General features: G+C 49.3%; 6 protein-coding genes and 1 pseudogene across 8 annotated transcripts; 4 read left to right on the top strand and 3 right to left on the bottom strand.

Moving 5' to 3' along the window:
* Positions 1-26,472: 26,472 nt before the first annotated feature.
* NGFR (nerve growth factor receptor) lies at positions 26,473-39,051 on the bottom strand. The gene is made up of 6 exons (XM_065749991.1): positions 38,984-39,051; positions 35,539-35,680; positions 31,397-31,756; positions 29,365-29,608; positions 28,389-28,549; positions 26,473-28,310 (listed from the first exon to the last, which is right to left on the bottom strand). The coding sequence occupies exons 1-6, from the start codon at positions 39,023-39,025 to the stop codon at positions 28,009-28,011; spliced, it is 1,251 nt and encodes a 416-aa protein (XP_065606063.1). The 5' UTR covers positions 39,026-39,051; the 3' UTR covers positions 26,473-28,008.
* A 22,596-nt stretch (positions 39,052-61,647) lies between these two features.
* LOC136057305 (G protein-activated inward rectifier potassium channel 1-like) lies at positions 61,648-67,836 on the bottom strand (annotated as a pseudogene).
* A 4,513-nt stretch (positions 67,837-72,349) lies between these two features.
* On the top strand, positions 72,350-86,677 carry MPP3 (MAGUK p55 scaffold protein 3). 3 transcript variants are annotated; one of them, XM_065749982.1, is made up of 18 exons: positions 72,350-72,457; positions 73,089-73,207; positions 73,359-73,436; positions 73,984-74,064; positions 74,380-74,517; positions 75,437-75,518; positions 76,867-76,952; positions 78,448-78,522; positions 79,535-79,731; positions 80,472-80,536; positions 81,357-81,377; positions 81,665-81,706; positions 82,092-82,256; positions 82,583-82,663; positions 83,102-83,195; positions 83,968-84,049; positions 84,544-84,666; positions 84,925-86,677. In XM_065749982.1, the coding sequence occupies exons 1-18, from the start codon at positions 72,433-72,435 to the stop codon at positions 85,105-85,107; spliced, it is 1,737 nt and encodes a 578-aa protein (XP_065606054.1). In that variant the 5' UTR covers positions 72,350-72,432; the 3' UTR covers positions 85,108-86,677. The 3 variants fall into 3 exon arrangements, with proteins under 3 accessions (XP_065606054.1, XP_065606053.1, XP_065606052.1); XM_065749981.1 differs by having other exon boundaries at positions 83,968-84,076; positions 84,928-86,677; XM_065749980.1 differs by having other exon boundaries at positions 83,968-84,076.
* A 2,806-nt stretch (positions 86,678-89,483) lies between these two features.
* LOC136057316 (ras-related protein Rab-18-B-like) lies at positions 89,484-94,381 on the bottom strand. The gene is made up of 7 exons (XM_065750000.1): positions 94,287-94,381; positions 94,155-94,210; positions 93,017-93,078; positions 92,373-92,445; positions 91,658-91,776; positions 90,671-90,737; positions 89,484-90,287 (listed from the first exon to the last, which is right to left on the bottom strand). The coding sequence occupies exons 1-7, from the start codon at positions 94,349-94,351 to the stop codon at positions 90,115-90,117; spliced, it is 615 nt and encodes a 204-aa protein (XP_065606072.1). The 5' UTR covers positions 94,352-94,381; the 3' UTR covers positions 89,484-90,114.
* Positions 94,382-94,424: 43 nt separating this feature from the next.
* Positions 94,425-101,627, top strand: DUSP3 (dual specificity phosphatase 3). Its single transcript, XM_065750001.1, has 3 exons — positions 94,425-94,599; positions 97,532-97,758; positions 100,030-101,627. Exons 1-3 carry the CDS (start codon positions 94,478-94,480, stop codon positions 100,233-100,235), a joined length of 555 nt encoding a protein of 184 aa, XP_065606073.1. The 5' UTR covers positions 94,425-94,477; the 3' UTR covers positions 100,236-101,627.
* A 4,878-nt stretch (positions 101,628-106,505) lies between these two features.
* SOST (sclerostin) lies at positions 106,506-109,757 on the top strand. The gene is made up of 2 exons (XM_065749999.1): positions 106,506-106,818; positions 109,251-109,757. The coding sequence occupies exons 1-2, from the start codon at positions 106,619-106,621 to the stop codon at positions 109,699-109,701; spliced, it is 651 nt and encodes a 216-aa protein (XP_065606071.1). The 5' UTR covers positions 106,506-106,618; the 3' UTR covers positions 109,702-109,757.
* Positions 109,758-131,919: 22,162 nt separating this feature from the next.
* Positions 131,920-137,098, top strand: MEOX1 (mesenchyme homeobox 1). Its single transcript, XM_065749997.1, has 3 exons — positions 131,920-132,635; positions 135,750-135,922; positions 136,797-137,098. Exons 1-3 carry the CDS (start codon positions 132,209-132,211, stop codon positions 136,917-136,919), a joined length of 723 nt encoding a protein of 240 aa, XP_065606069.1. The 5' UTR covers positions 131,920-132,208; the 3' UTR covers positions 136,920-137,098.
* The last annotated feature ends 2,312 nt before the right edge of the window (positions 137,099-139,410 follow it).

Raw genomic sequence — 139,410 nt, 5'->3', positions numbered from 1 at the left:
CTTCTTGAGCCACTTTGGAAAGGCAGATCTTGCAGTTCTGATAAAGAGGAGTGAACTGCGGGGACAGGAGCACGTTTGGATTTGGAGATGCTGTCACCAGGTGCCCTGCGTGCGCTCCCATCTGCACAAGGACATGCTCCAGCTTCTGGCTGTGATTGCATTGCTGGGATCTGGACAGGAAGACTTTTCTCATGGTTTTGAGGCCAGGAGGAGGAAGGAAAATGGGTGACAAATTGTACAGTGCCCGCTGCCTTCTCCCTGCTCTGAAGGAGCCCACTTGCATCGCTGCCTGTCACCCCCGGTCCTCCTGGAAGCAGGATGGGATTACACCTCAGATGGATGCTGTTGAGTTCCATGGGGGCTGAATTGCTTCTCCTTGCCCTTGAGCTCAACCCTCTCACTTCCCCCTCTGGCTCTCATGGTGCCATTTGGGGGCACGGAAAAACAGGACCCATCCTTAGTGCCAACAGAGGGACAGGCGCCCTGCTCCCAGCTGACCTGCACTGAAAGGAGACAACAAGTGATGAATCCCTCCCGGCAGCCGGGGCTATGGAGCCCCGAATATCCATCCATCCAGAAACGGTGCTGGAAGGACCCCCGGGGTCTCCTAAAAGCAGAAGGAACACAGTGGTGGAGGATATATGGCAGCATAACGCCGTCCCGGCCCCAGCGGTGTGCTGGGTGCATTTAATGGGCTGCACGTCTCTAACTGCCGTGATTTCGATAAAAGATCTTCATAAAACTTCCAAATGTCTGTGCCATCACCTGCCTCTAAATCACCCTGAGTGCTTTGGCTCTTGCACGATCTCTCCGGAGCTGTTGGCACCGTGGGGTCCCCCCCTATCCCCCCCTCCTCCCCCCTCCCCCCATGGTTCTGGGTGCATCCCACCTGTTGGCTGCACTGCTTTGGGGAGGGGAAGGTTTTTGGGATGGTGCTCTGCTTGGGTGGTGAGGCCGAGCCGAGGTCGGCACAGAGGAAGAACAGGGGATAAAAGTGATTTAAAATGACTTTCTGGATTTTCTGCTGTTCAGAGGGAGCTGGAGACTGGCGTGGCATAAAGCAGGGCTGATTTAGGAGCTGCTCTGCTCGGCTGGTGCTGCAATGGTTCCCGGAGGAGCTGCTCCAAACATCCGTGTGTGTGGTGGGCACTGGGCGGGCTCAGAGATGCAGCCAAAGCAAAGGGGTTCCTGCAGCCCCCCCGTGAACAAGTGGGGCATTGTAGGTAGAAGTAAAAGCAGAGCGAGCCCTGGGTCAGCATTTAGGGACAGGTTTCCTTCTAAACACTGGCAAATAGATTTACAGCACTGTACAGCTGGAGGGGCTTAAGGTGGGAGGGGGTCGTGGAAGGGCTGGGTGCTGCTTTCACAGCTTGTCAAGAAAACTCTTTTCCTGCTCCTTTTTCCCCAGAGGGGATCCCAGGATGGATGGTGCAGGGCTGGAAGGGGCACCTCAACCCCTTGTGGGGAGGGGGTTCAGGTTGGATACGAAGAAAAAATGGTTCTCAGAAAGAGTGGTGATGCTTTGACACCGGGTCCCCGTGGAGGTGTGGGAGTCACCGTCCCCAGAGGTGTTCAGGGAACGTGGGGACGTGGCACTGAGGGACACGATCAGTGGGCACGATGGGATGGGTTGGGGTTGGACGTGGGGATCTGAGCAGTACTTTTCCAACCACAATGACTCAACGTTTGTATGCGTCGGCGCTGGGGCTTGCTGTGGCTTTGCTCAGCTCCAAAGCTGCAGCTCCAGAGTGGCTTTTGCCATTAAAAAAAGATCCGGTGACCAGAATTGCTCCGCCAGTCCGGTTTCTCCCTATGGAAGTGGTCACTGCGCTGAGCTTGCCGGATTTCGAGAAGCATCTGGAGTACGGGCTGCCACGCCGTGCACATCTCACCCTGGGAAGCTCTGGGGCTGCAAGCCGCGATTTTCGGGTGCGATGGGGCCGAGAGAGGGCTGCAAAGCCCTCCCGGTGCTGCTCAGCCCGGCTCCGCTCTCCCTTTCCTGGGTTTCTGTTGCCCTCTAGCGGGTTCCGAGCTGAAGGTGGGCTGGGGGGGGGGACGGGAGGGGGACTCAGGAGGGCTGGGGGTTCAGCTGTGCCCGGCACAGAGCTCCGGGAACGGGCAGAGAACAGAGAGGAGCGGGCAGAAGCTCCCGAAGCATCCCCGCTCCCTCCGGTTGTTTTCCGTTCTTCCTTTCTATCGATGCATCTTATTTTTGGAAAGCGTTTTTAGGCAGGCATCACCAGCCTCAGCAGAACTAAGGATAGATTGGAAAGACACAGGAAAGGAACAAAAAAAAAATGGCCATAAAGGGCAGAAGATATTTTTAAGCAGAAAGGGCGGAGTGACCTGAAGCACAGACATGGGATGGGAATGGGGGAGAGGCTGTCGGTGCACAGCAGTTGGCTGCAGGTAGGATGGGGTTTGCAAGCACCCGTGCATGCAGACAGCAGAGCCAGGAGGGGGGGGGGGGGGAGGGCTTGGGGGGCTGCTCCTGCAAAACCTGAGCAGCTGCACAGAATTGTCAGGAACGTGAGTGCCAAAGACCAGGAAAAAAAAAAAAAACAACCCAACCCAACAACAAAAAAACCCCACTCTGAGAATGAAGATGCTCTGGGAGAGACAGCGAAGAGCGTGAGGTCAGAGAGAGCGGCTTATGCAAAGGCTTGAAAGAAGCAAGGGAGCGTAGCGAGAGTGGGAACCCAACCTTCAGCTGCCTGACAGCTGGTAGGGGAGGAAGAAAATGAATTCAGGTGTTGATTAAGAGGGATCCACAGCTGAAGATGCTGTGCTTCCCCCGCTGCAGCCCTTTCCCTTTCCAGATGCTCTGGGAGAGAGGCTGCCATCCTTGTTTTGTTTTTGCAGCCCTAATTCCCCCCCCCTCTCTCAAGCTCTTTCGGCCACAGCAGCGATGTGAACTCAGTTCCTCCAGGACACGGCTCAGTGCTCTGCCTTCTCCCGGAGCTGCTCTGCCTTCAGCAGGTGGGTGCTGTCTGCACCCAGCGAGAGGAGAAAGGTGGCTGAGGTGTCCTCTGCCCCTCTGTCAGTGGGCAACAAAAGCATTTCTGCAGATCTCTTCGGGGTTCGGCGTCTGGTGGTAAAGTCGGGGGAGAAGTCAAAGTCATCGGTGCATGTGCAAGGTGAGATTTCCCTGGCTGGGTGGGATCTGTCTGTCTGCAGCTCCAGAGCTCCAAAACGCAGTTTGGTTTTCCAGCTGGAGGGACCGGGCTGCTTTGTCACTTATTGAAATGTAAAAGAATGTCGCCCCTGGGAAATCCCACTGCAACGACCCCCGCTTTGCCTTCCTGCAGCTCTCAGCTCCGTCCCCTATCCTGCACACAGGTCTTTCCCCTCCCTCTCCCGCTAATGAAGGATGGTTTCCAAAGCACGTCGCTTAATTGCGGCACGTTTGCCAAGTGCTGAGACCTCCTGGCTGAGGCTGCGAGCTCCCGCCTGGATGTGGAAGTGGGAAAACAAATTAAAAGGTTCCTCCTCCCTTCGTTTTTGTTGTGCTACCTGCAGGCAGAGGGCTTTTCTGAGGGAGTGGAGAGATGGTTTGGTGTTTGCAACTAATAGAGCAAACTGGGGTTCGTGCAAAGCTGCAGCCAAACGAGTGGTGCTGGGGATACTGTCCTTGAGGGGTTTTTGGGGGTGATGTCAAGGAGAGAACGGCTCTGGTGCAAAACAGGAGAGATCCTGGGCTAAATCCTGCCCGTGGGAAAGGCTGGGAGAGAGTAGAGGAAGCTGCGAGCCTTTCTGCCTTGAGACTGCAGAGGGAGGCAGGGAGCTGCTCTGGGCCCGGTCCCCAAAACGCGCTGTGCTTGGAAGAGAAGCAGCTGCTGCCCCAAATCCACAAGCAAACACCGTGTTTGTCCAGGGCAACCCGCTGAACCCCGCAGCTGGGGACGTGGGGATGTGTGCATCAGGTGGATGGCTCTGTTCTGCAGTGCTGTGGAGAGGGCTGGTGATTTTTCATCCCTATCTGCATTGGCTTGTGTGATTTCTCAGCCCAAGCCAAGTAGGGAGAAAAAGAGTTGGCTTCTGGATGTAGGAGGAGTTGGAAATGATGGTCCCTGCTTGCCTGGTGTGCTGGGAGAAGCTATGTGACAGCGTGGAGGGACAGTGTTCCCAGTTCCCTGCCTGCCACCCCCCTCCCCCAGGGCTGGATATGCTTCATAAACAGAGGAGACAATGGTGCTCTCTTAGGAAAAGAAATAATCCTGGGGAAAGCAAAGCAGTGCTATAGGAGCTGCTGGGAAGCTGGGAGAGGGGCTCCCGCAGCGTGCTGCTTTCCTGCACCAAACTATTTCCCAACTCCCCCCGGGCTGTGCTGCCTGATTTTCTCAAGGGGTTCATCTCTCCAAGCCCTGTTTTTGGAGAGGGTGAGGGTTGGTTGGTGTTTTTCATCCATCCTTCAGCCTTCCTTCTGCCACAAACTGCCCTTCCCTGCACCCCAGCTGCAGCGTGTGCGATTTGAACCCGAGCAAAGCTTTCATTTCACTGCAGATCCCTGCGTAGGAAAGCAGAGCACACACAGGACGAGGAAGCAGGGGAAGAAAGTCGCTTCTCCTGCCTGTCTGGGTGATGCAGGTGTCCCTGCTGGGTGCTGTGTTGTTTGCATCTCACACAGCTCCTTCCCTGTGAGCAGGACGGGGCTTTGAACTCACTGATGTTGGGCTCAGCAGGCACTGCTGCTTTTCCAGGGCAGAGCCACAACGATGGAGATGAAAGCTTCCCCGCCCCAGAGATGTTTTAGTGGGTCGTGCCCCACGGTTCTATCTTGGTCCTGTTGTTGTAAAAAGGCACTGTGCTGTTGGCACGAGAGCTGCGTGCTTTGCAGCCGTCGGGGTTTTTTGCCCAGCTCTGTCATGGGGCAGTGCAGAATGAAATGAAAGCGATTGGTAAAAATGCTGCAATGCCTCTGGGTGGGATGGAGTATTCTGCATTCCTTTGGAAAGGATGGGGAAAAAAAATATCTGAGTGCATAAAGCCCTCGGTGCTAATTTAGTCTGGATAGAGCAGAGGCTGAAATCTTTACCGCTCAAAGCTTGAGCTTAAAGGGGGCAGTTCACTCTTAGCAGTGAATCTCAGTGCTTCAGAGCTCTGTTTGGCCCTACAAGAGTCACTCTGTGTGCACCTCCACCACTGCAGGGATGGGAAGCTCAGGAGTGGGTCTGTGCTGGGGGTGGATGGAGATGCAAACCTAACTTGCTTGAACCTGGAGCACAAATGTATGTATAAAAAAAGGCTGCGTTCCCGTCTGTTCCAGCTCCATCCCCAGGGGTTTCTCCCTCCTGGGTGCCCTGCAGTGTGCATCTCTCTGCCCTGCACACCTTGCAGCTGCCAGGAGTTTTCACTGATTGGGAGGAAGCCACTGTTGACACTCACTTCTGCCTCAGTTTCCCATTTCTGCTCCATCCATGTGTTGATAAATGAGCCCCAGCCATCTCCAGCCCAGTTGGGAAGGGGATCAGCCCATCCTTGCTGGGGATCTGCATTTACCAGCTCAATCTGGGGGCTGACCTGCTCCTCCACAGGCAGGGGTATGTGTATTACCATCTGTGCCTTCCAAAAAATTCAGCTCCACACCCTCTCCAGGTCAGAGCTGCTCAGGCTGAGCCCGGCTGTGTGCCTGGGAGTGCTGCAGAGGGGAGATGTTGCCCATCTGGGAGCTGTGCTGTAACAACAATGATGAATGATTCCTTGTTGCCCCACCCCAGGGCATCATCACACCTCCAAGAGCCCCCGGACCCCCCACAGACCCCATGCCCTCGGGCAGGAGGGGGACCCTGGTTCCAAGGCTGCAGCTCTGCATTGCATCGGAGCATGAAACAAACTGGAGGCGAGGGGCCCTCTGCTAATGCTTTACATCTGCCCAAGTGCTCAAGCATAGCAGGGCTTCTTGCAAGAAGTAATTCCTTCTATGAGAGCAGCAGACACAGCTCCTTTCAGGGCTCTCATACCCTAAAGCTGATCTGATTTTATTATTAATATTTTTTTGTTTCACTTTCTTGGCCGGGCTAAGAAGATATATCCCCAATTCAGGGCTCTGCTGCCCAGCATTGCTCAGGCTGAGACTGTGACAGCTTTGGCAACACAGTGATGTGGAAAGGAGCTGTGTGGTGCCCAGCTGTGCTTTCACAGACTTCTCTAACAACCCCGAATCCGCTGTAATAATAATTTTATATATCTATATACAGAGAGATATATGTACTTAGCAGGCAGGTACCTTGTTCCAGCATTCATGCTCCATCAGGAACTGTGTCCCAGCCAAGGTGGGGTGGCCAGCACAGCCCCCCCTGAGTGCTGTGGGGTGGGAGTGGGACTGCTTCACTGCAGTGACCTCCCCCAGGCAGCCCCCCCTGGTCCCAGTGTGCTGGGCAGGCGGATGCAGCCGTGATTGATGAGCTACTCCTGCCCTGCACGGCTGTGGCAGCGGCTTGGCTTGTTCAAGGGCTTTGGGGAGTGCCTGCCTGTCTTCAGGCTCTGCTTTTTTGGTTTTAAGTCTTCCTGCTCTGTGTGGGAAGGCCAGAGGGTCAGCGTGTGGGGAAGTGAGGCTTTCCTTAATGAGCAAAGAGGCTTTAACACCTTTAAACTCCTCCAGAACTCAGCTCCATGCAGCTCGATCCCTCAACAATGTTTTCAACGTTGTTTTTTATGTGTGCTCAAGCTGATGGCATCCATTTAACCCCAAAACCACTCTGCTCTTGCCACAGCCAGCACTGGGTGAGGTTGCATGCATGGTGACAGTAGTGACAATAGTGACATGCTCGTGCTCCCTGAGGAACAACTCAGATGGATTCATGCTTGGAAAACTGATGCTGTGGACTTCCTGATGGATTTCTTGGGCCACACAGCTTCCTGCGAATGCAAGATCGTTGATTTACTCTTCTTATAATTATTTATTATGATCGTTATCCTTCCCCTTCCCAACTGGCCAAGGCTGCAGCCAAGCTGTAGGATGCTCTCTATAGTCTGGCAGCTCAGAACAGCAAGAGCACTGGAGGAAGCTCCCCAGAACAGCACATAAAGGTCGGGGGAACTGCTCACAGATGGGGGAGAACTGGCCTCTGCTGGTGGGCACCCCATGGGGCTCCCAGTGGGGATGGGGGATGCTCCACCACCTCTTGCTGCATGCCAGATCAGAGCACACACCTCTCGGGCTCCAGAGCTGAGCACCCTGGGGGGGGGACGTGCTTGGTGCTGCTGCTGCCAGTGCCTGTTTATGCATTTTATCCAATTACTGCTTAATGCAAAATGCATAAGGAGCCCTTGGAGCGGGGACAGAAACCTGCAGCTCAGTTTTGTGGTGCTCATCCACAGAGCTGACCCTGTAGGACAATTTCCAGTCTCAGCTGAATGACTTCATGAGAAGATTTCTGCCTTTCTTTTTTTTTCCCTCTTCTTTCTTTCCTTCCTTGTTTCTTTTTGCTGGTTAATTTTTACTCTGATTTAGGAACAAAAGCCATGTCTGGAGGCTGAATTTGCTCCACTTCAACCTCCCTACTGCCTCCTCTCAGCCAGACTTCTGCTGCTGGATTAACAGATTTTTGCACTGGGGTTTGGGGCTGCATTTAAGATGGGTCTTGAGCTTACCACCCTTGAACACCAAAAATCATTGGGGTTGGGGGGTGGGGGGGGGGTGGTCTTTGAGATGCTCACACCACAGCAGTGCCGCAGTTCCTGGCGGGCTCTGAGCTGAGATGGGGAAGGAGCAGCCTCACAGCCCCACTGCGTTGAGGCTTTTGAGGTTTCAGAGCATTAAGGCAACAAATTGTCCATTTAAGTGAAACCCACCCTGCAGGCCGGCTCCCGGAGAAGCCCCAGATCCCGAGCCAAAATCCAAGAGCGCAACGGGAGAGAAATCAATCCTTATTATAGGAAATAAAGCAAAACTCCAAAGCTCTCTTTCCCCTTCTTCCCTTGGCAAATTCCACTTTTGGCTCAGGTTTTCACATTCTTGCTTCTGAAGCGGACAGAGAGATGGGGATGGGTCACAGCTTTCCTTGCCCCATCCAGCTGGGTTTGGGGCTGAATGCAGGACCCAAATCCCTCCCTCAGTCCCATCACGATGCGCCGTGCGAGCTGATTAACCACAGACCCTTTGCTCACCCAGCGAGGAATGTTTCCAACCTAATTGGATTTGCACTCCATATTTCTGCAGCTTTTGTGCTCCTTGTTTTGTTATTTATAGGGAACATCTGTTGGTGCAGCGGGCAGGGGTTGGGCCGTGGGGCTGGGACAGGTTTGTCCCCATTCAGTGGGGATGTGATGGCATGGGGGGGGAGTCGGGTGTGTGACACAGGCACTGCCCCTCAATGGGATGTTGGGTCTGGGGTGAAATAGTGGTCAAACTGGAAGAAATGGTGGTTGGGATGGGTTGTATGGGTGACTGTGTCTTAGGGCAGGTCAAAACCATAATAAATCCTGGCTGATATAGCGCACCTAGGAAGGCAGGAGCTGCTTCTGCACAGATGAGCTGGGAAAGGGCAGGGTTGTATTTCCAGGTAAGCAGCAAATCCGCGGGATGAGGTGTCATAATGCTGACTAAGCTGGTTATTAGAGCTGTGATTAACCCTGGTAATTAATCTCAGGGATTGAATGTGGTGGAGGTCAATGTTTTTCAGAGCTATTTGGGAGACAGGGTGATGTAATTGCTTTGGAGAAGTGAACTCCCTCCATCCCGTGCCCTTCTGCTTCTCTGTTGCGTATCTGGGGGAGCTTTGCCTGGCCCCAGATGGTCTTTGAGGTCTCTTCCAACCCAAGCAGCTCTATGATCCTATGACCATTCCTAATTTCAAGGGGCTGAGCTCTCTGCCCGCAGCGTCAGTGCAGCCAAACCCTCCTGCTCCCTTCCTGCGTGTGTAGGGCTGTGACTGGGACATGGGATGCAGCCAGCTGCACACTGCCAACCCCCTCCTGCACACCCCCAGCTGCAGAACTGCCATCGCCTCGCTGGGTGGGAATGGGGAGGGAACAGAGCCAGGGTGGTGGGTTACATGGAGCAGGTCATGGATTTATGGCAGCTGGGAATCAGCTGCATCCTTCCCAGTGCTCTGTTAACCCTAAAGCATCCCTCCTTCTCCCCAGGCAAGGAGTGTGCCTCTTTCTACAAGCTCAGCCCCGTGCAGCACAGCAGGTGGGGCAGAACTGGGTGCTGCGATGTTTCATTGATGCAAACCCATTCAGTTTTGCACGGCTCTGGCTGTGGTTTCCCTCCCTGTGTTGGGCAGTGTGATGCAGGGTGCCGTGGGGATGCCTTTATCTTCACCACGAGGTGCTGCCGCTGAAAGGAGAGCTTAGATCCTGAACAAAGGATTGGCTGCTGATAGCAAAGTGATTTACAGCGAGGCTTAGGGCAGCCAGCTCCAGGAGTGCTTTTACGTGGCAGTCTAATGGTTATTAATTTGTCTGGTATTTACTGTAATGCTGTTAATCCTGATAGGCTTGTTGGATACTTAATGCAAATATTTTAAGTGCTTCTGTGGGATTTTTTTCCCTGGAATGGTGTGTTAGGGTGCACAGCCCACATGCAAGTTCCTATTTGGTGCAGCTGTCCCGAATTTCCCCCACTGCACAGGGCATCACCCTGTCCTCAGACATCACGGACCCCCTGTCCCCAGGCTTGTCCCATGTCCCTGCCCACTCCGTGCTGTGTAGGCTTCAGATTTCTCCCTTTTACAGCTCCAAGCATCTTTCATCTCCCATTCTTTGCAAAAGGCATCAAATTGCTCATGTCCCAGGATGGCTGCCCCACACTGGCTCTGCCTCACCCCCCGCTCCCATGGGTGATTCCTTTAATTCCTCCCTTGCTTTGATTCCTCCCTTTATCATCGTTCGCTGGCAAGCTGAGCTGCAGCCATGTGTTTCTGTTTAGGTGGCCCTGGCAGATTGAGGTTTGCAGCCTTCATGGTGGGAAATGCAGCTCCAGAATCCTGGAAACGTGTGAAGGTTGCAATCCGATTCCGGCTGCTTTCCCTGCTCCCCTCCTCCCCATCCAAAAAGCACAGCTGATGCCAAAGGGAGAGCGTGTGTGGGGGGGAAGGAAAAACTCCAAACCTCCCAGGGAAACTGGAAATATATGTAGGACTCGATCCAAAGATTGATGGAATAAATCACAGCCTGGGACTGTGAGGGCGGCAGGTTGCTTTGGAGGGAGCAGTTCCCAGCTCCTGTCTGCTGAGGGTGGGATCATGGGGGTCTGGGCTGCTCTGCTGGTGCCCCAAATCCTGAGGGATGCGTGACTCTAGTGGTTGCTTAAATCCAGCAGTAACTCATGGACAGCAACCCAAAGGGGTTTCAGCCTTGTGTAGGTGAGAGGAGCTGCTGGAGGCTTTGCAGCCTGTGGGAGGATGGTGCTGTGCTGGGGATGCTTTGGAGGGAGCCCGGTGACAGCCCCGGTGTGCAGGGGTCCCAGCAGCATCCCCACTGCCCTCAGTCCCCTCCTGCAGACAGCTTCACGTCGCAGTCGGGCTGTTGCTGGTGGGGTTGTTGCAGACAAAGAGCCCTTTGAAGGCTTTGGAGCTCTGAGTCAAGGGTTGACCGTGCCCCTGCACCGATGGGTGAGGGCTGGGGCGAGTTTGTCTCAATTGATGGCTTTATCCTTTATTTTCTCTCTTTGCTCAGTCTGGAGCTCCGTAGCAGAAAGCGAAGCCAGATGGCTGAGATCTCACCGAGCTCTCATTGCTTGGGATCATGGGTACCCCAGGGACCCCTGTGTGTGGCGTGGGGCTCAGTGGGCACCCGGCGTGTGGCTGCACGGCTGCTGGGGCTGTGGCTTGTGGCCTACGGGGCTCATGGCCCCTAGGATTCCCAGCCCCCCTGGCTATGAGCAGTCGAGTAGGGTCAGCTCTCGTGACCTTCTCACCAAGCCAAATCTTGGGACTTGGCTCCCAGCATGGCTGAGCAGTGCAGTGAGCTCCTTCCCAGCCAAAACAGCCTTTCTGGGAATGAAGGGGAGAGAAGCACTTTTTACTCTTCCCTTCCCATGGTGTTTGGGAAGAGGCGGGTCTGGAAATACCCCAGTGTGAGTGCAGCTTGGGTGCAGCCAAGGCAGAGGGCCTCACCGTGGGTTGTGGTGTTTGGGAGAAAGGGGGTTTGCCGTGGGGATTGCTGGTTCTGATAGGGTCACACAAGCTCATGACCTGGGGTAAGCAGTGTGAGGTGACATCATTTTACAGGAAAAGTGCCCAGGGATGGCCCTGCCTTTTTGTTGAATGATTCCTGTGGGGAGCTGAGTGTTTTCCAGTAAAAGGGGGCCAGAAAGCAGCGTGCTTGTCCCATGGGCAATCTGGAGAGAGCCAAGACAGCATCATGCCTGTGTCTGCTCCATGGGCACAGCACAGAGCTGCTTCAGAAACTGGGGAGGGGCATATCCTAGGAGATGGGAGAGAGAGGAGGGATGTTTGATCCTGCTTCGTGCCCGTTGACTCTGGGCATTTCAGTGCTGTGCTGCTCCATCCAGATGTTTTGTGGCTGCGCTCATCTCCCAGCGTCTGCTCCCTCTATCAGCCCGGCCCCCCAGGCTCTGCTGGCAGCACATTTCCCTCCAGTGGAAGCCAAGAATAATAACATCCACGGCACAGTGCCCGGCTCTCCCTGCAGCCCCCCAAGTCTTGTGACTGTGGGGAAAGGGGGGCCCAAATACGGTCAGGAGGGAAAAGGTGGGGAGAAGCAGACAGTGGGGCTGGGAAAGGCACGGAGGAGGCAGGGCTGCTGGAAGGATCCAAGGAGGGTAGGGAACGGTCAGGAGTATTTATAGGATTCCCATCCACACGCATTGAGAATCTCAGGGGTGCTGGCTGACTCCTCGCCAGGAATCTCAGGCACCATCTCAGGGGTTAAACACGAAGGGTCGGTGATTTTTTGGTCTCTGAGTTAAAGTCAGTGTGAAAGGCGGAATGTGAAGTGCCAGGGTGGGAGAAATGAGCTTGCACAAATAAATAGTGTGGGTCATATGAGTTCCTGGCTCCTTCTGGAGGAGCAGAGTGTTTACCCGCGTGCCTGGAGGCCTGGCCGTGCTTTGTGCTGGAGGGAGCTCAAGGACCTGGGATTTGGCTGCTGGTGGGAGGTCTCTGGGGGACGTTTCCCTCTGCTGATGGCTTTGCCTTTTGAGTTGGGTCTCTGGGTGTGCACTGCTGGAGCTGGTGGTGTTTGGGTCTCGCTCATCCCGGAGGCACTGCAGGGGGTGAGCCCAGCACTGGGAGCACTGCCAGCACCATTTGGGAATCCCTCTGTCCTTTGTTTTGTTGCTCATTCCCCCTTCTGAAGTCAAAATCCCCATGCTCTAACATCACAGCCGGCTGCTGATGGTGATGCCACGTGGGCAGGTGGCCCCACAGCCCATCCAGCTGCCCCACAGCCAACGTGCTGTGGGCTCAGAGCCAAATAGGGCTCAGTGCCTCCTTTGGAGAGCATCATCCCCTCATCCATCGTTGCTTCCCCTGGAGTGCCAGTGGTGGGGAGATCTGCTGGGTGCAGTTCTTGGGGAGTGCATCCTCGTGCCCCAAAGTGCTCTGTGCCTCAAATCCCACAAAGGCACAAATGGTATTTATAACACCAAATGGGGCTGTGGTGTTTCCTGGCACAGTGAGTCCAACCTCTGGCCACCCTTCACTTGGAGCTCCGCTGCCTGATTTGCTCTTCAAAAACAACAGAGAGGTGCTAAGAGCTCATGGACGTTCTCAATGCTCCCTTCTGCTCTGAGCAAGCTTTGGAGTTCCAGCTGCCAAAAAATTTTACCATCCTTAGTTTTATTTTCATCCCATTTTCTCTGCATTAGAATGAAGCACAATCCCTCATGTGCATCTGCCATCTGGGGCTGTCACTGCTGCGCATGATCCCATCCCTGGGCTGGGGATGCAGTGGGACAGCTTCGCCTCCAGCAGCTCTGGGTTGGGTGCTTTGTGCCTGAGGTTCCTTCTTGTAAAGGCACAGAGGCGTTTCCATGGGTTTGGGAAGCTGCTCTGCCCTCTAGCAGAGCCAGAAGTCCTACATGGAGGTGCTGGGCCATTCCCCAGTGGGGTTGCTTTATTCTTTTTGAGGATTTAAGCTCTTTGCTGGAGATACTGGGACATCCTCAAGGATCCCCACGAGCTCTCCTTTGGATAGCACTCCTTTATACCACGTTTCTGCTGCCGCTGCAGCAGTGCTGGAAAAGCTATTTCTTCCCCTGCTCTGATGTGATGGGTGTCATAATTGGGGCTAAATTGATTCAAACCATTTCCTGTAAGTCCTCAGGGAATAAATCCCCCCGATCAATGGATGCCCCTGGCAGGCCCTGGAAGCTCTGTGCAGTGCTCTGTGGTGGTGCTTAGTTGAATCCCCAGCACCTCCCTCTTGCCCCAGTTAATCCTGCTTTGAGCATGGACCCCAACCTTCCCTGGGCTCTGTTGCTTTGGAAATGGCTTTCTGTGATCCAGTGAGCTGCCGTGGCCTCTCCACCCCCAACACATGGCATGAAGTGTCCAATTTGGGGGACAAATTGACAGGGTTAGATGCAGAACATGTGGCCAAAGGCCTTTTTCCATGCAACTTCTGCTTTCTGCTCTGCAGTTCCCCCCACCCATGGCACAGCTTTTTCTGCTCTGAACTCCTTTTGAATTGATTGATGGGAGCCCAAATCCACACATTTATCACCCATGGGATGCATCTCTCTCCTGCTGTGCCTCCCAGGGGCCGTTGGACAATGATTTCTTGCCTTCACCTTCTCACCAGCTCCATGGATGGTGTTTCCTAATTGTATTTTAATGCATTCACCCTTCACCTCCTGCCTAGACATGCATTGATCCAAAATGGATCCGGAGTGGGGGCAGAGCTGCAGCCACCACGGGTTCAGCAAGGGGAGGTCCCTGCCACTCATCCACACTGGAAATGGGGCCACGAGCCCCAGAAAGTGGAGGATGACACTAAAAATGTTCCAGCAGAAATTTGGGAGAGGAGCTGGGTAACCCAGCACTGTCCTGTTGGCAGAATGTTTGCCATCATCACTGCTGATGACAGGTCCTGCTGGCTGCTTTCCTATGGTACAATCAGGCTGAATTCGTGAAATGGTGCAGAAGTGCAGAGGTTTGGTGCACAGGTGAAGGTGCAAGAAGCTCTTTTCTGCTTCGAATGTGGGAAAATCAGTGCAGTCCCACTCTTTCCGTGCTGGGCATGGGGTTGTCACCCTGTAGCAGCACAGGGAGCAATGCAGCAGGAAGCCTCAGCCCCTGGGAGAGTGATTCTATTGCTGCTGAGAGAGAAACATCTGCAAAGCAGAGAGCAGAGCCTGGGGAGATGGGACATGCTAATCTCAGACCTGAAAGTGGGAGCGATGGGAGGTAGGAGGTAAATCTGAGCTATCCCAGCTGCTGCCTGCCAGGCCTTGCTCATGTCACAGGGAAAAGGCAGTTTTTTAAGGGGGGTAATTTCACATCTGAACTCTGTGCTGTCTGTGGAGGCATGAAAACAGGCTCTTTCCATGAGTTATTGCCTCCGGGTCACCTCTGGCCCTCCCTATGCCCAGACAGCACAGCAGTTTGATTCACCCCCATCTCCTCCAAGAAACAGCCACTTGTCCCCAGCTCTTCTTCTCTCTATGGGGCAGAGGATGTGGAGGTGCCTGGCCAGGCAGAGGGGGCTGCATCCCAGGGAACGGAGGCAGCATGGGACAGAGCCAAACCATGGAGCCACTTGTACAAAGGCAACACTGGAGGCCGAAGTGGATTAAAGTTCATCAAAATGTTCCCCCCGTCTCCAACTCTTTCCTCGATTGTAAACAGGAAGCTGAGGTTTTATGTCACCCCAAATCTTCGCAGAACGTGCCTGCTTTTATGGCAGCTTTTATTTATTTGTTTCTTCCCCTCATTGGGAACGGGAGAGTTTGCAGCTGACGGAAAGCAGGGGAGGTGTCTGCTGCTAAAATCCAAACCCCCCAAATATCTGCAGTGCCTTTCACTGAAAAACCCAAACCTCCTCCCAGTGGGGGGAACAGAGACGGAAAATGGGATAATGTTTCCCTCTGTTCTCATTGTCCCTGTGCTGGACTTTGTTTGAGAGGAGGTGATGATTTACCCCTGGGCCGGGGGGGTTGATTTACAGAGCAGTAAAACCCAGTGGTATTGTCTCCATCATGGGTTGGAGCTGTTTATTTTTTGCCTTGGAAAAGCTGTATCCGTTATCTTCCTTCCGGTAAAAATCCCATCCGAGCAGATAAAAGCTTCTCACAGCTCCCAGGGGGTTTGCACTGTGCTCAGGGCTGTGTCTGCCCCCAGCCCCTGCTCACCTGCATCCACTGGAGGGGGGGGGGATGGGGAGGAAACCAGGTGTGGTGGAGCTTAATTGGTTTTAAATTAATGTGGAGGAGCCTGAAAGATGCAGGGAGGGTTCTTGGTTTCCTTGGGAAGCACTTGCTGCTGCTGAGTGCTAGGGAGAGGTCTGTGGGTTTGTTCCAATTAGAGGTAATAAAGCCATGTTTTTCTTTTCCCTTAGTCCTAATGAAGCACTGATCCCCCTGGGGGTACAGGTGAGCCCTCTCCCAGTGGGAACATCCAGTGAGAGCTGCAGTGGCTGCAGCATGGAGGGTTACTATAGAGCCAGGAGCCCCATGGATGCACCAGGTATGGAGTGGGGTGCTGGGTGTCAGCGAGGAGGGGAGGAAGAAGCAAATAAAATCACATAAAATCTTCTATGAGCTCTGCTGTGATGTCTCTGGGACATGACCCTGCTGCTGGATGTTCCTAGGAGGAGACCTCACTGCTGCCTTGCTCCCTCTCACCAGGTAAAGCTGTGCCCTAAACCTCAGGGTGTGCAGGACTGGGGCTTGGGGACACAGGGAGGTGATGGGGACGTTCCCAGGCCCTTCCCTGCTCTGGTTATAAATGAAAAGCAGGAGAAGAGGGGAGCTTTGCTCAGCAGAGGGGAAGCAGGTGGGGATGTGGTGTTTGGTGGTATTGAAAGCATCACAGGGTGGTGTCAGCCCTGGGGATGGACAAACAGACGGATCCCACAGCACCAGGAGCTCAGGCTCAGAGAACCAAAGTGACATCCCGAGACACCAATGCCTGTGGGGTGAATCCTTCCTTCAGGACGTTTCATTTCCAGCCTCAACATCACTCCTTTTTTGTTTTTTTGGTTTTTTTTATTCCTGCATGTGTCAGCAAGAGCCAGTGGGGCCGTGCTGCTGTCACATCCCCACACACATCGAGCAGCCGGAGACGTTTTAATTAACAAAATCACAGCGTCGCGTCTCAGCGCCAGATTGAAGAGGCAGTGCTGGGAGTGAGCAGCTGCTTCCCCGCTGTTGTGCCCAGAAAGGCCCCACGTCCCCAATGTGAAGTGGCTGAAGGTCACACAGATGGGGGTTATTTATTTCTTTTTTTTGCCCCTTGAGTCATTTTCCATTTGATCAAGGAAAGAGATGCGTGGTAGTGGGCACTGGGGAATCTCAGGCTCTATCTTAAGAAGGACTGCAACTTGCAGCACTCATGCACGGATGATGCTCCTTTGTGCTCTGGTCATTTGTAGGGGGAAGAGGAGCCAAGGGGCCAGGCAGAGATTTCTCAATCCCAGTGAAGCTCTTGAGGTCACTTTCTGAGTCCCTGCTGCTGCATCCTGCTGCAAGAGAAACATAAAACCATGTGGAATGCGTTTAGGTTGGAGCTCTGTTACCAGCACGAAAGCCAACTAGATTTCAGCAGGACAGTGCTGAGCCTCAGCCAGACCTGAGCTTCCCCCATCTCCATCGAACACGTATTTCTGGGGCTGTTAACCAAAGAGCAAACCGATTCACCTGGTGGATGAAACGTTCCCTGGATCAAGACCCTCCTTTTCCCCCTTCTTTTGCTCCGTGCTGGCCAGCTGCTGGGCTTTGCAAAGCAATTTGCTATGACCAAATGCTACACAGCTGTTTCTCACTACAGAATTCTTCAGAGGTGGATTATTTGTCACTCCTCCAGCTTAATAATAATAATCCGTTAATGCATTTTTTGTCATCCAAGGAGGAAAGAAAACACTCCCATGTGTTTTCACAACGGCACTGCTTTCCTGTGCACGCACACAGAGCTCCATCTCGCCCAGCAAGGAGCACCAAACAGCTCCTGCAGTGCTGAATATGACGTCTTAAAATATGACAGCCCGAGTCAGGAGTGTCTTAAAACCACTGCATAACCGGCGTGTAAAAGAGATGGGAGAGGAAAGGGAAAAGTGAATGTTTCCGACATGCTGGTGGCCGTGGAGGCCCCGTTCCCTTTGTGCTCTCTGGGAAACTTGTGAAAATATTAGTTCTCCATCAGTGCTGGGTCATGGCTGTCCCATGGGCTGGGGGGGGGCTGCAGTTGGCTCTGTGTGGTGCAGCACAGCTGGAGGGAGGCGGGCAGATGTGTGCATCATGTTCCAGATGTGCACAGTGCCATCTCCTGCACACAGAGGTGGGGTGGCTCGCTCAGGTTTGGTTGTTTCTGCCCTTGCTGTGGTTGCTCTGAGCTAGGCAAGGGCTGAGGACAAAGGTTTCGTCCACCCTTTGCCACAGGATGCCATGTGCTTCGGCTCAAGCAATGCAGCAGCTGCAGCACAGGAGTGGACACAGCCCATTGGGGAGCAGAGGAGCAGTGGGTGCTCGGCGTGGCTCTGCTCCATGAACGTGGCCAAGGTTGTCCCCATGTGCTCTCCATGTGGCCTGCATCACGGCCACCCGCACTGGGGACATGCTTCAATCAGCACCAGATCAGCCTCATACCCCACACCCAGAACCCTTGTGCTGGCTATCTCTTCCTTATCATAAAATCACCAAGGTTGGGAAAGACCTCTGAGATCATCCAGTCCAACCATCCATCTATTGCCAAGATTTCCCACTAAACCATGTCCTTTAATACAACATCTAAATGTTTCTTGAACACCTCTGGGGACAGTGACTCCACCTCCTTGAGCTGGCCAACCCTACCTTGAGTTGGCCAACCCTACTTTGAGCTTGGCTGAAGGTTTGTGAGCTTGACCTTCTGCAAATCTCCCAGCCCTGTGCCCCGTTTCTTCCCAAAGCATCAACGCTTTCCAGCCCAATGGGCGGCATGGATGCAAGTGGTTAAATTTTTGAGATGCTGCTGGGATCAAGGGAGGGCACAGGGTTGTGGAAACCCCATAGGTGGTCAGTGCTGAAGCTCTGTGATGCACAGCTTCAAATGAAAGCTCAGATCCACTGAAATGCAACCTGCTGGGAGCTGGATGCTGAGAGTGAATTCAGCGCAGAGCAACACTGGTGCCAAAATTTGGATGACTTGCTGTGCTTCAAGGAAATTAAAAAGCCCTTTCTGCTGTTTTTGCTTACCCAAATGCTGGCAGCCTCAGCTGACCCTGCACACCGAAGGAATCAGCGTTCTGAGCAAGCTCAGGGTTGGATTTGCTTCTTACAGCTTCCTGTCCTGATGAGAAAGGCAAAGTTATTTTGGGAACGTCATGAATGAAAACTGAGAGGTGACCGAGGCAGCAGCAGGGCAGGGGCAGCCAGAGACAACACTTCTCCTACTCACAGAAGATGCTCTGGAGGCTGTTTGCCTTTGATTCCTTCTCCCCGGTGCAATGAGGAGCAATTATCCTTCCCTTAAAAGACTCCTTCTTTTAGGGGACTTGTAGGGACTTCAAAGAAAGGGCAGGTCTCTCTGGGGAACAAAGTCGTTGTTTGAATGATTCTGGGCTGATGAAAAATGCTCTCCTGCTGCTGCCCAGCCCTCTGCTCCCACCCAGGGTTGCTTCAAAGCGAGCAGCCCCAGAGGAAGGTTCACTCCATGCAGTGATTTAATGCTTCAGGGTCCCATCCCAACCAGGACCTGGAGCTCCAATGCTCACCTGGCACTGTCCAAAGGGTTGAGCAGCATTTTGGGGCTCACTCTTTGCAAACAGGAGCTGCTTTCCCAGCTGCTGCTGTGGCTGTAGTTCGAAGGATGGGTTCAGGGCACAGGGACTCCATATCCAAACACTGCAACAGCCTCGTGGGGAAGCAGCCTAGTTTCCCAAGCTCTCAGCACCCAGTTGCCAGCAGCCTCACGGGATGCAACACACTGAAAGAATCCCCATTTCATTCCTCATATGTGGAAGGAAAGCACAAAGAAACCACTCAGGCACCAGAAGCTTTGCTGGAGCCACTTGGGGCTGTGCTACCCCACGCAGCAATGGGAGGGAGTTGGGTTGCAAAGAGGCAGAAGGCACCAGAAAAGTGCTCCGGTTTCGGGTGTCCCAAGCACTGCAGACCTGATCTTATCTCCAGCCCTGGGCAGGGGTTATCTCTGCTCCCTGTGATGAAAGCACCACAAGAGACAGTGCTGGGAAAGGGGGGGGGGGGGAGGGGGGGGAGGAGGGAGGGGCAGGTGGGTGCCATTCAGTAACATAAAGATCTGCCTTTACCTGGGACAAAGGCAGCCCTGAGGTGCAGAAAGACCCCTGTCTCACCTTGTGCCCCTGTCTCTACTGTCTCCCTGCATCCCCCACCTTAGGTTTACTCCTTTGCTCCCCCCAGCCCATTGCAGCCTTCACCTGCCAGCTCCTCCAAGCTGGAATTCCCAGCTTCTGGATTCAGCCACCTCCACATTTTGATCAGATTTCAGAACCCAACATACTTTCTCAGGACCCATTTTTCTCCCACTTCACACTGTCCCATCTCAACCCAGCATTAGCAGTGAGCAGAGCTGAGGCTGCGAGCAGAAGCCTGGACGAGGTGGGGGATCAGGCAACGAGGGGCTGGGATGCAAATCTTGGCAGAAACCCTCTCTAAGGCTTTCTGGCTCCCAGTGATGCTCCAATCCACTAATTGACTGCACGCAGCCCCAGCTGAGCGCTGACTTCCAGCTTGTGCATCGCTCAGCACGGCCACACGGATGCGTGGGATGTGCAGCATCCTTGTGTCACGTTTGTGGGGAACAATGAGGCTGCTGAGCAAAGCCAGCCCTACATGGGGACACCACAGGAATCCCTCTGTTGCCCCCCACCCCCTCCATAGCAGCTGCACAGATTCATTTCCCTGGCAAATGAACAGCGGGGAAGGGGGCAAATAATGCTGGAGCCCAGGTGGCCCCTCTCACTGCCCAGTCCCAATGGGATGCTGGCGGGGGGACGGGGAGGGAAAAGGGGAATGAGTGGTCTGGGAGTGCTCGCTGGTGGGGATTAAAGGCTCAATCTTGAGATGAGAGAAGGAAATGAGAATTAAATCAGTTTCTAGCGCCTGTTCGATGTCGGGGGAGGATTTATGGCTGGGGCCAGGACGGCAGCACAGCTGGCGAGGGGACCCTGCAATGAGGGAGGGTCTGGGAGGGCAGAGGGGGTCAGGGCCCCTCCTTGGTGGCAGGGAGCAGCACTGGGACATGATGGGTTCCTATGGGTGCAGGGTACTGTGGGGGTAACAGGGAGGAACACCATGGGGGAGACTGGTGGGGCTGAATCCCAGAACATGAACACTGTGGGGGGAATGAGAAAAAGCCCTTCACCTGCTGCCCTCCCCTATCACACCTTCCCTGTGCTCCCAGTAGCTGTGTGTGTCAGAGCACTGTTGGGTCCCCCACTCCCTCCCTCCCCAAATCCCACCTTGCCCAGCCCTTCCTGACCCCCATCCATCACTTTACTCTGTCTCCATCTCCTTTTTCTCCTTCCCTCCCCTTTCCTTTTGTTTTCCCTGCCTGCCATCATTCACCATTCAGGATGCTGAGCTGAAAGAGCCTCATCCACCCCATCATCAATGGGGCAGGGACCCAATCATTGCTGTGCCCCCACCAGCAATGGGGTGGCAATGGGGCACCTGGCAGGAGCTGCCCATAAAACGAAGAAAGTTAATCATGGAGCTAATTGAAACCAGCGGCCCTGGCGTGTTCTGAGCAGAGGGGAGGAAGGAAGGGGGTGGGAAGCTGGGGCTGGGTTGAGGGGGGGTGGTGTCTTTGGGGTTTTGTGTTTGTGTTTTTTGAGCCATGGAACAAATCCATATGGTTACGCAGGCAATTCCCAGGAACTCTTAGCCTGGGCTCAATCATGAAATGTCTCAATCCTTTCACTCCGAGTGTAAAATTGAGGTTCTTTGGGAGGAAATGGTTTGTTTGGCGGCACTTTCCTGGGGCTGTGCAGGCACATCCCTGTCATGGAGGGTATTTCCCTCCCCTCCCTCTCAGAGCTGTGTGGCTGTGATCCACCCCCAGCAGGACCAAGGTGTTTCCCATCACCCCATGCACAGTGTGGGACCAGGGCACCCATCACACTCAGAAATGGGTGCAGGGATGGGTGAGGGAGGGACTATGGGTGCTGTGATCCCATCACTGTGCTCCCACCAGTTCCAGTGCCAGCACCCAGTGACCCACATCCCCTCCTCACTAATTTCCCTCATTGCACCAGTAATAATTAAGACCCCCATCTCCCCCCCTCCCTCCCCCCCAAGCCCAGGCCGTCCCTCCGCATTGGGTTTCAGCTTAGAAGCCATCACTCGGTGCTGCAAGGCACAGGTTCACCCCACCGATGGGTGCTGCTTCCTATGGGATGTTTGGGAAAACCCGAACGGTGCAGATCTGCAACTGTTCTCCACCTCCGGGCTCTGACCTTGCAGCCGTGTGCGATCCTTTGGGTGCTTTCCAGTGCTGAACCGAAGCATCTCTGCAAAAAGCCTTGATTATTCCAGGCTGCAAATCAGGTCTGCAGCAATTAGAGATGGAACAAAACCCTTCCAGCTCCGGAGCTCTGCACAGGGGAAAAAAAAAAATGAAGGAGAATTTGTGTGGGATGGATTTGAGTTTAAAGACAGACTGCCCCGACCCTGAGCACTGAGGGTGGCAGGGACGTGCCCAGGGTGGGGAGGGGGCTGCCATCCCCACAGCCTTCCCACGACCCTCCTGGCGCCCGCCCTGCTCACAAAACCAGAAAACCTTATTCCTGAGAACTTAATCCGGTGGTTTTGTGCAGCAAAACTCCAGTGGCCATCAGCTGGGAGCGGGGGCTGCGCTCGGCAGCACGGGAAAGTCTCGTTTTGCCTCTAATGAAAATTTCATTCTTTGTTGTTCTTCTTTCTTTCTTTCTTTCTTTTTTTTTTCCTCTTGACTACAAAAAGGAGATGTTTCCAACACACAGCAGCTGGAGATAAAAACGGATAAAATATTTATACTAAAACGAGACAGTAATAAACGAACCTGGGAGCTTGCATGTGAGCAGGATTTACGTTCACTTTGTCTTTTGGATGGGAAAAATGAGTCAGCCGCACGCGGCCGAGGGCTGCAGTGAGCTGCACCGTGCTGGCTTTTCCACCTTTCAAGGGAATGAAAGCCCCGTTAGCCACCTTGCAGCCCAGGCCTGGCTCTCAGCTGTGCTTTGCTCCTGAGCAGAGGACTTTTCCCATCACTTTGGAGTGGTCCCATCCCGCAGTGGGCACGGAGCCGGACTTCCATTTGCCTGGGAACACAAATCTCCCTCATCTGTCCCACGCTGCCTTTGAAACAGGAGAAAGTCAGCCCTGCCAGGTCCTGTGGAGGCTTTTTCCTGCTCGTGGTGATTTTGTCTTCAGCTGTGTTTGGACGGAAACCAGCACGGCCACTTTCTCCCGGTCTCCGTAAATCATTTCCCACCCCCCCCCCCCCTCCACCCCCCCACTTTCCCCTTTCATACTAAAATAAAGGAAATAATTAAAAGAGCAGGAAAACGAGCTGCTGGCAGGTTTCCTACAGACCCGCTCGGTGCTGCGGTGCCGTAGTGGGGTGGTTTGGACATAGGGCAGCCTCTCCATAGTAGGGCACTGCTGGCAGCCCTCTGGCACTGCATCATGCACCAGTGGTGCAGCAGCAAGCTGCATTTCACAGCAATGCCCTGAGGGAAACCAGGGAGATGTCCCCTGTTTGTCCCCAGGCTCTCCTAGCTGAGGGCTGCTATGGGGTTTGCTGGGTGCCTCCTTTGCATCCTTACTGTTGGGTTCCCAGGTCTGGGTTTTCTCAGCATAATTTGGGCAATGTTTCTTTTTTGGGCACTTGCTGAGATGATTCAATAGCAGCAATAGGAGCAGCACGTGCTCGGGGGAAACCATTGCCTTGCTGAGGTATCCATTCTCACATTGCCTCCATCATTAATTCTCTACCTGAATGCATCCACCCGGGGCTGTTTCCCCATGTCAAGGGGGTGAGGTGGGACATGCTGGGTGTCTTGGTGGCCTGGAGATGTCTTCTGTCCTTGCTTGTGGTGGCAGTGCTGTCTCTCCTTCCCAGGTGAGTGTGGGAGGGTGGCTTTGTGGCTTCAGTGGGTGATCTTGGCTGTCACCACCCAGATGTCCTCATCCATTAAATCCCTGTGCAAGGACACCTTGCATCCTGCACCCTGTGTGTCCACGTGGGACTGTGGGGACACCCTGAGTCACTTTTCTCCCTGTTCTGTTCTGCAAGGCACTGGGCGTGTTGTTTCTGCCCTTCGGGGCCAGGCTGATCCTACACCAGTCCCAGTGCTGCTTTCTGCTGGAGCTTCAAGATGCACACCAGCATCAAGAGCCACTGAGGCTCGGGCCATGCATGTTAACCCATGCCTGGCCGATGGGACAGCGCAGTCCCTTGCAATGCAGTGCCTGCTTCCCATTATGGGGGAATGCAGCCCATATGGTGGGCAGATTTTGCCTGGGGGTGAGGGGAGGGGTGATGAGGGGAGCTGAGCTCTGCAGCTGCAAGCACTGCTGGCAGCTTGGGGTGTCCTGGTGAGGTCAGGACCTGACTGCCTCAAATTCCCCCTTCCCTGCAGCCCCTGCTCCTATGATTGCCTGGGGGTGACCTGCAGGAACGCTTGCTTCCCTCCTTTGTGGAGGGAGACAGATGCTTGGGGAAGAAATAGAGGTGAGATTCGCGTTCCTCAGCTGCAGCTGGGTGCTGTGAGCTGTTGTTTCTCGTGCAAAGCCTTGCTGCAATTCTGGAAGCTCCCTTCCCATCGTTGTTCCTATGCAAAAGGAAGGTTGTGTCCCCCTGCTCATGCATATTGATACGTTGGTGGGGGGTTAATTTAATTTTTCTTTTTCTCAGTGACTGGTGAGGTTTGAGGACAGGAGGCAACAGGAGGCAATGCTCCCCATGCCCAGGGATGGGATGGCATGGAGGCATCTGCTAGGACACAGGGGGTGAAAGAGGTGGTGGCCCCATGCCATGACTTGTGGGGGCTCAGGACTTATCTGAGTCCCCACACCAGGAATGAGATGGTTCAGCCAAGTGATGGCACATGGCCGGAGCTGAACTTTGGGTCCAGTTGCATCCCCATGTCCCAGCACTGATGTCTGTCCTCCTTTGCCCCCTACAGAGCTCACCCCAGACACCCATAAATGAGGGGAAGGAAGCTTTCCAGCACCTTTCCCCCAAGCCTTGCTCACCAGCCCATGCAAACATCAGACTCCTTTCCAGATCTTATTGTTCATTTTTCTTTTTTTTTCCCTCCTGCACTAACCATAAATCAGATTGCTCTCCCCAAGGACCATCTACTGCAGCTGATCTGGTACATGAAGTCCACTAGCAAAGCTCCTTCCCTGAAGCACTGCTTCAGCTATGGATATGGGGACAGTGTAGGAGTGAAACGTGGACCCCCCACACACAGCAATTTTGCCTATGGGTCCAACTTTTCCTGGGTGCTGCAGGCAGACATCTTCCAGCTCTGCTTTCAGCCTGGCTCTGCTCCTCTTCTCTGCTCCAGCTTTTTTCCCAGGGGAGGATGGAGATTAAGAGGAAGCAGATTAAACCTAATGGATTGATTGCAATTATTCTCCCTTGTTTATTTGCAGTACCATGTGGGAGCCTGAAAGAAAAAAAGAAAAAAAAAAAAAAAAGAAGGGAAGGGAACCATCTTTTATGTTTCTGAAGTTCTGGTCCTCATTACATTTCCTGCCAGCCAAAAATAAAACCAGTTACATTGGAGCGTCCTATTTCAGGCTCTCATAAACTGCAATGTGTAAATACTTCTGTGCAAACCCACACACAACCCTATGCAAAGTAATGGAGCAGCAGCTCCGTGCACTCCCCACTGCCCTTATTTCTCCCCATTTGCCCATAGCTGGGGACCTGGCATCAGCTCTTTGCTGTAAGACAAAACATTTGGAGGAATGTTGACCTGTCACTATGCCCAAGAGTGTTGGAGCTCATCCAAAGCATGGTTTCTCCATCAGAAAGGCAAGTTTTCCCCCAAAATCTGGTTGCTCAAAAGCTATGTGTGTATTTAGAATCAAAAATCGCTCCGTGGGAATGGAGTCCTTCCTGGACTCATCACAAAAAATTGTCCCTATCCCAATGAACAAAGCCTTGGTCTGGGGTTTTGTGTAGGACCTGAAGGTTGACCCTGCACCTTGAGTGCATTGCTAACAGCTCAGGGCTGCAGAATGGGCTGATGGTTGGCCTAGATGATCTTAGTCAGCCTTAATGAGTCTTTGATTCTTGCTTGGGGAAAACCAAGAGGCACACCAACGTTGTGATGCTCTTTATTGGCATCCAACCAATACACAAGGATAGTACCGCCGAGCCAACCCCCGTGCAGATGCCCTCCCACCTCATGCTGCTCATCCCTCCCAGCACACCCACAAACTCCTTCTACGACGGCAATTTCTTCACCGTAAGACTCTCTAATAAACTGGCATTGGTATTACAGAAGGGAGTGGGGGAACAAGTGGAGAAACTCACGTTCTTTGTACAACAGAAACTCTAGAAAAGGACACAAAACATACCGACGAGCACTAACTTTGGCTTGTTTTTCCCTTTTTTTTTTTTTTTTAGTTTTTATTGTTAATATTACTTTTATTTTTTCCTGCAATGTGGGATTTGAGGCATCCCGTGGCTTCTCTTTGGATGCTGAGTTTGTTTTCTCAGCCACGAGGTTGGTTGAAGGGTGAGGAAACGACCCCTTGCTATGGCAATAGAAACCTGAGACCGTGGCAATATTGTCCTGAAGAAAAGCAATTTATGTCTGGCACAGCACGCATGAGCTTGGCCAGACTGAAGCAGGCAGTTTTGGATCCGGAGTTGTCGGTACCCAGCACTTGGTTTGAGTCACTTCTTCAATAAAAAGGGACTTATGAAACCAGCAAAGCAGCAACCAGCATTTACACTCATCCCAAAGCATCCATGGGAATGGCTTGGTCTGGAAGGAGTTGGTGCCCCAGCCAGGGGCTTGCATCTCTTCCCTTGGACTTCAGTGGTGGGAGAGATTCAGGACATTGACATGGAAAACGTAGCCCCGTTGGGACTGAATCTCCCATCCAACAGGTTTGGTGTCTGGAGCCAATGGACAAGATATGGCACGATCATTCTCATGAAGGGATCTCTGCTCTTGCTGCACAGATGCTTTGCATGAGGGCATGAAGCATTTAACATCCCAACACAGTGATCCGAACACGGCCTGTGCTCTATTATCTTCTGAAACGCAGGCAGCAACTTTCCAAAGGCTTTTAAAGGAGTTAAGTGCTCAGTTCCCGTTGAAATTAGCTTTCAACTCTTCCACAGAATCCCAGCATGACTGAAGCTGGAGGCACCTCTGGGTCCACCTGGTGCTCCCCAGGAATGGTGCCCATGACCACATCCAGGCTTTGGAGATCTCCAGTGAGGAGAATCAGCAGCTTCTCTGGGCAACCCAAAGTGCTTCCTGACAGTCCAAGAGAAACAGCCTGCGAAGAACAAAGCTCTCCCTGCAACAACCCGGAATGGCCAAATCCCTCATTTCTTTTGAGTTTCACAACCATTTTTGGAGCATGCACGTGTGCATTTCCCTGCATTCTCCATTGAGTCTTTAAGGCCAGTCTTTAAGACAAGGTGGGAACAAGGACATGGCTGCAAAAGGGAAAGCTCAGCTTGCAGGCACAGTGCTGTGAGCGAGCAGCCTGCGGTGCACCGGTCACCCACGCCACATGTAGAAACATTGAGCATTAGTAAAATGACACAGTATTATTTACAAGTCTTGCTTAGCTCCTTAAAGAGGGAAGGAAAATCACCTTCTGCACTTGGCAAAGCTTCTGGATGAAGCACGAGGTGAGCGGGGAGGCTGGGATGCACACAGTACCATGTGTGAACTCACCTTGCAGTCCTTGCTCTGCTAACAGCCTCTGGGTGAGCGAGATGGTGAACCTGCCCCACTGGGTGGAACATCCTCCAGGACAGTGAGGACGTTCTCCAGGACCATGGCAGCTCAAAGGGAAAAGCACAGAGTGCTCACCTGGCAGCTGCTCCTGCAGCATCACTGCTGGGACAGGAGGTGGGACCCCAAAGCTCTGAGCCAGGAGTGGGCGCAGGTCTGGCATGGAGCACGTGGGTGGCTTTGATCCTGGGTCAGTGCAGTGAGGGGACACCTGGTTCGTGGTGAGGGGAGGATGAACAAAGCCCTTTTGTCACATCCCTGCTGCAGGCACTTTTTCAGCCCTTTAGACCATCGGTGTTCCTCTCCTGGAGCTCTCCTTAAAGCTGCCTCCAGTGTTTGGTAACTGCTCCCCATTGAGACCAAACACTGCCAGCCCTGAGCATGGGGACTGCCTGCCTCAAGTTTTACAGTGTAGGTGGGGCTGCTGGAAACAGTCCTTTCCCCCAGCCCAGCCCCAGGGAACAGTCCCCTTCCCAAATCCTGCTGCAACAGCTCTGCTGCTCCCTGTGCCCACCCCAGCCCTGTTCTTTGCTTGCAGCCTGGGGGAAGCAGCTGGGTTTGAAGACATCAGATGGGAACAGAAGACAACAGCGATGATGATAATGGGAGGAAAAGTAGGATGGAGATCTGGAACCAGGAGAAGGGGCAGGAAGAAGAGAGAGGAGGAGAGACCTGAGAGTGGTGCTCACCCCTGCCCTCAAAGCTGCTCCGGGGGCAGGCACAGAGCAGGATCCTAAGCCCAGGTTATGGGCTGCCAGGGGGAGGCGGCGGTGGGAGGGGGCGATACCGAAAACAGGAGCTCAGTGCATACAGGGCCATAAAGCGAGGAGGGGTGGGGGGTCCCCTCTTCCTCCCCACCCTCCTCTCCAGGGCTCTCGGTGCCAGGGAGGGGAGAGGCAATGAGGCAGCTGCACAAGGCTGCACCTCCCCCCCCCGGGCCTCCCTTCACACGGGCGAGGTGGCCGTGGACTCGCTGTACAAGCTCTCAGCGATGTCCCCACGTTGAATCTTGCGGAGGGCCACCAGGAGGGCATCGAGAGTGGCTGTCTCCTTGGCTGACCAGTCAGCCAACAGGGCACGGGCGGGCGACTCCTCCCGCGTGAAGCAGTCTATGAGGTCCTCCTTGTAGCCCAGCTCCCCGGCCAGCTGCCTCCACGTCTCCTCCGCCGAACTGCTCAGCAGTTTCTCCACCTCCTCCTGCTTGCTGGGTGGCAAGCTGGCATACAGGCTCCCGTCTCCCTTCGGTGCTGGCAAGCAATGGGGGAACGTGTTAAGGAGATGTGATGCTGTGCCCCCTGCCCATCCTGCCATCCCCATCACCCTACCTGGTCCCTGCGTGTTCTGGTTGGGTGGCTGCTGGTCGTGCAAGCTCTGGCTGTCCACTGAGATGCCACTGTCGCTGTGCAGCTTCTCCCCCTCTGGGGAAGGTGTCTGGTTCACCGGGCGGTTGTTGGCTCCCTGCTTGTTCTGCTTGCAGCTGTTCCACCTGCATGAAGAGTGGCTGTGGCACTGTCACTGTTTCCCTGGTAAGCATCCCCCTGCTTGCACCCCTCCTTTTGGGAGTGGATCCATTGCCTCGTGCCCTTCTTGGGAGCATTTTCCTAAGGAGATGTGCTCCTGGGGCACACAGGGCTGCGTGCAGGTCCCCACGTGCATCGCTGCACCCACATGAAGGCACAGCTGTGGCTGTTACCTTCTCATGGTCACACCCGTGCCTTCACACCCATACTGCTGCCTTCTCATGGTCGGTGCATGTGATGATTTTTGCCCTCTGGGGCTGGAGCAGGGCCACTGATGAGCCCAGGGTAGTAGCAGGGTCCGGGATGGATGAGCTTTCTGCTCACATTTGGGCAGCACACATGGAGTTGAGAGGATCCATGAGCCCTGGGATGTGGCCCTGGTGGAGAGGGTATGATAGGGGGAGCTGAGCCCCCTCGTGGTGCCCCCAGCCCAGAGAGCAGCCAAGCCAGCCCTGACCTGTATGGGGCCAGGTGCACACCCTGGGATGAGCTGCTGAGCATGATCAGATACGACGTGCCAGAGCAGGGGAAGGTGAGCAGGGGGTATTTGTGATAAGGGTGTGGGAGGGCATGACTTGCACCCCTATCCTGCTGCAATCTTCCCTTTCCCTTCCTCAGCTACATTTTTTGGCAATCCAGCTCCTGCCCTCCCTCATTCTGCAGCACTCTTGCTGAGTGCTCCAAATGCAGGAGGATCTCAAAGAAAGGGGCACAGGCTGCTTCCCACTACCTAAATCTCTTCCACTGGACATATCTCCACGGCTCTGCCTCAGCCCTTTACCTTTTGAAGGCGATGTAAGCCACCAGCCCCACCACCACGGCTGCCAGGATGGAGCAGTACACGGGGATGAGGTTGTCGGCGGTGCCACGGCTCACGACAGGTTGTGAGCTGCCCATGACGGTGGTGACAATGTCTGCCAGGGTGGTGGCCATCCCCTCGGTGTTGAAGGGGTCCCTGGTGATGGGCTCGGGGCTGTCAGAGCCTGCCAGGGATGGGGTGTGCGTTGTCCAGCGTGGGTGGAGGTCTGCCAGGAGGGAAAAGTAATGACAAGAGTCAGCCATGTACCTGGTGGAGTCCTCCAGCAGCTCTGGCACAGCTCTTGTTCCCATGCTTGTCCTTTCAACCACTTCATTCCCAAAACCCCAGGAAGAACTGATGCAGTTCCCTGCTCCAAAGGGTGCCTGATGGTGGCTCTGGTGCTGGGACACAGCTTGAAGGTTTTTCTTTCCTTGCACTGGGTTTGCTCAAGTCCTTCCCATTCAGCAGGGGAAAATCAGTGTCTCCCATTGCTTATGGGTATCCAACCCAGCACAAGCAGTGTTTATCCCTTCTGAGGATTTGTACCAGGAGAGATGAGCAGCTCTTCCCCCAACCATGCAAGTCTGCTGGTGGGCTCTGGGCTCATATCTCCGGTCCCAAAGAGCTGATGTTGGATGTGGTCCCTGAGATGGATCCTCAGCTGCCTCCTACCTACCCCACATGAAGGCAGAGCAGCTGCCTCCTCAGTTCACAAGGAGCCACATCTGCCTGTGTTCATCTGCTGCCAGCAGCACAGGGCCTGGATTCAGGTCCTGGGAGGAGGGGACCTCACTCATCCCCTTCCCCAGTCCCCTGCCTGCCAGGTGTGCACTGCCAGCCCAGCTCCGATGTGGGAGTAAACCCATTCCCAACCCTACGCCTACAAGCAGATGTCTCATGGAGGAGACGTGTCTTTCTCTTGAACCATGATGTTCATCCATGGCTGCCCAAACCACCCCCTCAATGCCTACCTCCCCCAGCCCTGCTCACATCCTCCTCCACAGGCTTTACCTGTGCCCACTGTGAGCTCTGCAGGGCCATGTCCCTGCTCTGGAGCTTTTCCACTTCCTTGCCCCCACCATGCCCCAGCTCTGGAGCAAGCCTCAACCACCCCTCCCTGGGCACAGCCCAATTCCTGCTCTCAGCAGAACCTGCTCCTACACAAACTTATGACCCTGATGCACCCAACTCACTGCAACACCCAGTCTGGTTCTTGCAGCCTGAACTCTCCAGCTCCACCACAGCACATGGGTCACACTGCGCTCTGCATGCTGGCCATCCCTGGGTGGGAAGGAAGCCGTGGCATCTCCCAGTGTCACCCCCCGAGTCAGACCTTGCTGCCCTTTCAGAGCATCGCTCCGGTGGCCGGGATGGCTGCATCCGGCGGGGCCCTGCTGACAGCTAACAAAGCTCACCCTGTGCTCCTTGACTTATGGCTCCATTTACTCGACCCCGCCAAGGGATCAGCCAAAGGGAGCTGCGCTGGCTGCCGCCTTGCACTGTGAATCAGTAGTGGTTGGGACAAAGCCCCTTTCTCTGTCACTGCACTCCGGGCAGGGAACTGTGCTGCTGCTGCCAAGGAACAGCCAGGGCAGCCCCAGCTCCAGTCCCTCCCCCTCCCTGAAAACCCCCAAACAGCCCCCACCGCAGTCTGGGGGCTGCACAAGGTGGCACAGAGGGGAATGATGCAAACTCTCCTGCTGCTCCCCAGCTCTTTGAGAGGGCAGCAGCAATTAATTCCCACGAGAAAGCCATGAGCTGTCAAATTCCCTTTTGATGAAGGCTCTGGTGGCTGCAAAAGCAGCATCAGAGCTGCTGAAGCTCTTGGCTGAGCTCATTAGGAAGTGCATGATGAGGTCCTAGGGGACCTCAGCTGGGCATGGGGTCCTGTCTTCCCCACCACTCCTGGTGAGATGCACCCACCTCCCCATTGCAAAGGGTAAACAGAGGCATAGAGCACTACACCTACTTGTGCTCACACCATGAGGCACTTGGATGGAAAAGAAAACATTACCTCTGCACTCAGCATCGGAGGTGGCCGTGCACTCCTTCACCATCACCTCATTCTCCTCACAGATGGTGCAGGGCAGGCAGGGATCCACAAAGTTGGCCTCATCAGAGAAGGTGCCTTCGGGGCACTCCTCACAGACGGTGTCCTGTGAGTCCCGGCAGGGGAACATGAGACCAAAGCCCACCTCACAGTTGCTGCACTCCTTGCAGCTCCCGCTCAGCTCGTCCTGGTAATAACCGTAGGCACAGCGGCACACGGCGTCGTCTGACTCCACGCAGGGTGCAGACATGCTCTGCAGCCCCACGCACTGCGTGCAGGGCTTGCACGGCTCTGTGGCACTCACTATGTCTGAGTAGGTCACACCTGGGGAAGGGACAGAGGGTGGGGTGAGGAAAGGGATTGGGGGGATGTCCTCATCCCTGTTGGTCACATTGAACCCCGGCATTGGATTCACTGCTGCCCTCAGCTCCCATACAGCCCAGGAACCACAACTCTTCACCGTTTTCCTCCTCCTCTGGGAGGTAGGGAGCTTTCCCCAGCCCCAGAAAACACCTAGCTTCTTACAGCCCCAGGCATCTCTGCAGGCTCCCGCTGGCTGTTCCCTTCCCATTGACAGCATCCCCCTTTTAGCAGCAATTCCCCATGCTGAGCCACTGACTCAGGTCCCTTGAACTCCTGCAGCTCTCCGCACACCCTGGTACCCTACAGCCATTGCATCATGACAGCTTTTTCCTCTGCATCCTTCCTGTGGTGGGGGGGCAAGGGCTCTCTGGGGACATCACTGCCCTGTGCCCCCTCCCTGGCCTTGCAGGAGGCCAGAAAACACAGAAGGTGATGAGAACAAGAGGTTACAACACTAACTGCTGACTCCTCTGACCCCGGGGCTCCTGGCTCTCCAGTTTCACCCCTGCAGGATTCACTTGGCCATGTAAATCGATCCTCTCCTGAAGCCCTCCAAGCTGCCCCCGCACCCCTGCCCTCCCCATCCCCAAGGTGCCTGGGGCTATTTTTATTTTATTTTTAACACAGGAAGCTGGGATTAGTGCCTGCCCTGGAGGGTGCAGCTGCTCTCCCTGCACTGTGTGCTTCACAGCGGTTCCCCTATAGCCCACAACACCAATTGCTCACCTCCTCTATGGAGAAAGCATGGGGGGATCAAGTGCAACCCTTCTGCTAGCCCTGCTCCTTGGGAAGGGAAGCCACTGACACATCTGCCTCTAGATTAGAGGTGGCAATTTCCTCCAAGTGACAGTGTCCAAGGGCTGCGCACCCACCCTGTGCCTGCAAAACCTTCTGCTATGGCCTCCCAGAATCTCTGGTGGCCTCCAGTTTCCTCGGGTGGCCCACAGGAGGCTGATGCTCCACGCAGAGATGCTCAGGAGCCTCACTTTTGGGACAGGGGAAGGAAGAGCCCTGGGACCCCAGTGATGGGCTCCAAAGGACAAAGCGATGCACCCCAAAGGACAGGGATGCTGCACTGAGATGGCACAGGGCTGGGAATGGCTCCCCAAAGCCATTCTCCACTGGGGACAGCATCTTCTCCACCAAGCCTGAGCTACACCCCAAGTGTGCAAGGGTGTCCAAACCAGCACACATAGGCAATGGCAGGGGTGTGGGGCAGAGCTGCTCCAGGTTGGCTGTCAGCATGCACGGCTCCCATTAACCTGGGCTCTTGGCTTGCATTATTCTGAATTATTGATAGGCACCATTAGAGTGGGGAAGTGGCCAGGAAAGGCATACGGCTGAGTGGGCACATTTGCAGTGGCAGCAAGGTATCCGAGCTGAGCAATTACAGCTGAGATTCAAACAGGGCCCCCCTCCCTCCTGCAGCAGCGGAGGATGGCAAAGGAGATAAATAAATCATGAGGCAGAAATCAGGAAGGGGGGTGGGGGGTGGCAAGGGGTGGAGGGAAGAAAGAAGGGGAAATTATAATAAGAAGAGCAAGTGGCCAATTGGTCTGATGGAGGGAACATTGCCTCCAGGCTTTGGCAGAGGTGGTGCTTTGATAGTAGGAAATTTCTTGTGAAATGGCTTGAGCAGTGAGTTGAGAAGACAATGAATCGGGAAGCAGGCCAAGGCAAAGCCTCCGAGGCAGCCCAGGGTGGAAGTGGGGATGTCATAGCCAAGGGCTACACCCTAATTCCTCTCTGCTGGTTCTGCTTGGCAACTGAGGCACTCTGTGGGAAGGAGCTGCCCACACAGCACCCAGAGGTCCCTTGGAAGAGAAGGGTGGGAGCAGCTCCACAAAAGATCCTGCCCCTGTCCTAGTGGAGCCTGGTGATGGGGTCTGCAAGCTTCCTCTCCCCCCAAAAATCCCACTCTGAGCTCAGAGGGAAGCTGGGAAACCTCCTGCACCACCTGCATGCCAGTGGCCACCCAGCATGAGCATCAGCATCTTCCCTTTCTAGCTCCTAACCAGTAAGGCAATTAGTCCCTGCTGGCATTAACAATGCATGACCACAGCTGGGTCAGGGCTGAGGGTACAAAGCAGGACTCTTTGCAGTGGAATTAGTTCCATTTATGGCTCTTCAGCTTGCATGCTGTTCCCTCTTGGTGCAATGGGGAAGCCAGGTTGTCTCTTTGGTGCTGCTTCCCACTGGAGTGGTAAGAGCTTGGTCCTGTCCTGGAGTTTGTGCTGTGTTGTTGGGGCAGCCCTGCCGTGCAGTTGGGTGAGTGGAAGTGGTGGGGTGCTGTGTTTTGGAGGCCTCTAGGTAGGGGATGAAAGGGCTGTGAGGCATTTGGAGGGCTCAGGGGGAAAACAGAGGCATGGGAGGTACAGGGAGAAGCAGGACCAAGCAAGGCACAAAGTGCAATGCTGGGTGTGTTTGCTCCTGGCTGCTGTCACCTCTGCAGGGGTGGAGGAAGGAGCCCAATGCTTTTTAGCTCAGCTCCCTGACCCAATGGAGCTGGTGCCAGGGGTTAGCACTGCTGTAAGAACACAACTGCTGGGGCAGGGTGAGCTGGGATGCAAACAGCAGCACTCGTACAGCCAACAACAGCCATGACTTGACTGATTCACCCAGGTCCTGCTTCCCCCACAACCTCTGTATCCTCCAGAGAGCGCAGAAATTCCCTTCATCTTCCACTTCCCAGAAAGGAGGTGGGGAGTAAGCCATCTCCCAGCCTGGAATTGTAGGAAATGCTGCTCTGAGTAGCTCTGACATGCAAAGCAATCCTTCTGTGCCCTCTGGGTTTGCTGCCCTGCATCCTGTGAGTTGGGCTGGGGCCAGGAGCAGCAAGCAAGGTTGCAGCCCCAAGGTTGCAGCCAGGGGGATGCAGCTCAGAGGGCAAACACTGCTCATTGATTTTGCAGGAAGGCAGAGGTATTTTTAGCACTGCTCTGACACTGCTCTGTGCTGGTGCTGCTCAGGTTATAGGGCTTCTCCCCCCCAGTGCTCTCTGCCTCTTTTTTGTTTCCCCCATGACTGCTCTGCCAATTCTACCTTCCAAATCGGGGCTTGGCTGGCACAGATCCCCCTACAAATACTTGTCCCCAGGTCTTCAAAGAGTTCGCAGCAGTAAATTTGCGGAGTGGATTGTTTTCTGCCTATCATGGTATTGTTTAAGCAGTAATAGCTGGACCACTTCATCTGCAAGCATTTAACCAGCTCTCCTGCACAAAGCTCCGACCGACATTTATGAAGCATTTGACATAGGCAATGTGCCTGGAGCCAGCCAGCAGAAAGCTCCCCGCCTCTCTTGGGGACTCGTGATTTGCTTCTCTCCTCTCTGACTTGCTTTTATTTCACAGCCTTTACAAGGTAAAAGTAGCAATAGTACAGGTGGCTCCTGAGATGTCCTCATGGCTGGGTTGGAGAGCAGTGTGGGGAGAGGAAAATTTGGGAGGCAATTGCTAGCCAGGAGGAGGAACTGGAAGGGGATGTGCAGTAATGTCTGGCACTAATGAGTCCCCAAGATGGGAGAGCTGCTGTACACAGCTGGGATTTGCTGAGCTGGCACTGGGGAACTGCTCTAAACAATGCTGAGGTTTGGGGCTGTCTGTGCAGAAACTGATGGCTGTGCACTGGGGAGATGGAACCAAATGGCACAAAATGCATCAATGCAATGTCCCCAGGAGGATGTCTGTAGGGCAGACCCAGGTGCCCGCTCACGTTCCCCAAAATCCCCATGTACCAGTACTCACTGTCCAGGCAGGGCTCGCAGACAGTCTGGTTGACCCCACAGGGCTGCACCACGCCCTCTCCCAGGTTGCAGGCTTTGCAGCACTCACCACTCGTCGTGTACATCTTGGTCAAGCACTTCTCCTTGGAGCCCCAGGTGGGTCCCTGGGAGAGAAAACAGCCCGGAGGTGACTCTTGTTACAGGAATTGCAAGGACAGGCAGTGAAATATATTGTGAGGGTTGTGCTGCAGGTTGGGCACCCAAAGCCCAGGATAAAGGGGGGGGAGGGGGTTGTATGTTAGATACAGGACCTGGGAGAAAAGGGAGATAAAGGGTTTTCCTATGCAAAACTCGCTCATTTGCAAAGTCTCTGCCAAGCTTTATGGATGGAGGGAGGCAATGACAGTCCTTGGTATGGGCTCATGAGTGTCAGGGGGATGCTGGCTTTTCTGTAGGGTTACAGTGTTCCCTCTAAGGATGCTGCACTGTCCTGAGCAGTTCAGCTCTCTCACGACTGGGAAAAGCTGCCAGCCCCAGTGGAGGGTTCAGAGGGCTGAGGTCTCAGTTCTGCACAGTGCTCTTGCTTTGCACTGGGATCAGAAATCAACCTCCTCAGTGGAAATGAAGACTTTGACAGGAGAGCAGAGAGCTTCAGCTGTCTGACAGGAGTGAGTGTACTCGCTTATAAAACCTGTCATCACATATGGAAGCAATAAATGTGCCATGAGCAGTGCGGTTAGAACTGCTGCACATCCACTCTGTAGCTTGGGGAGCAGCAATGTCCGTTCCCCAGTGCACTCCTTGGCCAGGGGTGATGTGTGGGGCTGGCTTTGTTCCTCCTGCTCACAGTCAAGAGGGTCCCGAGGTTCCTTGTGCGGCAGCTGGGGTGAGTTTGTACGGAAGGAGGACGGGGCAGATGGTGTCAGGACAGATGGTGCTGTTGGGCTGCGGGTCGGGCACGCTGGGAATGGGGCAGTGAGGAGGCAGAGCATCGCTCAGAGCTGGGGCCAGCCGAAGGGACAGCAACAGGGGCTGCTGTGACAAACCAGGGTCAGTTCTAGGCACTCGCAGTCGGGGCCACGGTGCTCGATAGGGGAGAGGCTCCTGTCGGGGTTGTGCTCCTCCTGGGGGGACCGTCCCTTTCCAACCAAAATAAGCCTGATTTCTGGGGGAAGAAACTCTCTCCCGGAGGCGGAGGAGCTCTCCATCCCCGTGCATCTGGACGCCTCGTCAGCCCCTTGGCCGCCGCTCTGCACAATGCGGTGTTATAAACTCATGGGCGCATCAGCCGGCATCATCCGGCCCGGCCCGAGACAATGGAGCGCCAATTATAGGCATCTGAATGACAAAGTGCTCCAATTACTCTGCGCTTGGAAACGTCCTCTCTCCTCCGGCGCTGCTTTGCCAACCCGGGCTGGCACCGAGCCCCAGCTGCACGGGTAGGATGCTTGGCACGGGTGGGGGGACCCTCCCAGCACCCCCAAAAGACATCTGGGAAATGGGCGTGGGGATGAGCATCGGGCTCGCTCTGCAGTAGGGACAGCTCCAAGCGGCAGCGACGCGCGTGGAAGTGCGTGGGGTTGGAGTTCACCCCTCTGCTTCCTCTTCCCCAGCACCTGCAGCGTGTCCCCCTTCTCGGGAAGGTTTGGGGAAGCGGGGAGCGTCAGAACTTAGCTATAAATAGTGTTGGGAAGGCCGGAGCGGTGCAGCTGGGGCCGCAGCAGCCAGCTCTCCCACGCCGCCCGCGCCTGAGGCAGCTGCAAAGCAACCCCACGGGGACAGAAACCCGGCTGCGCTGCTTCCTCTGTGCCAAACCCGGACCCCCTCCCTCCCCCCCCCCAACTCAGCCTCCCCCAGCTGTTCAACATCCAATGGTCCCCTCCGCATTTCTAAACGATGCAGAAAACGCACCTTCCAGACCCAGATGCTGCACCCCCCTCCTCCCCCCCCCCCCCCCCCCACCTACGTTTCTGAAACATCCATAAAGATTAACACGCTTATAAGAGGGGCACATGGTCTGCATTAGCCCGCTGAAATGTGCATGTTATTAACACAACTCCCGTTGACAAAGCCACAGGTATTAACACCATAAAGCATTTTGACAGCTGGACTGGGGATGGGGATGGGGGGAGGAGGGAGGGGTTATGCACTGAGGGTGTGAGCAACACCTTTTGAAAGCTTTTAATTGCTTTCGGAGTAGTTTCGGTGTTCCTCTTCCTCCTGGAGGAGGTGGACTTGAAGGAAGATGTGCGCAGCGCGGCACCATCGTCTCCCAAACCCTGGCACGGAAAATCGCACTGCTCCGAAACGGGGAACGGCAGCAAAACTGCATCTGGAGACGGGCCCAGCGGCAAGCCTGGATCCGAACGGCCCGTGGGGCCGACAGACGGGTTCTGTGTGTTTTGGCGGAGCACCCCGTCTAGAAAAGGCCAAAGCCCTGGATCCCAGCACTCCCCAAACTTTGGGCAGCGGGAGAGCCACGTCTGAGCCGCGTGGGTCCCGCAGGGCTCTGCCTCCTCCCCCAGCCCAGCTCCAGTATGAGCAGCACAGGTAATGAGCCACGAAAACGGGGTGCTGGGGGATGGGGGTACAGTCACAGCCGCCAGTGTACATTTGGACCTGTCCCGGCTCTGAGGAGCAGTGGGTTTCCAGCTCTATGGGGCTGGGTGGGCTTGGCAGGTGCAATCCCGTGGGCAGCCCAGACCTGGGGGGTTGGCTGCAGGATATGAAGGACACCGAACCGAGCTTGGAGCCATGAGCCACCCACACTGCTCTCCCCATCGGTATCCACATGAACCTGCCGAAGCAGCAGCTTTAACGCCCTGCCCCGCGGCATCCTGCTGCCCACTGAGCTGTCTGGGACCCCCGGCAGATCCTCCTACAGCAAAAGCCCCTTTTCTGCCCCGGGTGAATCATTGCGTCCCCATGCCCCCTGCTCTGGGTGTCCCCTTCTTCCCTGGTGCCCCCCCTTGCCCTGAAGTTTTGTCTCCGGCGCTGGCTGAGGCTGTGCCCGTCACAGGAGCTTCGCCCCTCATGCTGGGCAATGAGTTTAAAGATCGCAAGGGGAAGGAAAGGTCTGTGGGAGTTTTTGGAGGTGTGGGGTTCAGGAGATGAGGGCACAAAGGTGGGGCTGCCTTCTTCCCAAAACCAGAGGGGAAAATGGACAGCAGAGCCCAGCTCGGTGCCAGTGCGACACGAGGGGCTGCGTGAGAAATCCCTAAGGTGTCCCCATCACCACCCGCTCCCCTCCCTCTGCCCATAAACCTTCTGGGACCCTCCGTCCCCATACATTTGGAACCCCCACTTGCCGATACCCCCGAGACCCTCCATGCAGAGCCCCACAACCCCGTGGTACCCCTCCATCCCAGCCCCGCCCGGTGCCAGCGGGACCGGGGCAGCCCGTGCCTTCCGTACCCGTTCCCCTTTGGGTCTGGGACCCCGGGCTCAGCCCGCAGCCCCGCACTCACCGCCGGCAGCAGGAGCAGCAGCAGTGGCACGAACCCGGCCATGGTGCGCCGGGGCCGCCTCGCATCCCCCGGGCTGCCCTCCCTCTGCCGCCCGCTGCCTCGGCAGCACCAGAAAAGGGCTGCAAGTCCCTCCTCCTCCTCCTCTCCGCCCCCGGAGCATCACGGCGAGCAGCCGAGCCAGCACCCTCCTCTGTCGGCACACAAAGCCCGGACCCCTCCCCAGCACCCACCGCCCTCCCACGAAATGCTTTCGGGTGCGTTTGGTCTCAGTCCAGCCGACTCCTTCCACCAATGATTCGCGTCCAGCCGTCCCCACACGCTCTTCCTCACCGTCTGTCTGTCTGCCTGTCCTTCTCCCAGACACCCATGTCCATCCATCTCCGCACACCTCTCTCCAGCCCTCCACCAGCACCGTCCTCATGATGGGTTTGCAAATGGATTCGTTAATAATAAGAACGGAGTGAGGTCCCGGGCTGTGGCTGGGATGGGGTGTCACATCCCCTCTGGCTGCGTGGCCAAGGGGCAGCATCGCACAGGTGACATCCCCAGGACCCAAACCCAAACTCAGGGTTGTCACAGCAATCCCGGCGGCAAAGAGAATTTCCCTTTGTCACCGCAGGAGAGGCTGCAGTGCCCAGGGCCACCTGCTCCTGTTTGTAGATCCACCCGCAGGTGCAAAATAGCACAGTGACATCCTTCCTCTCCTACAACCCCAACACGTGCTGCTCTCCTGCACTTTCACTTTATCACAGAGCTGCTCTGTCCCCATCCTGCCCAGCCCCAGCCCCGTGATGGTGAGCTCAGCTGCGTGTCAAGGAGTGGAGCTGGAAATGTCATGGCCTTTCCCCAGCTCGGTTTGGCTCCTGCCCTGGTGTGTCAGCACCAAAAATGCTCTTTGTAGGGCTAGCTGGGAAAAAAAAAATGCAGTGAGTTTTGTGTGGCTTTGGTGAGAAGGTTCAGTGGAAGCTGCCCAGAAGTACTGGCGCCGGGGTTGGGAGGGACAAAGGATTCCTTCGCCCCCTGATTATGTCACTCTGTCCCCAGTGCTTTAACCTAGCATAGGATGGAGCAGGGGTGTCTGTGGGTCTGTCTGTGTCACCCCGCTGCTGTCCATCCCTCATCTTTACTGCACTGGGATCACGGTGTTGTCCCGTTGACAGACACGAGCTGGGTTCCCTCCTGAGCAGTGAGCTTAATGACTCTATGAGTATATGATCTGTGGTATGTGTGGGGTTGGCAGCTCCTGGCCCACTCGCACTGCACTGTGGGCAGCTGGGACTGGGGCTTTGAGGAAAGTCCCTAAGATTAACCTGAAGCCAAAGCTGCTGTTTGTTCTCCGACGCGGCGACGTGGGAACATGTGTGAGCCACATGGTGATGGGTTCAGGGCCAGGTGGGGACAGGGCAGCGTGCACAGAGCCTGGACATGGGGATGTGGGGATGGGATGGGATGGGATGGGATGGGATGGGATGGGATGGGATGGGATGGGATGGGATGGGATGGGATGGGATGGGATGGGATGGGATGGGATGGGATGGGATGGGATGGCTGCCACCCAGCATGAGCCAAGCACACTTCGCCCTTTTCAATGCTTGGATGATTGGAAATGGGGCAAAGCTGCTTGTGGACATCTGGTGGGGCCAGGCACAGCAGGGGGAGCTGCCTGGGTCTTATGACTCCAATTGCCTTTGCTGCTCTGCCAGTGAGTGTGTGTGGGGAGGGGGCTGAGCTGCTGCCCTGGGCCCATTTCATGTGTCCTTCCACCTCAGGCTGTGGCCTTCCCCTCATGGGATGCACCCCCACGAGGGGGGGGGGGGGGGGGGGGGCAAAAAGAGGAACTCCCCCAGTCCCCAGTGCTGAGCTCGGGCGTGGTATGATGCTCTGACAGTGCCGTGAGTGTCACCCCAAGAAAAACCTCATCACTGTGACGCAAAGCAGAGACGGACGGACAGATGGGCTGCATCTGCACAGGGCTGGGGAAGCAGCCAGCAAAAGTAAGTGGAAACTGCTGCTCTGTCCCAACCCGTGTGGCTCCTTTGGTGAAGGCACTCCTAGTGCTTTTCGTTAACCCCCACCTTATGATTATTTCTTTTCTCTCCCAGAAAGGTTGTGGCCCTTTTCCTGGCTCCATGCAATGACAAAGGGCCTCTTAAAAGTCTACTGTCACCTCTCGGAATTAAAACCAAAGGCTCTGGGGTTGTCTGCTCAAGGAGCATCCTATCAGCTGCTGGCAGAGCATAACATTGGCTGCTGTTGCCCAACCCCAACTGAGAGCTCTCCCCACCTTCAACCAGCTCCATGTGCCACCGCACAGCCATCCATGCCCTGGGGCATCTCCTGGCCATGAAGGAGGTTCCAAAATTGTGGCTGATTGATGCTCCAGGTCCTGTTTGGTCACAGTGAGATGCTGCCTTGGCACCACACTGGCCTCCAGCAACGCTAGCTGGTGAGAGCAGGTTGAAGAATGGAGAAGGGCTCATCTGCCTGTAAGAAGAAAAAGGGCTTCTGGATTTTCTGTTGGTTTCTGGCCCCGTTTTGGGCTGGGGGATTCACTTCTGGGGGGCATTAAGGGGCTCCTGGGGCCAGGTGTGCTCGTCCTTGTTTGTGAATGGGAGCAGCAAGGAATGGGGCTGAGAACAGAGGTGAGGAGGGAGCAGGGAGGGCTCCCACGGGGACCATCATCCCTGGGAGAGATAGCTGTGCCCCATGGGCCTCCCCCCACTGGAGTGGGATGGTTTAATTAGCAAAAGCCCAATTATAGCTCAGTGAAATGTTGTGTGCAGACCCTTCCAAGGACACAGCACCCATCTCGTGCTCTCATTATCTTCCTTCAGTCTCTGCCCCCACGCACTTTGCAAAGACCAAAGATCTCCAGCAATGTTTTCCCACCCTCCTGACACCCTACAAGGACTCCTGGAAATAGCACAAACTTTTTATTGATTTTACTAAAAAGCGTGAGTAATTTCTTTCCCAATGAAGACAGCAACACAGCAATGCCACGTTATAAATAACCATGAATAAATAATACACATTGGGAAAATATCGCTGTGCTGTCCTGGGGCTGAGAGAGTGAATTAAGGGCTGCAGAGAAAAGCACAGATGGGATGTGGTACTGTGGTGTTACGGGGTGGGCTTCCAAGGAATTAGGGCTGGGAATAGGGCAGGGGCTGCTGTGCAGTAGTACACAGTGCTGTGCAGTGCTGTGCCATGGGGATCTCACTGCTGGCTTCAGCATGGAGCACTGCAAGGAGCCACCTTCTCCAAGGACAACCTCTGTAGAGTACAGCTCATGCAAATCAGGCACAAAGAATCCGTGATCTTGCGATGAAAAGGGGAAAGGTGATCTGTTTTTTGAGGGATCCGGGCCACCTTTAGTGAGAAATTTGCACCGTGGTGAGGGCCAAGGACACCTCTGGAGAGAAGGAAGGGAGAAAGGATGAGTGGAAGCTGAGGGCTCCCTCTGGTTCTCCATTCAATCAATGGGATTTGGGCTTTTAGGGCTCAAGCACAGCAGGGTGCTCACTCCCATCCCCTGCTCGGTGCTGCTGCAGCTCTAAACCCATCTGCTGTGCAGTGAGGAGGTGTCAGGGAGGGATGGGATGAACAGCTCCATCCACAGCTGTGATTTAGGGGTTGCTGAGCATTGCCCCTGGTGAGGTGCAGGAGCACTGGGTGGCTGCAGGCTCGGGCAGCAGCATCTTGCCATTCAGGGGAGAACTGCTCTTTTGATTTGGAAGGCCAGGGAGGGACTGCCCATAATACCTCACCCTTTTTCCTTACGTGGGAGTTACACAGAGGCTGCAGAATGTGTGGGGTGCTGTAAAACCCAGCTCAGCAAGCAGTTATTCCCATGGGATGAGACTTGGGTGGTGATTTTGGGGTTGACTTCACCCATTCAGTTGTTCCCTCTTGGGCTGGGGGTAGAAGATCCCACAGTCTCAGCGTGAGCTCTTTGCACTGCTGCATCTGTTGGTGTTGGGGTACAGATGGGAATCACACAGAGATCAGTGCTGGGGAAGGTGCACAGCAGTGAGGAGAGCAGAGAGCATTGGGGAGTTGGAGGGTACAAGGGGATGCATAGCACAGAGACGCAGAGCTGCACTGCTGCTGTGCTTTGATTTGGGCTCCTGAGTGGAGATTTTGGCTCCTGGGTGTCCTTGATGATAGTGTGAAACCACAGGGTCAGGGCGATGGGGTGGTCTGTGGGTGGCTGTCTTGGGGTGAAGGCTCTGAGCACCCCAAATGTAGGGCTCTGGGCCAGGAGGGCATCACATCCCACCCTTAAGGGAAAGGAACAGACGGATGCAGCATTCCCCAAACTCACACAAACCTGATTTCCATTACTATCAAAGTGTCCCAACCTGGTTTTGATTACTCTCCTTGATTTCTATGCCTGTAATTTCTCCTAATGCCTCTCTCCAACTGTTCCCTCGCTCTTTTTCAGCTGTTAATCTCCAGCCCCAAGCCCTCCTTTCCTTCCTTTTCCCTGTCTTTTCTGTGCCATCCATCACTGTGTGCAGAGGAGGGGGGGGAGTCACGGTGCTGCAGGGACGAACCTCGGGTTCCTTATAAGGATGTCCCAAAGGAATCTCCCAGGAGCAGAGCCTGCACTGCCCAGGAAACTCGATCCTTCCTCGGGATGGAGAGATGGCAAAATCGTGAGATGGTAAAAATAGAGCCGTGGTTTCCCTCCCTGAGAAAGCAAAGCAGTTGTGCACGATTTACAATAACACTCAGGGCCAGGCAAGGGGGGGAGAAAATCGCTCCTCGTGGCGTGTATAATAAAGGACATAAATATGTCTGCAGCAGCAACATTATCAATATTTTTCTGCTTAAGTTATGGATTGATTCCACATGCCAGGGGCAGGGCTGGCTTTCTTCTCACCAGTCTGGCTTTTGGGAACTGATTGATTCACTTTTGTTGCTGATGGATCAAGAATTCTGCTATTAGGAGGAAATGAATGTCAAATCCTTCATGGCATCGATGAAGATGGAGCAGAGCAGGCAGGAAGAGAAGAGTGAGGCAGGACAAGCTTCTTTCCCTTTCCCTCCTCTTCTTTCCTTCTCTTCTCCTTTCTTTCCCTTCTCCTTTCTTTTCCTTCCCCTTCCCTTTTCTCCCCTTTCTTTTCTCCCTTCCCCCTTCCTTCCCATTCCTTTCCCCTTTCCTGTTCCCTTTCCCTTTCCCCTACTACATTTCAAAGTGGATCATTATTTTAGTTGCTTCTATACTCAAACTATTCTAGAATGCTTTTCAAACTGCTTTTCAGCATGCACATAGCCCAGACAGGATCCAGGGGCACTTCCCCCCCCCTTCCCTTCTCCTATCATCACAAGGAGCCCAATTCAAAACATTGCTACATTGCTAACTCTGTTGTGCCCCACTTTCCCTATGTGTAAAGCAGGGGAGCTGATCCTGCCTCTCACAGATATTTGGGAAGCCGAGCTCCTTCCTTGGCATGTGCTCAGGGATGCTGGCACTGAGTTTATTACTTGGTAAAACAAGAATTGCCAGTCCACAGCTCAGAGTGTTTTGTTCTCTGCCAGTCCCGGGGCTGTTGTCTGTCTCTGTATCAAAGCACAATGCCATGGGGGACAGGGACATGCAGCAACCCTACCCACCTCACACTCATCCACTTTGCTTTCCTTGATCCAAATTCAAAAAGCCCAGCAAGCCTCCAGGCAGCAAAGCTGACCCGTGGAGAGCACTGACAGCACTGTGCCGCTGCTCCTTCCTTCACACAGCTGTCAGGAAGCAGCCCAGACACCCACTGGGGCTGCAATTCCCATTTTTCTCCCTTTGCTGCCGAACTCAGGACCCCACCCCACTGTGCCCACCTGCACACCCCCACCCCAGCCCTCTCCTGACAGCAAGATCCATCACCACGTCCGCCCTGGTGCCCATCTCTCATCCTGCATCCCTGGTTGCCAGCCCCATAGGGTGTTAAATTCACTTTGTTTCCCATTTCTCCCCACTCCATGCGTTTCTGGCCTGGCCCCATGACACCCACTGTGAGCAGGGGGTGTGTGTTTGGGGCAGGGGTTGGGGTAGTGAGGAGGTTATCCTGTCCACTACAGCAGCTGCAGTGCCCCAACTCCATTTATTTTCCTTCTTGCTGATGCTCCTTGAGTGCTTTAGGTTTTGCTGAAGTCACTGCTGAGCAATTCCCAAAGACAAATTTTCCTTCCTGCACCTTCCTCCATCCACCCCCATGGAGCCAGCCCAGGACAGCACCTCCTCCTGGGTCAGGAATCCCATCTCCCAGGGATGAAAGCAGATGTTTCCCTGAGCTTTCCTCAAACTCAGTTCTGGGATATGAGTTCCCTTCGTGCAGGGCTGTAGCTCACTCCTTTCCCTCAAGATAAGGGGATAGAAGAATGCAAGCAGCTGAGAGCACCCTGAGAATCACTCCTCCAGGCACAGCATCCTTTCTCCAGTCCTTTAATTAGGATAATAAACTCCATCAGATTACAAATTCCTAATGAACTCAGCCAAAGCGCTGCATGTGATGGACGCTGCTGTGTTATAATGTCTCACGGATGCATAGCTAACCTACAAGGAACTCAAGTGTAATCCATATATGCATATAATTCACGTGGTTTCTCCCTTTTCACCCCCAAATTGCACAGGGCTGGAAGGGGGGTGCAGAGTGCCCTTGGTATCAGGCAGTTCCCGTGCCCTGTGGTTTCGATTAAAATGCAAAACACTGAGTGGAAAACAAAGAGAGCCGTGGAGCTGGGTTTGTTTAACCAGGATAATGATGCTGATGATGATGTCAGCAAACTGGGGGGTCTCGAGTGACCCCCGATGGCCCCGTTCCTCAGATTTCTGTGTGGTTCCTCTGGACCTGTCCCACTGATGGATGAGCCCTTCCCATTGCCTTCAGCAAGGGCAAAAGGTGATGCCTGTGCCTCCCCCTGAGATTTGGGGTGACTTTGGGGCTTTATGGAGCCAGGCTGGGGGCCGTGAGGTGGGAGCAGCTCTGGCTGTGAAGTTTCTCCAGCACCAAAACCGCTTTTCATCAGTGCCCCCCCAGAGATCATCGTTGAGGTTGTGGGGATTTGGGGGGTTTACACCTCAATTTGACTCCTGGTAGAGATAGTGCAAGGGATAAACCATAAAGGATGGATGCAGAGATTGCAAATGAAGCCCCGAGCTGATGCTCAGAGGTACTGTCCCTATGGCAACTGCTTTCAACGCCCCATCTGCAGCGCCCGCACCATTCATCTCCTTTTGTGCGCATCTGTGAACAAAAGCAGGACAGGGAACCTCCCAGAAAGGGTGTATGGGAGCTGGGGGGGCTTTGAGGCGAGGGGGGAAAGGGGGGGATTTGTCTGCAGAGCTATGAGGGCCCAGCTGTGACCCCCTTGTCCTACATACTGGGGTGTCAGATCCCAGACCCCCGAACACTTCCTTCCACCTCCAGCGCCCCCAGGTTTGGGGAACAACTCGGGGAGGTTTCAGCCTTTGTGTCACCCAGTGGAGACCCCTCTCCTTGCTTTTTCTTCCAATTTGGAGGGTGCTGGGGCCTGTCACAGCCCCCCACCTGGTGACCTCAGCATGGCCCAGATGGGAATCCCTGCAGCACAGTCCAGCTGGGCTGAGTTAAGGGTGGGTGGGAGAAAGGGGGTGATGCTGGGAGGGCAAGGGCATTGCTCCTGGTAGAGAAGCAGAACTTGTGCTGCTTATGGGTGAGTTTTCTCGGTATTACTGGGGTGTTGCTCCTGCTTGAGCTTTCTAGAAAGCCCACAGGCTCTATCTTTTTGCAAGCACTGCAGGTTGGAGGCCCAGAGTGGTCGTGGCCCTTCCCAGGGCTTGGCTGGATGCATTAACCAGCAGCGGTGTGGTTGGGGAAATGCATTTCCATCCATCTCCCTGCAGGAGGGGGGGGCCCTGATTAACGCCTGGCAGAAAAGTGCTCATCACAGTGAGGAGAGTAATGGGGCAAGGGGCTCCTTCCAGACTCATCACTATTCCTGCAGGGAATAAATCGCTGAGGAGAATTGCTGCTGAGAGCTGAGGGAGGGAGCAGGGTGGGGGGTGAAGGACGTGGGCGAATGCATCTGCTCCCCCTCTGTGGTATCCTCAGGCAGGAGGGTGAAGCCCTGGGGCTGGTATGGGTTGTCCCTGGGGAAATGTCACCCTGGAGTGAGATCTCTCATATCTTATTCTTATGGGATCTGGCAGAATTAAGCCTGTAAATAAGGATGGGGTGAGCTGAGCTGCAGCAGAGAAGCTCAGGGCACTGGTGTTGGACTGGGAAGAGTGGGACAGCAGCTCCAGGTCCCCTGGTGCTGAGCCTGGCACAGAGCTGGTGCTCAGCCCCAGCCTCCCCGTGTCTCCGGAGCTTCTTCCCAGCAGTTCTGATTGAATCAGAAGGGAGTTAATTTCCCAGCCTGCCGAGATGATGAGCTAAACTAATTGCTGCCTTCATTCCCTATGCAAATCAGCCATCCGCTGGCCGGCGCTGACAAAGCTTGCAGCATCTGCGGGATGCGGGGCTGCGCGTTGATTGCTGCTGCCTCTATGACATCCGCACCGATCCCAGCTCCATCCCCTCCGGCACCCTGCTCAGAGTCAGCCTCTAACCCTTCAGCATTATGGTCTCAATCACATTGTGGGTTTTTTGTTTGCTAAAATGAACTCCTTTTCCAGTGGGTTATGGCTTAGCAGCTGTCTGCCGGGCGGTCTGCAAGCCCAAACCGGAGCCAAGGAAGGAAACTGTGTGTTGTGCTCTGGAAATCAGGTGAGAGCTTTAGGAAGGTCAGATGAATGAAGATCAATTGGCTCAGAGTAATCTGATTGGGATGAGCAGCGCTGTCTGCGGGAGATGCAGCTCTCTCTCTCAGACCTGCTGGAATTCTCCAAGTAAACAACGCCGAGGACAAGGAGGAAATTGGTAAATGCAATTTTATTCTGGCTTCCAGAAAGGTTTTAATGAGGTCCATGACATGAGATGGAAACGCAGATGCCAGGGGTTGGACATTGGCAACGGTGACCTGGGCGAGGAGAAAACCCACCAGGGAGGAGCAGTGCCCGTTTCTCAGTCCTTTAGTGATTAACCTTCGCAGGAACTCCCCAGCTGCGGGTGCTGGGATGCCTCAGCGAGGTCCCTCTGCCCCCACACTGCTGCAGGATGCTTTAACATCTTAATAAATCGCGGGTGGTTTGCTCCGAGAGCCGTGCAGCCCAATGCTCACTGCGCTGAGGAGCTGGGCGTGAGGAACAGGGCCCGGCTGCAGACTCCCCCGGGAGCCACGAGACATGCTGAGAGCAAACAAACCATTACAGCCTCTGCTGTCGCCAAAACTCTCCCCTGTGTTCTCTCCGCTGCGTGCAAACAGCACAACAAACACGCACGTGTCCTCGGCTCGCTCATGGCCAGGGGCAGAGGGGGGCTGTGCGGGGGGGGGGATTTCTGCTGGAATGGGCTGAAGTCCTCCTCCTGAGGATGGAGCAGGGCAGGGGTGGGCTTTGGGGATGGGTACTGGGAGAACTTTAAGGTTCCTTCTAACCCATTCTATTCTCTGGAGGGCAGAGCATCCCTTGTGTTGATGCAAGGAGTCAAACCAAAGCCCCGTTGCATTTTCTGGCACTCTGAGCATGAGAGCAGGTCGGGGTGGCTTTCCTTCACCCACCTCCACCAACCCAGGCACGGGAAAGTGCACGGGATCCATATGTCACCACCCAGATGTGGCTGAGCCCCCAAATCATCCCCAGGGGGTGGGGGCTATGCACCCCTTATTCTGCCCTCTGGGTGCTTCTGAAGTCCTGGGCAGCCCCAGATGGACGAGGGACAGAACCCCTCTGAAACCTGAGCTGTGGCTGCTGGCAGTGATGGATGGGCTGGGGGCAGGCGGCTGCTTCTGAACGTCTCCTTGTTGTAAAAGCATTACAGCTCCCTGGCTAATAAAGCGAGGGATTTGCTGAAGCTGCTCGAGGTCCCATTTTCTCTGGAACCCATTTCCACGGCATGAATCACTGAGAGGAATGAACTCAATTAGTTCAGACAGAGGCAGGAGATAAATCAGGGTCCCATTAGGAAACCCTGAGGTTAATTTATGGCCCCGAGGAGCACTGGTTGTCTCCCTTCTCTTTTCTCCATAAGCAACCTGCTTCAGAGCAAGCCAAGAACAAGGTGGGATCACTGTTATCTTTCCCTGCCATGGGAGATGCACTGGAGCTATTCAACCAGCTCAGCCCTTTGCCTTGACCAGATGACCCAGATCCGCCAGTGCAGAGTGATTTTTTCTTTTTTCTTTTTTTGCAGGGAGTACTCATTCATTCTCTTGTTCATTCATCGAGTGCTTCCTGCGAAGGGATGCTCGGAAGAAAGCAGGAGCCTTCCAAGAAATCTGGGCTGGCATTTCCTTTGCAGCAGCCCCACAGCCTGGATGCTGGAGCTTTGCCCCATCACTACGTAAAGGAGTTACACGGGGCTGCATCCTGCTCTCCCTATTCCTCTCATTGGGTGATCGAATCCCTGCTAGAAGAAGGGGTGCTGCTGATGGGGAGAGCACTCTAGGAGGAGCAAATGAGCCCAAGTTTGGTCTCTGCCCCTCCTGTAAGCCCTGAACTTGAAGCTGGGTGTTTGGTGAGTGCAGTGAAACTGCACTTTTACAGCAGGAACCAGAACAAGATGCTCTTATGAATAATGTAGCTGCTCTGGTCTCCTTCCAGTCAATGGAGAGGGACAGGAATCTTCTGAGGACAATTTATATCTTAGGCTGAATCACTGCCAAGGATGAAAGAGGCATCTCCATCCCTGGCTGAGGGATCTGTGCACAGCAAACAGCCCTGGGTAGGCACGAATGCTGGCTGCTCCTTGCACACCTCTTTCCTCTGGGAATAGCAGTGGGCCTCCTTAGAGGACATCACTCAGGTGGGCACAGTGCCTTCTCACTTTGGGTGCAATGGGAAAAATGAAAAACAAATAGGTGATGCACTTGAACCATTAGCATGTGGGAAACCTAATTGTGGAGCATCCTTTGCACCAGCTCCAGCACGGATGTGGGCTGCAGCTCCAAAGCTGATTTGGGCCCATGTGGGGAGTGGTTTCTGCCTCTTGGGGGTGAAGAAAGAAATGCTCTTCTTGCTGCAGCTGCCAAGAAAAATCCCAAGTGGGAAAGCTTGGGAGAAGCCTACAGAAGCAGCCATGGTGCTCGTGGGCTGCAGCCTCGTGCCATGGCACTGGTCAGTGTCTGGATAGATGGAGCAGAGCCCAGAGCAGAAGCCAGCTCTGGTCTTGCACAAGGACAGCTCATGGGACTGCACAGTTCCATCCCAGTGCTGAGCAGCTCCTGCTGCACAGGTGGATAATGAGAGGAACACCCAGAAAACTGCATTCCTCCCCTTCCCCCTCCCCCCCCCCCCATTTATTTCTGAGAGGCGTGGGATCATCTGAACCATAGGAAGCACTGCCCTCTGCTCAGATGCTTGGATGTGGAGATTTCAGTTTGTTTTGGCTGGAGGTCTTTGCTGAGAATGGAAACACGACCCACTGTCACGTCCTTTCTCATCAGCTTGAGCACTTGGCTTGATTGCGCTGCCTAAACAACTCAGCCCAAACTCAGCAGCTACTCCTTGCTCCAGATTTCTGAAATATCCCTTGTTTCCTTTCTGCCTGTCGCTTATTTAACCAGGCAGAGCTTGGAAAGCTTTTAATGATCCTTTGTACAGCCTCCTCTGTGTCAAAGCTGGCTCGTGGCTTGCTCTCCCACATCTTCTGCTCACAGCAGATTTCCCTGGGACATCCTTGGGAGTTGATCCAGGAGTGAGGAGCATCTTTCATCCCCTATCTCTGGTTTGGCATGACAGAGGTGGGCATGGGGCTGGGGCAGGAGCTTTGGCTTGTGCATCTCCAGTCTACATCCAGCATCCCTGTCTACACCCTGCCAGAGAAAGCAGCTGTGCTGAGATGCAAAACAGCTGATGGCAGCCTGTGCTGGGCAGCTCAGCTCAGAGACTGCATTAATTGAGGGAAGCAGTGGCTGCAGGGCACAGACGGAGGAGCTGGAGGCAGTGATTGATCCGTCTGCTGCGGTGTCCTGAGGCTCTTCCATGAGCCCAGGCAGGCTCTGACAGCACTCTGCTGTGGGACAGCAGTGCCTGCATCATGCAGGGTGGGTGATAGCACCCTGACAGCACCCAGATTTTTGGGAAGGGTAGCTGCATTGAGACGCTGCGTGGCTCAGCACTGAGCCCTGCTGATGCTCTCCAAGAAACTCCTACAAAATCTGTATTTCCAGCACCTTTTGAGGACATAAAAACGTAACCAAGCCATGCTGCCAGCTTTTATTTTCCCCCTTTTGAATTCAATTTACAAAAGAAAGGAAAAAAAAAACAACCGCACTCCCCTCCAGTCCCCATCTGCTCAGTAGAAAGCAGCTCTGGAATGTTCCCTTCAGGCGGCCATCCCTGGGCTGATCCATCCCCATGGCCACACATTCCCAGTGCCACACGGGGACCAGCCCTCACCCTTTCTGCATTCAGAAGCTCTAAGGGCAGCAAAGCTGCCATAAAACAGAAAACCTTGGGAAAAAAACCCTCACATTAACGTGTCCCCGGAGTAACCAGAGCTGGCCCCGGCATACTGGGGCTCTCCATCACGGCAAATTAACGCACGCTCCCCGGATAATGTTGCAGAGTTTGGGGCAATCTGCTGCTAATAGAGTTTCCCAAAGATATTAAGAGCTGACAGAGATTTGGGTAAAAGCAGCAGCTTTGCTCCGTGCTTTTCCAGACAGAGCATCCCTTCCCCAGCAGCTGCCTGTGGCAAGGACAGTTTTTTGGGAAGAGCCATGAGAAGGAGGGCATGGGGTCCCCCACCCTCAGCCTCTGTTCACTCCAACCACCCTCTTTACTCATGTTGTCACCAAGCTCTGGGCAGTGGCGTGCATGCAAGAGGGAGGTGGTAACCCCAGTGCACCACCTCAGCCTGACCCCTAGATATCTCCATCCTTGCCCAGCCCTCTGCCAAGCAGTTTTGGGAATGGCCATGAGCTCAGTATTTATTAGCCATCATAAAACCTCCATTCCAAGGCCCCAGGGAGCAAAGCTGCTGCAGCACAGACTTCCGAGCCACTGCTCAGGGACGTGACCCCACATCAAGGGGCTTTGCACGAAGCAAGGACAGTGGGGAGAGAGGAGATGGTTCTTACCAGGGCCAAAAAATCCCTCCTGCCCTTTTTATTTAGCTTTTATCATTGATATGGCAGCTTGTGTCTAAAGCTCTTTGCTGTCTCCACTGAGGAAGACAGAGAAAGGTGAGGCAGGTTAGGATGTGGAGAGACATCGGGATGCTGATGACCCTCAGTGCTGCCTGGTCCATCCCTGGAGCACCCGACCCTCCTGGCAGGGTTTGGCCACCCAGTGGGTTCTTTCCCTCCTGGTTCCACCTCCCTCATCTGCTAGGGATGAAGGAGCAACTTTGGAAGATGGGGAGAGCAGTGGTCCTCACCATCAGTCTGTTTAACTTGCAGAGAGCGCGAGGCTTAATTGAATTCAATGATTTAAGGATTTCTCCTCTGCTGAACAGCTGTGACCATGCCCCAGCTTCAGCATGAGGGGTTTCTGTTCCCCACCATGCTGTCACTCATCCTGAGCACCTTCATGGATAATTAATCTTTCATCCGAACAATAAAAGAATACTTTCTCCCTGTTCTCCTTCACTTTTGCAAATCAATTCCAGGCGCTGGGTACAGCAGCCCCGGGCTCTGCAAGACTGCACTCCTCCAGGTCCGGGACCACGAGCAACGGACTCTGCACTCCCAGCTCCTCTCATCGGCTCTGCCATTAGCCCGGCAGATTGCTCAATTAGCAGCAATTTGAAAACTGAGCTTGAATCCTAATGCGGAGCCCTGGGCTAATTGTGGGGTAATGAAGCCCAGCCGGGCTGGCTCCCAGTGCCTACAGCTCTTGCTCTGAGGGATTTTGTCCATGGGTGGGAGCGAGCTGTTCCTGTGGAACCCCCCCACCAAGCAGTGCTCCAGTGATGGAGAGCTGCATGCCAAAATGCCTCTGCTGGGGGCTGTCCAGTAGCTGAGCCCCCACTCAGGGTCCTGTGTGTGCCGGTGGCATCCCCAGCACCATGGCCTCCCCTTGCCACGTCCAGCTCCAGCACAGACGTGATCTCCTGCCTCTGTCTCCAGAGGATCTGAGAGATTCGGGCTCTCCTGAGACCCGTGCAGGGCTCTGGCTCCCTTTACACCGTCCCCCAGGACCCATTCAGCCCTGGAAAGTCTGGCTCCGATAAACTTCAAAGCTTCCTCTGTGCGCGGCCATTAGCCAAAGTGATTTTTTCATCTCCGTTTCATGCTCAGACTCATTATTTCTGCTCCCTGCTGCCGAGGTTCCCCCTGAGAAGCTGCCAAAGGGGCTGGACTGGGGGGCCAGGGGCATGGGGCAGGGTTTGCCATAAAGCACACAGATCTGATCTTCAGCTTTTCAGAAAGCAAAGCAAAAATTGGAGGAGACTGTGCATGATGCATCCTCTCTGTGCAAGGAATTATCCTGCAAGCTGGAGCGTGGAGGGGCAGTAATGGGGGGGTGACTTCTGTGAGCTCTCCAGATCCCCCCTGGGGCTGGATCCCTCTCTGCTTTGCGGCCAGCTCAGCTTATGGTGGAGAACTCAAGGATGTGAACTGCCACAGGGCTGAAGGACAGAGCTGGGGGCTGCCCAGCGGATGTCCCCCAGCCCCAGGCAGACAAAGAGCCTTTCAGAGGGCTCAGGCGAATGGGATGGAAATGCTCATAATTGGCTTTCTCAGCATCTTTCTCCCTATGCTTTGTGATATGGCAGAGCAGATGAGTTAAGGATGGGTTGGAACAGCCCCTGAGCTGCCTCTTTCCCAGTATCTGCAAATTAAACATGATGTGTGTCAGCGGGGAATTTGGGGAATCAATTGGCAGACAATTAAAGTGCGTTGAGATCTGGGTGTATGGAGAAAGAGGCAGCAGAAAGCGCTGGTCTCAGAGAGGTCCTGGTTGTTAGTGGTGCCAGGGAATGAAGATGCTGGGACAGAGCCATCGGGGAAGTAATGCCTGGGGACTGGTGGAAATGCATTTGGCAGAGGAAGCCCAAATCCTTTTAGAAGCTCAGGGAGTTTGGACTCACGTGGCAACTGCCAAAATGCTCTCTTTGGCTCAACCTCAGCCTTGGGCACAGCGACGGGGCAGTTGAGCCCAGAGCAAGGCATGAGGTGAAGCAGAAACTCTTTGCTTTTGGGGATCCCCGGCCTCAAAACATCCCCCAAAATTCTGCTGCACGTTGCCGAGATGGCCACTGCCAATGTGAGCCCTGCAGAAGCTCAGCCCGGGGTTGTATCACCAGCACAGAATCATAGAATACCCTCAGTTGGAAGGGACTCATAAGGATCAGCGAGTCCAACTCCCAGCTCCAGCACGGGACCTCGCTGCCATTTGGGGACCGGGCAGTGACTCACGATCCCATGGTCGCTGCTGTCCCCCCCGGGCGCCAGCACTCTGCCTGCAGGACAAAGGCAGCCCAGCCTGACCTCAGCCGGCATTTTGGGGAGGTTTCTTTTCACGTCCGCTTCCACAAAGCGTCGGATTGTTTCGTTCAGCGATAGCATTTCTGCCTCCTACAAAGGGGGGGACAGAGGGGGAGGATCTTCTCCAGGGACTCCTGACAAGTGACAGGAGCAACCCTTGTGTCTCGATTGCTGCAGCATGGATCCAGCCCTGAGCTGGCTGTGGGTGTGGGGTGCTCAAAGGGGCTGCACAGAGGATGCTCTCCTGCACCTGCTTCCCCTGGGAAGCAAACTGGGTGCAAAATGTCAGGGCTCCAGCACCGCACCCCTTGTCCTGTCCCTCTGTGTGCGGGCTCAGAGGGGTGAAGCGACATTGGCAGAGCTGGGGGACAGCACCAAGGAAGAGGAGGGGAAAAAAAAAGCCATACAAATGGATCGCAAACACACAAGCACACGCGTCGCCGCAGCGGGAACCGATCAATGCGGCCGCTGGGAACAGCCCGGCGGGACCGGGGTCACGCAGACAACAGCGAGCACCTGGGACTAATTGCACTAAATAAATGAGCAATTAAGGATATTACAGGAAGACTAAAACATCCCAGACCTCTCCCTGACCCCCTTGCAGTTCCCCTGGAAACAGCCGGCGGGTCCAGGCAGCTCTGCCTGGCTGCTGACAGCGGGATGGGGGCTTTGGGGCACCCCCCCCCCCCCCCTTCAAGATGCGAACCTGCTCCTGGGGCACGGCTGGGCAGGCAGCTGCTGGTGGCAGGGTGAGAATAAGTGCTATTGTGCAAGGGGCTGGCATGGGGAGACAGGGCAGGGTTTGTCCCCATACAGGCAGAGCCCGGCACGGGAGGATTCCAGCTCTGGGCTGGGGGCTGTGCAGTCAGTGGAATGTGGTGGTCCTGGCCCAAAAGCTGAACTGGACTGATTGCTTTGCTTTAGAGGTGTCCCCAAGACCGTGCACAATACATCAGCACTTCTCAGTGAGGATTATTCCCCTCTGAAAAGACCCCAACACCATAGAGCCCTCCTCAAAGCCTGACTGCACCTCCCTCAGAGAGTTTGCTTTTTTAGTTTTGCTCTCAGTACCTCAGGAACCACTCCTGTCCTTTCAGCACGCCCGCATCCTCAGCAAAGCTGCTCCCACCACACAAAAATAGGCCCCCAAAAGGAAACCAGGGCTTCTCCCCCACCCCTTTGCCCACCCTCATGCCTGTGCTAGCACAGGGTGGCTCCCTGCAGTGCTTCCTGTAGCACAGGGACACAAATGGAAATGCATTTAGAGCCCCTCCGTGATGGGTTGAGGAGCAGAGCACAGCCAGCAATGAATATAACATGAACAGCAGCACAGCACAGCACAGCATTGATTGCCATTGCTTTCAGGTGGGTGTAGTCCTGGGGGCCAGCAGATGGACAGGAGAAGTGATGAAGGTGTCAAAAAAGAAAAAAAAAGAGAGGGAGAAAGAGCAGAGAGGAGCCCCCAAGGCTGAGGATAAGGAAGACACTTAGTGCTGCTTGGGATATGAGCAGCTGAGGGCACCTCCAGGTGAGCATAACTGTGTTGTGCTCTGGGGAGAGGAAAACCTCCCCATAGCTGCTCTCAGTCATGTGATAAGGAATTAATGAGCAGATAATGAGCTAATGAGGAGGAGGGTTCAGCCCCTCCTGGGGCTGTAAGTAGGGGTGTGATAGCGGTAGTGCTTGACCCTTTTTGGGTTTGCACAGCTCTGAGCATCATAGAAGCTTTTGTCTGCAGTGCTGTGAATCTTCCTCAGTAGGAGATAAGGAGCAGAAGCTGAGGTGTGGCTGAGGCTTCAGGTGGCTGATGCTGTGGGATGTGTGCTGAAGTTGGGGTCCCTCCAGGCTGGGCTTTTCCTGCCCCCCTAGATCCCCTCTGCTCACTGAGCATATGCTCAGCCAATAGTCCATTTGCTGAGAAGGAAATAAAAACGTATCCAATTAAAAAGCTGGTAGCCACAACGAGAAGAGGGTCAGTGGTTCACTGCTAATGCAAGCAGATTTTGTTCTGATTCATTAAGTCATTAACTCCCTTTTAATTGGAACTCCTTTATGGGGAATGCTTTTTACCTTTACAGAGAAAATGGGAATTGAGCAATGGAGTAAACCCCACTAACAGCATGCTGTGCTGCTGGGGAGCCCTGTACCTAACTGCTAGGAGCTCTGCTGGAGGCTCAGGGTCACATCCTGTGTTCCAGTGTCAGGGTCTGCAGCAGATCCCAAAGCACAGCCCTGCATGGTAGAGGAATAAATAATAAAAAGGGATGGAGCTCCATCCCTTCCCCCTTTTTATTTTGCTCAGCCAAGTGAAGTGGGAGGGGAAGGAGCTAGGGGATGGTTGGATGGTGTGAAGGAGCTAGGGATGGTTGGATGGTGTGGGAAACATAACAGGGCTGTTGGTTTTGAGGGCAAAAGTGTTCCCTTGCTCAGCCCCAGCCTCCTTGGGCTGCTGGATGGCAATTAGCAGCCATTACAGCCTCGCTGGGAGCATCTCAGGGATTAATGCAGCTGCTTTTAGACTGCTGCTCTCTGCCACTGAGAAGGAAACTTTGTTAAGCAGTGATAAGCATCGAGAGCAGCATCCAGACCAGCAGAGCTGGCCTGGCCCTGGTGCCCACGGCTCTGCCGGGCTCTGGGAAGCCCAGTCCTTCAATTCCAACCACATGGGTGGCTGCTACAAGTGACTTCACCCCAAACTGTCGCCTGTTGGGATTAGGGCTAATCACAGCTTTCTCCAAACCCTCCAGGATTTTCCAGCCTCAGACTCCTCAGTGTGGTTGTGCTGGGTGGGTTTGCTTCCCCAGGGTGAGTCAGGTGAAATTGCTCAAATGAAAGACAGGCTCAATTTTAAAGCAGATTAATTAAACTGCATTAAGTCCCTGTGTGGACAGAGTTCAGAATGAAAACAGCCTTTAACTCGATTTCTCTGACTTGCAAATTGTGGCAGGGAAGTCAGCTGAAATCACATTAAGGCCGTTTCCACTCTGAACCGTGTCCTCACAGGGGTTTAATGTAGTTTAACTAATTTGATTTAAATGCTCATTGAGATTAACTGGGTTACATGCCCTGTGTGGGGCTTGGATCTGCTTGGGCATGGGTCCGGGTGGGAGGAATGTGGTAGCAGCCTGAGCCCTGTCCTGTTGTGTGCAAACCAGAACCACATTTGGGGTTGGAAAAAGCTGGATTTCTGCTGAAAGCAATTCTCTCATTTGAAGGATGTCATGGAACAACAACAATAACAACAAAGCACATGTGGAAATGGAGGTGGTTCAGGGAAGGCATCGTTTGTTAAAAAGAATGAGGAAAAAAGGAGATGAAAGAGATGTCATCGTGCATAAATGCTCTCTGGTTTTTGGCTGCAAGGCTTAGGGCAGAGCTGCAGCAGCCTGGGATGCACGTCCCTGGGGACATTGGCTGATGGACATTTAAATTCTCCGGCGTTTGCACATCTCATGCCATACATTTTTTTTCTGGGAGCACTCAGGGCTGGGAGACACTTGGGAGGCTGCACAAGAGAAAGCTTTTTGTTTCTTGAGCACTGCCGTGGCTGCATCACTGGAGGACAATGAGCTGCTTCTTGCAGCATGAGCTGGCATCTTGGCTTGCTGAGGTTTTGCCCTGTGGAGGAATGTTCCCCTAAAGTACAGTGGATGGCTGCAGCAGTGTTAAAGACTGCGATGAAGGTGACAGCTTGCAGCCCTGGGAAAAGGGGATGCTGCTTTTGCTGCCTGTTAGTGGGATTGAGCCCTGAGCTGCCGCGGTACGTGGCCTCGTTCACATCGATCCCTGGGGCACAAAGAGGTGTCAAACGCTTCTGGCTGCTTTGCGGAGAGGAAACGCTGCTTTTCCGGCAGTGAGCAGGAGGTCTGTGGGGGTTTAGTGCAGCTGTTGTGTGCTGTGATGGCTTTCAGATCCTATCCTGTCCCATGCGCTGATCGTAGCTCAGGGCTGCTGATGCCGGATGGTTTTTATATCTATCTGCTGTTTCAGGTTGTGTTTTTGCAATGAGCATGGATTTTCCCACTGAGTTGCAATGAGCTCAAGATGCCGAGTGTGGGGACTGCAGCTTCAAAATATGAAGGAGAACGCAGAGCTTTAACCTTCCACAACACAGAGCCTCCATCCCCACTCTGCAGACAGAATTCCCTATCCCTGCTGGGAGAATTCAGACTTATCTTCATCCCCTTGAATTTTGAGGCTGGATCAGGGACAATGGGAGACAGCACGTGCAACAGCACATCAGCCAACGCTGCTAGCATCACCCTGCCTGAAGCACCCTCCGGCTGTTCCCTGCACAAAGGGCCCATTTTTCTCCAGTTTTGCCATTTTTTGAAAGCTGCTGCTGAGCCTTTGTCCCATGGGTGTCAGCAGCTCTGGGATGAGGGGAGAGGAGGTGGGGTCCCACAAATGGGATCCAGCAGATTCCTTGGTTAACTGGATTGGCCACGCTGTGATTCAGGGAGGACCTTGGGGGCTATTGATGCCACTTTATCAGCCAACGTCGCCCCAGTTCTGTGGTTTGCACTGTGGCAGTGCACCACTTTAAGGCCCTTTCCCAGTTAATTTACCATTTCCACGTGCTGTTTTCTCTCTTTGGGAAAACTCTTGTGCAGGGAGGGAAAGGGAATGGAGAGGTATAATCTGCAGCAGTGCATGCACCCAGGATGGATGTGCAGCGTGGGGCATCCTGGCCGCAGGGATGTCCATAAACCCCGAGTTTAATGTGCCCCATGTGAACCCCGCGCTGACAGGAATCAGCATCGTGGAGTTTATAGCGGCTTTGTCATCGGTTGGGAAGGTATTTGACGAGATGCAGCGAGACAGAGCCCTCGAAGGGCAAAGTCATCCTTAGGGGAAACGCCGGCGTTGGTGAAGGGAAAGACTACACCTCCCAGCGTGCCCCGCAGCCATCATGGCCGCCGGGCAGCGTGACGCTAAAGTACTACCAATCCCAGCGTGCAACGCGGCTCAACATGGCTGACCGGAAGCGCTTCCGGTTGCCTGCTTGTCGCAGCCCTTGGCTGGAGGACCACAGCTCCCAGTACGCTGCCCCATTCTGACAGGCTCGGCCCCGCTGTGGGTAGCAGTGAAATAAAAGCGTGGCCCACCCAGCAGCGGCGGCGCCGCTCCTGCCGCCCGCTCCTGGCAGCGCTGCGGCTCCGGTTGCCCGGAACGATCAAAGGCCTCAGCGAGAAGCAGCGCGCATGCGTCGTCACGCGGAGCATGCGCTCTTAGCCCAACTCGCCGGTGCGCTGCAACGCGCATGCGTGACGCTATGAGCGAGGGCAGTGCGCTTGCGCAGTTGCTGGGCGGACCGGAGTTTTGCGCATGCGCCCTGAGGTAGGCGGGCAGCGCCCATGCGCGGAGCCGCTGAGGGGCGGGCGCTGCGTCGTCCCGCTCCGGGCACCAGGGGGCAGCGCTGCCCGGAGCTGTGTGGAGGAGCGCGCTCTTTCGCGCTGACTGACTCACAGGAACGCTCGAGGCCCGAAGGGAATGTGATTTTATTGTGTATCGGTTCTGGATGTTCTGGGGTGAGTCATTGTGGTACGTTTAATATGTAAAACCACAGATCTCAGCACGTATATAACGGTGAAGGTCGGGGGGGGAGGGGGAGAATGACAACCACAGACAGCCACACCTGTGCGGAGTACAAGTTCGGAGCTTCAAGCTGTGTGTAGGAGACCAAAAGCAAAGTGATGGTGACTTACCCAGGCCGAGCTGGCCCTGCGTGGATGTGTCCATTTGCCCATCCCATCTCACCCATGGAGGGTGGATGGGATCATTTCCTCGTGGAGTGCTCTGCTGTGGTGAGTGCCCTCTGCGTGGGAGGAATGATGGGTTTGGGATGTGCTCCCTCGTTGGTAGGAAACCGACTGCTTTCACATGCAGAGGTGGGCAGTGGAAGAGCTGAATAGAAATAGGATTGTGCTGGGAGTGCAGAAGCACAGGGTGTTCTAGAATGATTGGGTTGGAAGAGACGTTAAAGGTCATTGAGCTCCATCTCTCTGCCATGGGCTGGCTGCCCCCCACCAGATCAGCCTGCCTTGAGCTCCATCCAGTCTGGCTTTGGGAAATGCCAGGGATGGGGCTCCCACACTTCTCTGGGCAGCAGTGCCAGAGCCTCATCCCCCTCTGTGCAAGGAACGTCCTCCTCCCATCCAATCTAAATTTCCCCTCTTTTAGTTTAAAGCCATCTCCTCTTGTCCTATCACTATCAAACTGTGTAAAAAGTCAGTCCCTTTCCTGTTTATAAGCTCCCTTCAAGTATAGGAATGCTGCAATGAGGTCTTCCTGGAGCCTACTCTAAGCTTAACAAGCTCAGCTGCCTCAGCCTTTCTTCATAGGAGAGGTGCTCAAGCCCTTTGATCATCTTCATGGCTCTCCTCCAGAACCACTCCAACAGCTCAGCATCCTTCTTGTGCTGGGATTGAGTTGGATTCCAGTTCTCACCATTTCCCGATGTTCAGTAAGGCAAGCAGTTTCAGTTTTTGCAGCTTCAAAACCAGAAGAGTGTTTTTCCCTCTCGTTCAAGCCAGTCGTAGAAAACTCTGTGTAACACTTTAAAGAGATACTGAATACCAACACTTAAGGTGCAAATCTTCACTCTTATCTCTTTGGTCATTTCTATAGAGAAGGTTGTCTGTTCTAGGGATGATATTCTCGAATCTTCATCAACTGAAAGTAAATCATCATTATTAGCAAAAGTGCTTTGGGAGAATGTTCAGATCATTCCAGAGAATGATCCATCCAGGGATTTGGTCCATGCTTTGTGAAAAAGCATCTACAAATATGGAAGACAGCATCAACTTGTGATGAGCATGCTGCTGAAGAGTGTCAGGGCAGGGACTTCTTTGGCACATCACTCTAACCTTACTGCCTCTCAAATTAATATTAGGCTGCATAAATTAGATCTGTACAGAACAATTATACAAAAGGATTCATCCTTCCAGAAAGTAGGAAAACCAAATGATTTCGTTGCTGTAAGAAAACTCTTTCAGGTCAGTAGTCTTGAATGTTGTTTATGAACAATGACTCATATGCTTCTGCTCCTAAGGGAGGTGATCAGAGTTTTATTTTGCAAAGTTTGGCAGGCAGATTGTCTTCCAGTTTCATCTTTAGAGCACACGTACTTCTAGGCAACTTCTGGACTGAGTCTAAGCCTCAGCGTTCATTTTTAGGGCTTTCAGCTGTATCCTCTCATCACCGTCTTCACCGCTGGAGATGGAACTCATTTCTTGAATATTCAGAAGATCTCCAGTACTGCAAGTCTTCCCTGTGTTACCAGAACTCATCCGGAGGACTCTTTTTGGAAGGTCTTCCTTTCTTGAGCTGATCTTCTGAAGTTTAAAAGGGAGTTTGTTTTTTTCTCCTGCAATATCGATGCAGTCAAGTGAACAAACTTTTTCTTTTCTGGTTTTGTTGTCAACAGGACTATTCCAAGAGGATGACAGAGACAGGTTTTCTTCTTGTTCTTTGACACTGTAAGGAGGAGTGGGGACTTCAAATGTAGCATGAAACTGAGAATAATCGACACGGAAAAAGCCATCTTCTAGGGACATTACTGGGAGGAATCTGTGACCCCAAAGAACTTCATCTTCTGTATATGAGGTCCTAGCTTGGCACGTCATTCCTGTAGAAACAGAGGCAGAGTGTGAGATTGTAACATGAAGAAGTAGACCAGTGGTGCTCCCTAAGACAGGAGTCACATAAGAATCCTGTACTCCTCTACATGGCTGCAGAGGCTGGATGAGAACTAGCAGAGAGTATCTCTTTATAGAGAGTAGCAGAGAGTAGTGCAGAGCCCTCCTGGAAGGGAGGTCTCCTTTAGCATGGTGGAGGCCCACGAAGGTTGGTAGCTTATGACAGGATGTTACAGAGCGTGCAAGGATCAACAACTACCTTGCTAATACCAAGACTGAAGACAAAGACTTAACAGTGAGAGCACACGTTACCATGTCTTACCTGTAGTCTCAACAATTCCTTCAAGGATGACCACTATTTCAAATTGCTCGCTTCTAAGCGATCTTTGTGAGAGACAAAAAAAGGGGCTCTTTGAGTTAATTTCGTGACAGATGGTTAATGGAGAAACTAAAAACAGCTGGTCAGCTCCAGTTCCAAATCCAACGTCCAGTTCGCACTGGTCTAGCGGCAGAAATTCCCCCTCTGGTGTCTGTCGGGACTGGAGATGAAAAGACAGTTCAGTGAGCACTGAGTGAAGCAAAACACAAGATGAAGTTTAAACCTGTCCCTCTCATAACATTATTATCGTGGTATAAGGTCATCACATAGAGATACAAGCAATGCTAAGTGTGTGAAGCTGATATGTGTGACCAATTTTGACCTTTTTCGTGCCACCAGAGCTCATCATCATCTACAAACATTATGATGACATGACATGTATTGTACACATCACTGATGATAGTATCAGGTGCCACAGTTTACTCCCTATGACAGACACTTGCTATGAATGTCGTGCAGCAAAAGTTCCCATTGGTGAGAACAGAATCAACAAGCTGTGTGTGTTTTAACGAATTGTTTGAGTCCACATTGTGTTATTTTTATATGTTACTAAATTTTGTTTTGCAGAAACTGGTATGCATGCTCAAAGGACTTGAAGGTAAGCATCACAGTAACTGCAGAGAACATCTGGTGAGTTACATTTGCACAAAACTGTCCGAGTCAGTATTACTGATGACAATGCTAATGATACATCCCTTCCAATTACTACACACCACATACTACATGGCATTTCTTAGAGTCATTATTAAGCTAAGTGCCCAGTTTGTATTTGCATCATTTCATTGGCCCATTAAAATACTCATAGGTGTTGGTTTTTGTTTTTAATCTAGCTCCCTTCAATTTTCCTGATATTCAGAACACAACAGAAAACATGCATCAGTTGACCACGCAGGTCCTCAGCTGATGACTTTAAAGGTCGCTGCTGGAAACTGATTGTTAAAATTGAAGCTTTGCAGACCTATTTAAAATCCTTCCTGTTTTATTGCCTGATTAGAAAGCACATAACTGTTTGAGAAGCTTATTATTGATCATAAATGATAGATAACTACGTAGTTACTAGATCGTTCTGTTTTGATAAATGTGCTGGTTCCCTTATGTGGAAACTCCATCCGTTAGTGATAGGGAACAAGCTGAAGCAAGCAGTTTTGCTGTTGACTTCAGTCTGATTGGTTCTCTTCAAAGCAAAGGAAGCTTCTGTCTTTAACAACAACAACAACAAAAAAACCCCAAGCAATAGCTGTACTTTCAGATGGTCTCTCTGATTTACTCGTGCATTAAAAATGCAGAATATCTAACTCCCTAGCATTTACTATATTTCCATAACCAGTTTTGATAGCTGGTGGAGTACTGATCCTTACTGAGTGCAGTGCATTGCTTTATTTATCTGCCATGTCTGTGGTTTTCTGCTCAGGAAAAAAAAAAGTACATATTTCTATCTAAATAACCAGGTTGTCCCTTAGGTAAGAGGTGGTTTCTCCACCACTGTGGAGGACAAGGGAAATGTCAGCTTATTGCTTGTAAAAATGCTCTCAAGTATTACTAGTGCTTTGAAAGGTAAAATAGAGTTGGTAGGAAATAAAAGGGATCAAACCCCCTACTACTTAGCAATTGTGACACTCTGTTATATGCAAAGGTGTAATCAACCTACTGCAAAAATACCTCTTCCCTTTTTTTTTGAGGGAAGCTGCAGAACCAGGTTGCAGACTCTGCTGCTGTTTTTGTTGCCTGGCTACTGTTCAGCAGGTGCACAACTCAGTTGGCAGCATATGATCTTTGCTCCAAGGCAACAAGGTTCAACATGAACTGTGTGAACCACGTCAGCCTCACACGTCCCCAAAGTTTTATCATATGCTATTACCTAGCCAGATATGTGTATATTTGCACAAATCACTGCCTGGATGAACTGTTTTCATCTACAAACAGTTTTCCTCTGGGGAAAAGTCTTCAATCAAATCAACACAGTAGTAAACAAATCCTGTGAGGATGATTAGAGATAACAGATCTGGGAGAAAGCAAAAGGTTGTGCTTGAGGTGTTTAGCATCTGCACACAGTACAGATTTATGCAGAGCATGGAGAATTTTAAAAAGAAGCTTATTTGTTAAGTAAAAATAAATGAGCCTGAACAAAGATCGTTTCAGAGCTCTAACGTGCAAGACTTCTAGCCATCAGTCTGTTGCATTCAGCTTTACTCAGAGGAGCACAGAAGGTGGCACAGGGCTATGAACTGTCAGCAGTATGTTTAGAAGGGACACCTGTGATTCTTTATTTTGACCTCCCACAGAACCAGATAACTTTCACAGATTAATATGCACTTGAGCCAGGACACAATTAGTTAGAAATGCCCCAGCTTTGATTTTTAATGTAGCAAGAGATGGAAAATCCAAAGGTTAGTTGCCTCACAGCTAAGAAAAAAATCCCAACTCCTTAGTTATCTAGGTTTTTCCATCTGTGCCATGCACTGATTGCCACACAGTGGATGCTGCTTGCTGCTGTTATCACCAACAGGATCACTCAGGTCTATTGGTAAGTCTGGGAGCTAACAGTCACAAATACAGTTCACTGTGACACAGAAAAGGCTGGGACTTTTAAGTGTACTTTTTCAGTACTAGTTCCAGTCAGCTTCTTTGTGCACCTTAGATTGGTGTACTTTCTGTACAAAGGTAACTCCCCCATTGGTCCCACTGAAACATTAAGCTTAGAGCTAAATACAGCTTCTATCTCAAGGGGCAAAGTGTGGTGAGACATGCTCCTCTTTCACATTATTTCACTGTGACACAAGTAAAACATCTTGCTATCTTATCCAACGCAGAAGTGTAGCAAGATCAGCTGTCAGCAGCACTGCAGGAAGCACAGCCAAAAGCACGAAGCACAAAATAGGCAGGACTTGCTACAGAGAAATGGTTCGTGAGTTACGTCACGTTTGCCACAGGTTTACAGCACACACAAAGGAAACTGCTGCAAAGCAGCTGATGTAAATTCATCTGCTGCTGGAACAGCTGCTGCCTCTGCTGGGACAGTGTGTCCAGTTCAAGGGACACCTTGACAAACTAGTAAGCATTTAGAAGAAGACCAAGGGCTATGGGCTAGAAGACACTCCTTGTAGTGAGGACTGAGGGTGCAGCTCATGCACATTTACTTGTCATCGTTCTTGTGGCAATAGCTGAGATTTGCCAAAGGTCACCACAAAGCTTGAAGACAAATCACAGGCATGATGATCATTCGTAAGAGCTCAGGTATTACTCAGGGATTCACTGCTTAATCTGTGAAACAGCTATTGTAAAACGAATCAGTCCTTATGTTTTCTCTATACGCCAGCATTGTGCAGCAATAGAATTATTAGCAAACGGTGCACCAGGCTGTGCACTCAGTGTGCTATTTCAGGAGAAGTTTACAGTGAATTGCCATCACTGTAAAATCACAGCTGTGACACTGCTCCTGTTCTGCTTTGACTTGCGTTCCATCTTAGATGATGGCCACGAATAAATACATTAGAGGAGGATTTCTGATCGGTTTTGGTGCTAGAAATCAGCAGAAATAAAGGATTATCTGGCCTTCTGATTCCTACAGTAATTGCTCCATTATAATTCTGTGCAGTTTATTTCCGTGTACAAATCCAACCTCTTTTTGAATCTTGGTAGATCTCCATTTTAAAAGGAATTCTTTGACAAGAAAAAAATTAACAGCCAAGTCAAGCTTTCAGCACAAAGAAGGGGAAAAGCAACCCTTCACATTTACCATTGTCTTATCAGCTACCCTATCAGGCTTGTTTCTGCAGATTATTAAAACGACCAAGCAGTGGCTCCAAAAAGCAGATTACCACAGAGAACATGAAACATTTATGACATTCCTGTTCTGAAATTTACATAATCACCAGGATTCAGCTGCTGATGCAGCCCGTCAGGCATGCCCCTGTGACAAGACACAGCTGCTGAGAGCTGCTCTGTTGCTTCCTCTCAACGTGCCACTTCAACCACACGGTATTTTCCTCCCATTCTGTTCTTACGCAGTGTATCTGAGGACTCCCATGGCTGCCAAATGGTTTTGTCTCCTTTATTTATTTATTTATGTAGTCATTGAATTGAACTTTGGGTTCTTTTTTTTTTTTCATTCTGAATTATATTGACCCCTCATCAGCACTTAATAAATAGTGGTGAAAATCAAAGGGCTTTTCTGCTCAAGCTCACATGCAGACCCTCTGCAATGCTGGAAAGCTACAGGCAGGAGCCATGGGGGTAAGGAACTACAAGCTAACCCCCCCCCCCCCCAGAATGCCCTGAGGGGAAAAAAGAAAGGGGGGTCAGTGCAGCTTGGCTGCTCTTGGTACACAAGACATGGTCTCCCAGCACCACCCACCACAACCTGCTGCCCCATCCTTCCTGCTGCCACGCTGGGCCTCACCTTGATCAGCTTGCAGCGGATCTGGGCAGAAACCATGTGGCTGTTGCGGAGGTTGCCGACCCGGAACATGAGGCAGAGCTTGCCATCCCTCTGCGAGACGACTGCAGCACGGCTGAACATGAGGGTCTCGGCTCTCTTCTTGGGCTGTGACATCTTGATGAACATGCAGCCGATGAGGAACGCGTCGACGATGGAGCCCAGCAGTGACTGGAAGAGGAAGAGCACGATGCCCTCGGGGCAGCGCTCGGTAATGTAGCGGTGCCCATAGCCAATGGTGGCCTCAGTCTCTATGAAGAAAAGGAAGGCAGAGGGGAAGTTGTACACGTTGGCCACACACGGGCTGTAGGTGTCATCGTGCGCCCGGTGCAGGTCACCTCGCAGGTAGGCGATGCCCCACCACATCGAAGCCATGACCAGCCAGGCGACCGTGTAGGTCAGCAGAAAGATGAGCAGGTTCCAACGCCACTTGAGATCCACCAGCGTGGTGAAGAGGTCGGAGAGATAACGACTGCTCTCACCGCCCAGGTTCCCGTGTTGCACGTTGCAGCGCCCGTTCTTGTCCACAAAACGCTGCCTCTCTCTGCGGCCACCTCCGGCGGCCGGGCCCACCGCCTGGTACTCATCACCAAACTTCCTCCGTACCGCAGCCATGCCGCCGAGCCCTCGGTGGGATGCGGGATGCAGGGATTCCCGTTGAGCTGGAGCCGCCGCCGGCGCTGCCCGCAGCCAGCGGGAGAGCCGGACCGGTGGGCGGCAGCGGGGCGGAGCGGAGCTCGCTGAGTCCCGCAGGATCTGGAGGACAGCGAGGTTCCCCAGCAGCGTCTGGCTTTGGTCCTCAGCCGGTGCCCTGCTATGTCCAAATCTCGTCTCAGTGTAGCAGCCGGGCAGCGGAGTGAGGATAATGACGGGAGCGGCAGCCAGGCATCCGCTGAGAGGCCGCGCTGCCGGCAGCGCCGGGATTTGAAAGGGAATTCCTGAAATAGGTCAGCTTTTAAAGGGATGCGAACATGCTAATCCTTAGCCTGAGTTTAAAAGAAAATCGAGATTCCAAAGGCAAACGAGGTCTTATCTACCAGAATTAGGTAGTAATTACATCTACGAGTTGTGCGTTTCTGTTTACGGTCCAGTGAGCAGAGATGTTAGGGAAGAGCTCCCTGAAAGCTTAAGTGATTTTAATGCAGTTCCTGGGTTTTTTAATGGGCTGAAAAAGATCTGAAGTTGGCAGTGATAATTATTAATTGTGTTAGAAGCTCTAATTGGGGCTAGGCTAGTGATTTTTGTTGCCCACCATATGAATATTTAAAATGCAGGTGGTTTTTTTTCTCCTCTCAGAAATAATCAGTATTTTAATTCTCAGTTACATAAGAGCAGCGCTGTTATTCGAGTCACTCATTCCGACACCTAATTTTCAGCACATCATTTGCATGACAAAACAGTGGCCGGTGGTTCCTGACGTTTTTAGAAAACAGTCTGCAATAAGTGGTGGTTGTGTGTAGCTTCAGTTCTGGCTTGGGAACTGAATAAGCTATTAGTGAGTCCAGGATTTAATATCAGCCTTCTTACCATGTGCTACAGAACAGGCAAGGATCCTTAAGGTGCTCACACCACGCGGTAGAAGCCTGTGTGTTCAGTCTTACTCCAGTCCTGGGGAACACTGCCTTCATTTCTTTTATTATCCCCCCACTCTGCAACATCTTCCATCTTCTTCTCCTTAAAGGAAAGCAAAAATCTCCCCCAGACCTCTCACACGTCCTCAGCCAATCCTTTCCAGAGTAACACTCAAAACACGTCAGCCCTAATGGTTTAATGGTTCTCAAGACATTAGGAATATCATTGCTCTTCTTTCTGATCATTTTTTTTTACTCTTCCCCAATCTCTGTGTGCTACATCTGAAGTCAGATTACAAGTGGATGGGGAGGAGGCATTATTTCAGCTGTTACTTGCTGTCAGTGGTATAAATCCCACCTGTGATAGACTCAGCTTAACTAGATGAAGTTTTATTTAGAGATTATGGGTGACATTCATACCAGGAGGTAGACACCAAAGTTGAAACTGAGGTTTTCTAAAACTCCTGCCTCAATTCCTGCCAGTTCTGGATGCTTTTGAAGATGATGGTGGTCACCCAGGGTAAAAGAATGAAATAAAAGGTGAATCTTAAGCATGCTGTTGAGCAGAGGGGCTGCTTGCATTGCAGAGATGTGGCACTTCATGGTTTATCCAGCAAGGTTACTCTGTAAGCAGTACAGCAGGGTGGGTTTGAGGTTAACCAGCAGTAGAGCCATGCAGCTTGCCTGCAGATAGCACCTTTGGTCATGGCCAACCTGATGCCCTTGTGTTTGAAGGAAGAATACTGGGTGTGCCCCCCACACTGTGCCAGGAGGGGTCAGGTGGAGTGCAAGGAATGATTTCTACTCCAAAGAGTGGTCAGGCACAGGCTGCCCAGGGTCACCATCCCTGGAGGTGTTCCAGGGTGGTGGGGGTGTGATGCCTGGGGATGTGGTGAGCTTGGTGGGGATGGGTTGGGGTTGGACTTGGGGATCCGAGTGGTCTTTTCCAACCTTTTTGAGTCTGTGATTCTATGAACATTAACTGCTGCTCTTCACAATGCTGAGCAGTGAACAACCTCAGGTACTGGTATAGGTTGGGGACTGATCTGTTGGAGGGCAGTGCAGGGGAAAGGGACCTGGGGGACAGCTAAAGGGACAGCAAGATGACCATGAGCCAGCACTGTGCCTTTGTGGCCAAGAAGGCCAATGGCATCCTGGGGTGTGTTAGAAGGGCTGTGGTTTGTAGATCAAGAGGTTCTCCTCCTCTACTCTGCCCTGGTGAGACTGTATCTGGAACATTGTGTCTGGTTCTGGGCTCTTCAGTTCAAGAAGGACAGGGAACTGCTTGAGAGAGTGGAGTGCAGAGCCAGAAAGGTGATGAAGGGAGTGAGCATCGCCCTCACGAGGAAAGGCTGAGGGAGCTGGGTCTCTTTAGCTTGGAGGAGGCTGAGAGGTGTTTATAAAGGCTGAGTGACAAGAGGATGGAGCCAGTGACATGGACAAGGGGCAGTGGGTGCAAGCCAGAACATAGGAGGTTCCTTATGAGGAGCAACTGAAGGAGCTGGGGCTGTTTGGGGAAGAGGAGATTGAAGGGGGACCTTATTGCTCTCTTCAAATCGTAGAAGACTGCAGCAAGAGCGGGGTCGGTCTCTTCTCACTGTTGACAGTGACAGGACAAAGGGACACGGCCTCAAGTTGCACCGGGGGAGGTTGAAGTCGGATTATCAGGCAAAAACTTCTTTACAGAAAGGGCTGTGAAGCGCTGGAACGTGCTGCCCCAGGGAAGTGCTGCAGTCCCCATCCCCGCAGGCTGAAGACGCGGTGCTCGGGGACGCGATGCAGCGGTGGGTTGTGAGAGTTAGGGCAGCACGGCTCGCTCGCGGCTGGGACGTGATGCTCTCGAAGGTCTTTCTCCGACCTGAGCGGCTCTACGATCGGGGGAGGGGAGGAGGACGATGGGCGGTGCGTCAGCGGCTCTCCGGGCGCATGAGCGCGGCCGGCAGCGGGGCTGCAGGGAGCGGCTCTGCCGGGGCATCTCAGCGCAGGGCCTCGTACCCGCAGGTAACGGTCCCGTGGCGGTAGCGGGGTGCTAAGGGACCGCGGTCCTTAGGGCGGAGGAGTCCCGGCTGCGGGAGGAGCGGGGTCACGCGGGTCGTGGAGCGCTCCGGGTGGGATGATGCGCTGTGCGGGTCTGCGCTCTGGCAGCGCGCTTCAGCCCGCATCGGGCTCCTGTAACCTGGATCTATAGGGCCGTTCGGGCCGATCTATAGATCCAGGTTACAGGAGCCCGATGCGGGCTGAAGCGCGGCAGCTCCGTTCCCTTAGGGATCGGGGTGTGACAGCGTGAGCATCGCTGTCCCTACTGAGAAACGAGCTATGGCCCGGAGTGGGTGGAGGGCGTTTGAGCGGAGGATGCCATAAGGATAAAAGGACACTTGGGTGTTTTTTTTTTTAAGCCTCCCTTGCAGCACACCAAGTTCCCCGAGGGTTGAGTTTGGTGCCTTGAAGCCAGCCCAGGGAAAAAAAAACAGTGATTAATTATCGGGCACGAAACGCGTGTCATTGCTGTGAGCATTCAGCCTAAGCAACACAACCCAATGGGGTTTTACAGAGCCCCACAGGAGAAGCCTCTGTTTTAACAGCTGTCCGGTGGCCTAGAGTTCTCTGTTGGGTTTTTGAGATGTTAAAACACGTCTTCCAGGTTCCTGGGTGGGATGAGTATTGTCTAAGAGTCTGGGAGAGAAGTTTGTTTGCTTTGTGGTGCTCAGTAAGCATGGCTGCAGGAGGCACATGTTCTCACAAAGGCAGAGCAGGCAATTAAAGTTGCCTTTATTGATCATCAGAGAGCACGTTAAGTACATGTCGAGTGAAATGGAGTAGTAAATGAACCAGGAGTGCTGGATGAATTGGGTACACATTTAATCTGGCATGAAGTGAGGGATAGAGGATGGAATATGCCTATTTCTTCAAAGCAACATGTAGTAGAAACAACCTTGAAAGTTAATGAATTAAGTACGTAGCCCATGTTGCTGCACTGTGGTGTGGTCCATAGATTAGAATGAAATTGCAGCCATCCATGAGCTCAGTGATTAGAGAACTCACATCAAAACTCAGTAAACATCCTTCACTGCATTTAGCAGAGCAAAGGATCCCTCTTTCTCTAATTCCTTTTGTGTGCTGATGCAGCTGTTTCTGCAGGCATGAGTTGGACCACTTCTATGCACGTGAACAATATCTTAAATTTTAGAGCACGAACCAAGTGTTTTTATCTTGGGCTATTGATTATAAGCGTTGATTCGATTTTGCAGTTTGAACTGAACATTTTCTGGAGTCGTTTGCCCCTCCAGAGAAATCAGCAGTGAAAGCATCGAATGGAATATTTTGGACGAAGGAGTCAGCAGTAATTTTTGTAGCATCCTTAGTATCCGTGCCCAAGGTTGACTCCTGCTAGCTTCAATGAGCTGCATCTAGCTGTAGCACAGCCTGCATCGGAATGCCAGGACATCTGATGATGGCATCATCGTGCACACTCTGTTCCTGTGCCTGTGGTGTTGATCAGTGCTTTCAGCCCATTGTGTAGCATGCTTTCCCTTTTCAGTTCTCAACGGCTCCTTAGGCCTTTTAAAGCTGCAGCTCTCTTGAGAATAGAACAGGGAAGCATCTGTTCTCTACACCATCAGCTCTGTACAAGTTATTAAGGTTATTATATAACACAGTATCTTAACATCCTTGCATGTTATCTGTGCATAGAAGACTAACTGCAGGGTTGTGCCTGATTCAGATTGAACCAAACACTTAAGAAAAATGTATAGTGGTAAATGACTATTTTTACATGATCTCCCTTTTTCTCATGTGCTTGAGCTTAGATTCTATCTCTGCTCATTTCAGGACTGCCTCTGACTCGCAGACCGGAAAGAAGAAGCAGTCGTGTTGATTTCAGTTGAACATTTGTGTCTAAGATTAAGAACATAGCCATGCCAGTGCTTTCAGAGGACTCGGGTAATGAATCTGCATGCTTTCAACAGAGCAGTGACTGAAACCCTGGTGTTTGTATGTTTTTCACTGAGAAAATGGACTCGTGCTGCAGTTAAATAAGATAGAACGAAGATGGTTCAACTAGATGTCACAGCAGTTACCTGAAAGAGCATATGAGGGCAGAGGAGTGTGAAAATGGAACTGAATAAAGTTATTAAGATTTAAAAGGTGCCTGGAGGTAGAAAGGGCAGGGTAATGCTCGCAAGCAGAGTACCTTGGGAAGCAGAGCTGGTGGCTGTGCAACAAAGGCAGTGGTTCTTGCATGTCTGCTTTGGAACTGGGATAGCTTGGGGTTTGTCAGAGGGCAGGTAGCTGCAAAAGCAAAGGGAAACTGCATGAAGGGAAAATGTCAAAAATAGAGCTTTAAAAATGTAATGCTTTGGCCATAATGTGATGTGTGTTATACTTCAAACTGTATTTACTGCTCAAGAAGAAAGCATTCAAAATGACTGGAAGATAAGCACCCGTATCTGTGCAGACTTAATAAATCAAGATGGTACCCAAGTAATGATAGCTGACATTAAGGCTGTAATAGGGGGACCTGGAAGACAAGCTTTCTACACAATCTTTTGTTCTGTCTTGAATTTAAATGTAGGTTTACATGAAACGTTAGCCCTTTTGACATCTCAGCTGAGACCTGATTCAAATCATAAAGAGGAAATGGGCTTCCTTAAGGATGTCTTCAGTGAAAAGAGTCTCAGCTACCTGATGAAGGTAAAAGTTCATCAATCTACATTTTCCTTACGGGTTATTTGTTCTCTATTTCCTTGGTTTATCAGCCGTTTACTTTGCCAAATCTAATGTGGTGTTATGTAGACTGTGTTGATTGTATTATCTGTTTTAGGAGGTTTTGTCTCTTTTTCAGATTCATGAGAAACTCCGTCATTATGAGAGGCAGAGTCCAACTCCTGTTCTGCACAGTGCAGCAGGATTAGTTGAAGATGTGAGTAAAAATTCTCTCTCTTTTATCCCTTTGTTTTCTTTAAGTCTACTCTTCCAACAAATCAAAGCCATTGTGCTGTATGTGTATGTATTTCTCTTCTTCCTCACTTCTCTTGGAAACGTACTGGCAAATTTCACTCATAATTGCTCAAGGAAATGGAACCTCAAGTATTATGTCTTGTGTCCTGTGAAGACAGACACCAGACAGAGGTAGAACAGAGGAATATTATTCAGTGGTCTTCCTAAGGGGGAGGCAGCAAGAGACATTAGAGGATTCCACTCAGGAGTACCATCTTGAGGACATAAGTCCATTACAGTCCAGGTTGCATTGCTGTTCACAGAATGTGTTTGGGTGTTCAGAATCTGCAGGGTAATCATGAAACTTGTATTGCATGATGCACACAAATGATGCCACCTGGTTGCAAACAGTGTTAAGCTGCTTTATCATAACAAAACAGGAGTTTTGTTTCACGCACTGCTTATGGATTTTATGTGGACTGTATAGAATTATGGACACCTTTTGTTTTGAAGTTGTTTATATTTTCAAGGTAATAGAAGAATTGCAGACTGCACCAGTGAATAATGAAGAAAAAGAGCTGCTTCAGCTGCTGTCAACACCACATCTCAGGGTAAAAACAAAAAGCCCCCAAACACTTGCTTGAGTTTCTTTGCATAACTCCAACTGCACAGGAAAAGTTGCATTGGACAGTCCTAAGGCAAAAGCCTTTAACACCAAATACAGACTTCTTCAGTGACTGTATCCAGAAGATCAGTAAGAAACCATCTATTCCTGCTCAGGACTTCTGTGTAGGGTTTTCTCCAAATTAGCCCTTGGGGTTGTCATTGTTTGTGTGTTTTTAAGTTTGCTGTGATATCTGAAAGGTGTGAATTGGAAGCTGTGATGTTACTCCATTGTGTTACTGTTTCTTATTTCCTTTACACAGGCAATGCTTGCAGTACATGACACTGTAGCACAGAAGAACTTTGACCCAGTCCTTCCACCTCTGCCGGATAACTTTGATGATGATTTTGATGAAGAATCAGTGAAAATTGTTCGGCTAGTGAAAAATAAAGAACCCTTGGTACGTATCAGATAATCCATATCTAGTCCTAAAATTCTGTGTTGCAAAGGAGTTGCTGTAAGAGGAGGGACATGAAGGGCATCATCAAGGATTCTGCAGAAAGGAAGGGTTCTCTGAAGTGAAATTGCTTGAGAACTTTGGTAAATACACCTTCCTGGTTTTGAATGAAACACTGTGTAGATGTGTTTGTAACTTGCAGGGAATGTTACTGCTGAGGAAACTGTATATGTTAAAATAATTATGTTCATTATATGCAGTAATTTGTATCATAGCTACCATACATTGAGTGAATAACTTCATTTACATGAGTGTCAGTTAAGAGTATGTTTACTAGCTGCATGTAGGCAGTGTGTTGACAAGGTATGAGTATTAAACAAATAGAAATGGGGAAAAATGATTTCCTTAGAAAAAATAATTACACTGGGGAAGAGGTCTGCTGAAGTGCCTTTTGCAACTGTGTCTGACATGAGGTGGTAGAAGACAGCAGAGGCTTAATTCCTGATTATATTGCCAGCAGAGCTTGAGGGTATAAAAAACCCATAAAACTCTTTAATTCCTTGGCTTTCCTTGCCCTTTAGGCAAAAAAGGGCTCTGTTGCATAAAGATTCAGAAGACACATAGAGAAAGCACTTTGCAAGTTACTGTTTTGTGTGATGTAAACACTGAGCACAGTGATCAGAAAGAGAGGGAGCACTGATCTTTCCTGCAACCATGTGATGTGGGCACCAGCAAATAGTAGTGAAAATAATAGTAGTGAAATAGTAGTGAAAATTGATACAGAGGAAGACGAAATTTGTATGAATTCTACATGATTTCCAGTTTAGAAGACATAGTAGCTTATTTCACTGCTTAGAATATCCTAAGCAAATCTCTTACGGTGGTTTCTTTTTCTCTGGGGGGGGGGTATGTTTTATTTCAGGGAGCTACCATCAGAAGAGATGAGCATACAGGGGCTGTGATAGTAGCAAGGATCATGAGAGGTGGAGCTGCTGATCGCAGTGGTAAATTTCATTAGCAAAACCAGCTCTTTGGTGTTTAAAATATGTGTCGACTATTTTATGAGAAAGATACAGCTTACTTAATTCTTCATAAGCAACTGTTGGTTGCCAAGTCTGGACTGGAATGTGAACTCTCTGTGCAGTCAGTGGAGAGAGACTAGCATTGCTGGGGAATGAATCATCCCAGCAGGCTCCAGAAGGGGATTCCACTGCTGGAATTGCCTTTCTTCCTCACTGACTGTAAGGGGAGCCTGCGTGGTAGGATCACTTGCAAACTAAATTTCAAGTGCCTGGTGGCAGGAGACACTTCCCTCCATTGGCTGTTGTGTAGCAGGCTTCCAGATTCTACAGGGTTAATTCATGTGGTGTTTGACTTTGTTTTCTAGAAGGTGCTCGTTCAGAGTTTATGAATTAAGCTGAATTGGCCTTACGTGTGATTTATAGAATCCAAGCCTCATGTCCTTTTTAATATACAGGTAATACAATCCCAAAATTAATGACTTACTGTGATGGAAAAACATTAGCTAATTACAGCTTTTTTCTTGACTGTTAACTTTTTTCATATTGGCATAATTTGATAAATGTAATGCAATGAGTGGAGCGTGTGCTTAGCATTCCCATATTTCATCTAGTAATCTATTATTTTAATTAGATACATTTTTGTTTCAAATAACCACTAGGAAAAATGCCAGCAGAGATGGGAGGGGTAGGTCTAAGTATCAGAGGAAAGGCAAGAGGATGTTTTTACTTCTAATCTTACATCTTGGGATGTTTGGTGCTTCCAGTGTACTGTGAGTTGTCCTGTGTCACTGGACAGTAGTTATACTGTACACAAATGCAGTATTTCTTACCTAACTGGGTAAACAAATGTAAAACACTTAAGGGCTTTTTCATGGCTTGTTTAAAAACTTTACAGAGTTTAAATATATTAGTCCAACAGTCATTCTGGGGCTGTGTGGTTTTGATTTGTCAGCTGACAGCTGTGTTCTTCCTGCCTTTATAGTAGCACGTGTCTCCTGATGTTACAGGATTCGATCATCCTTAGGAAGCTATTCCAGTTTTGCATTCTTAGTGCTGATCCAAATATAGAGGGAGTGGTTTTCTGAAGTATCTTGCCCAATGTGCTCTCCCCACTCTGGTTTCTGTGGCTGTGGTGCATAAAAAAATTGCCACGTGGATTAAGAGCAGGAGATTTCAGAACACACTGCCAGCAGAAGCACTTGGTTGTAGAGGGAAATCCACTGAGTTGAGGGAGAGTTGGGAGGGAGATACATACATTAACCTGGGTCAGATGTCAGAGGAGTGCTGCTCACCATTCCATAGGCTCACTGTAATTTACTTCTCTTTTCAGGTCTTGTCCACGTTGGAGATGAACTGAGAGAAGTCAATGGTATTGCTGTGCTTCACAAACGACCCGAAGAAATAAGTCAGATTTTGGTCTGCACTGATTTCTGTTTCAAGATCTTTTCTATTGGGTGATCTAGTAATTTTGATAGATGATGAAATTTAACCTTGATTTTAAGATGTATGTGTAGAGCTAAAAGATGGAATCCCTCCTTGTCTTTACAATAAGAGTTTTTCTCCTCAACGTGGATTATTTAGTCCTCTCCTTTTGACTTCAGAAACTTCCATGGAACTGAATCGGTACCAAGTAAGATACAAATATAAAGTTATGTGTTGCTTTGTCAAGAACACTCCTTTCATGCTTTGTTTATGACAAGCACATTGCAGAGTCGAAGTGCATTCTTAATAGAAAAGCAGTTTATTCATGATGTGGTTATGTTAGGAAGCTGAAAAAAGTCAGTAGTGTGTGTGTTATCAGTATCAGTCTGTTCTTTACTGCCAGATTTCTCAAGGCTTTAATGATTCTTGCTTTAAGCTGCTCTTACCCCAAATCTTTAACTCCTTCTGAGCTCTCACATCCAAGTGCACACCTCAGGCTGTGATGTACTGCAGGAATTGTCCCAGCTCTTACTTGTCTGACTCCCCTCTTGAGACATGCTTCCCTCTTGCCTTGGTTTTGAGTGGGGTTAGTGGCACAGTGAGAAGAAAAAGAGGCTAAAGCCTCTGGCATCAGTTCTGTCACCTAACTTAAATTTGTACCAAATTCTACTGAGTAAGGTTTTGGTTCAGGGGAAGAAATCAAAACTATCTTTTGAAGTCTTGTATAAAGCTGATTTTGGGGGGACCCCAGGTGGTATTTGTCTGTCCTGTTTTAAATGCCTGCAATGTGATAGTTTTCTTTTCGTGTTTTATTTCTGAAGAAGACATACAAATGTTTGTCCATGCTGGTCTTCCTGCTTTCCATTTCTATCTGTACAGAATAACAGGCTCCTTTAGGACAGTTATCTCCTACAAAGGAATGTATCTAAAAATAGATCAGATGAACCTATTCTGAATTTTCAAGCACCTTGAATCACTTTGTGCTTTACTGTAACTAACAAATGACATTTTTTAGCAAAGAGATTTAGAGTGGATGTAAATGCTTACTTAGTGAATGTTTATATTTTCACCCTCACTAGTGAGAAAAAAGAGCTGCAATCTGGGAAAACAACTGTTTTGCAGCCAAGCACCTTAAAATGTTCAGGCTGCAAAAACTTAAGTTGGTATCAAACTAAAGGCCACGGAAGTTTTTAATACTTCATGAGCTGTAATCCAGAAACAAATGCGGTTGCTGAAAGGAGATGAAAGAATTTTAGTGCAAGTCTTAATATATTCTAGCCAAGGAATTACTGTTGGTGTCTCTGTGGGGAATATTGCAGCAGATTCATGAACACCATGACAGTCTCTGTAACAAGGTTAAACACTGGATTAGCTTTGCCTATTAAAGTTCTGAGAAGAAGACTGACTTGCTCCTAAATTGGAACCTGGATAGTCTGCATTTTCCTTTACACTGATTTCAAAGTAAAAAAATCGTTTCCCTTTTTCTCAGGCTCAGTCTCAGGGATCAATAACATTAAAAATAATTCCAGCCATCAAGGAAGAAGATCGTCTAAAAGACAGCAAGGTATGCAACTTGAAAACAATGCTTTGCTCTTCTGTCATAGTTGCATTTACTTGAGATGGCAGTGTTTTCTAAGATTCCTGTTGATTCATTAAGAGTTGTCACAGATTTAGACTTGATGATGTAACCGAATAGATAATAGAGTACCTTGACATAGAATATGGTGTCATATTGTTCAGTGTAGGTACTTAGATGAATTCTGTTGTCTTTATCTTGGCACGTGTTCATTCGTAATCTAGCTGCTGCTTTTGGTTTGCGTAATTAAACCTGGTGCTGCTGCCAGTCTCCTCTTACTGTGGCAGCTGTTATCTGCCCATTATCACTGGGCATTTTGCCACTCACTTGAGTCAAAACAGATCTGCCCTCCAGCAGAGCTGCCTTCGTCATTTGGCCACGTTAGGCCTTCACATTTGGCCTCCTTCATCAGCAGTGACTTCACTGTGTGAGTGGCCCCCTGCAGGATTCCTTCTTACCCTCTCTACTTCCCTGTTCTTTGCTGACAAATTCTTCCTTGAAACCCTTCAAATTACTTCTAGAAATATTTCTGCTATGATATATTAAGTAGTCGCAGGATACAAATCCAAAGTTGAATAGCAGATGTTGATTACGTGATGTTATAAGTACAGCCTTTATAATAAAGCTACTTTGCTTTATTATTTATTAAATCCTTCTTTATGGTTTTCTCTCTCCCCTTACAATTTTTTCCTGTTTGTTGCATTTTTTATGTAGGCTGTGCTTCCTTGGGACTTGGTTGAGCTTCGTGTTGCACAGTGACAATACATAATGCATGGGTGGATGCTTGGAAGTTAGTTCACTTTTCTGCATAGGCCAGTCAAAATATGAGAGCAGCTTAGTAGGATTTGGTATTTTTGAGTGCCACAGAACCATAAAAAAAGAGAATGAGTGTGTATTTATTTTTCTAGTTAAGGATGTAAGAGTCCAAAAAGAACCTTCTAAAGGTATGCTGAAATTCCAAAGAGGACGAGAAGAAAGGATGTCTTACTTTGTTTTGAAGGTGTTTATGAGGGCCCTTTTCTGCTATAACCCCAAAGAAGATAGAGCCATTCCCTGCCAGGAGGCTGGTCTGCCATTCAAGAGGCGACACATCCTAGAAGTTGTAAGCCAAGATGATCCTACGTGGTGGCAAGCAAAGCGTGTTGGAGACACCAACCTCAGAGCAGGCTTGATCCCCTCAAAGCAGTTCCAAGAAAGGTTTGTCAATGGAGATGATAGGAATTTGTTTTTTTTAACTAACCATATGGGGTCACACATTTTTGTGCTGCTTTTTTTTTTCCCACAGGAAATAAAGGGCAGAATCATGCCATGCTTGGAGGGAAGTGCTAGAAGGTTTCATATTCCCCAGTTATGTAATAAATTTCCCAGCTTCCTTAGGGTGGTTTCCTGCTGGTTCATGCTTGAGAACAGAAATGGGCCTGAGATTAAACATGGAATCTTGAGCCTCTTGGCTTCTGGAGACAGTGTATTTCACAGACTTGTATTTCCATAGTATGAAGAAGTACAGGTTATTCTGACAGTTTTTAGTTTATGCATTAATTAGTTGTAAATGAAGAAGTGTAACTGATATCTCGTCTGGCTCCTAAGAGAGTCTTCAGCTTAGACCCAGATATCATCTGGTTTAGAAGATTTCTCTGCTTTCAAAGCAAGATATGTATGTCTTAGAAAGCAAAACAGTGTCCCCAAAGCCTTGTGTTTGCAGGACAGCTCTTTATGAAGGGATCTGATTTTGGCCACTGGTCATATGTGATTCTTCCTCCACATTGCTGGATGCATCTTCTCTGGATTGTAGATGTCGAATCAGAAGCACTTTATATTTTTTTTAAAGGAAAAATGCCATTTCATTCTTTGTTCTAAGTGATATATGTGTAACATATACTATAAATTCTTTATAATTTTGAGCTTTAATGTCTACAGTGTAATTATTTTCTATTTAGACGATTGACGTATAGAAGAAGTATAGGCACTCAGCAGAATCCCAAGACTGTGAAGAAGCCTTTGTGTAAGTGTGTTAGTTCCTGAAGTGATTTCTTTGCTGATTTTCACTTCTCAGTTGTATTTTTTTAGCATGTTTTCAACAGTATTACTTTTGTATATGTCCTATGTTTTCTGTCACTGATGGATCTGCATGGATATGAGTTCGGTTTGAGCCTTTATCCAGCATTGCAAGTGAGTGCCTGTTAAAGTGCTGGCTGACCTTCTCTTCCTGCTTTCAAGAACACGAGGCCTTAGGTGTTTTTTCAGATACTTGAAATTTTCTTAGTGTTCATATCATTCCATGGTTTGAAACACAAAAGCTGCAGCAGTAAGCCAGCTGCTAGTGAGGTGTGGGAGAGCCACATGACTGTGTGATGCCACACTTCTGTAGACCAGGAGTCTGGAAATTGCCCTCCTTCAGTGTTGGAAGCAAGCTTCTGAGCCGTGATGCTTTGGCACATCTCATGGAGAAGTACTCCTGTGCTGTGAAGTGCAGGACAGATGCTCAACCGAATTATAATACAGCATGAGTCATTTAAATGAATCTTTTGTGTATTAGGTTCCATTGCGTCCAATGTTAGGGGGCACTTAATGAGGATTGTTACTTGTTCAGACATTATTAAGATAATTAAGCAGGCTTTAATATGAAATTATTGTCTTTTACTGCTAAATTTTAGCATTTTGATCAATTGATAATGGCGTATTACTGCATAATGTTTTTGAGACATAAAAGCCTGATAAGCAAATAAGACATAGAAGAACCTTCCTTCCCATTCCCTCTAATTCTGTGCAGTCATTTGTCAGCCTTTTAATCTTATCAACTCTATCTTTCATGCTAACTGCAGATGATCAGACTTCTGATAGAGGTAGGTACTCTCTTCAATCATTTTCTGTCTTGAGGTAACCTGCCAATTCATTTTCTAAAACATTTGGTAAGCCCTCAAGCAAAGGGAGTAGTAGATATGGCTTATTCAGACAGCTGTTTCTTCTTGATTTACTGTTGAAAATATTTTAATTTGGATTAAGCAATGGTGATTTCCCAATATTCCTTTCCTCACCAACCAGCCAGTTGCATATTGCAGGCACTGAGATTCCTTCCTCCTTTTCTCTCCCCCTCCTCTTCCCTGTGTCCTCCCCACTTCTTTCTTTGCAGAGGACTGTGACTGCGAGGGATATTTCAACGGACATTACATAGGTGAGAAACCAAAACCAACTTCCCTGCAAGAAAAAAGCTCCAAACTAATGTACACATGCTAATTTTCATTATTAATAAGAGTAAATGTCACATGTGTTCATCAACTAATTATCTCTGTCTGAAGGCTTAATTGGATGTTTGCATAACCAGTGCTCAGCTGCCCAAGGTGACTCGAGGAGGTTTTAGCATAGATGGGTGCTGGGTTTCCTACCTGGTGCACAGACTTGTCATGGATTATGTTAGCATATATGTACTAATTGATGATTAACAAAAAATTAATCATGAGAGTGTCTCTGCTTAAAGACAGTGCCTTCTAACTGAGCAAGCTCCAAAGTGAAGATAAATGGAGACGTGGTTTAGTGCCTCTTGTGCTTGCTCTCCACAGCTGGCTTACGCAGGAGCTTTAGGTTAAGTCGTAAAGAGAAGGAGAACAATCCTAACGAAGCAAAGCAGGCAGACTCAGCAGATGCAGCAGAGTTCCTGACGTATGAGGAAGTCACCAAGTACCAGCAGCAGCCTGGTGAGCAGCAGAGGCTCGTTGTTTTGATTGGTAAGAGATGGAATTGCTTCCCTCCTATTCCCTTCTTCGCCTTCCCTCCAAAAGCTTTTATTCTTTAATTTTTTTTTCAATCATTATCTCGTTGTCTTCTTTCAAGTGACTAAAAAGCCCCTCACTAAATCCCTAATAAATAATGGTGCAAGGCTTTGTGTTTTATCTGATTCAAACATGCATACTTATGCAGTCAGAACAATTGATGACAAGGGAAGCTTTATGTGAAAAGCATAGAATTTATGCATCGAATGGATAGATAGAATTTATTCTCTTTACAATACTTATTCCCCCCCAAAAATAGTCAGACCATTCTCTTTTGTTAGGCTGTTTGGGAGCCAGATTAAATGAGCTCAAGCAGAAGGTTGTGTCAGAGAACCCCCAGGAGTACGGCGTTGCAGTTCCACGTGAGTAGAATTATTGACAGTTGTGTGTTGTCACTTTGTTCCACCAAGTCTGTTCAGTGTCTGTACTGATGAACAGGGTTTCACTGTGTTGATCAACTAGTGTTTCAACTATTTGCATATTTCATAAGCAGTGGAAATTATTTTCTCATTGTATATGCCTGAGGAGATCACTATTTAACTTAGTGCACTTGCACAATAGGGGCAACATAGCAGAATTTATCTGCTTTTTATTTTCTGAGTTGCAAAGAATCCAATATCCAAACTGACTTCATCTTCGGTTTTGTAATGCAGTTTACAGCAAGACAATGAAGTCGTTTATATTTTATGTTAATTTTAATTAGACTGCTTTGTTTGAGGTCATGAAAACGTGACTGAAACTGAACAGTTGTTTGCAAAAGCTTGACCTGTCTCCTGTGTTCTGCTTCCATTCCCTTCTAGATACAACAAGGTCAAAGAAAAGTCATGAGAAAGAGGGAGTCGAGTATAACTTTGTCTCTAAGCAATCATTTGAGACAGATGTGCAGCAGAACAAGTGAGTTAATTTTAAAATACTGATTATATTTCAAAAGCATTGATAAGTAGATTTCAGACAGCGTGAATACCACAAATCAGGTAAAGCTGGAGGAGCCATTTTATAAGGGTTCTGTTTTCCAGTAACAACTTGTATTCAGTTTGGACTGATAGTGTGAAGCAAGGATTATATTTAGAGGCAGTTTAGAAACAACAGAAGTAGGAACACCAGAAATTAGAATTTAAGCCTGTGTGACCCATTGGAACTGAACCTAGTGAACGTAACAGATATTGAGTTGGTCCTGCTTTATTCTGTTTAATATGATGGGTAACGTGGGGAAATTTAATTCGTAATTCCACTTCAAAATGAGTTGTGGGCTAAATCCATAAAGGACTTTCTGTAAGATCAAGCATGTCTCCTAGAAGTGCAGATTTTGGCTTGCCTCCCACAAGATGGAGGAATCCCAGTCCATTTCCTTGCCAGCTTTGTTCTATTTCATGTGAGAGACAACTTCTTTGTTCTAGTAGACTTGAACACCAGTCACTTGAATTAATGCAGCTTCTTCCCCCATTTTTCAGCAGTACTGATTCACTAGCAGTGACATGGGAAGAAGACAACTGTTACTAAGCAACCAAAGGAGAAAATAATGAGAAAAAGAAACCCTTTTTTTCCTGCCTTCCCTCCTTCCACAGTATTTGACTATCGTGACTTTGGGAAACGGTTCTCAAATGTTGAAAATGAAATACTCCTTGTGCACTGTACTTAAAAATGCATATGTGTGTTTACTTTTTAGATTTGTGGAACATGGAGAGTACAAAGAAAACCTGTATGGCACAAGTCTAGAGGCAATCCGGTCTGTGATGGCCAAAAAGAAGGTTTGTTTGGTGGATGTGGTTCCTGAAGTAAGTTCTGCAGTTCATTTTAAGGAAAGCAAATATTTCTAGTAAGGCTGGCTGCCTGAGTAACAGACATTGTTCACCTTTTGGGGCTGCTTGCTGTGCAGAGTGATGTTCTTAGCCTTTCTGACAGGTGGCTGTGCTGCTGGCTGGGCAGTGCTCGGTCTGTTACAAGAAGCAAGCAGTAACTTGCCTGTCACATCAGTGTTTTTGTCCTTTCCTCATGTCCTTTTTCCTGGGACTGTGGTGCAAAGCAAGGTGTCCCTACAGTTAGATCGTGCTCCAGGAAGCTTGCATGCTTTTGTGATACCTTGAAGGGTGCTGACATTTAACTTTTTTTCTTGAAGAACGAAAGGTTACTGTGGTTAGATGTGAAATGAACACAAGTGAAACTGCTGAACCCAGCTTGAGCAGATCACTGGCACACAGTATGTATAATGTGACATGACAGAAGAAAACATGTCTGTTCACAGGCACTGAAGCACTTGAGGACTCCTGAATTTAAGCCTTATGTTATCTTTGTGAAGCCCCTCATTACAGAAAAGAAGAAAAATGTCTTAAAATCTCCTGTGTCAGAAGAAATCTCAACACCTCTTGTAAGTACTCGAACCCTAATGTCTATTTTTCAGTGCTGTATGTGTCTTAGGTCCCTCTTTTAACACATTTTTCTCCTCCCTAATGCCTCTTGCTCCTTCATCTCAGCTGTCAGATCTTTCCTCCCCTTTCCTAATGCTGGCAGCTGTTGGTTCATTTCTTGCAAAGTCATGATTTAGTGTGCTGGTATACATAAAAATGCTAATGAGTAATTAAAGATGCATACTGAAAACATCAAATCATCTTCTTGCGTTGGTCAGCAGGATGAAGAACAGCAGGAAATTATTAATTCAGCAGCATTCATCGAAGAGCACTACGGCCATTTAATTGATGCTACACTGGTGAAAGAAGATCTCCAGAGTGCATGTAATCAGCTTAAAACTGTGTTAGATAAGCTAAACAAGGATTCATTTTGGGTGCCAGTCAGCTGGGTTAGGTCATAGTTTGCTATCATATGTTTGAAGGAAAGAATTTATTAAAAAAAAATTGTAAATATAGGGATTAGAGAAGGGAAATATGTTGGTTTCACTTCAAAACTGCCATTCTCTCTAGAAAGTAGTATGTAAAGACTACAGGGGAAAAAATTAAAGTCAGGAGCTGATAACTGCCTTCTTGAATTGGAATCCTGAGTACCAGCTGTCATCAAAAGTGCACGCTCAGCCTGAACAGATGAGAAAAAGACTGGAGTGACTTTTAGACTGTAAATAGGGCATTTAGTAAGGTAAAAATTTACAGAGGGTCCCGTACTTGAAAAGCACTGAAGCAACGCTAGGACTGCTAGAGGCTTCAGCTTCAGACCTTGTGTGGCATCTGAACAAGGTACTTCATCCAGGAACAAATCTGCCACTTGAGGGGCAAGAGGAGTGCCCACACCATCAGGTACTTCAGAGTTCAGCTGGCTTTCTTCCACTCAGGATTACTGGTTGCAAACCCTTTCTAATTAGGCACAACAGCTAGATTAGCTCAGTCAATTGTCCGTGTTCTAGCAGCTGAGAGGTGGAGGTGGGTTTTTTTGTTTGTATTGTTGGTTTTGTTCTTCAAGCTCAGCCCTTTCCCAGTGCTTCTGGCTGTCCTGCATAGGTAGTAATTAGTCTGCTCAGCAGTGGCTTTTGCCTGCTTTCCCACTCGCTCTCTTCCTCATGGCACAGGATAAATGTTAAGCAACCTGTAAACATGTCTGCATCACCAATTCAGCTCATAACCCAGGAACATTCTGAAAATTGTGTGCGGTGTAAAATAGAAAATAAGCTTCTGCAAGTCCTGCAAGATGTCTTTGCAAATGCCACCTGCTGGGGGTGCCACATGGAGAGCAACAGAGCAGATCTGCAAAGGCAGGAAGGAGGAGGCTGAAACCAAGAAGCTGAGCTGCAGCACCTGAGTTGTCATTGTCCCAGCACTTAGAATACCTTTGTTACAAAGCAACTGAAGGTGGCCTGAGCATGCACTTGGCTCCATCACATCTTGAAAAGGAGATCTTTATCTGTTGGAGGACTTGACAGAGAGCAGAAGGTACAGCTTTTTAAGGTGGGCAAGACTAAGAAAACGCAGTGATTTTTGGAAGCACCTGTGCTTGTTAATTGTTTGAGAAATGTGTGAGTATGGTACCAGGTGTGTATTACCTGGAACTTGATCCTGTTTTCCATTGCCTGAGTTCTGATCTTTCCTCTGTACTGTGCCCTCTAACAACACCTTCTTCTACAGTGCTCTCATTCTTTTAACAGCGTGATGTTATTCTCATTGCAGTGCATTCAGCAAAACTAACACCACTGCTTATTAAAAGCCTATTTCTTATTTAGTGTCTCTGGATGTACATTAAGTCCAGCCCAAAAAGTTGTTTATGTGGATACATAGAAAGGAAAAAAACCCACATTCAGTGCTCCTATTTATTTTCCTTTTTATTCTGATGACCTTAGGAAAGGGGTACATGTACCAGATGTCTGTTTCTAGGACAGGATTCCAATTCAGACAAGATACAGAGTCAAGGCCGGGCCTGGTTTGTGCTCTGCCAGTAGGAGGGGGAAAAAAAGGAGAAATTATAAAGAAAATGAGAATGCAAACATTTTAGTTCAAAGTCCTGCTTTGTAAATGGTACCAAAAACCCTAGGTCAAAAACTCCAAGCAAACTGAACCTCTTTCTCCCTTCTCTAAATTAATGAAGCCTTTCATCTCGTTATGATTTGTAGTGCTGAAGGATAAGCCTTAGTTAACAGCCACAGTACCTCAAGTTTTCAGGCTGTTTTCCATCCATACAATGTCTGCATCTGAAACTGCTTTCCTTTCCAAAATGAGTTGTGCAGAGTGCTTCCAGGGCACACTCAAACCCACAGCTAACAAAACAAAACCAGCCACGTTTGTTATTAGGAGTAAGATGAAAGTTTCCTATTTACACTTCACATGCACATGGATTAGAACCCTGATACATCTAACCCAGCTTCTGCTCAGCGCATTGGCACCTGATGTAAAAGGGCATACCTAATTCCCATGGGAGGAGATGCAGCACTGTGTGGGAGTCTATTTAAGGTGGCTGGAGTTCTGCCAAGGAAAAAAAAAATAAGATTTGAGTTTTATCATCGAGTTTAATTATGCATTGTTAAACAAACAGAACCACACCACCCTTTTTCTCCTGCCTTTCACATGCAGTACACCAGTCACCCTTGTCACTCAGATCTTCTGTATGTTACATATTCAATTCAGGACTCTGTAGCTGCATTGGCCTTAAGATATCTTAACCCTAAATGTCAGAGGGTACAAAACTTCATCCACGTGCCTGCCATCCAGTTTCGTGCTTCTTTTGAGCAGGGGTAGGCTTACATTTACTGAGCCTTTGCAAAAGTCTTTGATTTTCCACAGTGATGCCCATTATTTTCCTGTTCTTGTCACTATTGGACCTGAAAGCAGAGATGAACACATTTGCAAAAATAAATGGGAGAGGACACGTGAAAAAAGCACCATTGCTTCCCACACTCATACACCCAGAATGAAGGGTCAGACAGCAGCTACCCCTGTGAAAGCATTCATTCCAGCAGTCCACCCTTGCAGCCCTCGGTGCATGGCAGCAAGGTTCTCCATGAGCCTCTTATTCTCTCTTTCAATCTGACTGATTTGCTTTTGATCCTCCTGGGGAAGAGAAACAGAGTTTGTAGTGCTGTTCTCGTGAGACTGTCCTGGGCTGGCTCTCACTGTGACGATGCTCATGAAAACAAACACCTCATTTCTGCCCCCAGCCACCAGGTTCTGTAGCTGTGCTCTGTCACTCTTTTCTTGTTTTACATGTAAACTCGACATGAAAGCAGCAACACGCTGTTTCCTTTTTCTTGCCCTTACCCTTTCTCACATTCATTTTGTAACCCTGCTCTACGTGTTCCCAGAGATTCCCCACTACCTGAAGCACTATTGTCACGCAGACGTAGGGCTACAAATACCTGAATCTTCCTCATGTTAAAATGCTGCCAGCTCTGTGCCTGCAGGGACATTTTATCCACACCATGTCTTGCTTAAAAGAGAAGGGGGGGGAGGGGGAAAAGCAAAAAGAAAAAAGCCAGGATTGAAAACAAATTTTGTGGTGCTGCTGAGCCCTGAACCCTCCATCCATCCCCTATCTCATCAGCATCCCAAGTCAGACAGCCCACATCACACGCCTTTACCACAGCCCTTCAGCTGTGCTGTGGTGGTTTCACCCACATTCACCAGCACATGAAGTGCTCTTTTCTCTCCGATCTCCTCCTTAACCCCAAGCAACGTAGGAAAGAAGTGACCACCTCCATGGGCTGTCAGCAGAACCCCACCACAACCAGCACAGAATGCCCCAGGGCTGTTTTACACCCCACGGATCTCACCGTGCTCCCACGTGTCCCTCCCACCTGTTTTTGTGGCTTTCTTCAAGCTGCCACGGCCTCCCATCACCCGAACTTGACTTCCCAGTCTCTTTTTGGTGGTCATTCTCTTGCAGTTGTACTTGGAGATTCCAGACCTTGAATTATGACACCCTCTGCTCATAGACACGTGGACTGCATCCCTCGGTGAGCTGCTTGCAGCTGTAGGTCACACCAACTGAAACTTCTGCTCTTCAAAGTGGATATGAACGAACATTATTTCACAGGGACATTTTAAAGACCGAAACAAGGAGGGAGGTATAAGGAGCACTCCTTCAGCTGGCTGAAAGTAGATGTTTCCATTGATAACACCATCAAACACCACAGTGGATTCTGTCATCACCTCCCACTTCAGCAGAGGAAAAGACACAGAGGTAATAAACGACCCATTACAAGACAAAGAAAAACAGATGTAAAAAGTCAATAAAAGGCATTTTATTCTCGTGTGACAGTTTCACATGCATGCTTCTCACTGAGGAAGACTGCTCCACAAGAGAACAAGCTGCAAGTTCCAAAGGAAAGCTGAGGTTTGTACACCTCTGTCTTCAGCTGTGGTACAGAGGCACTGGTGTCACTCAGGAACGCCCTCCTGCTAATAATTAAATTAACTCAATAGCAATGAATCGAAGTACACATCCTAAGAAAGGCAAACTTTCCAGTTCCAAGTAGACAGCATCCTGTAACGAGAGAATATCTGCAGATTTATCATTTATTTCCAAACACTGCAGCTTTCATTCGAAATACTTCTAATGTCCCCAGTTTTTACTTCGTACTTTTACAAGCACCCAACGAAGCTTTCCTTTGTATTGGTACCCAGGGCAGAATCCAGGCTTGCATCTCCCACGACTCCAAGCTTGTTTTCAAGTAAAGGCAGCGAGTTTTGGAGTGCAGAGAAGGGAAAAAGAGGCAGCTATCTGGTACAGCTTCATGATGGGAGAGGCCATGGACACACTCTTGTTATATTTTATACTGAACCTACCTTCAGAGCAGCAAGGGATAAAATGCTTCCTGCGCAGAGCACTGTAGGTTCTTCCTGCACAGTGTTACTGAATACGACCGTTCACTGCATCCCTAACATTTAGCAGCAGCTCAGCTTGCTGTCTGCTTAAAACCATCCAAAATAGAGTGGTAATGTCACTGCTTAGGGTGACTCCTGAGCAGTAAGTGCATTAAAGGGAAGCTGGCTGCCTGACAGACTGCCACGCTGCTTTGTAAAGCTTCTCTTCCCACTGATACTCCAAAAATTGAACACCCTTTTATGCCAAGGCAGGAATTTTAGAAGAAGTACATGTGTTAAATGACACACAGCAAAAGTATACTGTAAGAAGCAGTGTGATTTACTAGTAACAAATCTGAGTTATCAGAAAAAGCATTAAATTGGATATTTGAAGACATCAGATGTGCGTAACAGGAAGAAACGGTGCTTTGTTAATGAATAAATGTGTATTAGTTAATTAGTTTGATTTCAAATCTACACAGTGGTGGCAGGTCAAACAAGGCACAGACAGCTCCTGAGATCCCTTAGTATTTAGTACACCTGAATTGCACTCAGTTTGGGCAGAACAGGCACCTGCAGACTTAAGAAAGTGGACAGTATGCAGCACATAAGCTTTTCCCCTGCTGTGTCGATCCTTTCAGCTGGACTCCCTCCTTCTTTGTGCTTCTATCCAAAAGATTTGGTGTCTGAAGGATCTTTATCACTAGTTCCTCAAAGGCATGCTGCACTCCATCCTCTGTTTTGGCACTGGTCTCTGCAGGCAGGGAGGAAAAAGGGGGAAAGATCAAAGACTTCCATCTTATTTGCAAGCCTCCAGTCTCTAAGACTGGGGAATTAAAAAAAAAAGACCTTAAAATATTCAAGAGAATATAGAACTTCTGCCTACACAGGGCATGGAGGAATCTCACTGTCAGAAAAAAAGCACTTTCAATTACAGTCACTGCAGAGCAGCTCTGAAAAAAATGGAAACCTCCAGCCACACACGTGGAACTGATGCCACAAAAGGAACAGGAACTCATCCACTGCCAAAACAAACCCCGAAACGTAAGTACGCCGTTCACTCGTGCTTACTGACATCAAAATAAAAACCTGCACAGTACACAAACGTATACACGTTTTTTTGGCACAGCCACATACCTATAAAAAGCAGCGAGCGTTTCTTTGCAAACTGAAGTCCCTCTCTTCTCTCTACTTCCCGATCAGGCTGCAGAGGTGAAGGGAGAACATGACTCAAGTGAGCTATATCTGCCACTTTAAGGAACTCCCTGGAAAAGCACCACTGTAGAAGTGGAGTTTTGCTGAAAGGAAAGGGCTGTAAAATCACGTAGCAGTCACCAACTGGATTTCCCCCTCTCTACAGTCAGCTTAAAAGCATTAACGAAGTGTTGGTATTAGGCAGAGCCAATGGAGGGTCAAACTGAAGAGCAGCAACATCAAATCAGTAGGAAATGAAGGTGTTGTTATCTTCCAAATCAAAGGGGAGCGAAGGAAATGCCAGGAGGGAAAGTTATCCAAAATCTGTCAGACTTCAGAAGTGGCAAAGGAGGATTATACCACCAAAATCCCAAGAAAAGTATTAACTACTTGATGTAGATACACAGCCAGGTAAGAGTTCCAGGTTTCTACTTCAGGATAGCCACGCTAGAAACCTCTTGAAGTAAAGCAAGAGTAAAACACATCTTGCTAAGCAATATACATCAAATACCCGGAGATGTACAGAGATGTGTGCATCTCACCCACACAGATGTGTCATTAACAGCCATCTGAAGGTCACAGCAGAGCCCTTCCCCACCACCTGGTCAGCTCAAAGAGGCAGAGGAGCTGCTTCGTTGCACTGCTGTTAACTTAAAAGGTATTTCACAGTTTCCAGTCAGGAACTCTCACTATTTTCCCTTAATAAAACCTCTCTCATTAATTGCATCTCTCCAGGAGCGCTTCCACACAATTCCAACACGAGCTGCTTCTCGAAGGAGGCAGCAAAAGGAGCCTGCCCAGCCTAGGTTACAGAGCACATCACCTCCTCACACAAGAAATGTGATAGTTTCAGAGCTCATCTCACATTTATACTGCCTCACGATTGAGTAATCTGCAGAAGAGTGTAAGATGATGCACTTCGAAACTGACCTTATCAGTTTTATTGCCAACTAACATCTTCACAGTGTTGTTTTTGGTGGTATATATTTCCAGCTCATTCAGCCAGTTCTCCAGTCCTGTGAAAGTGTCCTTTCTTGTGACATCATACACTGGTAAAGGAAGAAAAAGAGCTTAGCAGCTGTAGTGCCTTGATCAACACTTACTTCATCGCAGCAAAATGTAGTCCCTACTATCTATTGCCCCAGATAAAAAGCAGCATTAGGAAATCACAGAGGGATGCAACCATGTGGCCTTTCCAGAGCTCAAACATGTTTGTTATTCTCATCCAAAGTCACTATGGTTTACAGAACATCTCTGCAGCACATCTGTGACTGGAAAAATCAGACTTCACAGCTGAAGTTTCGCAGCAAATCACATCAATAACCACTAACAAAGAAACACCAATAAAAAAGAAAAAGAAAACTCGAAACTCAATTTGCCTTCTGACCAGAACAGTCATTACAAAGCTGACGGTTCACCCAACGCTTTTCAGGGTGACTTTGCTGAAAGGCAAAACATTTTGAAGAAGCAGAATTTCCAGCCAGCAGCTTGGCACGCTCAGAGTTTGAGCTAACGATTCGAAGTGCCAAAACCCAAAACATAGCTGTTCCCCTGGCTCTCTCAGTCTCCTTCTGCAGAGATGCATGCTATTAGAAAGTAGGACCTAACTTTGTGCAGCCACATTTCCCTTCCATGCTCCTCCTACCTAAAACAATCCCTTGAGTTCCTCGGTAATAACTGGGATTCAGCGACCTAAAGCGCTCTTGTCCTGCTGTGTCCTGGAGGGAAAGAAAACACACACAAACAATAAAAAAACCAATAAAAGGAAGTGGTTTTATTCAGTTATTGATAAGTTATGTCACTCTGTCTCTGTGAATCTTCCACATATTCAAAACCACACAGAACAAACAATACTGAGGCAAAAAAGTTACACCATTTATTATTACTACCCAAGGCACTTTTGTGTGCTCTTTCCAACATTCCCAATGGCTTAATCCAGAATAGTGTGTTTTTTCTCAACTACTTACACCCATACACCTTCGAGGGCTTTCAGTCCATTCAGAAGAAAACACTCGGTGCTCTAATAACATTACAGGTAAATCTGAGCATACTCTACCCTTCAATCTCCCAACTTCCACACGCTGGAAGCACAGCACCACAAGTTCAGGGCTATTGCTCAAGTTTCCCAGCAAAACCTTCACATAGTTCATAATTAATTGCATTTTTGTTCCCAACATTTCAACCAAAATAAAGCATCCATCACACGTGTCTGGTACAGCACACAGAGTTTGCTGCACAGCCCCTACAGGAGATCTCTACGTCCCCATATCCACCCCAAATCAAACCTACCCATATTGCAAGCTGCACTGTGTGGCCATCGATCACCATCTTCTTGACTTTAAAATCAACACCTAAGATGCAAAAATAAGAGGGGGAAGGCTGTGGGAACAATGCATCCCCCACGGGACAGCCCCTCACAGCACTCCCTGTCACCCCACAACCAATGTCCCCTCACAGCCCCCATGCTGACCCAGCACCCCATCCCCTCTCACCCAACGTCCCACCACAGAGCTCCCCATCCCCTCACAGACAATGTCCCCCCCCCAGCCTCCACCCCTGACCCCTTACAGCCCCCCATCTCACACCCATGGCAGCCCTCCCCATCCCTCCACAGCCAATGTAATGCTGATTATGCTCTGATTTAAGATTTACTACTTGTTCATACTGAGATGAATCATACAAGGGTGAAGAAATTGCTATTCTTCATAATCAATATATATGTATATATGCACATAGAGAATAGCAAGATGATTACTTAACACTATCAATCATCAGGTTGGGTTAGTAAGATAGTTTTCTTATACTAGAAGTGTTTTATATTCCAATGCAAAAACACAAAAGGGTAAAAAGAAGAAGAGGGGGAATTGTGAGGAGTAGTTTGTGTTTTTCCAGTGGAGATTTCCAGTATTTCTGCATGTAGCATGGGTGAGTTGCTGTACAGAGTAAAGCTGAAGCTGGGGCATTCTGACCTAGGTGAAATTGGCATGGGCACTAGGGAAAGGTAATTAGATAGGGGAGGGGAAAGCCTGGACGGGACTGGTGAGTAATTACGGAGGGTATTGTCCTCCTACCGTTGTAAAAAGTACTGAACGTACCTGAATATGGGGAGGGGGGGGAGGGGGGGTATTGGTAACAGACACTGTATGGACCAAACGCGTCGGAAGATGGAGAGCCTGAGATGCTCAGCCAATGAGTGTCAGGACAAGTTTACCTGCGTCGGACCCAGGGTATATAACGGGATGGATTTCACTGACGAGCTGTGCAGTTTCTCCCTTGTTAGCAGGGGACGTGCGCCCATTATTGCAATAATGAACAAAATCGCTGAGATCTTCGCCTAACCCGAAATTGTTGACTTGGAGCGTTTCTAACACCCCCACAACCTCCACCCCTCGCACCCAACGCCCCTTCCCGGCCGCTCCCGGCTCACAGATGGTGGGTTTCAAGCTCGGCTCGAAGGATCCCTCGACGAACCTCAGCAGGAGGCTGCGGGGAGCACACGGGGCACTGAGCACTCAGTCTGCTGCCGCTGCCCGCTCCGCCCGATCCGGCCCGGCCCCACCTGGACTTCCCCACGGCGCTGTCTCCGATCAGGATCAGCTTCACGGTGATGCCGGTGCCGTCCATGTCCCGCGCAGTGCCCGCTGCCGGCCCGCTCCGGAGGAGCAGCGGCCGTCGGTGCTCCGCCCCTCGGGCGGTGGTGCGGGGCGGGGCGGGTCCGGCCGAGCGGCGGAGCTAACGGTTCCCTGAGCCATGTCCGATTACCGGATCTCGGTGGAGGAGCTGAACGATCTCCTGGCGAACGGCAGCGGTTGTTACAGCCTGCCCAGCGCGCACAGCAACGAGGTGGTGCCGCGCATCCACGTGGGCAACGCGTGAGTGCGCCGGGCCGGGGCCGGGCCGAGGTGGGCGGCCCGCGAGGGGCTGCGGAGGGATGCGAGCAGCTTGGGGGGGGGGGTCCCCCCGAGCCGGCCCCCATCCCCCCAGGGAGCTGCGGGGACCCGCAGGGCATGGCAAACCGCGGGGCCTGAGAGCTGCCCATAAATGGCACCTGGTGGGGAGCGGAGCCGCACCGCGGAGGGGCCGAGGAAGGCGGGCAGCGCTCAGCGGTCAAATGCGTCTGCCCCGAGTGCTTTGCTGTCGTCTGATTTCTGATTCCAGGGCTTCTCGCGATGGGGATCGTGTTGGTTTGTGGATGTAGGAAGGGTGGGAGGCTGAGGGATACGGCCCACCTCGTGGCAGTGGTCCGAGGGGAAATGGGCGCAGAGCGGAGCGTGGGAAGGGCAGCGCTGATGTAAGAACTTATTCACAGTGAGGCTGACAGCTCTGGGACAGGCTGCCCAGGGAGCTGGTGGAGTGTCCTTCTCGGGAGATATCCAGGACCCATGTGGATGCCAACCTGTGCAGCCTGATGTAGGGAGCTGCTTGGGCAGGGGGTTGGACATGATGATCTCCGAAGGTCCCTTCCAACCCCTGCAATTCTGTGTCTCCTATTGTTACCCACAGTTATCCAAGGGATGAGATGCCTCAGGGTGACAGGGCAGCGGGGGCTGTGTGTGCCACAGTGCTGCTTGGGCCCTGTGTCCACAGTGCATTCCCACATCCCGTTCTGCTCCAGCATCTGCTCAGAGCTGGAGATGCATGCTGTGCACTGAGCTGCCTCAGTGTGCTGAGCATCAGCCCCGTGCTCGGCTCAACGTCTCCATTTCAGCCTTCTCTGCACATTATGAGCTCTGCAGAGCTCGTGCGGGGCTGCGGGGGGAGCATGAGAACAAAGTAATGTGAGCATTTGCTCTGACACATCTTCTCTCTGGCTTGGAGGGATCAAGCACTGTCTGAAACGTGAGGCTGCTCCGTGGGTACCAGGGGCAGGGATTTTATAACAGGGAGAATTTACAGACTAATGACATCCATGGAGAGTTTTACTGTGGGGAGGTTGAAATCTCAACACCCGACATGAGAGGCACAGAATGTGAGCAAGGTTTGGGCAGGAATTCACAGGAAGAAATTAAAACATGAGAGTGAGAATTCAGACAGTTCTGCTGGGAGCCTTTTACAAAACTTTGCATGTTTTTCTCTCCTTACAAACAGCTCATCCTTGGGTAGAAGTAACAGCACTGAGACATTCAGGAGGATGAGACTGATTGGGGTCACAGCGTGGGATAACAGTTTGTTGAGTACCACATCTTCCACGCAGTGCTTGAGAGTTCTCATCAATGCAAACACAGAGGTGAAATGATAGAAGAAAGCTTTTGAATATTCCAGCAGACAGTTGTAACCTTTCAAAGCGATTAGTTTTGTTCTGAAGATGAGTCCCAGTGTAATATCACTGAAACAAGGATGATTATATCGATGCTGTTTGCACGAGTGAGTTTTTCAAGCAGCAGCACAGTGGGACAATTCAGATCGTGGCAAAATACAAATCATTTTCTATCACTGTCAGTGTCAGGATGTGTTTGAGTGTAACCTCGTGGTCAGTGAGCAGGACAGCTGGACAGAGTGCATCTCTGCCAGGCTTGCAAAGGACATATCTGAGTTTTCTGGCTGCTAGAAATGTGTATGGTTAACCCACGAAGCAATTCTTTGTTCCTAATGGGCTCGAAGCACAGGGAGGCTGCAAGGAGTCTGAAAGGCATTCTCCCAAAATTAACACTGAGTGACTGTAAAGGAAGAAGAAGCAAAGGAGCAATTTTGCACGAATGGAGCAGTAGAAATGAAAATGTGCTTTCTTTGCTTGGGTGATGTGGTTTCTTTGCTTGGGTGAGCGGGTGGAAAGCAGATTGAGCCACATCTGTGGGACACGAGCTCCCACTGATCCCAACCACTCTCAGATATGCACTGACCCACCACGGACTGTTCCCCATGCCGTATCCTCACCACTTGAGGCCCAGGAACTCACAGGTGAATTAACACTTTTTGTTTTGGCCTTGCTCTGTAGGATTTACTTCTGTGTTGCAAGCAGAATTCCCTTGGCACTGACACTTGTCCCCTGGCACAGATGATGTCCTGCCAGATGGAAAAATCTGTCAACATTTGTTTGGGCAATGAAGTCTTTACAAATACTCGGCCCATTGCCACAGTTGTTTGGCACCGAGAGAGGAAAATGTAGAAACTTCACTCATGCATAAGGATAATGTAAGGGGTGAACAGTCATTAGGAGAAAAGGAATGCTCTGGATGTTCATATAGCCTTGAAATATGCAGATGTTTTCCTATGCAACCACACAGTGTGGTAACATAAGTCTTACTTTTCTGTGTTTCTACATTCCCATGGCCCAGAAAGGAGATGGTTTTGTTTCACATTGGTTCCAGTTGCCTCCTACACTCAGGCTTTTGGAGAAGGGATGGGGCTGGTGGGCCAGCAGAAAGCCCAAGTGCAGATTAGAATGAATGTCTGGAGCAGCAGGAGCTGACCCCCATGCAGCACAGGTTCTGAAATCAGCACATGGAGAAAGTGGTTGATCTTAGGAGCAGCGACCCTGGCACTTCTGTTATCTCCTATATTTTCTTAGTTCAGTCAGAGGGTTACGTTCAGAGTTATAACTGTGCCATAGTAGGGTGTAGGGGGTTAATTTCCAGCGTTCCCTGCTCAGCTGTCAGCCAGGAGGGAAGCATTCTCTGACATACAAGAGGCTCTAAATAGTTCTGCGTGTCCAATCTTTAGCTAATCTGAGCACTGTATATTTAGCACCCGTGAACAGAAACGTGAGAGCTTTTGGTTGTCAGGTTGTCAGCTTTTGGTTGGGGGACATCATCACTACTGAGACACCGCGTCCTAATCATTTTCTTGACGCTTTTTATCACACAGGTTCATAGCCAAGAACATTATGAAGCTGCAGCGCCTGGGGATAACCCATGTTCTGAATGCAGCAGAGGGGAAGTCATTCATGCATGTGAACACTAATGCAGAGTTCTATGAAGGCACAGGCATCACATACCATGGCATTAAAGCTAACGATACGCAGGAATTTAACCTCAGTCGATATTTTGAGGAGGCAGCTGATTTTATTGAGAAAGCACTTTCCCAGAAGGATGGTAAGGCAAACTGAAATGTCTTTCTGCCTTATTTTCTATTTGCTGCGTGTGTTTCAGCTCTTTATTTCACTGCTTAAAATGGCTCTTTGCTCGGATTTTCAGCTGGACAGGGAAAACCAGTGTTTCAGATCAAGTCTTGGCATCAAAGACACCTGAATGCTCAATAAAACGTCTTCTCTCTGTGTCTGTGGAGCTCCACTATATGTTAAGTCTGTCATTTTAGAGATGACTTTGCAAAGTGAAACAGCAACTGCATCCTGAAGTAATGGCTGTCTGGGAAGATGTGGTCTTATTATTCCTTAGGCAGATGAAGAGCCCAGAAAATGAATACAGGATCTGGAAGTAGTTTTACAGCATGGGATGTTATAAATGAAAGGCAAAAATGATACGGACAGTGCACTGCTGAACTTGCTGTGTGTTTGCTTTCCAAATGTATAGTAAGGACAGAGACTGTCCCTATGATATTATTATTTTATGTCCCTGGGATTCCAGGAAGGCTGGAGATGATATGTGAAATGCTCTTGATTGCCACATTTCTCCACAGTGTTTCCACAGAGCAGAAATCCTGGGGCATAGTGCAGTGGGCCGGACAGTGCTTCTCCTCTGACTATTTCATCTTACCACTCATTTCTGAACATGCTTCATTTCTTTCTTGCTTCGTGATTAAATGTGAACAAAGAGGAACGAGAGCTCCCACCGTTCCAGTTCTTTCTTTGTAGTGGGCCAAAGGGAAGCTGGAGCTTTTATCACAGTGTGCTTTTACCAGAATGAATGACATTTTGCCTTCATTTTGGCGAGATCTAAAAAGAAAAAGAATGAAATGACAGCTCTTGGAATTAGTTCTGTGACCCACTGACACAGGCTGCAGTAGGAAGAAGAGTTTAGCAGTGCCATCTGTGCCATGGGTGTCCCCACCAACTTCAGCTAATCTGATCTGAATTGATAGCAACAATTTGCCATTCTTTCAGTCTAAATTATTGCCTCTGCTGTTTTCCTACCGTGGCAAACAAAGAACTCTGTAGCTGAGTGGTGGTGGAGCCAGGTTTAAGGTTCACTCACTACTTCAATACAATAGGTGGTGGTGTTTTTTTGACAGTGAAGAGTAGAGCAAAGCCTGCAGTGAAGCAGTGAGGGGTGCAGTACTGTTCTCTCCCGCAGTTTCATTTTAGCATTGTAACTGCACGAAGTTCTGGAGTGGAGCAGAGCTAAAGGCAGGGATGCTGAACCAGGGCAGCCCAGGAGACTCGCTGCCTTTCACAGAGGAAGGCCAGAAACCCCTTTGCTTCTGACTGTAGGGAGGAAGTCAGTTCTCTTCTGCATGCTTAAGAATCTTCAAATCCTGCAAATTCATGGCTGCAGGCTCTCAGGAAATGTAAAGAATTAATAGTTGTTGCTGTTTAACTCACTTCTGATTAGAGGTTTGCCTCGAGCCAAGGAGAATATGCAGCTCAAGGCAAATATGGTTACAGGCTTCTCAGCAAGTCGTGGCCTCAGCAAGTCTATGTGTGGATCATCTGTTTTCTGATCTCAGGAAAGATTTCACTCTGGAGGGAAAGCCTGGGGTTGTATTTGTGCCTGGAAAAGCAGGGCAGAGAGGAAGCAGCTGAGAAGCAATAAAAATGAATTAGTTTTCTCAGAGGGAGCAGCGGCCTGCTTAATTATTGCTGGATACCAACTGTCAGCATTTTTCCAATGAACATGGGAATAATTTCCCTAATCAGTTAGCTGGAAGCTTTTCATTGGCGCTGGCATAAGGTACTTCTGGTTCTTGTTACTGCATAATTAGTGGTTTCTTTTACTTGAGTGTTAGCGTGATTCATAAAGAGCCAGACAAGCAGCCAGGTATGATCCAACACAGTTATCATGGGAATTGACAGCAATGCAGCCAGAAGGCTGGGTGTCTTTGAAGAGATACTAACAGCATATAGCAGCACATTTATCCACCTTCAGCATATTTTAAAATGTGCATCGTTGGTTTGTGCTCTTGGGTGCTGGTCATCATTAGGGACCAGCTATTCTCCAATAGAGATTGGAGAAGTATAGGTAGGCATGGGCTGGCCGTCGTAATGCAAATCCATTTTAGTGTGAGCGATGTAGAGCTGTTCATTCTGCATTATTCATGATGACAGCATCAAGTTTTAGGTATCTCCATCAGAACTCCGAATTTCGAGTCCTCAGGGAACGGAGGGGCGATCTGCTGCTCTTTATTTCATGCTGCATTTCCATCCTGTGTTCCATGATAACCCACATTATGACCTGTTTTCCCTGCAGGACAAGTGTTTGTGCATTGCCGTGAGGGCTACAGCCGTTCTCCTACGTTGGTCATCGCCTACCTCATGCTTCGCCAGAACATGGATGTCAAGTCTGCTTTGGTCACTGTCCGGCAAAAGAGAGAGATTGGCCCCAATGATGGCTTTCTAAGGCAGCTTTGCCAGCTAAATGAGCAGTTAGTGAAGGAAGGCAGAGTGAAGCCCTGAAACAGAGCGCCGTAGTATTTTCGGGTGTTTCTCCAACCAACAGAGGATGTATTAAGTGCTTTAGATTCCTAACCCCCCCCAACCTCCAGTCTAAGTCGCATCGTGTGAGGGAGACAGAATTCCTGCTCTTGTCTGGTGAAAGGATCTTAAACTGTGGGTCTGTCTTTCAAGATGGCACAACGTTGTGTCACTTGTTGGAGCTGTGGCAATAAAGAGGTGTCTTTAGAGGGGTCACTCCAGTGATAACAGCTGTTCACATGTATTTCAGAGCCCCTTTGCAGCCTTTATAACATGCTTTGCACTGACATCGAGTTGTCTCATTCGAGCTTTGTATTTTATTCCACCAGAGCAGTTTGCTGAGTGCCTCCATGCATCTCTCACCCTTCACTGAAGTACTGTTTTTTCTAAAGCTTCTTTTTCATGCACACAGGTGCCTCGAGTTTGAGTGTAGGAGCTTCCAGGAACGGAGCAGCATATATGCAAATTGCACAGATGCACTCTCATAAAATGAAGTATGCAGTGTTGTGTTCAGTGAGGACGTATGCAATACACAGTGTGTGGCACGAAAGCCATTCAGAGCCTGACCTTGATGCACACTGTATTTCCAAGACTACTTGTACCACTTGCTGTTGTGATTGATGTGAAATAGTCTGATATTAAAGTTTATTTTTATTATAAACTCACGCTCTAAAGAAAATATGGAGTAAATGATGAGAAAAGAACTCCAGCAAAGGAAGAGGAATGTCTGTACTTAGGAGTGCTTGTGCTGGGTGCATGATGAAGTGCAAGGTATCAGAACAGAATGGCTTCTGAGGTTTGTATTGAACCACAGTCTCCCTGTCCCTCTGCTGTTGCTGTTTATTAATGTAGAATGGAAAGATCATATCTACAGATTACTTCCAGTGTTGTAGTGCAGGTTTGCTTACAGAGCATTTTGTTGGTACACACTGACTTGAATTATTTGCATGGCTCCGTTAAATAGAAATGAACATTGTTACGTGCCACGCGGAACAGGAAGCATTTCCTTTCTGTTAAAATAAATCATACCTTAATCCCGGTTGACATGCAGATGGAAATGAGTCATTGCAGGGATGGGAGAGGGAGCTTTGTTTACAGCGTGCTCCAGTGGGAATGTGTGTGCCTGTCGGTTACTGTCGTGCTGTTAATTTGAGGGATCCCCCTCTGCAGCCTCAGAACTGTTGGCTGAACGATCAGAACCCTGAGGGGTTTGTGTTCCCTTTTAATCTGTGCTTTAATGTAGATCTCAGTTTAAAATCCTCACGGTATTTTGACTGGAAACACTTGTCTCAATAACCCACCTAAGTCCAAAAAATCACAGAAGGACATGCGTTGTTAAGCTTGTCTAACAAACATTTTGTAACATGAGGGTGGAGAGGAATAAAGACCCTGATAGCAATTGACTGAAAGAACTGAGCTCTGAAACAGCAGATCCTGCTGTAAGGAGCTGATAGGTGACTCAGGGCATTTTTTTTCAGCAGTCTTTGAGAGCAGGCCAAGCAGGGTCTCTGTAAAATACACATCTATCTTAGAGCAAAAACATCTGCCGTGTCAGATCCAGCACAATGAAAGAAGATGCAGTGGGTTTGGTGTGCTCAGGAGTTAGAGAAGTTGGAAAGCAGGGAGGAGAGGGGGCGAGGAGCTCCTGTCTTACAGCAAGGAACAAAGAACCTTCGGGTGCATTATCCACCCTCTGAAATGAAGACAAAGGCGAAAACAAATCCATCTTAGAGCTCGTGCTGAGCTGCATCGCTCCCACCTCTGAGCACCCGAGAGGAGTTTGTAGCTCAGAATTTTGATCCCAAGCAAAACTAATGTTTTCAGAGTGCTGTCCTCGTCCTTTGGTCCTGCACTGCTGGCAGTGACAATCTCGTGTCTAAGGTGCTCTTCTGAGCTGTGGGTAATGCCACATAGTTTCCGAGAGGGTGTTGCAATGGGGCATGCTGAGCAAAGTTATCTCAAAATTAGAGTTAACAGTGCCCAAAGGGAAGATGGGCAGCTGCACTACGTTGTGCTGTCATTCCCTTTGAGCCCGTGTAAGGGTTGGGCACATTTTCCTCCTAAAGATGCACATTTCTGGCTTACCCCCCAGTGCCATGAGAGGGTATCTCCCCACCGTGCTCTGCACTGTGTGTAATAACACTTTGTGCTCCTTGAGCTGGAACAGTACTCACATTTGACCCATCCTCCTCCTGCTGAACGAGGCAGGAGAAGCACACGGTGTATTTGCTGTCTTCTGCTGCACAGAACTAACTCGATCTCTGCTGCAAGCAGTGGTTTGCTCTGGTTTTTTTTTTAATTGCTAACATCAGTTTTGTTGCAGTTTGCTGCAATAGTTTTAGCACAGAGGGAATGAATGTCTAATGGAGGCTCAGTAGAGGTTTCTTCTCAAATTACCTCCTGGGCTCTGCCAGTGAGTCAAACTGAAAATAGGACAGCCCTGAGGAGCTCTCTTCCAGGGGTTTGCAGGCGAGAATGAGTGCCCTTCATCCTCCTGCAGCAAATGGCATTACAATTCAGAATCCAGGTGAGTGTTTGCTGCTGGTGTTTCATTAGGAGTTGGATTTGGAAGTCTACAATACCATTCTGAAGCTACTATTGACATCTATGCATTCTATAAAGGTCAAACTGGCATTAGCAGAGAGAAAAGCTCTGCCCTAAACTGTACAGAAATCGACTCTTTTCTTGCCCTTCACTATTGTCAGCAGTGCCCCAGTTCCCTTTTCACACCCCCTGCTCCTTCTCTGACATATTCTTGTCTACCTGGAGCTCAAAATCTCCTTGTAAAGTAAGTAGCAACAAAAAGTGTCGTGGGAAGGTGTGATGGCACTGAGCTGACGTTAAGCTGAGGCAGAGCTGCTGCCATACAGAGCCCATTGTGTTGTGTGTAACTTCTGAATGGCCAACGATCATATTCCAGTTTTTATTCTTTGGACGACGTACTGATTTCTTGTGTTTTGGAAACAAGCCCTGCAAGTGGAAGCTGTGGGAGTAATGCAGCTGAGGGCTTTTTGGTTGGACTTGGGCTTTTTTTTTTTTTCTTCTTCTTTTTTTCCTCCATATTCTAACTCTGTGCCAAGGTAGCTGGCCAGCTGACTCACCAGATGGAGCTGTAGGCTCGTTGTTCCCCACTAAGCAGTCCTCATTCCATCCCTGAACAAAGCTGTTAGGTGGATCTGATGCCTTGGCACCAGCAAGGCGAGCTGCCAGAACGATTCAGCAGTGCATTTGCTGATCTCTGCTGGGAGAATAACACGGCTCCGTCTGCTCTTGGTGACTTAGAGGAGTCCATGCTGTAGCATTCAGGCTGGTGGGTGCAGGAAGGGGTACATAGCCCTGCAGGATTCCTGGGAGAGAACAGGACTTGGGCAAGGGCAGCCCAGCAGCATCCTGGGGAAAGGACTGCTTGGGGAGCAAGGAAGTCCTTCAGAAAGTGAATTGCTGGGGCAGCGTGTATATATATAAGTGATGGGGCAGAGTTTGTGGAGCTCAGGCTGTGCACATCCCTGAAGGTGTGGATACCCCACAGAACTCCCATTTGTCCAGGGAGGGCCACGGTGAGTACCAGAAGTAATGCATGCCAGAACTGACTGCAACAACTGGGTTATGCAGATACCCTCACAGGGCAGAGTCACAACATCAGGACACAAGTCTGGAGTCTAGAAGGCAGCAGCCAGGGATTCAGGATGAGTACATGATGCTAATTTACCCCCTCTACCTGCACCCCAGTCATGTCCTGGAAGCACAGAGTCACATATCCAATCCTTAACGAAGCCAAGGGGGTATTTATTCAACTCAGAAAATAGCACTCCAGTTCTCATTATAGCGAATCCAAACTCAGTGCACTCTCAAAGTGTCCTCGAAAGAAATCACAAACATTTGTGTGGGCTTTTCTTCCTCTTGTGTTTCATTAACAGTGCAAAAATCAATTGTTCCTGGGGGCCACAGCCTGAACCGTTCCTGCTTGCTGTGCTGTGAGCAGGCAAGCAGCTACAGGACGTGGAAGAATGTGTTTGTAGTTAAGGAATCCAAACGTCCCTGGGATTCTTGTCTCACTGCTGTCAGGCTGCCCTCGCCGAGGTTTTGTGCCAGAGGCGAAGTACAGCTTCTCATTTTCACCTTCGGAGTTGTACTTACTGTTTCTCCCAGCGGGTGATACAGATGAATGTTCAGACAGTTAAGAGAGGGCATTGTTCAAGTGCTCAGAGAAACCTCAAAAAACCTTGACACCTTTTCTGTCAATCTGACAGTGCGTTACCATAAATGCGCTTCTTGATTACTTTTGGAAATGCTCTCTGTGCAGAAATCAACACAAACTGAGCTTTGATAGACAACGGTATGCCATTCTGAACACATTTAAAGAGGGTAGAATGGCTTGACGTGGAAGGGACCCCAAGGATCATCAAGTTCCAAGCCTCTCACCACAAGCAGGGCCACCAAACTCCAGATCTGGCACTAACCCAGGTTGCCCAGGGCTCCATCCAACCTGGTCTTGAGCACCTCTGGGGATGGTGCATCCACAGTCTCCCTGGGGCAGCCGGTTCCAGCTCCTCACCACTCTCTCTGTGAAGAACTTCCCCCAGGGAGCAATTAGCAGTGCTCACTGCTGATGGGCTCTGCTCTTCATCCCTTGACTGCATTTCATCGTGCAGTGCACTTTGCTTTGGAGGAGCTCACTGTGCTGGTGGTGTTCCTGTCTGACAAAACACGCAGACTGATTAGTTCCCATCACCCTTATTTCCTTCTGAAACAAATAAAGAAGCAAGCTGTTGTCTGTCTTTCCCTAAGACTGCTTTTCCCTCGGTGGGCACTCACATGGTGCCTCAGTGCAGCAGTGTTTCTTGCTGCTGCATGCACCTGGAAGCTAAAAACACCCATTTAGAACTGAAACATAGTGCCTCAGTGTTCGAGTTTCTGGTGCTTGTGAGACCATCACTAACTTTGCTCTGGGTGGAAGAGGCATTATTAATGAAAGAAATGCAGTTCTGCTGCTGCTGCAGTCCATTGCACGGAACAGTGAGGCTGAAGCTCCTCCAACTCAGAGCACAAACGCCTCTGCTGTGCGTGTCTGGGGGTGTGGAAGGGCAAAGAGGTGAAATGCCCTCGGGTCATCACCGCTGTTTGAATGGATTATTTATCATCTGGGTCACCCCATGGGAGAGCACACCTCCGCTTCACATTTGGTGACACCTGTTTTCTGTGCCAGGGCAGGGGGATGGCCGGAATGGAATGCAAGCCTTAGGTAATGAGTTCCCTACAGGAACAGGGGAAAACCAGACAGCCCCAACCACTCCCAGCATTCACAGAGGCAGAGGAGAAGTCAGAAGCTGTTATTGACATTCCGAGTAATCTTTCAAATTGCTGAAGCTCACTTTGGAATCTCTTCGACATGAAATATTTCCACAAGGATGGATGCGACAGACATTGCAGGAACATGCACAAGTGTCCTCAGCTGCTCGGAGTGCACGTTTGCTTTCCGTAGCTCTGATGAGCTCAGTGCAGGGTCTGATCTTACTGAAGGGTGCTTCCTGATGAATGTGTTTAGCCTGATAGCATCTCTAAGTACCTGAGAAATATTTGTGGCCTCGAGATGCAGAAATCACCCAACTGTCCCCATTCTCATCTCAGTTCTGCAGGAAAAAATATACCACAGATGGGATTTTAGAACATGATGCATTATTAAAGCTTAAGACATAGCTGCCCTGGGCATAAGGGCATCAGCTCTCTCTTTTTCTTGGTTGCATCATGAGTAGAAATCAGTCTGGCCATGTTCTTGTGTTTAAAATAATCTCCTGTGCCATACCCAACCCTTTTGCAAAACATCAACAGAAGGAGCGGTGTGCAGTGATCCCACAGCGTGTGCATTTAAAATAAGCGACCAAAACACACAAAAAGAAAAGGGAGAGCACCTCAGAAAGCAGCTCCTGGCTGTGTGCCCTGACAGCCGCGCTCCTCGGAGCTGATTGCTTTTAAATAAAGCAACTTCTCATTTTGAAAAGAAGCTCTTTCTCATTTCTTCCGGTGCAGTTGTGAAGCAGACCCCAAAAAACCTGCAGAGAAACCGCTCAGGGCGCAGTGCACCCTGCTGCTGTCAATCACCACTGCTGCCAGACACAAAAAACCAAGAACACGAGAAGATTTTAGGTAGGAGTTGTAGAGTTCTGTCAACCAAGCCACCCCCACGCACCGTTCTGTTTCACACTGACAAAAGCTGAGATGAATGAGTTGGCTGTCTGGCCCTTCCCACTTTGGACAGCCATTGGCTGGCTTGGTTCTAAAAAGGATTTAAAAAAGGGGAATAATTTGCCTGTGCCTGGGAACTGAGGCTGTCAGGGTGCTGAGAAGCTGACCCGTGGGCTGCCACCATGCAGATCTCCTGGGCTGTGTGTTCTGTCTGCGTCCTCATCCAAATCGCATCCCGCTCGGCCGGAGGGTGGCAAGTGTTTAAAAATGATGCGACAGAAATCATCCCTGAGGTCACTGAAAATACGGAGACCCCGATGGAGCAGACTTACAGCAACAACAACACGATGAACCAGGCGAAGCACGGGGGGAGGCACATACAGCAAGCTCCAGACCCTAATGGTAAGACAAATTCACATCCAATTACTGTTTTGGACCCTAACAGGCAGTTTTTAAGAGATTAGGTACTATCAGAACCTGTTTTTTTTAGTCAAATAGATGTGGAAGGGAATGATATATTGATTCCTTGGTACTGAGGAAGAATCAGGGTGGTGGGGTCTGAGAACCCCCAGCATGGTGGTGCTCAGCTGGGTGAGCTGTGCTGCTCTGTATCCTTTGCTAACAGTGGATTTTCGGCTGGATTGTAGGAGGCAACAAGAGTTAAAGCTCTTCCAAGAGGAATTCATGCCCAAGTGAATGGGAGGGGACCCTCTTTTGCAGAGTTTTGGAAGCAGGTTGGCTATTTCATAGATTTACTGCATTTGGCCAAGTGTCTGACGTTCAGAATGATGCAAAACACCAACTGTGGGAGGAGGGATGGAAGACAGGGAGAGCAAAGGACTTTTAGAGGGAGTACTCCTGGAAACAGGTCCAACTCAGTCCTTCCATCCTGCATTTGGCTGCCAAACACACGTAGCAGCTCACCCAAAGCAGATCCCACGGCGGTGCACTGCAGATCTGAGCAAGGCTTTTCTTTTAGGACATCTGGAAGGGAATGGTGTTTCTTTGCTGGAGGTGTCACAGAATCATAGGGGCTGGAAGGGACCCCTGGAGGTTAGAACCAGATTATATTAAAGAAATCAAAATAAAAAAAGTAAAAAGTTATTTTTCAGTGCTGCTTTGTAGGGGTCTGAAATGCCCCAGTGGGAGAACTCTGCTTCCTGCAGGCCGCCCTATATCCCCAAGTCAAGGCAGGTTGGTTCAGTTACACCTGAAAATCCTCATTTGTAGCCTCTGACTGCTCTGACATCCACTGGGGGTTTGTCCCTCTCAAACGTGCATGGGGTTTGGGGTGAAAAGGAGACAGTAAAGGGTATTTACTGGACGTGTATCAGGGTATGCAATGGTCTTGTATACTTCTTTTAATGTCTTTAACATAAGGAATGAGAATGTTGATCCAAAAGCAGCCAGACCTTCCAGGGACACATGAGGTTGCAGAACAGCATCAATAATTGTGTGCTTTGTGCAGTCTGCATGTACAGGGTAGGTGACATAGGCTCAGAGGGGACCAACTGACACAGGCTTCCATTTGTGAGCTGAGGGTTTCCATCACAAGTTGCATTCGTGACTTAAAATCATCCTCCTCGCTAAGAGCAGAACATTGCCACGTGTTTCTCTAGATGGAGTTATTAGATAGACACCCTCAAAAATCAAATTCTGCATGTTGCAAGCAGGTCGAGTAGCAGAGCCACCCAAGTGGCAAAAGAGACACCTTTGGAAAGGGACTATTCCTACAATGAGGAACTTTATCCAACTCCCGAATGCAAAAAAAAATTCTATTTCCTGATGTTTCAATTATCTAGATATCCAATAGGAAAAAAAAGGGGGGGGTTGAGGGGGTAAATACCCCCATAAAGTTCCTAATTAGCCAGAAGATGTCTTTGAAAGGAAGGGATATGGGATGTAAAATGGCCACAGAGACCAGTAAAATTAGAGAGCATTATGCCTGAAGAGTGGGAATTCCGTAGCACTGCTGACTTCCCTCACCTGGAATGTTAGCTCAGTCACTTAAGGAACATTTCACTTCTGCAGAAGTGTTTAAATCTGGAGGGAACCTCTGAGATCTATAGAGCTGAACCAGAGCAGCGGGGAAGGCTTTGCCCTTGGTAAATGAAGCCAGTGGATTTCCCCATAGAGTAAATGCTGGAGTTGGGCACTTCCTGAGCTCACTGCCCACCGGAGCAGCCCTGTGTGGGGTTTGCCTTGTGGTGGGGGCAGGCATGGATTCATCAGTTCATTTCCATGGTGGTTCTAGAGCAGTGTTGGGGTCCTCGGAGATCTCAAACTCATCATTCAGGGTCACTGAATGACAGCATGGTTGGGTTGGAAGGGACCTTACAGCCCATCCAGTTCCAACCTTCCTGCCATGGGCTGGCTGCCCTCCTCCAGCTCAGGAAGCCCAGGGCCCCATCCATGGCCATGGGCACCTCCACGGATTGGGCACCCAATGCTCTGGGCAGCAATGCCAGTGCCTCATCATCCTCTGTGCAAAGAATTTCCTCCATACATCTGACCTAAATCTCTCCTCTTTTAGTTTAAAACCATTTCCCCTGGTCCTGTCACTGTCAGACCGCGTAAAAAGTCACTCTCCATCTTTTTTATGATCCTCCTTTAAGTAGTGAAAGACCACAACCTTCTCCTCTCCAGGCCAAACAAGCCCAACTCTCAACCTGACCCCATAGGAGAGATGCTCCAAACTCCGAGCATCCTCGTGACCTCCTCAGGGCCCTCTCTAACAGCTCCACACCCTTCTCACGCTGAGGACTCAGCGCTGATGGCTCTGAGATCCCCTCCTTGTGGATGGGAAAGCATCAGCCACGCACTAACGCACTTCTCCTTCGCAGACGTCTCCGACTTCAGCTGCAGAGAGATGCGCATCACCCGCTACGTGACGGAGGGGCCGTGCCGCAGCCTGAAGCCCGTGAAGGAGCTGGTGTGCTCGGGGCAGTGCGTCCCATCCCACCTCCTTCCCAACTCCATCGGCAGAGGGAAGTGGTGGAGGCAGAACGCCCCGGACTATCGCTGCATCCCAGCACACACCCGCACGCAGCGCATCCAGATGGCGTGTCCCGACGATGAGACTCGGACTTACAAATTCCGAGCCGTCACGGCCTGCAAGTGCAAGCGCTACACTCGCTACCACAACCAATCCGAGCTGAAGGACTTCGGGAAGGAGCCCGCCAGGCCTCACAAGAACAAGAAGTCACGTCTGTCCCGAGCCAGGAGCAGCAAGCCGAACCAGCACGAGCTGGAAAATGCCTATTAGGAGGTCGTGCCAAGCGACGCAGCCCAGCAGCTCTGGATATTTTACACCACGTACGAGGGCACGCACAGGCCGAGCACGAGGGTCTGACTGCAGGAATGCTCCAATTCCTTCTGCTACGCTGGGTCAAAGGCTCACATAGTCAAAATCCATCAGTTATGGTCTGATAAGAGAATGAGATAAACCGAGCTGGTGGGAGCTGCAGCTACGTTCAGTCTGAGAGGAGGGGACACCCTGGGGGTCAGCATGAGGCCACATGGCTTGTACGAGGAGGGGGAGGCAAGGCTGTTAGGGTGACAGTCACATCACACCTGGTTAGGAGTCATTCTGCTTGCTGGGCACAGAAGGAATGCCACATCTGTTTCCCTTTTCTGAGTCCCACAGTGCAGGACAAGTGAGATGGGGCACTGCACTCCTGATGGGCTGGGGACACTGGGGAACATTGGGGATGGGGAGGTTGGGACTGGGTCTCAACTGGAGCCAAGCTGCCAGAAGGGAACGTCCTCTGCTAGGTGTCCTCATGCCCCAGTGGTTTCCTCTGAGAAATAAAACCAAAATATGACGTTCGTGCTCTCATAAGCATGACCAATCTACGTCACACTTCTAATTAGAATTCTGTAGGGTCCAGAGGTTCAGAACTGACAACCAAACCATCCTGGTTTTTTTTAGGAGGAAGGGTTTGGGTTAGGACTAGTTAAACAAGCTCTCCTAGGGGAAGCAGTTTTACAAAATGGATGCTCCTCTCAAGCAAGATAACCTCACTAGTGTTTGTCCTGTAAACAGCTAATGATGTGCACAATTTAACATAAAAAGATACCAATGAGTCCTTATTTCCTAGTACACAATCAACATTAGTGACAACCTATTTATCTCAATTTACATTTCCTATTTTGTAGTGTTTGAATTACCTGGCCATACACCTTGTAGAGCTAAGACTGTGCAAGCCAAGTTCTGGGAGAAGGGTTCTGCATGAGAAGTGAGCCTCTGCTAATCTGAAGGTCCTTTAGAAAAGTCTTTGGCATGTGCAGCTCTGGTACGACTTTAGTTTGACAGCAACTTAGCTTCTCAACATTCAGACTAATGTTTTTGTTTTACATTAAAGAATATTACTGGGAAGTGAATAGCCACATGCTGTATATATCCTGTAGAAGTGCTAGGCCTAGTATCAGATGAACACAACTTGGGATAAAGACAGTTCCTCTCTGTTCTTATTTCCTATGTAGAGCTTATGCAGAGATCATATAGACTATGGCAATTATAGATTTTGCAATTATTTTATGTGGGACCAGAATCTAGAGAGAAAAGCTATTGTTTCAAAGAGTGAATTATGTATTTATTTTGTCTCAAAAATTATTTATGCAACGTTTTTCCTTGTAGAGTATGAGAAGTAATACTGCTTGGAAAATATTAGTCTGTTATTTTGAATTTTAAATACGTTGTTAATAAAGTAGAAACAATGATTGATTGTGGGAAGACTAATTGATTTTCAGCTGCAGTACGGAGCTGTAAAGGCAGTGAATTACAGAACAGACTGGAGCTTGGCTCCAACCTGAGAAATACATTTCTGTGATACAGAGCACCAAGATCCTTAATTTCCAATTAATAAATGACTCCATCCTGGGCATGATATTCCTCATGAAAATGTCATCTTGGGTAGATGTGGAGCTCAGAGCCCTACATCACCATTCTCATTTCTACTCCACCAGGGAAGAACAGCTCAGCAGATTTCAGCTCCCCACCTCCTCCTGGTGACACTGATTCACATATCCACAACCTGGCAAAGCCAGCGAAAATACCCAAGTCCATCGACTTTTAGTCAAGAGTTCTTGACTGACAACTGATTAGAATCATAGAATCATTAAATTGGAAAAGACCTCTCAGATCCCCAAGCCCTACCCCAACCCATTGCCACCATGCCCACTAACCGTGTCCTCAGTACCACACTGCTTCACAGTCATCTCATTGAAAGAGATCAAGCAGGAGCTGCAAAGCATCAATCACTTTTTAAAGTAATGATGTAGACCAATGTCCATTGCAATTTAGAGGGCCATCTTCCTTAAAAAGCAAATACACTTGCCCATGAAGTTGGGAAGAGCTGAGCTCAGGCTGCATACTGGGTGCAGGACCATCACAGATGAAGAACTTTTCCCATCAGTGAGGTGTCCTCTCCCTGCCATTCCTCAGATCCTCACACAGAGCCCTAACCCAAACATTTGTCACATGCCTGGGGCAACGATTTCCAGGCTCATTTTGACTTTGTGAATTTGACACATGCAAAAACTTCTTCAGCCAGCAAGTAAATCTCATGCTAGGTTCCCAGCAACTGGGAAGTGTAGGGACTGCTGCAATGGAGCCACCAACACCTTTCTCCCTAATGATCTCCCCACAAAAAAAAAACCAAAAAAACCAAACAAAAAAAAACCCCAACACGAAACTGAACTCCCCTCCACCCCAAAAAAAAAGGAAAACACAAAAAACATCCATGCATTCTCTTCTACTGGGTGTGCAGACATACCCTGCTGTTAAGCTGCAGTTTTCTGCCTTAAAATTGGATCTCTGTGCGCTGTAAAAGCATTTATAAGAACATCTAGAACAGGACAGAAATGTAGAGGTGTTTTAATTAACCCTGTCCGTGTTTGCTGGAAGCACTTCTTACTGCCCAAGGCTCACACTGAACAGGCAATGCCATGTCAACCAGTGAAGTGAGAATTAGATTCTGCAATAAATATCAGTTTGTCTTTCACACCAAATCTATATGCTTCCAGTTCTTCCCAAACAAAAATATTCATACCACACCCAGAGGAAACCACTGGAACACAGTGATTTTATGGGCTAACCTTGAACTGAGGAAGCATTCCTGAGCACAAGACAGCCAAGAGACAAACTCTTTCAGAGTAACACACACTTCAAAGGGACTTTTGTAAGGCCCAAACACATCTCTGTTATATACACCTCACAGGCACAGGTATCCACCAGGTGCCAACGATTCTGTTTGAGTTTCAGCTCTGTAATTACAAACTGCACAGCAGAGTGTCACTCCATCCATCCCAGGCCCAAGCAGCACTTCATGCATGAGCTCTGCAGAGGTGTCCAAGGAAGTCAGCCTTGAGAAATACAGGAGGAAATGCAGAAGGAATAATCACATACTGTTTTAGCCACGTGACATCAACTTGTAATTAGCTTGTTGCACTCAACTAGCCAAGTATATGGGAGCACAGAATGACTTCTCAATAGTAAATAGGTCTTTAATATGGAACATATTTATGCATAGCTTGGGTTTGGACTGAACATGGAGTATGTCTGAACAGACTGAAAGCCCTGTGCTAGGCAGGTAGTGGGAGCCCACCTTCACATAACCCACATTAGGGGTAAAGCCAGCCCGGGTTATGCTTTCACATTATCACAGAACCATTTGGGTTGAAAAAGACATCTAAGAACCAACCAAGTCCAACCCCAACCTATTCCCATTGACCATGACCCTCAGTGCCACATCTCCACAGTTCTTGAACACTCTGAGAGGGATGGGGAGAAATCCCTTTGTGCCACAAACACTCCCTTCAGCCATCCCACGTGGGGCAGCTGTGGTGAAAATCACTTTTTTGCCACGGGTTGGCTGCTTGGACCATAGCAGCTCCAGTTGGGATTTACCTGCCAACTGGTTGCTCTCTATTGAAATTATCTCTTACTTAGGAATTTATGCAGCCCCTGGAGTACTTTTTGGTGCCTGAAAGAGTAACATCATCATCTCCATCGCAAAGGGAAGGTTCCCCAACTCCTCACTGAGTCACAAACCCAAATTCTTGCGCCCTCCTGCTGAAGGACCCCACATCAGGCCAAGTTTCTGGAACCAGCCTTCAGGTTGAGCTCTTACTTCCTCACTGCCTTCCAAGGAACTTAAGATGTGCTCTCAAGCCAAGGAATTAAAGTGTATTTATTTAGTGGTTATCAAGCCCCTAAATTAAACAGACTTCTTTATCGTGTTGCCAACAATTTAATGCTTGTGGTATGAGGTTAGTTCGACGTCTTAAAAAAAAGCTGCTCAGCTCTGACTAAATAAATAAGTGAGGTCACTCTTCATTCAGGCTACCAGATTCTTTGGTGCAAACACTTCCCTTATGAGATGCTTTGGGACATAGTGGCTCCTCTGAGACTATTTCCATCTGGATTAGATTCTCTAATCTCTTCTTCCTTCCTTCCTCCCATCTATTTCCTTCCCTTTCACTATAAAGTGGCCACTATTTAACACTAATGTTCCCAGTCTTTTAGAATGGGGTGGGTATTTTTTTAAAACCAGAAATAAGGCTTAATTTAAGGTAATTACTCTCCCATTTGGAGGGTTTTGCTATTTGCAGGGCCTTTTTTTTTTTTTTCTAGTCAAACTAGCAAAAGTTAGTCCTAAAAGTGATCATTTTCTGCTAAAATTGTGCTTCAGTGTAAGGGTGGTGCTCAGAACCAGAAACTTTTCACTCGTTATGAATTTCTGGGTGGCTGGACACAAAAGCATTGCACTCAGGAAATGGTTACCAAGAGGAGAAGGCATCAGCCTTCCAATGAAGGGAGGAATTGTATGTGGAATGTCAGCCTGTTCATATGGGCCTTGGGATAAACTTGTCTTCAGATAGGAGTTGCAAAGGTCTTCCTATTGGAAGGCAATGTTTTTCTAGAATGAGTTTTGTCATTAACATCTACAGTGTGGCGTCAAGAGGTAGGAGTCTGTCATGAGAATTACCCTTTGCACTTGCAAGTGCCATAACAGAAGTGCTGTGAGGAGAGAAATGTGTTAATAAATGGAAACGTCCAATGGAGCACAGATCAGGGACAAGAACAGGTGAATAGGACATCTTCACTAGGAAAACCTGCACCATTTCAGAATTTGAGCATCATATCCTCAGACATGTCCCACCTTTTGAGCAGGAAATGCTATCTGATGAGAATGGAAGGATTTCAGATGGTTTTCCACTATGTAGAGATGCTTGGAAGCTCAAAGGACAGGCAGCTGACTTCTGCACTAAGCAATGAACTCCATCTACATTCAACATAATCTTAAGCTATGTAGCCCTCTAACATGTAATTCTGTCTTGGGAAGCAGTAGTCACCCTCTTGTTTACTGAAATACACCAGCATCATTTTGAAGTACACATTTCATCCAGACATTGTACTCAGTGACTTGGAATTTGCTCATCTTTCTCTGCAAACAGCAACGAGAATTTAACTTTTAATATAGAGACCTGATCTGCTCCGGAACGGGCAAACAGATGGCCCAAAAAGTGGGGAAACAATGTGCTCAAGGGCTTTTGGTATCTAAAGGGGGGGTGGTGATAAGAAAAAAAAGGAGACATCCTTTAGTGGGGTCTGCTGTGACAGGACAAGGGGAAATGGTTTCCAACTAAAACAAGGGGATTTTGATGGGATACAAGGAGAAAGCTTGCCCAGAGAGGTGGTTGGTGCCCCAACCCTGGAGGCACCCATGGTCAGGTGGATGGGGCTCTGAGCACCAGATCGAGCTAGGGGTGCTCTCATTCATTGCAAGGAATGGGACCAGTTGGACTTTAAGGGTCCCTCCCCACTCAAAGCACTCTATGATGCAATTCTGTGAAAACCATCTGGGACATTTCATGCTATTTTAGTCATGGAGGTCACAGCACTCCTTTGGGAAAAATAACTGATGTGTAAAGCATCCACAGTAGATAAATTATACTAAATGAATACGTGCTAGAAGAAAACCTGCAGGTACACTAGGAAAACATCCAGGCTACAGAGTTCTTCGTGTGCCCAGCAAATACAGCAAGGGCTGTGCTGTATAAATATAAAATAATAGCAGAAGGAAATTAAAACAAAATCAAGCAAAAGCAAGTTGAATGTTCTGGAACTTCCAAGAAAAACCAAAGCCTCAGCGTGAGAGCGGCACGTGGTGCACTGAGCAGTGAGGGCTGTGCAAGATTTAATTGCAGAGTGAGAGAGACGAGGCAGAGCCCATCCCAGAGAGGGGAGAGGATGGAGTTAGCAGCTTTTTTTTTTCTTAGAACAGCAATTTTTTTTGCTATCTCACATGGGAGACGGTTCACTTTTTTTTTAAATACATATATATATATATATATAGCGTGCTGTTCTGCGTTTTCCATTTTCTTTTTCTTTTTTTTTTTTTTGCCTTCAAGAATGTTGGAAAGTGTTTCTAGTGACTATGGGAGTGATAAAGATGTATAAGTATTCAAAAGGAGCCTCTGTGTGTGAGTGCTATGGGGAGTTTGGAACTGCTGCTCTGTGGCAGTTGTTACGCTGTTGTTGCCCTTCCCATTATTTTCTATACTGCCACCCTTTGTTTTTGCATTGCTGACTGTAGATCCCACTTTATTCTTCACACAGCCATCCCAAAGGGCACTTCCAATTACTAGAAGTTGTCCACTGCACCCTAAGTCCCATAGAATCCCCCATCCGGGTAATCATCACTGCTGATGACCCCCTCATCACTAATCCCAGCAATAATCATCATCAAATTGTCCAGCCTACTCATCTCTACAATAGCCCTAGATTTACATTGAACACCAAGCCTCACAGCTGGTCATCTACTTATCCAACTTATCTCCACAGCTACAACCATTCTATTACCAACAATACCCTCCATCTCTATCCTAACAGCACTCATCCTCTTCTTACTAACCACCCTCAAAGTAGCAGTAGCTATAATCCAGGCTTACATATTTCTTCTTCTTCCTCATCACTTTTAAACAGCTCTCCATTCTTCTCGCTTTTCATCATCTCAGGCACTCATTTCTCATTGCTTTATTCCAATCTCTCAGTTTTAAAATGTGCTCTCAACTTCTAACATGCTGCTATTCACTGGAGCTTCAGGCCTTAGAAGCAAGCAAATAGCTGACAGCAGACTTCCAGATAGGAAAACAAGCTTAAATAATCTCCCAGGAAGATGGAAAAGTTATGTTCCATAGAAACATCCACCCAGTGGGAGGTCTGAAGTTGTATATAAGTTCATAAAAAGAAAAGGGCAAAAATATGTTCATTTCTAACTCACTCCATGGCACGCAGAAGACATGAAGTGAATCATTACATAATATTAAATGCACAGACTTACAGTTCAGAGTGTTTCTTTGTGCCTGGGACTTGCTGTGTCTTCTCCATTCATGGAGAAATTAGCACATACCGAAATGATATAGATATGAAAGACAGAAGTGAAGAAGATAGGGTAGATGGATTGCAATCTTGGGGCAGTTTTTACCTTTTTTTAAGGAAAAAGAGCTGGACTATTGGCAAATGGAATCAGAAAACCCAACATGGGGTTGGTGGGTTGACCCAAGCTCAGAGCCCTGCATGTGCCTGGTGTTCTGCATCCTAAATGACAATATCTGGTAAGAAAAGAAAAAACAACACGCAACACATTTTTTTGCCTTTGATCCTCAGTTAAAGCGGACTGAGAAAATCCCTTTATAATTGGTTAATAGTTCACGGGGCTAAAATTGTTGTTGTAGCACAATCTGTGGGAACAACACAGGAGAAACATTTCCTGCAGAAGGAATGCTGAAGTTTAATTACTGCACATGGCATGAGAGAGGATTTCAATGGTTCAAGCCCCGTGCTCAGGCAGTTACTAGGGAGCCAGCTCGTGCAGGAATACTGCTGCCATCCCCTAATCTCTGCTGTGCCCGAGAACAGCAAAGGGGCCCCATTCTCAGGGTAGGAAGAAGGAATGCTGCACATTTTGCCTCCCTAGCCCTTCTCGTTGGCGCTGCTACGCCGGGTGCTTTAATTAATAACTGTCGACATCTTGTCATTTATCATTACCAAAACAGGAGGTGGGGACCTGCCATATGCATGCTGTACAAATAAATTAAAGTTTTCTCCATCAGTCCCACGGCTCTGCTGCTGTCAGTCACAGGCAGGATCCTTCCTGCAGCCCTCGTAGCATCTCATTCTCAGCACAATGTAAAACAAACTGACAGAAATAAGGAAAAATGTTCCTTCCATGATAAAAGTGGTGAAGTGCTGGCACAGGTTGCCCCGAAAGGTTGTGGATGTTCCATCTCTAGGGCAAGGTCAGGCTGACGGGGCTCCGAGCACCTCAATGAGCTGTGGGTGTCCCAGCTCAAACCCAACTCAAACCATTCTATGAAACCCATGTCTTGTAGGGAGCTCCGGGATGGAGCTCATGATGAGCCATTTGCTATTAGATTGAGATGAACAGCAAGGAAGAAAGTTCTGGGAGCAGAGCTGTGCACAGATGTGGGTCCTTGAGATAGTGGGGAAGTGCTGCAGTCGAATTGCAGAATCACAGAATCGTTTGAATAGTACAACATCCCAAGTTGGAAGGGACCATGAGGATCACTGAGTCCAACTCCTGGCTCCGTATACCACCACACAAAACAGGGGCACCCTGATCAGAGTGTTCAGAGCCCCACCCAGACCAACCTTGGGTGTCTCCAGGGATGGAACACCCACCAATACGATCCAAGACTCCTTCAGCAGGACTCATGAATTCTCCATATCAAAACCACCAAAGGGAAACAAAGGGGCAGGCTCTGCAGAGAGACCCAACAGAAGGAGCACTCCACATGTCACCCAGAGCAGAAGGCCGTGCTGGAGCCTGGGGGTCGTGTGGCTGAACCAGGAGAGCATTTTAACGATACAGCCCTGCTGCCCACAGCTAATTGCCCTGTTTGGCTGGAGCCAGGCTGAAATAGCACCAGGAAATGAGCTCATGATGCACGGAGCCTCGTCTGCAGGTGATAAGTAAGGGCCCAACAAATTAATCTCATCAACTGCATTCATCTTCGGTTGCTGCTGTGTGCCAGGCCACAATGTGTGGGCTGAGGGCTATTTTTTTCACGTCTCTGCCTTAAACGGATGGTTTGAATGACCATGATCCAACCATGCTATTCTGCGCTGTCTGTGTCCTCAGCTCTTCTTGCAGAAATGGGAAGAAGCTTTGGGCTGTATCTCACAGCCAGGAGACAAATTACAGTGCTGACAGCTTGCTGTTGTCAGTGTGTTTTGGATTACACACTCTGTAATTCTAATGAAGTGAATGCATTGCTCTCCTTAATCTTTTCTTCCTTAATGCCAAGCATCTTTATTAATAATTGTAATTTAATCATTGACGATGCCATTCAGAATGCACTACACTCTTTAAATGCCTTCCTCACCATGTTATTAAGTTCTTGCATGATCAGAAGTCACATCTATGTGAAAAGGAAAGAAGAATCGCCTTAGGTTCAGGAATGGGACCACAGAAATACATTAATTCAGAGAGAAACACAACCCCCATTCTAAAGAAGAGCTTTTCTTTTTCTTCCTTCCCCATACATGCATCCAAATGGTCAGTGCATTTTGCTATTACATATATGCTTTGTAGCAGAAAGAGCCAACCCTTGCAGCCCTCTCCCTTCCTCACACAGCTCTGCTCTCGTGTTCTCTGCTGCATTCCCTCTTTCTGCTGTTCATTTTGCACTTAGCAAGGAGAAGCTCTTCATTTTTCCAAACCTGTTATTTGTTCTCCAACCAATCATTTGAGAAATACGAAGTCTGTGCTCAGAGTCTAAAGATAAGTTTATGGGTATGTGCCTGACACATGCCCAGATCACACACTTCAGTGAGAAATAACCATTGCACTGCAGCAGTGGAGAGATTACTGATGAACTGCTAATCCTTGGCAAAGGATGAAAAGAAAGAGCAGCTTAATAGCAAACAAAGATCTGCAGCGTCGTTTGTTCTGCCACTTTGGTTTCCCTGTGCTGCAAACTGCAGCGAGCAATTCATCTCACAGCCACGTGTGCACGAGAGATGCTCTGAAGCAGCTGCTCCCAGTGCTCACACAGTGCTCCCATTCCCTTACACTGATGCACAAAGCCTGTGCCAGCCTGCACACTGGGAAACGTGGAGCTGATGGTGGTGAAAACACATCTCAGCGGTACAGCCTTTAACACGAAGTCAGACAGGGGTAATTGCACTTAGGCACACAAAGAGGAAAGGGGAGGGAGAAGCTCAGAAGCTGCTCAGTTCATTAGCAGGCAGGTGATGTTTTCAAACTGTCACCGAGATAACAGACTGCAACTACAGCAGCTGGAATTCAGCTCTCAGGGCGAGATATTCGGGTTTAATTCTACGAGAGGTGAACATCGAGGGGGACAAATCCATTCTCTGCCTCATTCCTTCTGCTGGACCCACACCCTCGGTGCTGCCTGGAGGTGCTCGCAGTTCCCTTGCATGACAAGCGGCCAATTTGGCTCCTGCAAGAATTCCTGTCTTCAAACCCTAATTATCTCTCTGGCGCGGCGGAGCGGTTTCCTACTTGTTTGTATTTACTCACAAAGTCCCTCCTGCACGGAGTGCTGTGATAAATATAATTCCACTCGTGGCTAATTTGGTGTTTTTTGGGGGGAGAGGGGAGAAGGGAGGGTAATTTCATGGTAAACCATAATTACCAGTACAACGAGTCCCTTAATTACCAATCCAATCTGAGGGGGTTGCTGAGGCTCGAATCAGCCTAATTTGAATTCCGCTTGTTCATAATAAATAAGTAGTAATTGCTCATTGGATCTAGCCTACATTGTTTTAAAATGGAAAACCACTGTGAAGTGTGAAATTTTATGGCTGTTTGTGTTTAATTTTAGCCACTTCCTAATCCCGTTATGCCGACAGCCCAACACTGAACTGAGCTGAGCTGGTATCCACGTCCTGCATGGCTGCTGCTGCTCCTGGGGGCAAGGATCTGGGCAGGACAGAGCACTCATGGGGGGCCCATATCCCCCTTCTTTCATTCTAGAAATTTCAATAGTTGGTATTGGGAATATAAGGCTCTATATAGATATATCTAGATATACTCTATTATTCTTTAGTACCCCTATATATTCCTATCATGCTCTAAGACTCCTAGAAATGCATGTTGGCTTCTAACCCACACCTGTATTCAGCTGACCTGAGAGTTGCTTCATATTTTCAGTTCCTTAAAAACACATAGGTGATGTGGAAAGCAGCGTAAGCCCCATTGTATGGCAGCATCTTAAAGTTTTATAGCTCCTTCTAATGAGTGAGAATCAATGCTGACTGCCAGAATGAGTGCAAAGAGACAAAACCTGCTCTCCAAATCCCATCCTCAAAGTATGTCCTTCGTATAGTCTAGAATCTTACTTTATTAACATATTTTTCCTTAGAACAAAAGTGATTCCACTGACTTCTGTCAGTGAAGCAGGAAATCCCAGTATCAGGGCACGCAGCCCTGCTGGGAGCAATGTACACCTGTAGTGCAGCTTGCACACTTTGCAGTGCATGGATTGGTAGCTCCAATGAGCCCCATTTTTAGGTTTATTTTTATTTTTTTTAGAGAAGCTGTTCTCAGAGTCTCTGAGCAAATACGTCCTCATTGCAAGAGGGCTCGGTGCCCTGGGAACCCAGCGTGGGGCACGCAGAGGAGCTGCTCACACTCTTTCTTACTGAGCTAAAAATCCCTCCTTCTATCAATCAAACCCTCCATGAGGCTTGCAGCCTCCTCACCTTCAGACATTATCCTGCTGCCACTGTCATGGCAACCGTAGAGGCTTCTCCAGCAGAGAAATCTGCCTGGGAGTTTTAGGGGAGATTAAGGAAGAGCCCAGGGATGGGACAAAGCTGCAGCAAGACTCAGACCACATCATCCATCCCAAGTGCTGCCCTTGGGCCTCCAACCACTGCTGCTGGTGGTCCCCACCATCATTCAGAGCATCCTCCAAGACATCCATGCCTTGCACCACTTTCCTCCCTGCGGGTCCACAGCCATGTGGGGGATCAGGCACATGGTCCTGGGAAGCTTGCACACCTCACTGGTCGTTCAGCCAAAGCTCTGTTTCAGACTGGGTTTTATCAAACATTTCCTGATAGTTAAGATGGTGACGGCTGGGCTTTGATTCATTGCGTTTTCTTCCTGCTCCTCACACTTGTATTTGTTTGCCCATCTCTTGTGAAGATCCTAAGAATCAAAGATGGCCTTAACCCAAAGAAAATGGCTGGGGAGTTCCATGAGACAAACATCTCCAGGAGAAGAGATAATTTCACACTTTGAGCACTTCAGACACTGGTGCCCGAAGTGCCTTCATTATTCTGGCTGGAATTATTATGTCTGTCCTTGAGCCCAAAGAGAACTAATAGCAACAACTGCAAAATAACTCATTAAGCAGCATTCTGTTCCCAACAGAAAAAGCCTGTTGCATCATCTGGAATGTTGTTGGAATATTTTCTTGTTCTTTAATTACAGAAGTCAATTACAACAGCAGAACAGCATCCATTTGCACTAGAACTGAAAGTTTCCAGAATGTCTTGTAATCCTAATGTAGAGATACCAATTAGAAGGTCTTTAATATGGTCTTTAATACGAGATTTTTGTCCAAGCTATCCCATAGCATCACGTCCTACACGCTTGGGCTCCTGCTGGATTGTACCTCCACTTCCCCCACCTCAAAATTCCCAAGGATGGGATTTGGAGAGCAGCTTTGCTCCTTCAGCCACTCACTCTTGCAATCGCTTCCCACAAGATAAATAAATGAATAAAATAAGGCAAACCCTGGGATCATTTTACAATTATTTGTTTCATAAGGTGGAAGTGAAAAGAACAGGATGTAGTGCTCAGGAAAATGTGAAAATCGATTCTTTTTTTCCTGCATTAACCATAACTGTTACATCCTGAATTACCGTGGTGCCGCGCTGTCTTCGAGCAACGAACCACAGCAGTGACTGTCGCGGTCACCTTCTAGCAAAGGATTTTGTTCCTCAGACATTTTTTCCCACAATAGCAACAGCCCAATGACAAGAAGGAAAATAGCTTCTTCTCTTGGTCCCAGACGACAATCTGGCAAACACAGTTATAATTTGCTGCAGGGGCCCGGAGCGTCGACGCTATAAACGTAAAATAAAAACAAAGGAGGCTGCAGCCATGGGGAGAAGGATGGAGCTGGGGAGGGAAGAGCATGAATTCAGCAGATCCAGACCCACACAGAACAAGGAGCTCAAAAAGCCCTCGTTTTCCTGTTGAGAAAACAAGCTGTGCCATTTCTCCTTGGAGAACCCCAGAAGGATGGTCCTGCCTGAAGCCACGACTTCTTTCTCCCTCCACGTTGACTTGAACTGTTTCACTTTACTCAGTGAGCAAACTGGGGGGGGGGGGTCATGAGCTGCTCCCCACACTCAGGGCTGTGCTGCTTCACGAAATCACAGAATTGCAGGGGTTAGAAGGGACCTGAAGGGGTCATTGAGTCCACCTCTCTGCTAAGCTAACCCCACAACAGGGTGCACAGAGCAGCGCCCATCCAGGCCTTGAATATCTCCACCGAAAGAGACTCCATCACCTCTCTGGGCAATCTGTTCCAGTGCTCCATCATCCTTACTGTAATTAAGTTCTTCTCTATGTTACTACAGAACTCCCAATGCACAAGTTGTAGGGCATTGTTCTTTGTCCTGTCACTATGCACCACCAAGAAGAGCAAGAGAAGAGCAAGAGCAGAAGAAGAGCAAGGATTTCATTCTCACATGGCATTCCTCTGCCCTTCACCCATTCCACCCCCAGAGCAGTGCTATGGGTGCTGGGAGATCCCAGGGAGTGCTCCCACCTACACCATGGGCAGAGATTTATCACATTGAAGACCCAAAGGGAACACATTCCTTACCCAAGCGTGAGCAGCGTGTTCAGTGTGGGATGAAGCCAAGGGAGGGGGAGGTAGTGAGTGATGCAAACCCTGAAGCCTCCCCGTTGCAAACGAGGGGCACCGGTGCGGACCCGCAGGCGGATACCTCCACCTCGTGGTGGGAAATTGAAGCATCTTGGAGAAAAAAAAAATAATAGAATACTGGAATGCTCATTTCGCCGCCTTAAATTGATTTTCCATAGCAAACGGTGCTTGTTAGCATAAGTCGTGAAAGATGAACCTCATCGATGTACCACAGAGCGTCATATGGCGTAAGGATGCCACACTGATACCTTCTCCACGTGCAGAAATTTCGATCTTGCACAGCACAAATTGCTTTCTGGTGTTGGGTTTAAAGCATTCTTCTGTTTAACCAATGAACATATTTAGCACGGAAGTGTTAATAAGCTAAGCATAACCTATGGAATCTGATTGCATTGCATTTCTGGAAGGCATATGGATTTCTTGCCACCCTGTTGCAGACAGGTTGCAGCATCCTAGAATTAATTCAAGCCCCCAGGTCCTGTCCATCAGCACCATGAGTAGTGTGGTTATCGTTTTAATTGGAAAATTATATATATATAAGAGAAATATAGAGAAAAGGATAAATTTGTATCTCATTTTTCTTCCAAACCTCCATTGAAACGAAGCATCTCACTGCTGCAGGGAAGGGGCTGCCCCATATTTGGATGTTGCAAGCTGTCATTACAGACACTGAGATCCACAATTGCATCTTTATTTAGCCCCAGTTTTCAGCCTTTCAGATGATTTATCCCCAGTCTGCAGGAAGCTATAAATCACTCAAACCCTAAAAAAGTCAATTGCCATTTGACATTATGCCTCACCATTACTAAATTCTTTCAACTGCAATAAAGCATCTGTCTGCTTTTTAATGTACGGGCAATTAGTAAGCCACCTTTTAAACATTTTTTCCCATTTTCTGTTAAACCAGCTCCAGAATTAAAAGGAAAAAGGAAGAAGGCCACTTTGTGGTCTTTGAGACGATGGACTCGGTCGGGATGACCATATTGCCCCCAAAGTTCCCAGTGTAGATCACACAGAGACAGAGTCACTGATGTATTTTGTTGTTATTATTGGAAACGTGACATGGAAATCCTCACAGTGTTAGTGGAACTTCTCACCCACTTTTTCAGGTGGGAAATTAAAAGGTGGATTTCCAACCCGGCCCAACCTTTTTCGTTGATCTTTCAGATTCTCTGAATGTCCAAAAGATTTGAAATGCCACTGACTCAAAGGGAGGTGATTCAGAGTATCTCAGTGCACTCAGCATGGCAGACACCCTCAGTAACAGCGCTGGGCTGAAGCAGCTTTGGGCAACGCAGGGATGCACCCAGTCCTTTTCATTCCATTTGCTATTTTTTGGGATAAAAAAACCCATGAATGCTCAAAATATTCATTAAAAAAGAGCAGGCTGAGGGTCTCGGAGAAGCTGCTTATTAGTCATATTTAATTTTGTAGTAAAAAACCTGCTTTGCTCTGTGTGGTTTTGGCTTTGCGTGCGAAAGGAACGCTTCCCCAACTCGGATTGATTTCACACCTCACGTATTGACACTCCTATTTCCACGCTTTCATCGTCTGTCCCTTTCCAACACCATTCCCTTCCCTCAGTCCAGGAGGAGGTCCCCACAACATCCCATCATCTGCCCCTTACTTTGCAATCGCGGCGACCGAAACCCGTCTCATTGCATTGACGTTTGCAGCCAGCGGAGGGAGGTGCGGTGCCGCCAGCGATTAATTACGGAGGGAAGAGAGCTTCAATTAGCACCGCACCTTCCTCCCCTCCGCCCCAAGCTGACAAACCTCAAAGGCTGTGGCTGCTATGCGCAAAGGTTGAATGATAATTGCTGTGCGGGACCCCATGGGAGCCCATTTGCACTAGAACTTTGTTGCTCTCTTCCAAACTACAATCCCTTCTCTGTGACAATGTCCCAAACAATAAAAAATTATATATATATTTTCCCTCGTTTTCAATTTGCCTCATTTCAGTGCCATTCAATATAGGGATGAACTTCAGCTCTTCCAAATCTTCTCTGTAATTCCCCGTTTAACTGCACTTCATGCAACTGATTCCATTGAATGGAATCACACAGCACAGCAGCAAAAGCAACAGCAGAGGGAGGTCATAAGGAAAGCAGTGCCCAACTCCAGCACTGAAGAAAGAAAATTAAAAGCTCATCAGTTAGCAAATAACCCTCAAAGATGTATTTATTATTTGAATCTTCAGAGACAGGACTTTTCCAACAAATGAAATGCTATTTGGATCTCCAGATTCTTCCTACAGATGAGAATATTGCACCCTCTCCTACCTCAGTACGTGAGGTGGTGAGGAAGTATAGATTTGTTGATCCATACCCCCCCCAAAAAATGGCTCAGGAAGGTTCAACGTTGTGCTCCTATCAGCTCCTTGGGGATGCCACGGTTCCTGTTTCGTTACTGTGGTCTGATGAAAACAACAGATGAGCTTTGCAATCTGCCAAAAGCTGAGCTAATTTTTGTGTTTTTCAAAAGGAAAAAAAAGAAAGAAAGAAAGAAAGAAAGAAATTTGCTGTCAAAATCTTTAACTCTTCCTTTGCTGACCAAAAACATTATTTGTGATTTCATAGAAAGCTTCTGGTGCCTTGGATGCCATTCAGGACAGTCAGCTCTTCATGAAATGAACACAGGATTGAAGGGCATGGCTCTTAGTTTGAAAAAAATAGGGTGATTTATTCAAGTTCTTTTGGCAAATGGTCTTTCCTGTCTAAAGAATTAAATGCCAGAGCTGAGACTCCACTTGCTTTTATGGCTTTTCAGGGAAAGGAGTTCCTCATCTCTTCATAGTATCAAATCCAGAAAAATAATAAAAACAAAACAAAATAAAACAAACTAATCAAAACTGAAGGAGGGAGGCACAAGGAATCCAGGAGCTGCTGCCTGGACTCACAAACAGAGATATCTCCTCCCATAGCACACAGCTTTGAAACCACAGAACACATTTTGCTCCATGTTATCACCGTGTCTCAAGACAGAAATATGTATATTTGTATATGTGTAATTTGTATGTATTTCCATTCATATATTCCTGCAAATCTAGTGAGTTTTTCTGCCCATGAACCCACTCAATCCCATCGCCACGTGCCCTTGGCTCCAGTCACACCTCCAAAACCCAAAACTCCTCACTGGAGCCATAAAAATAGCAAGCAGAAAATAGTGAGCTTTCAAACCAACAGGTTACAAGCAGCAGGTTGTGCACTGTGCAATGTGATCGAGCAGTTTCCAGACAGAATTTTTCCCTTTGAATATCCTTCCAAAATTGGAGCAGGCCGCCTCTCTTCTGCTTTTTGTTTCTGCTGCTCTTTCTCCTCAAATAAATTATCACATAAGTGTCTCTAAGCACATCTCGAGCTTCCTGTACCTGAAACAGTTTTCTTCGCTACTGCAAAGCCAGCAGGTTTAATTAATACCGGAAATATTGACTTAGTGCTAAGAGAAACATTATCGTTAAATCAGAAACCTGGGGGTAGTGGTGCCAGCTGCAGAGTGAGGCAGACACAGAGTGGGAATGGAGAAAGGATGGAGCATGGCAGAAGAAAAGACTTTCAGGATCCACTCAGGGCTCAGGGTAAGCCGCCAAGGCTGGAGCCAACAGAGCCACTGGGAAGCCAAGTGCCAGGGGCAAAACAGACAGGGGAAAAGCTGAGGAAGGTAAGGGGGTTGACAAATTCAGAAATAACTCCAGAGGAAAAGCTGGAAAGCAACAGTAGAAGGAAAGAGGTTGAGGATTGAATGAAAAGAAGAAAAAAGAAGGAAGTGAAGGAAGAGGACAAAAAGAAGAGAAAAAAAAAACATGTTGAGGGAGAAAAAAGAAGAGAAAAAAAGAAGAGAAAAGGAGAGGAACAAAGGAGGGAAAAAAGGAAGTGGGAAAAGAATAAGAGGGAAAAAAGAAGAGGGAAAAAGAAGAAGGGGAAAAAAGAAGGCGTGAAGATGGGGAAAAAGAAGAGGGGAAAGAAAAGAAGGAGAAAAAGAGTAGAAAAGATGGAGAAAAAAGAAGAAAAGGAGAAAAGAAGAAGAAGGAGAAAAGAAAGAAGATAAAAAAGAGTTAGAAGAGAAAAAGGAGAAGAGAAGGAAAAAAAAGATAGAGAAGAAAAGAAGGAAAAAAAGAGGAAAAAAGCAAGGTACTTTAAAAGATCACGCTTTGCATTGCCAGGTTCGTAATCATGTTAAGTGGTGAAAATTATGACCTCATTGAAAAGTCTTATATTCGGAGTGAGCATGTTACCACCCGTACTTCTTGAGTTTGTGGGAAGTTAAATAGGCTGAGAAACGCAAGGAGTGCAAGTGCTTTGGAAGAAAAGGAAAGGGCAAATGCAACAGACAGAAGATCCCGTCGATCTACTTGGAAGTCGGAGTACAATGAGTACACGTAGTCAGATGCAGTTTGCAAATGGCTCAGCACAACTGAGAGCAAATAGGTAACAAATGTGATGCTGCTCTCATTGCTCCCGGTGCTGGAGTCCCAGGGAAAGCAATAGGAAGGAGGAGGAGGCAGTAAAGCTTCCAAATGAATGCAGTAACAGCACACCATCCTTTCTCCCTTTTTTTTCTTTAAGTCAACTGCTTGGAACAGAACCATTAAAATAGGAGATGGAGGATAAAAGCTCAAGTCATTAAATCAGTGCAAACTGGAATATCTTCATAAGATCACCCCTGAGATTGGGCTTTTAAGAGCACCATAGCAAAGAGACCATCCAGATTAAACAATGAATCAAGCACAGGATCACCAGGACTCAATACTCTCTGCCACTGCACCACCTCTGTTGGGCAGAGATGCAGCTCCAGCATCAAGCTCCGAGGTGGACAGCTTTCACAAATTCTATGTCCACACTTTGCTTACCAAAACATGGTTCCAAGCTAAAAGCATGAATGTCCCATGTATCCCAGGGTATGAGTTATAGTTCAGCCTGAGGGGCCGATGTTTGATGCCTTCTCTCCAGTATTATTTCTCCAACATCAAAATGCGTGAGCTCTCCCTACAAACAGACAGCAATCCCGTTCCTAGAAGTTTGGAGAGATTAATCTAACAAACAACTGATACCACCAAGACAACCCACTGCTTTTTTCAGAGGTAACACAGCCTTTCTCACTCCATTTCCTCCCCCAAAACCATAAAAACCCTCATACTGGTTTCCTGCAAATCCAGGCCTTTTAAACCAGACTAATTTGCCATATGGGATTACAGCAAAACGCAAGTTAATGTTTCCTGATGTTTTGTCCAATACCTAATGTCTTTTAATATAGCTCTTTAACCACACAGCTCTTTAGCTTTCATTTCGGGGAGATCATCTTTCCCTCCCAGGTTCACTGCCTCGATTAGCCCAAGCTTTACACTTTTTCTGTTCTTTTATTCCTTCAGGATGCTGAGAAAACTATTAAAATGACAGATGGACCCAGAGAGCCCATCTCTGGGCTTGGCATTTCCTCTCCAGCTCAGCCCCAACCCCTTACAGGTGGAGTGGAGCCTCCAGGGCTCAGTTTCTCCTCTTTCCTGCTCATGCTTCATCTCTTTGCATGTTTATCCCTTTGCCTACCACTCCTGTGCCCACTCTGGCGTTTCTTGAACACCTCCAGGGACAGTGACTCCACCATCCTTCTGGGAAACCTGTGCCAGTGCCTCACACAACTGTTCATGAGAAGACATTGTTCCTAATATCCAACCTGAGCTCCCCTGGTGCAACACGAAGCCATCACCTCCTGTCCTATTGTTACATGGGAGCAGAGGCCGACCCCCACTTCATTCCAACTTCCTCTCAGGGCATTGTAGAGAGCCATGAGGTCTCCCCTGAGCCTCATCTTCTCCCATTTGAACCATTCCAGTTCCCTCAGCCTCTCCCCATAAGATCTGTGCTCCAGACCTTCCAATGTCCTTTTCTGGACACACTCCAGTGCCTCAATGCACATATCTGCCATGTGAGAGAAAGTGCTGTGACCCAGTAACTACAAAATGCCCCTGAAAAGGCACTTCAGAGCTGCTGGGTGCTAGAACCCAGTCTTGAAATCCTTTGATGCACCTAAATCACCCAGAGGATGAGGAAAGGCTCAGGCCAGGCCCAGCCTCTTGTTAGTAGCTCTTGTTCTCCCCATTCCCTGCATGCAGTGTTGCAATTTCACGCTCACAAAATCGGACTTTCGCGAGCAAAGAGTCAACAACAATTTTTCCTCAGAGTACAATGTCTTCAGCACGGCAGAAGATGACTTCCTAATGGAATACTGAACCGTCTCCAGGAGCATCTGCCATGCCAACAAGCACAATCTCACATCAGTGCCAGCACTCTTAGCGTGAGTCTTTGCTGATACAGCAGCCTCAGGTTTGGTTTACACCTCAATTTCTGAATTTCTTGCTGCAATAGGTTTGGAAGTCTATCTCATCCATCCATCCTATGTTTCCCGCCCAGCCTGGGGTCTGGAAGAAGAGATGTTGACTCTGTGGAGGTTAAAGGTGGCTGCCTCGTCCAACAAATGGGCTTTGGCAAGAGGGGAGGGCTGTTGTTTTTTCTTCCTTCAGGAATGAAGTGTCAGGAAGATGTAGAGGGCAAACAAGCCCCCGCTGGGCTGTTGAGTGACAGCAGCAGCTGCAGAGGGTGCTGGGGCAATGCGGGACCCGGGGGTTCCCACATTTGGGGGGGGTCTGCCGTCTCCTTTTCCCACATCTGAAGTTAGAGGAACAACAACAGAGAGAGCTCTGTGGGCAAAATGGGGTCCAAGTGGTTTAACTGGGGGTGCAAAGTGACGTGCGAGAACTGAACCATGTGCTGCAGACAGAGCCCTGCTCAGATCCCATGGGATTCCCGAACGGAACCTGAACCTTCTCCTGGAGAAATTGGACAGTACATCCACGGATGATCCTCCCTTCCCTTCTTCTTTCCCTCAAAATACATGAATGGACATAAATGATAACCAGATAGTTGTTTAATTAGCTGGAATTGGGAGTAGGGCTGAAAAACACAGGCTGAGGCTTGAGCTCATGCAAAGCCCTTAATACCCCACATGACTTTGGTGGGTCAGCACTATACGTGGCAACATGTGCAGGGAATGCAAATGAAATGTTTTGCACTGGAAAAAGCACTCTGGGCTCTACCCTGGATCCTGCTGGTGCCCAAAATATCCCCACATCCTTTGCCACCTGACCTTCCAGACAGAGCAACCTGCACATTTTCCTCCTGCCAGGCAGTGGGAAACATGTTTGAACGTTTGCTCTCTTAACAGACTGAATTATGTAGGAGAGCCTTTCCTAGAGGATGAACTGTTATTTGGCATTTTGCAGGAAAGTCAAATTCCTGTGAAGGTAAAAGGTGATGTGCTTGATCAGAAAGATCTAGGCTAAGCCCACCTGATTGCTTGGAAAAGCCCAGGGACTGGGATGAGCACACCTCGCCCTCCATTTGATTCCTTTAAATGTCACAATGCTAAATTATACAGAAGCCAAATAAAAGTAGCACTTAAAGCCCTGGGGGAGGAAAAAATAATAATAATAATAATAAAAAAGAGAAAAAACAGAGGCTCTGTGTCCATCTGGTAAATCCCTCTGTGTCTATGAGAGAGCACAAACCCAACCTGAATGATGGGAGAAGGGGAAAGAGGTGCACACCTATAGAGGCGTAGCAAAGCGATGGAGAAGGTCACAAGCAGATTACAGAACCACAGCACACATGGCTGTATAAATTACCCCTGAAAACACAGCCAACAGTTGCAGTGACCCCAGTGCAGCTCTGCAGTGCTACTTGGGATGTTCCCAGGTGCCACCTCTCCGTGTAAAAGGGATGGAGAGCAGATTCCCTGGTAATTCCTGTGCTGCAGCAGCAGCTCCGGGGTCTGTGAATCTGCTTTCTGTTAAGAAGAGCTATAAAACTTTCAACAAAAGATGAGAAACACATCTCACATTGGCATAAAGGCAGGAGATTTCCTTGTAGGAAGGAGAGGCATACGGAGAACTCCTTGGAAAGTGGGATATAGAAAGAATAACTGCCACTGGCAGTAACCGTCAGCAAATACAAGTGTTATAAAGCTAAAAACACAGAAATCCCTCAAAACTGTGCACGTGCGTGCAAGTCACCTAAAAAGAAATACTTACAGCTGGGCTTTAAATTGTAAATAATCAGTGAAGCACTTTCTTACTTTTATTTCCCACTTTGCCTCTTGAAATCTGGCATCTGTTGAATTCCGTATTAAAGCTTTTTCCAACCCCAAGGCTCAGGGAATTTTGTTAACAGTGCAATAAAAATAACTTCATAGTGTCACAGGGAAACATTAAAGCCCTTTTTTTTGTGTGTGTGTGTGTGCTCTGCTTTCCCCCCCACCCCTACCCCCCCTTTATTTTTTTGTGAAAAAAAAAAATACAGACATTGTTTCTTTAAAAGTCTCCATCTGCAAATCCCATTAGATGTGCATATAAGGTTTCGGATGATTAATAGGTGCTGCTTTGCTTTGGTTGGAGGGAGCTGGTGTGTGTACGTTAACCCCTCCCTCCCCTCTCTCACATTTCACTTCACAAAGTTGTCACTCTCTCCCCAACACAGTATTTAAAAAGTGTTTCCCTCATGTCCAGCACTTCACAAGGACGCCAGCATCGGCCTTGGGACACCTCTCAGGGCAATCGCTGCCTCCATCCGCTCACCGCTTTCCATCTGGGACAATGAAGACCTCGAGAAGAGTACCCCAAGTAACAAACCTCCAACCTCACATACCCCCCAGCCCAAGTGTCGTGTAGGGAGGAAATCTGGGCTGTCAAATTCGGAATCGTTTCCCCTCCGCTCCTCTCCTGCTTGTGGAACTTGAGTGACGAGCGCGGGACGAGGATGGACCCCACCAGCGGCAGCTGCATGCGTGGCCCCCAACCCCCAGCCCCACTCTGGGGGTGCCTGCGAGGTGCTGATGTCCCTACCGCCCCAGGGCTGGGTCACTGCCCCCCAGCCCCTTTCTCCTTCCACCCCAAGGCGGATTTTGCTGCTTATTCTGAATTCTCAGCCTCCTGCCTGCTGAGTGCTGCCCACTGCGTCCCACCCGAGGAGCAACCCCCTGCGTTCCGTCCCCACCCTGAGTGGCAGCAAGCAACATCAGAGGCACGGAGACTGCTGAGCCCAGGGCTGGCTTTGGCCTCTGGGGATGCAGAGAGCCCCAGCCTTGTGAGCACGGCAGTGGGTGTAAGAGAAGATTACGAGGTGCCGGTAAACAGCGAGATGGAGACGGAGAGAAAGGCATCCAAAAGGAAAAAGGAGCACTCAGGTAAGTGGCGTGGAAGCGGGGGTGTGGAGTGGGATGGGGATAGCAGCTCTAGGAGTAGGAGTAAAGCTGGTGGAGAAAAGAGTTTGTAACTCTTGACTAGGGAAAACTATGCAATACCTCAGTTGAAGTTGCTTGTCCCCTGATGACCTCGGCATTTGGGTTTTGCTCCTTGATTGCTGAACCAGTCCCCTTATGCAGCAGCACAGTGCCAACTTGCTGTAACCAAATCCCCCTGCACTCAGAGACATAGGATGGCAGTTCCACCCCACCACCCCGCTGCTTGTCTGAGGGTGACAGAGTAGGAATCAAAGAGCAAAGATCCCCCACCAGCTGCCCGCTGGGGTTTTGAACTGCCCATCAGTACAATGCCCAGCAACATGGAAAGAGATCACAGTTTTCATCGCGACAACCTTGCCAACAAAACACCTTCTTTCTACAGTACAGCGTTCAAGAATTTCAGACATATGACATCTGGTTTGTTACTATTTCGATTCTCCAGATACGTGGAATATGCATAACTTTGCTTTCTCCTAAGGAAGCTGTTAAGATTCAGATGCTTACAGGCATATATTTGCTACAGTATTCATTTGCAAACTATGATGTGTTTTTCCTCTTAGCACTGCTGAGAAGCAGGGGGTATTTTCCAGCATCTCCATTTTGAGCTTTGAGAGCCAAGATGTAAAAAAGACCAAAATGCTTCCCAATCCTTAAAACTTTCCTTAAAGCACGGATAGGTTCAGAGCAAATAAAGAATGGTTTCACTGCGGGATAGCAATGGGGTCATCTGCAGTAAGACCTCATGTGTGAGTGCACACACACCCTTCCCTTCCTCTACCAGCATTCATTGAATCATAGAATGCCTTGGGTTGGAAGGGACCTCAAGGATCAAGTTCCAACCCCTTGCTACAGTCAGGGCCACCAACCTTCAGATCTGTTATTAGACCAGGCTGCGCAGGGCTCCATCCAACCTGGTCTTGAGCAACTCCAGGGATGGAGCATCCACTGTCTCTCTGGGCAGCCTGTTCCAGCACCTCACTACTCTCTCTGTGAAGAATGTCCCCTTAACATGTACTCCAGATGGGACCTCACGAGGGCAGAGCAGAGAGGGACAATCACCTCCCTTATCCCTTTGGGCCACCTCTCTTCTGATGGAGCCCAGGGCACCATTGGCCTTCTGAGCTGCAAGAGCACGCTGCTGATTCATGGTCAGTTTTTCATCCAGCAGGATCCCCAGGTCCTTCACTGCAGTGCTGTTCTCAAGGAGTTCTCCTCCCAGTCTGCCACCATTATTTAGATGCCATTTTCAGCCCTGGTGTCCCAGGCACAGCAATAACATGAAGATGTCAACTGCTTTTGGGTGAGCATTCATAGCTGCCCCTGTGGCTGCCACAAGCCACAGCCATTGGTATTCAGTCCTCTATATAATACTGTACAGCCTAGCAAATCATTTATAGAAGCACCTTTGTAATTGCAGCATTAAAGAGGCTGGAAAGTGTTGTAATGAGTTTAGGTTTAATACTGCAGACAGGCAGTTTGGATACTCCAACTTCATCCGTACGCATAGCTGAAGAATAAGGCATGAGTTGAAGGATAAGACAGCAAGAAATAGACATTATTGTAATTATGTAGAGTAACATAGTGATTCAAACACAATTTGCTATTATGGGAATGAAATACTACAGACTGTTAGTCAGAAGGTGCTATGAGAGCATGATGACTTAACAACATGTAGACATACATTGTTAAATTTCAGCCCTTGACTGAAGAGTTCTGGAAAAATAGGGATGAAAGTGTGCAGAGCAGAGCTGAATTCTGTCCTGCCATTCTTCCTCACTGTGTAGAGGGGGTGCTCCATGCTTGCAAGTCCCATTTGCAGACACAATGGCATAGAAAGCAGCACATATGGGCAGGTAGCAACTGAAAACCTCAGCAAGAAAAGCATAAGGAAGTCCCTCATTAATTTAAAGTGATCTGGGGGCAGAGCTCTGTCTGTCACCACCCCGTGTGCTCCGCTCTATGAGATGCTCAATGAAGTTACTTCTGGTTATTACCTTGCCATTGGCTGCCAAATGAATCAGCTCCCCATGAAGTCACTTCACTTGGCCAACGTTCCCGAGAGCTTTCAGAATTTTATGCCCCATGACAGCAAAATCCATCTTACTACTTGATTTGCAATAAATATGCCCTCAAACTCTTTACCAGGGGGAGAAAGCAACGTTATGCAGATGCTTCAGTTTTTTATTATACCTTCTACTGAGGGAAAAACTGCACTGACATTGGTTTGCAGAATGACAAACACCAGATGCCTCCGCCAGGGCTGTGGATTACCACAATGACCGAACATCCCTCATTACTGTTGGTGACCCCCACACTTGTGCTCTGAGAGATACGAGCACCTTCTGCAGTGCCCAAATCCTGCACCGTGTGTTCCTCCCACCTTCCCCAAGGCAGTTTGCCAGCTAACTGCAAGCCTCTCTGCCATACGTCCCCTTACAACACCAACCTGGGCACTGCCTGCTCTGTTCCCATGGACTATTTCAGATGATTCACGCTGTTTGGAAATGAAGACCAGTAACACCCTCAGTACCATTTGTCCTATGGTTTCTATTCAGCTTGGAAGCAGCTGAACGCCTGCAGGACTGCATGCTGAGTCAGGGAATGCCTCTTCCCCAGCACTGCTCATTTTCCCATGCTCTCCCCTCTCCTCCCAGTGTTCCCAGGCCATATGCTAACCTGGGGTGCTCACTCAGCAGCCTTCCCTTCCCCCTGCACCATGCACTCATAGTGCATCACACACCGTGCACACAGCAAAGTGCTCCCTTTGCTTTCGGTCTGCAGCCAAAATCAGGGGAGCAACAACGTGTGTGCACAGTGAGAGGCACAGGGAAGGAAGCTCTCAAGAGTGCTGAGTGGATGCAACGAAAGCTTCCTTCCTCCTGCTGCTCACTTCGGCCCTTGCTCCTGCAGTTCGAGTAATGCACCCCATCCCACCTTCACCCCTTGAAGCAAAACAGTGCTGAGCTCGAGGGCACACAACACACTTTGACATCTCTACGGGGCACAGGTTCACACGGGTCCATATAACTGCAAATTGCACGCGTGCTTGCTTCTTAGAAAGCCAGACTGCCAGCAGCAAGGCAGAAGGCAGCAGCAGGTCGAGGAAGGAGAGGACGGCGTTCACCAAGGAGCAGCTGCGGGAGCTGGAGGCTGAATTTGCCCACCACAACTACCTGACACGGCTCAGGAGATATGAGATCGCCGTGAACCTGGACCTCACTGAGAGACAGGTACTCCCTGACCCCCATCCCCTGCTGCTTCTCCCCAATGCTGTGAAACAGAGGCATCGCTCCAGGCTGTGCTTCTGCAATGGCACAGGGGTATATCACTCTGCAGGATGTGGTTTTGTGGGCACGGTAGTGTTGGATTGATTGTTGGACTTGGTGATCTTAATGGTCTTTTCCAATCTTAGGATTCTATGATTTTATCACAAAATCTCCCCATTCTTTTACAAGATATTTGTTAAAAATCTCTGTAAGCAGTTAATACCTGCAGCTCTGCCTCTCTAAATGAACAAAAAAAGCCATCTGGGACAGCTCCTGAGCTGTTTCTTGCCACCACTCATTTGTGCAAGGCTTACAGATGGAATCTGGATGCCAGCAGACCTTGGTTACCGTGATGTTATTGGAATGACATGTTTTATACATGTGCTATTCCTGGACCAGGCAGCATTAAATGGTGATGAGGGAAGAGAAAACCACAGTTTTATTGGGGCAAAATTTTGCCCTCTCACTGTGACCTCATTCAGTGTTTCCTTATCAAAGCTTGGGGGCCAGGGTATGAATTGCACAATTAAGTGAAGCCAGTTTAAAACCCTGATGGATCAGACTGGATGGATTGGATGTCAGAAGGCATTTGAGTTCACTGAGCCAGTTGGATTCCCATGTACAGCTGATGAAGTTGGATTCCAGGCAAAGCACCTTGCTGATCTCAGAAACATCTGCCTGGAACACCTTCATTGGAGAGACAGCACTTAAACTTGAGAGATTCCTTCCAGTTTTTTCTCTAAAATTCCACGGAATACATCCGTTGATATATTAATACCAGCCTGCTCTCACTGCTTGGCTGGAGGCAATAACTCATTATGTCCCTTTCTTCCTCCAGGTCAAAGTGTGGTTCCAGAACAGAAGGATGAAGTGGAAGCGTGTTAAGGGTGGGCAGCCCGTGTCCCCCCCTGAGCCTGATGCAGAGGACGTTGACTCTGCCACATCCCCCAGCTCCGAGTAGTGCCATCAACAGATGCTCAGAGAGGGTGTGACACTGAGAAGGGACACTGAGGCCCCATGTGGTGGCCCTGTGGGGCACAGACTGAGAGGTGCACAATGCCAGAGCCGGCAGAGGAAATTGGAAAGCACAGAGGGGAAAAAAAATAAGCCAAAGAAGAGCAGGACTTTGAGCTTTCCGTGAATGGGACTGTCTTACTGTCATAGGGCTAACTTCAGAAAAAGGAAAAGGAAAAAAAATAACTGATAAAAGCCACTGTATATATAGCAGGAGTAATGTTGTTTAGGCTCCTGAATGCTCAGAAAATATGAGTTATCAGTAAGAATGGGACCAGAGTGTGATAACACACAGCTCTGTTCTCTTCCAGCCTTTCCCTGGTCACTTCTGCTCATCCTTCACTTGGACTTGGACTCCAAGAATCAACGAGGTTGGGAACGACCTCCCACATCCCCAGGTCCAACCCTAACCCATCCCACCATGCCAACTGACCATGTCCCCAAGAGCCACATCCCCATTTCTGGAACACCTGCAGGGACAGGGAGCCCTCACCCCCCTGGGCAGACTGTGTCAATACCTGAGCACTCTTCCTGAGAGCAAATTTCTCTAACATCCACCCTGAAAGCAGCCCTTACCAACTGGCCCTGCAGGTTCTTTACACTCTGTAGCTTTCACTGTCTTATTTTCAACATTTACTCCTCTTGAAGTGAAGGAAAAATGCTCCCTCATGCATTCCTCTCGTACTGATGAAATCTCTCAGGATGCTCACAGTTCTCTTTGTGAATCCAGGCCTGTCAGGAGGAGCAGAAAACATAGTGTGGATCAGTTTGGCTGAGTTCACCATCTACAAATTCTTATTCTTTGTTGGAGATAAAACTTTCCTGAGAATAAACATCCTCAGGTGTATATTTCAGTTACATACCAATGCATCTGCCAGCCCAGGTGTGGTGTGGGTTTACACTCCCTACTTCAGTTTCTAAACCAATCTATGTGTTATGTGATCAGTCGTCCCTTTCTGTGAAATTTCTATTAACAGGTTACATTTTGTGGGTTTTAGTTTTAAACTTTGCCACTGGTTCAACATCCCATACAACCAAAAACCATCTGTGCTCTTCAAACAGGTCAACCCCTTGTGTTATCTCTATCCTTCCATTCTGGTTTGCTTCCATATGCAGTCTTCTCCACCTCTGAGAGTGTCTGACTGATCCCAGGACACTTCAAAGCCTATTTTAAAGCTTAAGGAGTGCATAAAAGCAGCTTTCCAGCACAGGGTGACCACAGCATCCAGACATGAACACCCCTCCCATGTGCACACTGGTCCTCTTTCAACCCAAAACTGTAATATATTGAATGATTACATTTTAGGAATGCATAATGTCTCTTGCTGTATCTTTTGTCTTTTTGTTTAATGTATTCCAATGCAGTTTTACCATATTTTAAACAGAACTCTACACTGACATGTCATAGAATGGCTATTAAACACGAGTTTCAGTATTCTCAAATACTTGAAAGGTAACTGTTATTTGCAGCTATGGCACAGTGTTGGAACATCTTCATTCCACCTCACTGTGATGCATTCTTGTTGGATTTTAACCTGGTCTGCAGATGTGCTGGACGTAAAACTGCATATCTGCATGATAAAACAAATGATCATGTAATCCAAGAGCTGAAGAATGCTGTTCTGTTGGATAACTCTGGTACTACTCCAACACCTGGTCCATTCTCTGGGCACACAGAGCAGGAACTAAGTTCCTCTTTTCCTTGTGAGCTCTTAATCCAACTCCATGCAGCCCCCACTGGGGTCTGGGATTTTGCAAGCTGCCTATATGGGGATGAAAACTTGGATCTTGTGCTGCAGGATCATCCTGCATTGGGCAGCTCTCACTCCAAGGCCATCTGCTCCTCTGCAACCTGGCTGTTTGCAATGGGGTATCAAATCCTCCAACCCCTGAATCGTTTTAGGTCGAAATAGTGTCAGACATTCGAGTTTTCCCAAGGAGATGATGCAGTGCACCATCCAACCAGGTGTGTCAGGGAAGCTTTACAAGAGTCATGGGTGTTAATAAAGTAGATTTGCAGCTAGCAGTAATTAGCAGTCAGCACAACCAATCCTGGCTGTGCCCAGCGATGAGATGACTGTGCTATCAAATGATGATCTCCATAGCAGCTTTCATGCTGGCCTCAGCTGGGAGCCCTCCAAGGACTTTTAGCTGAACAGTAAAGGTCATCTTTAAACACCTCAAATGCTTTGGCATTTGCTACAGACTGAGTAAACCCTCGCCAGTGATTCTCTGCCTCTTCAGGAAGCAAACACCCTGCACGTACCACCAGAAGCAGCATAGCAGCAGCCAGGGAGCAATGGCATTTGGTTACTTCTGTTGTGGGTTAAAAAAAAATACATTTATTTTGGCCACTGATGGATTAAAACCATTGCATTTTAAACAAGACTCTCCAAGCAATGAGAACATCCACCCAAACAGCCCTTCCAGGGCAGGAT

The sequence above is a fragment of the Cyrtonyx montezumae genome, unplaced genomic scaffold (assembly GCF_038088225.1).
Source record: "Cyrtonyx montezumae isolate F1298 unplaced genomic scaffold, pur_monq_1.0 scaffold_61, whole genome shotgun sequence".
Taxonomy (NCBI): Eukaryota; Metazoa; Chordata; class Aves; order Galliformes; family Odontophoridae; genus Cyrtonyx; species Cyrtonyx montezumae.
This window is presented reverse-complemented; position numbering and strand designations above follow the sequence as displayed.

Excerpts from the sequence above, each read along its gene's own strand:
- NGFR (XM_065749991.1), bottom strand. The coding sequence starts at position 39,025 with ATGGCCGGGTTCGTGCCACTGCTGCTGCTCCTGCTGCCGGCG. Across the intron at positions 35,681-38,983 it reads TGCTGCTCCTGCTGCCGGCG|GGACCCACCTGGGGCTCCAA; the intron begins GTGAGTGCGGGG and ends TTTCTCTCCCAG. Across the intron at positions 28,311-28,388 it reads CCAGAACACGCAGGGACCAG|CACCGAAGGGAGACGGGAGC; the intron begins GTAGGGTGATGG and ends ATTGCTTGCCAG.
- MPP3 (XM_065749980.1), top strand. The coding sequence starts at position 72,433 with ATGCCAGTGCTTTCAGAGGACTCGG. Across the intron at positions 72,458-73,088 it reads AGTGCTTTCAGAGGACTCGG|GTTTACATGAAACGTTAGCC; the intron begins GTAATGAATCTG and ends ATTTAAATGTAG. Across the intron at positions 83,196-83,967 it reads ACAGATGTGCAGCAGAACAA|ATTTGTGGAACATGGAGAGT; the intron begins GTGAGTTAATTT and ends TTTACTTTTTAG.
- LOC136057316 (XM_065750000.1), bottom strand. The coding sequence starts at position 94,351 with ATGGACGGCACCGGCATCACCGTGAAGCTGATCCTGATCGGAGACAGC. Across the intron at positions 93,079-94,154 it reads GAGCTTGAAACCCACCATCT|GTGTTGATTTTAAAGTCAAG; the intron begins GTGAGCCGGGAG and ends TTTGCATCTTAG. Across the intron at positions 90,738-91,657 it reads TTGGCAATAAAACTGATAAG|CCTGATCGGGAAGTAGAGAG; the intron begins GTCAGTTTCGAA and ends TCACCTCTGCAG.
- DUSP3 (XM_065750001.1), top strand. The coding sequence starts at position 94,478 with ATGTCCGATTACCGGATCTCGGTGGAGGAGCTGAACGATCTCCTGGCG. Across the intron at positions 94,600-97,531 it reads CGCATCCACGTGGGCAACGC|GTTCATAGCCAAGAACATTA; the intron begins GTGAGTGCGCCG and ends TTTATCACACAG. Across the intron at positions 97,759-100,029 it reads AGCACTTTCCCAGAAGGATG|GACAAGTGTTTGTGCATTGC; the intron begins GTAAGGCAAACT and ends TTTTCCCTGCAG.
- SOST (XM_065749999.1), top strand. The coding sequence starts at position 106,619 with ATGCAGATCTCCTGGGCTGTGTGTTCTGTCTGCGTCCTCATCCAAATC. Across the intron at positions 106,819-109,250 it reads CACGGGGGGAGGCACATACA|CCACGCACTAACGCACTTCT; the intron begins GCAAGCTCCAGA and ends GGAAAGCATCAG.
- MEOX1 (XM_065749997.1), top strand. The coding sequence starts at position 132,209 with ATGGACCCCACCAGCGGCAGCTGCATGCGTGGCCCCCAACCCCCAGCC. Across the intron at positions 132,636-135,749 it reads AAGGAAAAAGGAGCACTCAG|AAAGCCAGACTGCCAGCAGC; the intron begins GTAAGTGGCGTG and ends CTTGCTTCTTAG. Across the intron at positions 135,923-136,796 it reads TGGACCTCACTGAGAGACAG|GTCAAAGTGTGGTTCCAGAA; the intron begins GTACTCCCTGAC and ends TTCTTCCTCCAG.